Below are 118983 nucleotides of genomic sequence, written 5' to 3' on the forward strand. Positions count from 1 at the left end.
TTCCAAATAGGATTCCTCACAAGAAAAGGGAAAAGTTGACAGCTATGGACAAGAGGATGTTCCATTGCATGGAAATCCTTGAGCTAATGGAACCCGCCTGATATTTTTGAGGCAAGGCACCTATTTGATTAAACATTCCCCCTAAATAAGAATGGGTGAGGTATATGCAGCCTGTGAACAAAATAAGGCCCACCAGATTCCCTAATTTGCCCTGTGAAGCAATTTTCCCAGCCACACCTACCTCTCACTCAGCTGTGAGACTCAATGCTCAGCTGTGAGACTGGTAAAGCCATGACTTTGGCCCTCTAGATGTGGCTGAACTACAACTCCCATCAGCCCTTGCAATCATGGCCATTGGCCATTGGCCATTGGCCAGGGATGATGGGGAAATCAACAACACAGCCAGCGATTCCCCACACCTGCTGTGGAGGAACAACTACATTCCTGACTGTTGGTTTGGAAGTGCAGCTTGCATCTGGCCTTGTTCGCATTTGGTGCTAAATGTAAACGGTGCTGCTTTTGGCTCAAGGCAGATCCACTCCATGTTGTTGATATGTCACCATAGAAAGATCTCTTCAGCAACAGGTACTTTTCACTTCTGTTGGCTTCCATCTTTGCTCCTCAGTCTCACTCTGTTGCGTTCTCACATCCCTTTTCCCTGAGTCCAGTGTAGTTATTTGTGTTTGTCAGCTGGTCCAGGCAACTTTGCTTAGACCTTGCTATGTCTGCTGCCGCCTGCTTCCCAGTGCCCTTGGTATTTTTGGGAACTGGCAGCAGGCCCAGCCAGTTATTGGCTCTCATTAATTCCACTCAGAATCATATGGTTGACTTGGGACTCCTTCAAACGTGCAGTTTAGGCCCATGTAGTTTAGCCATCTTTTTGTCCACTTCTTACCAGCCGTTTTGATTTTTCTCCCCACTCAGGCTGTTATCCAGTCATACAAATGGCACTCAGCTGCAACCATTTGAAGAGCTGCTGTTGCATTTTAGTGCCAGAATCTAAAGAGCCTTCAGGTCAGAATGTGGTGGCTGGTACTAACTTAGGTGTGTTTTAAGGCTACCATGACGAAAACCCACATCCTCTGTGAGCTGCTTGAGGCTGAGATTCATTTTCATAGACCTTTCCTGCTTTAAACAAACTTGTTTCTATGCAGACAGCGATGGACAAATCAATCAGTTTTGGACAAATATCTCAGTTCCTTATTTTTCCAGAGGTTCAGTTTTCCACATTCCAATATATATTGTCCTCATGAAAATTCATTATTATTTTAAGGCATTCCCCCCCCCCCAATCCACCCATGTTCATATGCAATATGATAGTGCATGAAATGTGTTGATTTTACTAATATTTGCATTTTATGAACCCTTTCTCTGAGAGTGTGTGCGTGTTATCTGGTAAGACAGCTGTGTCACAAAATTTAAAGAAGTGTGAATTTCCAAGGATAGCTGCAAGTTGGTTCTCGGGTTGTTTCAAGAAAGTGTGAATTGGGTAGGTTTACATTAACACAATGTATTGTTGCCATGGTCTCAGGGAAGTACAAGATCAGAGTCTTCAACTCAAATGAAAACATTTCTTACGCTTTCCCCCCAACCATTTTTGTTTTCAACTCGAGTATTTGGGTATAAAGTACACAGAGTGGATCTGAGTCACCGTTAGCCTTTCCTATCCTCAAGTATATATATATATACTGCATATGTCTTAGATCCATTTTACACCTTCCACAGGGCAAAGCTAGGTTTGGCACCAATCCCGGCTCCCTGATAAGTGTACCTGGCATGATACAAGGGTTTGCAAATTTGTCTTCATTGCATTCACACTTCAGAACATTTCTAGATGTACACTCTAAAACCCAATATGTGAAGAGGCCCTGAGTGACCTGACTTCAGTTTCCAATTTGCACTCATGTTCTGACTCCCCTCTCCACATGCACTCCAAGTTAACAGACTCTTTGTGGGTTATTGAATTTTGTCTGCTGGGCAGATTTTATGTATGGGGAGGAGAAGAATATAGCCAATGCAGTTCCTTCTTTTCCCAAACATCCTCTGCTAAATGGGCTCTCAACAGAGAAAAATCCAGCTGTTTTCCACCACAGGGCCTGCAGAAATCTCTGCAATTAATGATTCTGAGACTGTTTAAGTGTCCTTTCTTTATATGCAGTCGGGTGGGATTAATGTAATTTATTTTTTGCGCGCAAGTGGTACCCCCCCAACCAGCCTCCCCCAGGAGAGGAGTCCAAAGTGGAGCTATTACTGCATAAATGTGCAAAGACACAATGCCACTGATGTCCCCCCGGCTTTCCTCTCGCCCCCTTTTTTTTGAACGCAATGCAGCAAGGGACAGAACTGAAAGACGTCGGATGGCAATGTTCTTTTTGCTGGCAATAATGCAGCATCCCTTAGGAAAGCTGGCATCTGCTGACAGCTGCTCTGAAATGCTTATGCTGCAAACCTATCTGACCTGAGCTGCGTGGAGAACCTCCAGCTTAGCTCGGATGGGTACATTCCCAGACGTGCGCCTCGTGGCACGCCGACTTCAGAAAACCCCACGCATGCACGCACCTTGGAACTGAGCGCCGCTTTAACATAAGCCACCTCAGGCAAATGTGGGGGTGGGGGACAGAGAGTTGAATATGTATTGGCAGGGATTGAGGAGAGAGGGAGAGCCCGTTCCAGAAAGTTATTGGGAGAAGAGGGAGAGTTCCCAGGGACAGAGAGGGCAAGGATAGGAGAGGTTCTCACTAGTGGATGCACGAAAGCCCTGCTGCACGGAGGAACTTGAACCTCTTTGAACCTGGTGACACCCCCCATGCCTGTACAATACCCTGGGATCACCACATAACAGCTTATGTACTGACCATGCAATAGGAATTCTGCATAGCAGTTGTGCTGCTGCTGCTGCTGCTGCTGCCTTCTGTAGTTTTCTGGTTCAGCAGCCAGGCAGACCACTGACTTGCTGCGAATTTGACATGCCAGCAGGTCACAAACTGCTAATATTGAAGTTGTTTTATAGGTTACCTCAGGTTACATACGCTTCAGGTTACATACACTTCAGGTTACATACTCCGCTAACCCAGAAATAGTGCTTCAGGTTGAGAACAGAAATCGTGCTCCGGCGGTGCGGCAGCAGCAGGAGGCCCCATTAGCTAAAGTGGTGCTTCAGGTTAAGAACAGTTTCAGGTTAAGTACAGACCTCCGGAACAAATTAAGTACTTAGCCCGAGGTACCACTGTATTGTTTTCTTAACTTCTGATTCTCTTAAATAACCCCCCACCCCCATACAGCAGGCAGGCAGGCTGTTGAGAGGTTGGTTTTTTGTATTGCTTTTTTAAAAAGTTAATTATTCATTGTCCTTTTTTGTGCGTGGGTGGGGTGGGGGGAGAAACTCCAAGTTTGGGTCCTGCTCCACAGTGAATCAGAAAATCATTTCTGCTGACTTAAGTTGCAGCTTCAGAGTTGCGTAACACAACTTTGTGGGTGTGCAGGCAGAAATGTGCCGGCGTGCTTTGAGAGTGACAATAGCCCAGCCCTCCCACCTCCCACTGAAGTCAGATGAGATCTTTATTAGTTAGTGTTGCTAAATACCATAAATCAATATTTATGTTAGCCTGCAAGAGTCCCCCTGGGAAGAATGAATTAGCATTAAAGCTTTTTGCAATGCAAGGGGGAGAGAAAACATGGTTGCATCAAACCTCAAAGTGGGACAGTTCATCTTGTCTCCAAGGTGTTCAAACGGTCTCTTTCCAGCCCAGGTCCCTAGGTACTCTTTCGTGTTTGGATTTCAACCTGGCCCCAAGCAGCGACTGCAGCATTTCCCCCTTTTTTGATGCTTTGTGTAGCCATGTCTCCTGTGCTTTGAAGTCTCCTCTTCCACTTGACATGCTTTTCTCCATGTTTCATTGTGGAGAGCTGATTCCAGCAAATGCCCTTTCTCTTTTCAGAACAAACCCAGTTCTTGGACAATGAAAAGGCCTGCTTCTATTAGATTCCTCACCCAACATACGCACAAACAACCATTCGTTTGAGGTAGATACATGTCCACAAGGTAAGTGCTCTATGATATCCACAGCGGAATGCCTTGCTGTCAGGAGTGTGCATCAGATTTGGAGGAAAGGCAAATCCTTAAGTGGTTTCTGGCCAGTTTTGGAGATATTCCGGACTTGTTGGGGTCAAACTGTGCTCCCTCTGTAATCATGTGGCTGATCAAAATCAGGGGCCTCTCAAAGTCCTGGGAGCGATTTGGAGATCAAAACAAAAACCTGCAGGCACTGTATCTGCAAAACCTAAAACGTGTCTCTTTCCCCAGGCTTGAAAAGAAGGGTCTGTAGTTTTGAGCCTAGCTTTCAATCAGAGGGAATGATTATCTGAGGGCTCTCTAATCACACTGCTGATATGGAGGGATGCTAAAGTGATGTTGTCACCTTCTTCTTGTGTGCTCTGTGCTCCTTGTTAATTCCGACACAACCACTCCTGTCAAATCAGCCTCGCAGCTGTTGCTTTCTGCAACTCAGACTGGGTTTGGTACGCCTGCAAATGGAATCCACTTCTGTCAAAAACAAAACAGATGTCGCCATTTGTTGATTTCCCCATTATAATCAGGTTGTGTTGGTGGGGAGACATGAAATTCGGTGCTCCGGAATTGGGATTCCGATTCAGACCCAAGCCAAATCTCTGCAACAGTCTGAGCTGAATCAGGCTCTTTTCCGAAGCACTGAATGGCAGTCTGTGCTGAATCGTGTGGTCGGTGCTCAATCCTGGTAGCTGTCTTCCTGCCCTTTATAGAACACATATTATTATTATTATTTATTCCACTTATACACCACCCTATACCCGGAGGTCTCAGGGCAGTTCACAACAAGACCACAAAATATAAAATCAAACCAAAGGCAGTAACCCAATAACTCCCGCCCCCCAAAAGCCACATTTTAAAAGGGTGTTGGATGTCAATAAGATCAACCTAAGGCTTGGTTAAAAAGGAATGGTTTTGCCTTGTCCCTAAAGGCAGAACAACTGTAATGTAGTAGTGTACAGTGGTACCTCGGGTTACAGATGCTTCAGGTTACAGACGTTTCAGGTTACAGATGCTTCAGGTTAACGACTCCACTAACCCAGAAATAGTACCTTGGGTTAAGAACTTTGCTTCAGGATGAGAACAGAAATTGTGTGGCAGTGGTGCAGCAGCAGCAGGAGGAGACCCCATTAACTAAAGTGGTGCTTCAGGTTAAGAACTGTTTCAGGTTAAGAATGGACCTCCAGAACGAATTAAGTTCTTTACCCGAGGTACCACTGTACTAGTGAGCTCAGTATGTTTTTTGCCCATCCTAGATTCTAAGGGCAGGGGGAAATGGAATATTTCTGTAAGCCAGCCCAGTTCCCAGTGTTCTCGACAGCTCTCAACGCCAGTCAAGCTATTGTGACGAAGAATCAAAATCCTGAATGGGGCTATGCAAAGAGGAGTAGGCTTGCTGCTTAGTAGCAAGAGATCAGGTTTAGCCCCACCCTGTGGTGTATCGCTTACCTTCCCCCATATAAAGCACTGCCAGGGCCGGCCAGCCCATGAGGCAGACTGAGACAGCTACCTCAGGCGGTAGAATCCAAGGGGCGGCGCTGCAAAAGGCACCCTGCCTGCTGTCCCACCACTACTGGATAAGTCAAGAGAAGCGGCAGTTGTCGGTTCCTTACAACTTCTTGCTTCTCCAGTGCTACTGGGGATGTCCTGCCCACCTGCTGTGGCTGTGGCAGCGGCTTTGGGGTTTTGATGAGATCTGGCAAGAGCCCTGTAAAAACTCACAAGAGCCCTACAAGATCTTGCTTGGCTCTCACGAGATCTTGACAGAACATGGAAGCTACACCTCAGCGTGACTTCAGTAAGCAAGGCTTCAGTGCGTGTGTGTGTGTGCTCATGTTTCCCATTTTGCCTCAGGCGGCGAAATGGGATGAGCCACCCCTGAGTACTGCCCTTAGGAACGCAGTTGTGTTGAAGGCAAAACCTGCTCACAAAAAATACTTCAGCCCCACAGGGTACAATATCTAAGCAGCCCCTGCAAGCATAGACAGGCACACAGCAAATTACCTATAAGACATGGCTTCCGTGTGGCATGCCCTGTTGTGTCTTGCATCATGAACTTAATCTCCCCACCAGCCTTTGGTGGATTTAACAAAACTGAGCTACTTTGCAGGGTGGTTGAAAAACACCGTCTCTGCTCAAGCGCCATCTCTGCACTATTAACAGTGGGCTACACGGGTAGCGCTGTGGGTTAAACCACAGAACCTAGGACTTGCTGATCAGAAGGTCGGCAGTTCGAATCCCCACGACGGGGTGAGCTCCCATTGCTTGGTCCCTGCTCCTGCCCACCTAGCAGTTCAAAAACACGTCAAAGTGCAAGTAGATAAATAGGTACCGCTCCGGCGGGAAGGTAAACAGCGTTTCCGTGCACTGCTCTGGTTCGCCAGAAGTGGCTTAGTCATGCTGGCCACATGACCCGGAAGCTGTACACCGGCTCCCTCGGCCAGTAAAGCGAGATGATCGCCGAAACCCCAGAGTCAGCCACGACTGGACCTAATGGTCAGGGGTCCCTTGACCTTTACTTACTTTGAAGATCAAACCTATCCATTCTTAAGGAAATCAGCCCTGAGTGCTCACTGGAAGGACAGATCCTGAAGCTGAGGCTCCAATACTTTGGCCACCTCATGGGAAGAGAAGACTTCCTGGAAAAGAACCTGATGTTGGGAAAGATTGAAGACACATGGAGAAGTGGACAACAGAGGACGAGATGGTTGGACAAGTTCTCAAAGCTACCAGCATGAGTTTGACCAAACTGCGGGAGGCAGTGGAAGACAGGAGTGCCTGGCGTGCTCTGGTCCATGGGGTCACAAAGAGTCGGACACAACTAAATGACTAAACAACAACAACAACTTTGCAGAGCTGTTGTAAGCCACAGTCTTTTGACAACAGCTCGCATCTCCACCCCAATAATACAGAGGTCACCATGAAGGGTTGTAATTGCATTGTTGTTGGTAAGGCTTTTAAATATATAATTTTATTACCTTTTCTGGAATAAGGTTGAGAGTGCCTGCAAATTAAAACTCATGTAGGCCAGCTCCTCATCGGTGGGGAACCTGTGGCTTGTATTTCCAAAACTTTTTGTGTGTGTACACACACCAGCTGTGGCTTTCTTACCTACGGGGTTCAAATCCATCGTGTCAAATTGCAGTAGTGACGTTAAGACGCAGCATTTCACTTCTCTAGGCAAGTCGCTGGGTAGCTTGTCAGCCACGGCAAGGGCAGATCATGAATAATGAAGCCAATGCATTTTGAGCCATTGTTTTATTAAAAAGACTTGGAGCAACTAATTTGTCAGATCCGAGGAAACTGCTCATTACTGCACATCTTTGGATGAGTTTCCCCTTTTTTATTTTTGTCCTGGGAAATCTCTGCTCTGCTGACTGGTATTGAAAGCTACAAAACTATATATTTATCTTCTGCGCGGCCTCTCCATTGCTGTTTAATAAATAAAGGCTCTTGCCTACATCCCTCATGCAGTTGCCAAGGCTGCTGAACTATCCGCCTCTGTAGCCTCAGCTATTCAGACTCTGGAAATGGGAGTGCTTTCAAATGAACAAGACTCTTAATTCCAGAATAACCAGAGACTCAGTCCCTCAAAATTGAATACATAAGCCCCCACAGCTTATCAGAAGCCGGATCCTGGCCTGCATCCTGCTTTGGCAAATGGGCATGCAGGCTGGGACTTGGGCTGTGCCAGGGGGCAGAGCTGACAGAGTGGGAAGGCTTCCATTGGGTCCGCCCCCTGACCATTTAAGCAGCCCACACCTGGGGCACTATGTGTTTGTTCCTTCGGCGGATTTCTCCACCCACTCGCCCTCGGTTTAAGCTGATAGTCAAGGACCTTGCTGTGGCTAGGGTGGTCGCTGTTTTTATGGGGCCAGGTAGGAATTTGTCCACCGGGCAAATTGGCTCTGACCTGGTTGTTTTTTGCCTACCTCACAGCAATCGTCACAACTGGGTTGGGCATTAGGGCAATCCTTTGTCTTGGATGGAGGGGAGGTTGTAGTCTCCACGTGCCCCTCCAAACACTGGGGTATCTCATCAAAGGGATCTGGGGGGAGTGGCCATGTCCGCATGCCCAGGCGGGGCCAGGGCCAAAGGCACTCTCTGTCAGGAGCTCGTCCTACACTCGAGTAGGACCCTGGCAGAGACACATGCCCGACTGGCATGTTCTCTCCCTCCTGGTCGTTTGTTTGGGAGCTTCAAAAGCTTTCTTCTGCCCGAACATCACAGCGACCGAAGCCAACAGACACCGGCACACTTAGGGATCCGCAGAGTCACCGCAGCTTGCATAACAGACCTCAGCAACTCAGCATTTTGGCTAATCTACTTTATTTACATATAAACACAGACAGAGCACTGCAACATGGCTCCCTCTCTCTCTAGCATCAGACAGCAAAGAGAAAGAACAAAGGACAATAGCCCCACTTCATGGAACACAATAACACAAACATCCTGTCTCCATCACTTCCCACTTTGTGGAGTTAAAACACACACCGTCATGTGATAGACAAAAATCCCATGACTGCAATCATGGAGCAGGAATTCTAACATCCTCCCAGTCGACGGTCCCTGCGGGGGTCACCCTATTTGATGTAAATCTTAGCGACCCCTGCCTGGATTGACCTACGTGTCACTTCCGGTGGGCGGGCCAGAAATATTTCAATTGCTCCATGCCCAAGCCAAACCCCCTAGTGCTGATGTCGATATGCTTGCAAGTGAAAATATTGCACTGAAAAGTAAGAGCAGGACCCAATTAACTCTCAGGAAGTTTCAGTCAAAAGGTATATGGTTTTTCAATATGGTTTAGGCAGTTTGTTGTAGGTATGGAAGCTAAGCACATTCTAGCCTGATATAATTTGTGTATATGCTATCCCTGACGTTTCCTGTCGTCAGTGCTATAGAGGTTCCGGAACTCGCCATGAGCTCCTCCCTCATTCTCTTAGAATGGAAAATTCTAAGAAGTTCTGGAACTGAGTTCCGGCAAGTTCCAGCTGGAAAAAAAGCCCTGCCTGCCATTTAAGCGCTCAATAAGCACATAAACGGGACAAGTTTCCCTCATTTTTCCCACTGCACATTCTCTGCTTTCCAACTACACAATTTTCCCCCAGCTACATATATTTTTTAATCCAACTGCACACTCAGCCATCCTACCACGTGACTCAATAACACTCCACATGCCAGTTTGACTCCAGGACGAGGGTCAAGTGTACCCTTGGCACAAAATCCACTTCTGAAGGAGAAAAAGGGGGCAGTGTTGAAGGGAAGAAGCAAAGGGAGAAGGGGGAGCTGAAACTCGTGGTTAAATTTATTTTGAAATGACAAAATGGGGGGAAAGGAATTCATCAATATGCAAGTTTTATATCCAATGTATTCATCCTGGGATAATTCCTTTTTACGGAAGCTCTCGGATTTTACCTCTCGCTTCTGCATTCAGATAATTGGAAACCTGAATCGCTCTGAAAAGTTGGGAGCTTCAAAACATGCCAGTCCAGATGGCAGGCTACTATGCCTGTAAGCTAAAGTGAGAGAGAGCAGGGAATCTTTTTTTAACCACCACCACAATACTGAAATGCAAATATATCTACTTCAGTACACAAATTGCCCTTTAAAAATGTGGGTGATTGGGGGGGGGATTATTGGGTTGTTGTTGTTGCTTTGATTGCGCATTTTGTGGTTTTATTCTGTAAACCACCCTGAGACCTCTGGGTAAAAAAAAGGTAAAGGACCCCTGACAGTTAAGTCCAGTCATGAACGACTCTGGGGTTGCGGTGCTCATCTTGCTTTACTGGCCGAGGGAGCCGACGTTTGTCCGCAGTTTTTCCGGGTCATGTGGCCAGCATGACTAAGCCGCTTCTGGCGAAACCAGAGCAGCACATGGAAATGCCGTTTACCTTCCTGCCAGAGTGGTACCTATTTATCTACTTGCACTCTGGGTATAGGGTGGTATATAAATTCAATAAAATAAATAAATAAACTGTGACAAAGGTTACCATGAAATACTGTGATGTCCTCCAACTTGGACAGCTTTAGCAGGGGATTAGACAAACTCATGGAGGATAAGGCTAGTCATGAATGCTGTATCAGGTGGGCCTTTGGCGTGATCCAGAAGGGCTTTCCTATGTCCTTATGACAAAATAAATGTAAGCCAACTTGGATCAGAGAACAGTTAACAGCTTTGGAGTCATAACCCCAAAGACCTATGAAGTAGAAGACAATATGGTTACTTTTCTAACTCAGGAAGCATGCCCTCCCAAGAATCATAGGATTTCTTCTTAGGTGTATATTTCAAAAATGGTAGATTACAGAGCGGAAATCTCCATTCAGTGGTGCCACTAGGGAATTTTAGATTCTAGAATTAATAGTCTAACTGAAATTGTTAAACAAGCAATTAACATTCCCGCCTCAAACAATTGTAATCCCTTTTTTCATAACTGCTTTGACATTCCTAATATGTCAGAGCAAAGAAGAAACCAAGTGTTTTGCCAGCCGAGTGCATTTTTGCAACGTAGACCGCCATTTTGTTTTTCTCTGCCTTCATCCTCTCCATTGCTTCAGCAACTTGTTCTTACAAATCTGCTTCCCACCCCAGGGTTCAATCAGTCACAGTGATCTGGATCTCAGTCTGCCTGGCTTCATGTTGCATGCTAATCTTGATATTCAAAAGCTCCACAAATTCAGAAGTTCGTGGGAACAGCTTTAAACTTAGTTGGTCACGGATGGGTTCGTGTGCTTTCTCCCTCACTCGGAGTTCTAGTGAAGAACTTGTGCCTTTCATGTGCAATCATTCTTCTGGGTGAGCAGCGTGTTTCAAATTTATTATCAAAACTTAAACATTCACTTATTATCAGGTTGTATTCAAGCTGTGGGGGGACGCGGGTGGCGCTGTGAGTAAAAGCCTCAGTGCCTAGGGCTTGCCGATCGAAAGGTTGGCGGTTCGAATCCCTGTGGCAGGGTGCACTCCCGTTGCTCGGTCCCAGCGCCTGCCAACCTAGCAGTTCAAAAGCACCTCCGGGTGCAAGTAGATAAATAGGGACCGCTTACTGGCGGGAAGGTAAACGGCGTTTCCGTGTGCTGCGCTGGCTCGCCAGATGCGGCTTTGTCACGCTGGCCACGTGACCCGGAAGTGTCTCCGGACAGCGATGGCCCTTGGCCTCTTAAGTGAGATGGGCGCATAACCCTAGAGTCTGTCAAGACTGGCCCGTACGGGCAGGGGTACCTTTACCTTTTATTCAAGCTGAACTGTATCTTGATGTGAGGAGGAAGCTTCATTCCAAACCAGAACCACTTCAGCTCCTGTTGGCTCCCCCCACCCACCATCATTTTAGGTTTTTATTTTAAGTGCCAGCAATCTGGTTCCATCCCAGTTCAAGCAGAGCACATCCCTTTTGTACAGGCCCAGCCTGTCCTAAATTGCTCCCCAGTGCCTATCTGCTCCAAACTCTGCCTCCCAACATTATTGGATCTCTAAACATTGAGACTATGTAATGGCACCCGTCCAGCTGGCCCTAATAATAATAATAATAATAATAATAATAATAATAATAATATACTTATACCCCGCCCTTCCCGGTTCAGAAAATCGGGTTCAGGGCGGCTAACAACAAATTTAAAGCACTTAATTGATGCAACAAAAAACAGCTTAAAATACAGTATAAAACGTGCATAACAATAAATTCAGAATTCAGAAATCAATTTGGGGTGGGGGGAATCCATCCAATAAACATTAGATGATCACCAGGGCTAGCTGGCTAAATTAGTCCTATTTGGGCCGGCGAGGAGGAATTCCTCTTTCAGAGGAAGCTACCTTGGAGGTTCTAGCTTTTAGCACCCTACCTGACAACCTAAATTTTGCTTCCAGGACCATCCACTCTGAGCTTCCTTGATGCCTGGGAGGCAGGGTGTTGTTGTTTTTTCAGCCGGAAGTCGCTGGAACTCAGTTCCATCACCTCTCAGCCAGTGTGGTGTAGTGGTTAAGAGCAGTAGTCTCGTAATCTGGGGAACCGGGTTTGCGTCTCCGCTCCTCCACATGCAGCTGCTGGGTGACCTTGGGCTAATCACACTTCTCTGAAGTCTCTCAGACCCACTCACCTCACAGAGTGTTTGTTGTGGGGGAGGAATGGAAAGGGGAATGTTAACCGCTTTGAGACTCCTTAAAGGGAGTGAAAGGCGGGATATCAAATCCAAACTCCTCCTCCTCCTCCTCCTCCTCCTCCTCTTCTTCTTCTTCTTCTCAGGTGGGTGCCATTCCCATTGTAGGAGAACAAGTTCATGATGAGTCCTGGAACCTCTTTTTCTAGAAAAATAGCACTGCTGGGTGGTCAGGAGGAGGCTGAAGTAAGGACCGCAGGAGTTAAGTGAGTGGCATAATCTCCCTAAAAACCCTAGTACTTCAAGACTCCCATAAAAGTGCCTGGCTTAAAACCGTCTATCAAAAACTTCACTCTTGTGGCCTATCCCCACAACACCTAATCACTATGGGCCCTACTAAAGCAAACAGTCTAATTGGTCAACGTCTAAAAGATATCGAGCATCAGAACAACCTGGCCACTATAAGGAAATTCTGCCCTTGGTAGGTTCATTTTCCACCTCTCCATTTTGATTCTCTGGCCCCATATCTGCACAAACTTATTATCCCTAAATACAGATGTGCTTTTACACTTGCAAGACTGGATGTTTTGCCATCTGCAGTACTTGAGGGTCGATTCAAAAAAATCCCGCCTGAGAAACGTCTTTGCCCCCTGTGGAGACGGTAGCACCGAAACAGCAGCACACGGCCTCCTGTCTTGCACTCTCTACAAAGACCTGAGGAACGAGATCTTCACCCCACTCGTACTAACCATCCCAGGGTGCTCAACCACTGCCACAATGTCCTTTCTTCTGTCAGATCAAAATAAGCAGATAACAGCAAAGGTTGCTAGGTTCATAGCAGGGGCAATCAGAATAAGGGCCACTAATTGACGGCTGATTCAGGACTTTAAATTGTGCTCTTATGTCAAATTTCCTTTTCTGCGTATACTGTAATGTTGTTATGGCCGTCGGACACGACTGAACGACTAAACAACAACAACAACAATGGCCGTTGGCTAATGTGAATAAAGTTTTATCTTTATGTTTAATCTCCCTAGTAAAGGGACCCCCTGGACACAAAACTCTATGGTGTGAAAGCGTGTGTCGCTCACATCATTTCTTTAGGGTGCAGCCTCAAACTCACTGAAGGACTCTTGCCCCAGATAGAGAGCTGAAATATTTAGAGCTCTCCCTGGACACAACTCCTGATCTTGGACGTAGCTAATATTGTACGCTGATAGTGAAGTTCCCTGGACTGGTTGATGTATGCTTGAATGGCATTTGTTTCTCTTCATCACTGCATTATTCAACACTGCATGATTCACTATTGTTTGCATGTTTGTTTGTTTCATTGATGCATCACCTCCCATGAGGCATCCTGGAGAAAATATACAAAGTCATAAAACATATATACAATAGCTGCATATATAAAATCAATTAAAACATTGAGTCAGTACTTTGTAGTTCTTTTAGAGCTGTGCTGTATTTTTGTCCTTCCAGGCTGTGATATTTTACGTTTTACACTTTCTATTCTTTTTTCCAAGTTTGTACCTCAATTTAAAAAATATTAAAATTAGCTTGGGGCAATTAAAACACTTGCATCTATAAAAAAACTTTCTTTTTAAAAGCCATAAAAACAACAATGGCTCACAGAGAAAATCAATACGGATACCAATTAAGATAAAGATTTCCATTTAAAAGACTTGTTGAAAAAGGAACGTCGTTGTTGTTTAATCGTTTAGTCGTGTCCGTCTCTTCATAACCCATGGACCAGAGCATGCCAGGCACTCCTGTCTTCCACTGCCTCCCGCAGTTTGGTCAAACTCATGCTGATAGCTTCGAGAACACTGTCCCGCCATCTCGTCCTCTCTCGTCCCCTTCTTCTTGTGCCCTCCATCTTTCCCAACATCAGGGTCTTTTCCAGGGAGTCTTCTCTTCTCATGAGGTGACCAAAGTATTGGAGCCTCAGCTTCAGGATCTGTCCTTCCAGTGAGCACTCAGGGCTGATTTCCTTCAGAATGGATAGGTTTGATCTTCTTGCAGTCCATGGGACTCTCAAGAGTCTCCTCCAGCACCATAATTCAAAAGCATCAATTCTTCGGCAATCAGCCTTCTTTATGGTCCAGCTCTCACTTCCAGGAACGTCCTTAGCAGGCACCAAAAATCAAACAAAAAGGCTGTGCCTGTTCAATATATAGGGGGTTCCAATGAGCAGGTATCACCACACTAAAGGCCTGATTCTAGCATCATGAAGAATTGACATACAATAGTACCTCTGGTTACGAACTTAATTCGTTCCAGAGGTCCGTTCTTAAGCTGAAACCATTCTTATCCTGAGGCGCGCTTTCGCTAATGGGGCCTCCCGCTGAGCACACACCTTCGTCGCACGGTTTACGTTCACATCCTGAGGCAAAATTCGCAACCAGGAGCAGCTACTTTTGGGTTAGTGGAGCTTGTAACCTGAAGTCTTCATAACCAGAGGTACCACTGTATTGACAGAATGGTATCTGCAGCATGCTCACTCCTGCAGAATGCAGGGACTTATTGGCTATGTAAGGGCTGAGGCGATCCAAGTCCCAAGCTGTATAGGACTTTGTACAGCAATGCCAACACCTTTAAGCTACCCTGGTAGTTAATTGACAGGCAGTGCAATCAACGTGTCAATTGCTGCCGTTGAAAAGTGTTGTGTATAAGGTGTGGCACACAGTGTTTTGTCTCTGTCTGTTTACTCACATGTGCAAATCATCACTTGACAACACAGTCTCAAATGATGGACATGCAAGCAGAAAGGTTGTAAAAGGTAAAGGGACCCCTGACCATTAGGTCCAGTCATGGCCGACTCTGGGGTTGCGGCGCTCATCTTGCTTTATTGGCCGAGGGAGCCGGCGTACAGCTTCTGGGTCATGTGGCCAGCATGACTAAGCTGCTTCTGGCGAACCAGAGCAGTGCACGGAAACGCCGTTTACCTTCCCACCGGAGTGGTACCTATGTATCTACTTACACTTTGATGTGCTTTTGAACTGCTAGGTTGGCAGGAGCTGGGACCGAGCAACGGGAGCTCACCCCATCGCAGGGATTCGAACTGCCAAACTTCTGATCAGCAAGTCCTAGGCTCTGTGGTTTAACCCACAGTGCCACCGGTGTCCCAGAAAGGTTGTAATCCCTGCTTAATTACTACCACCCCAAGCTTTAGTAATGCCCCAAAGTTGCAAAGGACCTACCAGTAGATAGATTTTGGAAGCTGACTATGCCTTGTAACGAATTTTCAGCCATTTGTGTAAGCCTTCAACTGCGGAGCATGACCATAATTCTAGCATATTTTTGATTATCATAACCACACACACACACAGGGCATGTGTCATCCAAGGTTAGAGAGAGCTAGTTCTCATTCCCTTAACTTCTATAAGAGAGTTAAACATGTGCTTTGAGTATCCTATTGAAATGAAAGGGATTTCTAACTGGCATGAATCATACCTTCGATTCTGTTATTTATTTTTTTAATACGTCTATAGTTTAAATTTTATTTGTTTGTTTGGTATACTGCCCCACTTGCTAGATCTCAGAGTGGTTCCCTGTCGTTTTTTCTTAAAGAGCTTTCACAGATGGGGGCGGGGGCGGGATTTAAAAATGGAAATGTACTCATTTCTTAACAACAACAAAGAGAGAGCTCCAGCGGTGGTTGGTTAGGTTAGAATCTCCCATTAAGGACCCTGCTGGTTCCGACCTTGTTGACCTTCAGTGAGGCAATTCCTGGATATGATGGGGCGGGCGGCAGATGACTTTTAGATGTTGCAGGGCATTCTCCATCCGCCTGCCGGTTATTCCAGGGGGTGGCAAGAGGAGGAGACCAGGGGGGGTTTCCCCGCCCCGTCCGGCATCCTTGAGCCTGTTCCAGCCTCCGTCTTCTCCTCCCGTCCGTTCTCTCTGCGTGGAAGCGAGCCCTCGAGCTTTCTGGCTGCTGTAACTCAGCAGCGATGCCCAGGACTCCCCTCCCCTCCGCGTCCTGGGTGCAGCTGCCAAAGAGGCTGCCTAGCCGAGGGAAGCCTTCGTGATTTGGGAAGGGGGGGTCTCTGCAGCAACACTCCCCGCTGCCACCAGCTCCTCCTGCCGGCACGCCGCCTTCGCGCCTCTTCTCCTCTAGGGGGCCCCCCTCCCTCCCGCGCTGGCCGCCCCTCGAAGCAACGCCCCGAGGGGAGGCGGGCGAGCGAGGGATAAAAAGCGCGGCGCTGGAGCAGCGCGGAACTCTGCGCGCCCTTCCAGCGCTCCAGTTAGAGACCCTCGCAGCCGCGCGCCCCAGTTCCACTGCCTCGGATCGGAGCGTCGCTACCCCACAACCTAGGGGGAAAAGGGAGCGTCTAAACTGTAGGGAGCTCGGGTCCTTTGCAAAGGGGAGCTCCGGAGTCACCTGGCGCCCAAAGGTAAGAGGCTACTCCCTCTTTGAATTGGCGAGGAAGGGAGGAGGGTGGCAGCCGATGCGTCCTAGGGAGAGCGCGGGGCGCAGGGCGAAGAAAGCTCGGGGCTCTGCTGCTTTGGAGGTGGGGGTCGCAAGACGTTTGTGGGGAGGTGTTCATTGCGCCTTGGCCATGTGCCGATCGGCAAAGAGGACTCTGCGTTTTGTGTGTGAAAAAGAGAGCGATTCTGGACTCCTGGGCTCGTGCGCAACTTTGACTCCCGCTTTGGGTGCCCTCGGTGTTCCCTTGGATGTGGGGATATTCCAGACAACCACAGTTCCCCTTGGAGGCTGTAGGCGGTCCTGGGGTGAGAACTGGCGAGAGTGGAGCGGCGCGGCGTGTCACGGGGACCCCCCCGACGACTCCATGCAGGCGGGTGTCGCTTTTACTGGAGCATCTGCGGAAGGACAGGGTGGCCGAGAACCTCTCTCTCTCTCTCCTCTCTGGTCCACACACGCATCTCACCCTATAACGCTTGGCGACTCTGGGGTTTAGCTGAACGTGTGAGCGGTCTCCACTGACCTGCACTTGTGAAAGTTCTGCCTGCTCTTGTGAACCTAGGAGGCTGGTTCAGGTGCGCAAGCCACCGCCTGCTGTTGCAGTTCTTGGGTGACCGCGACTTAGCTGTGGGTAGTAGTGGGGGCTGTGGAATGGTGGTCCCCGGAAGGCAGAGGCAAAGCTGTTTCTTCTCCCACTCCGTCTGTGGCACTCCAATAAGAAAAGCTCCACTCACCAGCAGGACACTACCGGTCTCTGAATAGGGATGGAGTCTGGAATCCCTGCAGTTTTTCACAAGTGGTGGCCTTTGAACCTTGACCTCAGCTGGGTCCCTTGCATGGGTGTAGCCAGGGGGGCAGGGAGGAGCTGCTGCCCCTCCCCCAGAATCAAGTAATATAAATACTTCACTGACTAATCAGGTCGGTTCTGCACCCCCTCCCCCGACAAAAGTCCTAACCCCCCCCCCCCCAAATCCTGGCTATGCCCATGGTCCCTTGGAAAGCTCTCGCCACGTGGCAGGGGTGACGGACTGCTAATAAACGACAACAGGAGAAGCTTCTATACATAAGTTTGTTTCAGGTGAGATGGCAAAAGCAGCACTTGCATTTAGCATCAGCCGTCCTGGGAATGAATGCAGAGTTATTCCACTTTCACAGGAGCCATGCCTGAGAGAGAGACTTCCCAAGAGTAGTTTTGTTTGCTTGTTTGATAGTTTACTAGATTTATGTCCCGCCTTTTAGGCAGCTTGCTACCTAAGCCATATCCTAAGATTCCAATTATTGAAATAATAACATTGCATTAAGTGTAGCAGCGGCAGATCCGTGTCTACAACAGCTCAGCTCCATAACACCACCTGAATGCAGACCACCAGAAGAAAAAATCTTTATGGTTTTTCAAACGGTCATGTAGAACATCCCCTGGTTAGGACTGAGAGAGACGCCTGCTTGAGACTCTGGAGACCGTGTAGACCAGGGTTTCCCAAACTTGGGTCTCCTGCTGTTTTTGGACTACAACTCGTATCATCCCTAGCCAGTAGGACCAGTGCTCAGGGGTGATGGGAACTGTAGTCCGAAAACAGCTGGAGACCCAACTTTGAGAAACCCTGGTGTAGACAATACTGAATGAGATGCACCAATGTAACGCAGCTTCCTGTGTTCCAAAACAAGGTATCTCCCTGGATATGGTGTTCAAGAAATGCGGGGCCACCACAAGAAAGACTCTGTCCCTGGTGCTCACCAGTTTAACAACTCTCACCAGTGGAACACAAAGCAGGGGCCTCAGATGCCAATCTTACAAGTAGGGCAGGGTGCATACCTCGTGTTGCGTTAGGTTCATGTTCCGTCTTTTCAGCTTGCGAACATGACAAACCCGGAAGTGTATATTTCCAGGTTTCGCCGCACGCGCAGAAGCGTTCTGCACACTTCGCACATGTGCAGAAGCGCTCTATCACACTCTGCTCATACACAGAAGCGCCACTCTAGTTGCGGACTTTTCAGGGTGCGAACAGCACCCCGGAACGGATCGTGTCTGCAATTCGAGGTACCACTGTAGCTTCCTCAGATAGCCAAGCCAGGCTTTAAATCAGCACCTTGTGCTGGGCCCAGAAATAAACAGGCAGCCGATCTAACTGGTGTATAATAGCATGTGATCCAAACACCTGTTTCCTAAAAGTGTGCTAACTGCCATATTCTGTAAGTTTCCAAACCGTTGTTGTGAAGGTGCTTCCAAAGCAAAGCAGAGAGGATCTCCACCGGCCCAGACTGTGCCTCGTATGGGGCCAACTGGTAGAGTAGAACAGTCCTGAGTTCAACAGGACTCTTCTCCTTGCCCTGCCTCAAATAGCATTCCTGCTCCCCATTATTAGGAGTTTTGCTTATGAGGGCTGCTTCAAACTTCCTATGTTTATGTGAATGTGGGCAACTCAGCATTTACGCAGGTTCAATGGATGCACACGTGCATTGTGCCCAAACTAGGGAAAAAATGGCAAAACAGCCCTAAAATGAGTCCAGAAAGGGCAAAAAACAAAACAAAAACCCACAGAAACAGTGCCTAGCAATCCCACAAGCCTTTGCAAGTTCAATCCCAGGAGCCCTTGCACTGACCATTGAAGCCTGTGGAGAATTGGAATTTTGAGCTTGGAAGTTTGGAGGGTAGTGATTGTGGTGGAGTTTGGCATCTCATAAGTGCTGCTGGTTTCTTAAAGAGTTTTTCCAGGGTTTCCAGACGTTTGGAGGGTGTTTGCAGGCTTTTCCAATGATGTTTCAGATATACAGTGGTACCTTGGGTTACAGACACTTCAGGGTACAGACTCCGCTAACCCAGAAATAGTACCTCGGGTTAAGAACTTTGCTTCAGGATGAGAATAGAAATCGTGCGGTGGTGGTAGCAAGAGGCCCCATTAGCTTAAATGGTACCTCAGGCTAAGAACAGTTCCAGGTTAAGAACAGACCTCCAGAACGAATTATGTTCTTAACCAGAGGTATCACTGTTTGTGATTTCATTTAAACACACGGGGCTTTGGAACGTAACCCCCGCGTAAATTGGGAACTGCCTGTCTCTAGTTGCCACACTGTTTGCTCATTTATATACCAAAAAATTATTCCTTGAATATCAAAGGTTTTCTTAGTATTAGCATATGGGTTGCTGGGGTGGGTGGCAGTGAACTACTCCTGACACATTTTTGTTACACCAAACACGAGAAAATGTACTTTCACATGTAGGAGAATGATATTTTGGATTGTAAATCTGCTAAGAGCCATAAAAATAAACTACCACTGGTACGTGACTAGTTTAGAGGAATGAAGCATTTTTTTTTTATCCCCAGAAAGGATAAAATTAGCATAGTACAAGTTTAGGAACATTGGCAATTAGCTGATTGTTTTTTGAATAATGGCCCTTAAATCAATGTAATGTTGGAATGAAAAGTTTTGTGACCCAAACAGAGACATGATCCATCCAGTTAAGTACTTCAGAGTGGAAGGTGTGCTCAATGGGGCTTACTCCTCGGTACGCCAGCATAGGATTTCAACTTTAAACTCCCATTGAGTTTGATGGGGAAATTGAGCTTAAATTTCTCCTACTTACAACCTGCATTTGAGGTTCATTAAGACTGCAGCTGGGACGCGGGTGGTGCTGTGGGTTAAACCACAGAGCCTAGGGCTTGCCAATCAGAAGGTCGGCAGTTCGAATCCCCGCGATGGGGTGAGCTCCCATTGCTCGGTCCCTGCTCCTGCCAACCTAGCAGTTTGAAAGCACGTCAAAGAGCAAGTAGATAAATAGGTACCACTCTGGCGGGAAGGTAAACGGCATTTCCGTGCACTGCTCTGGTTCGCCAGAAGCGGCTTTGTCATGCTGGCCACATGACCCGCAAGCTGTACGCCGGCTCCCTCGGCCAATAAAGCGAGATGAGTGCCGCATCCCCAGAGTCGGCCACGACTGGACCTAATGGTCAGGGGTCCCTTTACCTTTACCTTTAAGGCTGCAGCTCTCTACACGCTTACCTGGAAGGAACTCTCATTGAATTCAATAGACCTTACATCTGAGTAGGCTCACTTTTCTCTGCATAATCCCCGTTAACTATTGAATTACTCACTTCCGTGTGAACATACATAGGATTATGCTGTTTTTGGATGAGGAAATTTAAAATATTTCTGTACCTTTAGATCTCACCTCTCTTCCTTCGTGGGACCCAAGCTGTATTGGGAATAACAACTCTCAGCACCATTAACAAGCTCCATCTCCCAGAATTCTTTGGGGGAAGCCATGGATGTCAAAAGTGTACCATAGTGCTTTAATGAAGTGGTGGCCAAACTTGGACCTCCAGCCATTTTGGGACTACAACTCCCATCATCCCTAGCTAACAGGACCAGTGGTCAAGGATGATGGGCATTGTAGTCCCAAAACAGCTGGAGGGCCAAGTGTGGCCATGCCTGGCTTTAGTGTATGCTATGAGTGGCCTTAGCCTTAGACAGGTGTAGACGAATACTAACCAGCAAGCAGTGGCCTCGTGTAGGGAGGGCCAGAGGGGTGGTGCCCCCAGATGCATGGGGGTGCATTTTGCTCCTCCCCACCCACAGCCCCATGTTGCTGCACCCCTACCTGCCTGCAGCCCTTGGCAGGTGCAACACACATGTGTCCAAGGAGCACATGTGAGGATGCAACAGGGACGCACCCTTCCTGTTCATGGCGCATGCCTGTTGCATAGAACTCATGCAGCCCTGCAGCATCGCAAAGCAGTGCGGGGCTGGCAGGGCTGTGTGAGTGCGCCCTTCAGGTGTGTATGCCTGTTTGTGCCCGCCAAGGGTCACAGGCAGGTAGGGGCACAGCGCAGCCCTGCACCTGGGCACACGCCAGGCACAAGCCATGCACGCTACGCCTCTGACAATACGGTAGTTGAAAGGTTGGTTGCTAGTCATTGCTGCCAGTACAGTGGTACCTCGGGTTAAGAACTTAATTTGTTCCAGAGGTCCGTTCTTAACCTGAAACTGTTCTTAATCTGAAGCACCACTTTAGCTAATGGGGCCTCCTGCTGCCGCCAGACAATTTCTGTTCTCATTCTGAAGCAAAGTTCTTAACCCGAGGTAATATTTCTGGGTTAGCGGAGTCTGTAAACTGAAGCATATGTAACCTGAAGCGTATGTAACCTGAGGTACCACTGTAGTCACTTAGCGCTGTTTCTGCCACCGGCAAGGTTTGCTGTGATTGCTTCTACACGTTCCTTGCTTACACAGGTGTGTGTACATGTGCAGTTGTAAATATCCGCTCATCTTTATACAGAATAATAGGAAAAGCTGTACTGAGGCACGAGCAGCTGGGCGCGAGGGGGCGGGGGAGAACCCTGCCCCCAGCACCATCGGAGAGGGGCTACTATTGCGGCCACCCCCCCAGACACGCACCACACAACCGCCACCATGCCGGGTGCCACGGCCCCGCAGGCAGCCCGCCACGTCCCTGCGGGCGGCACTGTTGGGATACTGCTGGGGAGACGGGGGCATCAGGCAGGCCCCCAGCTGGCTCCAGCCACCAGCCGGCAGCCGGATGATCACTCGTCTCCCTTGGAACAGCATCAGTCAATCAGCGACACGAGCCTCAGATACGTTTAGAGACCCATGCACGCTCTATCAGCAGAGTGAATAAATCTTCTCACAGCAGAAGAGGCGGATAGAGCCATGTGTAAGCAGTATTTTACAGCTTTTTATTCAGCGGCAGGAACAAAGGAAAAAACATGTCTGCTTCCCTTCGTCTCCAGCAAAACAGCAGAAAGCAAAAGCAATATACAAACGGAAGTTCCCAACAGACCGTGCTGGAAGTAAACAGGCATGTGACACACAACAGTCATGCCTGTACCCTTTTAAGGTGGAACGGAACTATATCCTAACAGGCACGCCATGCCCCCAGGACGCAAGCCAGCCATTCCCGTGGGTTGCTGGAACTGCTTGGTGGGCCGTAGGTGTGGGGACACTTGGTCCAGCTGCCTGGGAAGAAAAGCTTGGGCAGCACTGGGACATCTGTCAAGGGCCTCTTGTCCATTGCTTTCGCTGCACACTTAGACTAGTATCCCAGCCTTCCCAGCCCACCATTGCTTCAGATTCAGAACCTCTACAAAACGTTCCTCCTGGATAAGGCTCTTCAAACTGCCTGTGCAACTTCTCCGATGATATCAGCCTGCAAAATGGATGAGTTTGTTCCCAGAACAAAACAACACAAAACCCCATTCATCATACTTGGCACTCCTTGGCGCTCTATCGCAACGCCGGTTTGAACGTGCTGGTGTTGCAAGGCGCAAGGTGTCCGCTTATGTGTTTGACATTTCCCACCCCTCCCAGAGAGAAAAGCATTTTCAGCTGCATTCGCAAGGTTAGCAGGCTGACATCTCACACATTGGTTCCACTCCTTTTTGAAATTTTATTATTATTACTGATTTTATAATATCAGCATTCACAAAGCAAAACCTAGCACACGCGTCATTTCAAATATGTTAGATGTGCAGGTTGTTGGAGGTTTTGTCCATTGCAGACCTATGCACTTCCTCTATAATAGGGTTTCCAAAACTTGGGTCTCCTGCTGTTTTGGACTACAATTCCCATCATCCCTGACCAATGGTCCTGCTAGCTAGAGATGATAGGAGTTGTAGTCCAAAAAGAGCTGGAGTTCAAAAACAGCTCTATAATTTATTTATTCATTTATTTCATTTCTATACCGCTTTATATTTTTAAGAAAAATCTCAAAGCGGTTTATGGCATATTAAAACATCAATAAAACAAGCCAGAATCAAGCATTTCTGAAGAAAGTCAAATATAGAGTATACAGTCAAAGCAACATATAGTCATACCTCATGCTACGTCCGCTTCATGTTACGTCTTTTCAGGTTACGTCCCGTGGCGACCCAGAAGTACCGGTAAGGGTTCCTTCTGGGTTTTGCCGCATGCACAGAAGCGCAAAATGACATCACGCGCATGCACAGAAGCAGCGAATCGCAACCCGCGCAGACGCGCCGCTGCGGAGTGTTCTCTTTTCATGTTGCGAACGGGTACCACTGTAATTAACAGAAAACTGAAATACCGTATTTTTTGCTCTATAAGACTCACTTTTTTCCTCCTAAAAAGTAAGGGGAAATGTGTGTGTGTCTTATGGAGCAAATGCAGGCTGCGCAGCTATCCCAGAAGCCAGAACAGCAAGAGGGATTTCTGCTTTCACTGCGCAGCGATCCCTCTTGCTGTTCTGGCTTCTGAGATTCAGAATATTATTTTTCTTGTTTTCCTCCTCCAAAAACTAGGTGCGTCTTGTGGTCTGGTGCGTCTTATACAGCAAAAAATACGGTATTATCTTAGAATTCAAAATAAAACATTACAAAGGAGGTCAACTACAGAATACATATTTAAAACAAAGCTAACCAAAAAAAAATATCTTAAACATTTCAGAAAGAAAAAAAACATTACTAAATGAAGTCAAATATAAAATACACATTTAAAACAGCATAATTAACAAAAGAATAAAACATTGTCATAAGGTGACACGGCTGTTTGGCAGGCACAAAAAGATGGGGCAAAAGAATCCCATAGTTGGGGTTTATTGTCAGGCATAGCGATGTTCCCCTGGTCTCACCAAGAGCCCCTTTAGTAGAGCTGGCGAGTCTGGGCCTCGCCCCCTAGGCCAGGTGGAAAGGACCTTGCAGGGAGTGGCCTTCACGACTCACAGCCAGGCGATACAAGAACATAAGTAGACCCCTGGTGGATCAGGCCACTGAACCATGTAGTCCAGCTTCTTGGTTTCACAGTGGCCAACCAGATGCCTATGGGGAAACTTACAAACAGGACCCAAGCACCAAAGCACTCTCCCCTCCTGTGGTTTCTGCCAGCTGGTCTGCAGAAGCATCGCCATTGTTGGCGAGTAGCCTTTTGTGGCCCTCTCTTCCATGAAATGGGACGCGGGTGGCGCTGTGGGTTAAACCACAAGCGCCTAGGACTTGCCGATCAGAAGGTCGGTGGTTCAAATCCCCGCAAGGGAGTGAGCTCCCGTTGCTCAGTCCTTGCTCCTGCCAACCTAGCAGTTCGAAAGCACGCCAATGCAAGTAGATAAATAGGTACTGCTCCAGCGGGAAGGTAAACGGCGTTTCCGTGCGCAGCTCTGGTTCGCCAGAAGCGGCTTAGTCATGCTGGCCACATAACCCAGAAGCTGTACGCCGGCTCCCTTGGCCAATAAAGCGAGATGAGCGCCATAAACTCAGAGTCCGCCACAATTGGACCTAATGGTCAGGGGTCCCTTTACCTTTACCTCCATGAAATGGTTCCTTTTAGACGTGCCTTAGTCCTTAATTCCACTGCTTCTAACAAACGGTATCTAAAAGAAATGTGTTAAATGAGATTTCTTGCAGTACAGGTTGGAATTGTTTTTCTTTTATTTCTGTTCATTCTGTTAAGTGCCCTGGGCTCCTTTGGGAGGGAAGAGTCCTTGAGAAATGTAATAACAATAAAATGATAAATCTTGTACAGAACAGATGCTCATTGGGAGCGCAGTGGTTTTCACCTCTGCCTGCCTCCCACAATATATACTTGCATATCTATGTGCAGAGACCCTCCAAGTGCCCCTATTTTCCAGGGACAGTCCCGGTTTTATAAAAGCCGTCCCAGTTTCTGAGTATCCCACTTTTCCTTAGGATTTCCCCATTTTCACTGGAGAAATGGAGTCATGTGAACCTCAAGTCAAGGAGATAAACTATACAACCTTTAGAAGACATATAAAGGCAGCCCTGTACAGTGGTACCTCAGGTTACGTATACTTCAGGTTACACACGCTTCAGGTTACAGACTCCACTAACCCAGAAATAGTACCTTGGGTTAAGAACTTTGCTTCAGGATGAGAACAGAAATTGTGCTCTGGCGATGTGGCAGCAGCAGGAGGCCCCATTAGCTAAAGTGGTGCTTCAGGACAAGAACGGACCTCTGGAACGAATTAAGTACTTAACTCGAGGTACCACTGTATAGGGAAGTGTTCTGAGGGAGTTTTTTAAATATTAAATGTTCTATATATATTTTGGAAGCCACCCAGAGAGGCTGGGACAACCCAGTTACATGGGTGGGGTATAAATAAATTATTATTATAATTATCATTATGGACTAGGATGTCCATATTTTCTTTTTTTTTAATAATATTTTTTTATTAACTGACCAATCACATCAAATCAAACCAAATTACATAAATTCCAAATTACACAGCCGAATTTTAAATTTTTGTTGGGGGTACCCATATTTCAGGTTCCGAAGGAGATCCAATCAACTTCTTGCTTCTTACTGCTGTTTTAATGTCCACAAATCTAACCTTATGATGTTCACAGTACTATCCAGTCCTTTCTTACTGTTTTTCCACATCTCTTGTTGTTATTTTCATATATTTTTCCTTTCTTTTTGTGACCTCTGATAGTCTCCACAAGCTGGTTAGAACAGTTTGTAATCCTGCGTGGATATTATTTTTTTTATCCAGTAGCCATATCTAGACGCTTTCCATATAACATCACTTCCATACATCAAAACAGTCTTAGTGTCATTAATCTTCACCAATCTGCCTCCTTTCTCAAAACCTCTGAGGAGATTCACCAGGAATGCAGTCTGAAAATGAGTCCGTTCCTGCTCCCGGCTATAAATCCTTTGGCAAGATGGTGACTCCGAATTAATTGCTGCGCCATTCCAAAAGCTCTTATTGCTTCTCGATCTCCATAAAGCATACTTTTGGTTAAAGTTTATCTCCACACAGACCTTAATCATCCTGCTTGGGTCAGTTCAACCGACGATTCTAATGAGGAGGGGTTCTTGTAAATCACATAGAAGGAAAGTAAAAAAGCCCCCCCCCCCCATTCAGTCCTGTTGTCAACATACCCAGTCTTTGGTGTATCTTCATTGTAAAATATTCCTGTTTCTCCAACCCGTCGCCTTCTTTCGCAGAGGTCACTTAAATTAGCAGACTTCACTCCCCTTCTTCACTTGAAATATGTGCATTTGCTTCTTTTGTAATTAATTATTCCAAATTGCTGCAGCTAGTGCGTGATCAGAGACAGCGTCCAGGAGAGCCGAGGTCCACACGGGGGCATTCTGCCTAGGGCCCTCACCCCCTTCTTTTGAAATAGGGGGTGATTTATGGGCACAGCAGGCAAGGGCAGTGTTCCCCATTTCCTTGGGGCAACAAGGGGGGCTGCCTACTCCCATAACAGCCTCTTAATTACCCCGTGTGGTTCGGAGAGATGGTATTGTCGACCATCTTCCAATGCGCCCCTAGTGGCCCCCAGGATGTCCCTATTTTCATTGGAGAAATGTTGGAGGGAAAGTGTACCTGCTCTGTCACACATGTGCACAGGTGTGCACTCCCTCTGACACGATTACTGCATCAGATTATTCGTTGTTTCAACCACCACCATCTTGAGCTAGGGGAACATTTGCCCTACTTCAAAGAGGACAGGCCTCTCTTTGAAGGAGTGTCCAGTTGAAGCATCTATTAAAGATAAAGAACCACTGCAAGGGAGAGCAAGAAAAGCCTTGAAGTGGACACATGGGTAATCTGGAATCTACACACACACAAATTATTATTGTTGTTGTTGTTGTTGTTGTTTATTTGTATCCTGCCCATCTGGCTGGGTTTCCCCAGCCACTCTGGGCGGCTTCCAACAAAGCTTAAAAATACATTAAAATGTCACACATTTAAAACATTTTTAAAAAATGCTGTGAAAATGCTTTTCAAAAAAAATCATTTTGAAGAATACATTGAATTTTGCATAGCTCATTGTCGCCATCTATTGTCACATTTGTATATCGCACAACACATTTAAAACGTATAATTTGCAGCTGTGTAGCAGAGTCCCAGGTCACAGTCATCTTCCCCATTCTTGGTAAGATTTATTATGCTTCTGTTTAAATCACAGCAATTATTTCTGCATTGGTGTATAGCCATATGAATTAGCATGCACAACATGTAACTAGTCACCCTACTCCTTGCCGTATTTACCCACATTTTAAACCACAAACAGAGGAAAATAAAGTGGGTGGGGATGAGAAATCTATAGGCTAGCCTTTGAATTGGCATTCTGGCAGGCATTTGCCTGCTAAGGTCTTACGGTCTTGCTCATTGCGGCTTCTAAATGGATGCTTGATGTGTGTTTGCTGTTGGATTCTTTCCATCTCTGATATATATTTTTAGTGTACTGTGGTTTTAAAATGTTGCTAAAGAGCCCTGAGTAGTACATTGACATTAGAAGGGCAGGGATAGTTATTTCTAGATAAACAAAATAAAATAAACAAGGGGTATTCCGTTCAGTCAGCCTTACCAACAAATGTGTGGCCTGGATGTTAAATGAAGTATAAGTAAAATAATGCCAGGCCAGGCCAGGCCATGTGTTTTTAGGCTGGAATCGGCAAACTGCAGCAAGGAGCATTGCAAATGTTGATTTTTGACAAAGGCTAAAAATGGCTTAGAGTTTGGTGCCCACCAGAACTGGCAGGGCTGCTAGGAAGTCAAGGGGGTGTGACTGTGAGGTCACAGGGGTGTGACTGTGAGGTCACAGAGGTGTGGGGAATTGTTCTGGTTTTCTCTCCATCCTCTTACCTTGCGAAGATGTGGATATGTAAGCATTGCAGTTGTACAATATACCTAGCATCCAACTAAGTGTTTTGTGAAGTGTTTTGCTTTGGTTGAGAGAGGGTTTTGGCTGCCACAATTGCTTCTCTGATTGGAGAAAAATTCTTACCTAAGACACTTGGTTGTGAGAATTTCTGTCACAATTGCAAGCACAGATTCATGCCACAATAACTGTACAGTGGTACCTTGGATTACAGACGCTTCAGGTTACATACGCTTCAGGTTACAGACTCCACTAACCCAGAAATAGTACCTCAGGTTAAGAACTTTGCTTCAGGATGAGAACAGAAATCACGAGGCGGCAGTGGGAGACCCCATTAGCTAAAGTAGTACCTCAGGTTAATCATAGAATCATAGAATCATAGAGTTGGAAGAGACCACAAGGGCCATCGAGTCCAACCCCCTGCCAAGCAGGAAACACCATCAGAGCACTCCTGACATATGGTTGTCAAGCCTCTGCTTAAAGACCTCCAAAGAAGGAGACTCCACCACACTCCTTGGCAGCAAATTCCACTGTCGAACAGCTCTTACTGTCTTAGGTTAAGAACAGTTTCAGGTTAAGAACAGACCTCCAAAATGAATTAAGCTCTTCTTCTTCCTCCTCCTCTTCTGCTCTCCCTTGCCTCTCCTTACCATCACATCCAAGCCATTCTTCAGTGAACAGGTGGAAAATTGCTTGCCTTAAAGAAAGCTCTTGTCAGCTTGACAAAGCTTGTCCCTTCCCTAGCTTTTTGGGCAACCCCCAGAACCAAGTCCTTGCTGGGAATTGCTTCCTTTAAGTAGAGTTTGCTGTGATTACAGGGCCCAGTGAGGAGCTGCATTGACAGGGAGGAAGGAGCTGCCTTCTTGGCAGGGTGCCTTTTGAAAAGGCAGCGCTTTAGACATTGTAAAGGTAACAAAAAACGGAGCTAATGATTTCATCCTACCGCAGGGACATTAACACACAAGGTGCTTGTTCCACCAAAGCCTCTTTTGTTTCCGTGTTTTCTTTTCCTTTTGAATTCGCAAAATGACACATGTTCCGGCTAATTTTAGTGGCAAATGTGACTCTTTTGTAGGTGGGAATGCTTTGCACTGTTGCAGCAAGTTTTAAATTAAGGCACAGGACTTAACAGAGAGTTTCTGCCTACAAGACTAGGTTAGGAGAGTGAGGGAATAATTTATCGCTCAAGAGCTTCCGTTGCAGGCAAGGTGTGGCGTCTGTGCAAGAGACTCTTGAAGCCCAGAGTAGTTTAGGTATTGTTCTTCCTTTGTTTGTTTGTTTCTTCAAAGTAGGATCTTTACAAAGGAGGACAGCATCCTCAAAAGTGGAGGCAAGTAGAAGCTGTAGGGGCTGTAGAACGCGTTCTTCACAGAAAGAAGTGTGTGTATTGCAGACCCAACATACTTGAATATAACCACTCGTTCTGAAAGGCAAACTGTATCCCGAGACAGCTCACTCAATGTAACTTCTTCACAAGCATCTCTTATGAGCAATCATCCCCTGCCATAGAGTGACAGTTCTCAAAATATATGGGGTTCCATTTCCCCAGAGCATGTTGAAGCCGCATGCTTCAGTTCCATTGCACAAGCTAAGCAGATCCGTGCCTTGATGAGAGGCCTTTTGGCAGACCCATTTCAGCTGCTACAAGGACCTCTTCATCTATCAGCAAGAATACATGTGGGCTTTATAGGTACACTTGTCCAGGAGCTGGGATTGGCTGCAGTTCCGTGGCTGACCTTGACAGTCAATGTAGGTGGATGCTTGTCAAGAGTTGCACATGGCCCACCACCAGCCAATTGGAGATACTTGACGGTATCCCATCCCCCAGATAGAGGGGTGCCTGCTTGGCAACTGGAAGTTTTTGAAGGAGGGGGCCAAAAGGAGTGCAAGAAGTTGTGATTCATCTCTCCAGCTCCTTTCAAGACAGAATAGTGCTCAGAGACTCCTGGGGTGGTGTCTTGGTTTCCATCTGTGGAGCCACAACCCCCTTCTGCTCCTCTTGGGCCCCGCCAGCCTCAGACATCTTGATGCTTGTCAGATAAGGAGAAGGAGTAGCTGCTGCAGTAGAAGCTACAATGGCTTGGGATGTGATGGCAAGACTCTTGGAATCTCGAGGGTTGTAGAGTTCACCACTGAATGGCAAATCTGACTTGGCTGTTGTGTGACATAGTGATAGCTTCAGAAGGAGAACATGGTGTAATTATTATAGGTCCAAGTCATGTATAACACATAGTGCTTTCTAACAAATACACCCTTCTTCCATAGTACAGCCACTGATCAAAGCTATATTCCCTCCTGGTGGACACCTCCTCTTGAGCTATCAGCAGGGGGAGTGAGGCAGGGATGGCATGGGGCAATGACTTTCTAACAGTGTGCTAGGAGGACACATGTGGCAAACGTGCCAGCTACTGAGGCAGGACACAGTGAGGATAGACAGCAGATGGTTGCTTGGCTTAGGGCACTTGTGACAAATGCCTACTTTTCCAGGTTGCTTGGCTTAGGGCACTTAGGTTGCTTGGCTTAGGGCACTTGTGACAAATGCCTACTTTTCCAGGTTGATCCTGCCAGGGTGACCAGTAGGTCACGGATCAGTGTCACAAGACAGGTGGCTTCTGGACACAGCCAAAATTCCCAGGAAAACACCTCTTTGGGTTGTTGCTGTTTTTTTTAAAAAAGGAGCAAGCTCCTTACACACGGACCCCTTTCTTGGCTCCCTGCCATTAGGAATTCCCTCTGCAAGCATGCAGAACTGCTGCGGTGAAATGCTGTTGTTTCTGGGTTAAATTCTGCCCTCCTTTTCCACATGCCTAGTTGGCTTCAGTGAGATTAATTGTAAGTCTTGGCCTTTAAATAAGCCATTTCGGTATAAGTAGAGGCATTTCTTGCAAAGGCTTCTTCCATCTGCCAGCTCTTGGAAGTGCCTCTGTCAAATGTGAAGGCCAGCATCAGGGCTATTTCTGCTCTGTCCCAGTTCCTTGCAAGCTCCCATGTAGCCGTTTGATATATTCACTGAGTTGAACTAATCTCCATCTGGCACAATGTCCTTGCTGCAAAAAGTAGCAACTCCAGCTTTGCTTTTGGCACAAAAAGGTATTTAATCGATCGACATGCTAAGTTTGGCATAAGGCGGGGATAGCTTTGCGATGCAGTATCTTTTTAAAAAGAAGTAAAAGATGGACAACAAAAGAGGCAGAGCAGGGATGGGGGACCTGTGACCCTCCAGGTATTCCGACTCCCAGCAGCCCCAGACAACACGGCAAATGGCAAGAAATGATGGGAGTTGTGGTCTAATAACATATGGAGGACCAAAGGCTCCCGAGATGCCAGAACACAAGAGTCAGCATGAAGCTGATGTTGCAGGAATGATGCGGAAGGAGATCTCTGCGTGTTAAATTTCACACGGCTCACTAGCTCCTGTACTATTTTCAGAAGAAGCTTAGCAGGTCTCTCCACCCCCCGCCGCCCCTTCCATGGTTGGTAAATATTACTCAAGTTGGAGGAATCTGCATTTGCAGATCAGCATGGCTCTTGCTTATGGTTATGGGCTCGTAAACTTATGGTTACAAAAATGTACCGCCGATGTCAAAGCTGAACTTTGTGTAGCAGATGGTATCCATCGAAGCACATTGATTTAGTCATTTTCCCATTCAGTGCATCTCTCTATACCCAGCATGGGGAAACCCCTGTCCTCAGAGGAGCAAATTTCAGATCTGTTGAGAAAGGAAAAGGCTGTTTCTGCTGCCTCTTCGTGGGCTCTGTCTAGTTCCACAATACAGTTGTACACTGGTACCTCGGGTTACATCCGCTTCAGGTTACAGACGCTTCAGGTTACAGACTCCACTAACCCAGAAATATTACCTCGGGTTAAGAACTTTGCTTCAGGATGAGAACAGAAATTGTGCAGCTGCGGCACAGCAGCAAGAGGAGTCCCCATTAGCTAAAGTGGTGCTTCAGGTTAAAAACAGTTTCAGGTTAAGAACAGACCTCCAGAACAAATTACGTTCTTAACCCGAGGTACCACTGTACCTTGGAAGTCGAACAGAATCTGTTCCGGAAGTCCGTTTGACTTCAAAAACATCAGAAAACCAAAGTGCAGGTTTTGATTGACTGCAGGAAGCTCCTGCAGCCACAGAAGCCCCATCAGATGTTTGGCTTCCAAAAATAGTTGGCAAACTGGAACACTCGCTTTCTGGTTTGTGGCGTTTGGGAGCCAAAACATTTGAGAACTAAGCTGTTCGAAAGCCAAGGTACGACTGTACTTTCTTCAAGGAGTGCCCAGATTACAGAGAATACAGTCATTACAGAGGGTGGAACTTTGATCTTGTGCAGAATCTCTTCTATCTGTTCTCAATAATATCACAGAGTTCTTAAACAGGACTGTCCCCATCATATGGTAGAGTCAGGCAGTCAACGCAAGGAGCAGCAGCAGTAGGAAGGGCTTTGTGTTTTCCCTGTGGCTTCTCCTCTGTCTTCAGGTGCAGTGGAGAACGTTGACCTTTTGTCAGTAACAATCAGTAAAATGATTGTTAAATTTATCCTACCTTTCCTCCAAAGAGCTCAAAGTGGCCTACATGGTGACTGGCCCAAAGTCACCCAGTGACCTTTTTGGCAGAGTGGGAATTTGAACTCTGGTCTCCCAGGTCCTGGTCCAACACTCTAACCACTAGACTACAGTGGATCTAACATTATTTGCTGACCATGAGGCTCACGGATGTGATGTGCAAATGTTGCTATTCAGCACTCAGTAAAGAAACAAGAAAGAAGGGAATCTATGGGAGAAAGTAATATCTCTGTTCCTTCTTAGCTGAGTCTTGCCACCCCGGAGGCAACCAGCACACCATGAACTCAAGCAATATTTTTGCCTGCAAAGCAATCCGAACATTCTTCTTGTCGAGAAAAGCAGTAGGGAAGATCAAGCTTGCCAAATGTCTGCTTCCCAGCTGGTGCCAAAGGCTCTTGCTCACAAGGATGACAGATGTGTAGATGAGATTTGCAATGCCAGCTCCAAAGTGTACTTGGGAAGTGTAACAAACTGTAAGAAAGCCTTGCTTCTAGACCATTTACACTCAACTCAAGGGTTTTTTCCCCGTGTTCTCAGAGCACTGGTTCTTTGTCAACGTGTAACCTGTGTGGGTGGCGCTGTGGGTTAAACCACAGAGCCTAGGGCTTGCCGATCAGAAGGTCGGCGGTTCGAATCCCCGCGACGGGGTGAGCTCCCGTTGCTCGGTCCCTGCTCCTGCCAACCTAGCAGTTCGAAAGCACGTCAAACTGCTAGGTTGGGAGGAGCAGGGACCGAGCAATGGGAGCTCACCCCGTCGCAGGGATTCAAACCGCCGACCTTCTGATTGGCAAGTCACCCGCATCCCTTCTCCACCATGTAAGGTAAGGCAAATGAGTACCTGGTCAGGTGTGGTGCCCCCTTTCTGGAATGCTGTCCCTAGGGAATCTCTCCTGGGACTTAATATGTTGTCATAGCACCAAGGAAAGATATCTGTATTCTTCCATGTTTGTTGTAACCATTTGACTACTCGGCTACTGTGATAATTTTATCATCTCTCTCTTATTTCCTTATTAGGTTTTATATGTTGTTTGTTCTTGGTGCTTTAATGATTTGAAGGCTGAATGTACTGTGTTTTTCTTTTTCTTTTTAAGGTTGGCTGTCCTCAGGGGAATTGGGTGCTGAAGGTAGAGGGATAAAAATTTAATGAAAAAATCATGCCTGTGTAAAATTAAATAAAGATTGGGAAAGCTATTGTTGCTTTTGCATGGAACTAGAACATGCAAATGGGATAGTATATTTAAAATAAAGCAGAAATTTATGCTACGCAAATTTTATTTACCTCTAGAAAATCTTGTTTCCATATATGGTACACATCAATCCTATTCGCTTAACACAGATATAGTCTGTTCTGAGATGGGCAGCTTTTTCAGAAGAAGGAAGACATCTTCATGAGCCAAGAGAGGGAGATCTTAAAAAGTTGTCTTTGATGTGAGAATAAGCATTGTGCATGGATTTGACCGGCACATTCTATGTTCTGCCTTTTGGACAATGTGAGCAGAGATGTTGCTGAACCAAAGCTAGCTTCCTTCTACCAAGTCTTTTAATAATAGTAACGAATAAGTCTGTTGTATTGAGTTAGCCTTACTCTTTGCTTCCTAGCTCTTTGGCCTAGATAAGGTGGCATAGCACAGAGAATAATTTAAGTCAAGGCTCATCTGAGGTGGAGTTGGCTTAATGGAAGCCAGGAGTCGTTCATTTCTATAACTTGTTAAATATATTATGAGCTTAAGAGCAGAAATTATGTCCAGAGGGTTTTGATCTGCCATATTTCATTCTGCTGATTAACTTGAAGAACATGAAAAAAGCAGCCTTTCCCTTTCCCTTTTTACCTTTGAAAAATTTAAAGTTTCGGGGAGGAGGGAACCCAACAAGGTAACAGATGTAATTTGCACTCCCCAGAAGCTTACCTGGGCCTTTGCTTATTGTGAAATTCAAAATTAGATAAGACACTTTCATGTTGCAATTTGTAAACATGTGTGAATAAACACCTAGGGGCTGCCCAGTGAATTGCACATAGCATTTGGGTGTTCACATGAGAATGCTTTCAAAACCAGATTCCTTTTTCTGTCCTGACTGTATTCATTGGGTAGTCTTAAGCAAGAACATTCTGGTTTCCATTGGCATGCATCTATCTACTAAGGAGCACGAGAGGATATTAGAATTTCAGTTCCAGAATCATTGGATTTTTGAATGACTCTTCTGCTTCCCACTCATCATAGTTGACTGGTTTCTAGCACCTTCATCATAGTTGACTGGTTTCTAGCACCTTGTGTGTCTAGCACCCAGAACAAATCATTATCTTTATGATGGAGTGACTGGCTCTATTTTATTTCATTTGCTTTAAACAAAAATCTATAGGTGAGGTGCTCACCACTTCATAGAGAGATACAAGCTCCAAGTTCTAGATACTAATTTATTAGAATCATAGACTTGGAGAGTAGGAAAGGGACCCTGAGGATCATCTAGTCTAACCCCCTGCAATGCAGGAATATGCAGTTGCCCCATACGGGAATCGAACCTGCCACCTTGGCATTATAAGCACCATGCTCTAACCAACTGAGCTATCCTGTGCAGGAGAGACAGAGACCCTGGGAGAAAAATAAAAGTTTGTATCTTCAGTGCTCTGACTGCCAATCACTTGGGACTGTTTCACAGCCATTTTTATAGATATATTTTAATCTAATTCTATACATTAAAAAAATATACTTTTTGTACTTGAAGACAAAATACAAAGGAATAGGACTGTAGCATGACCTCTGACGACACAACCAGAAATGTAGGAAAACATGACTTCATAAAAGATAGCATTTAATAACAATGTTAGTTCTTTATTTACATCTATAAATAGAATATAAACACAATTTGAAAGAAATAAATTAACTGGTATTTTCTGAAAGAGCCTCCGTTTTTAGGATAAGAAAGGGCAATGAATCTAAGTAAATAAAATGTGGTGGTCTTGGTGGCTAATAGAGTCTTTGGAAGCAGACTGAGCTGTGGAAATAAATGGAATAAATTAGGAGAGGCAGTTCAGACGCAGGGAGCAAACGTTGATCCTGGAATGTGGGAGTGAAATGATGTATCACTTAGCGGGGACAAAAAAAAAATAAAACAGTGCAGAAACATTATTGGAAAGTATCTGGGCCATTGCAGATGGCAATTCTTTCACCCTCCAACTATGTAATCTTGGGATGAAGACTGCTTTCAGATGATTAGCTGACAGCCAGTCTGCTCCCCATCTCTCTCCCACTTGACTCTTGGTGTGTTTTTCATGCGAGTTTAGGGCTTTTAGCTTTCTTTCCTGCATCAATGCTTCTCTTAAAGCCTTTGCGTAAAGCTAGCACTTCCAGGCTTGGGTTAGCGCAAAGCACTGAAGGCAAAGTAGCATTGCTGAATCTCTGTAAGCATTTAGAATGTAAATGAAAATGCCATCCTGACAGTGGGATAGAAAAATCAGTGGATGTGTTCTCTAATTGGTAACTGGAGCACTGGGCACGCTAACATGATATTTCTCTCTTAGGACCCACTTTTTCTTCACGCTTAAAGTAGATTTGCATGGGGCAACGTGGAACGTAACTCTCTCCTAAGTGAGGAGCACCTCAACGGCAGGTTAATGGGAAGGTGTTAAAAATGAGTGTGGAGTAACATGTCCCCCAACACCACAAAAAGCCCACTAGTGCATGCACAAATGCATCTGTTGACAAAGACATTTCATGCAATAGTTCATCTCGCTTTACTGGCCGAGGGAGCTGGCGTACAGCTTCGGGTCATGTGGTCAGCATGACTAAGCCACTTCTGGCGAACAAGAGCAGCGCATGGAAACACCATTTATCTTCCCACTGGAGTGGTACCTATTTGTCTACTTGCACTTCGTGCTTTTGAACTGCTAGGTTGGCAGGAGCAGGGACTGAGCAACGGGAGCTCACCCCGTCGTGGGGATTCAAACTGCCGACCTTCTGATTGGCAAGTCCTAGGCTCTGTGGTTTAACCCACAGCACTACCCACGTCCCAGTTCAGGGGTAGTCAGCCTTTTATACCTACCACCCACTAATGCATCTTCCTTGATGGTAAAATTTCCTTACCACCCACCAGTGCTCAATGGAAGAAGGATTCAGCTTGTGCCATAGAACCTCCCCCCCCCGCCCACCTAGAATCCTGAAATGCCCACTAGTGGGCGGTAGGGACCAGGTTGACAACCCCTGCAATAGTTACATATTCCTTCTGATTTGCAAACCCTTTTTCCTGACACTTTTGTGTGCTTCTATGGCTATCCCTTTTTTTTGCCTTTGCTGCATTATTTTATCATCAGTAACTGATAAGCAGAATACATAAATATTGTATGTGTGCAGCCTTGCAGATGCACGTAGCATTTAAGGAATCTACAAAGAGAAAAGTCACAGCCAGTAACATATTTTTTGTTGCAAGGGGATTGGGCAATAGAACGTGTGGGTATGATTCCACTGGAAGAGCAAACTTTTATGTCATTTGCTTCTTACTTAAAGGGTTATTTTAAGATTTTAAAATACAGACTATAGAAAACAGGAAAATGTTCTTCTTCTTCACACACTTCCACTTTTTAGCCTGTAATCTTAATCACACCAATGTGATCTTATAAAGCCTCAATTGATCTACTCCTGTCTCTTGTCGTGTGCATGCCCCCTATTGTACTGCCCTTGTTCCCATAATCTGGAGCAGAGGTCAGCAAACTTTTTCAGCAGGGTGCCAGTCTACTGTCCCTCAGACAGCAAACTTTTTCAGCAGGGGGCCGGACTATATGGGGGGGAATGAATGAATTCCTATGCCCCACAAATAACCCAGAGATGCATTTTAAATAAAAGGACACATTCTACTCATGTAAAAACATCCGTGGGCCGGATTTAGAAGGCGATTGGGCCGGATCCGGCCCCTGGGCCTTAGTTTGCCTACCCATGATCTGGGAGCCTATGGGGCATAGCATTGCAGGCACCTGAGGGCAGCTTACCTAGGTAGCTGATAAAATGCTGCATTTTCAGGACCCTGGATAGCTCCAATCAGGCAGTTTCCTCTATTGAGGGTCTGGAGCTCAAGGGAGACCTTTTTTTCCTCTTGGGCCAGACTACCCTTCCCAGATTCTCTCCACCTTTTGAAGAAGTCCCCTGGTCTAGCACTTCATCACCTCTCACTCAGCTCCTACCTTGTGCATGGATTGTGCTGGTGAGCAGGCACTGGGAAGCCCGAGGCCCCTTGGTGCATGATCTCTTAGGAGAATCTGGCTGATCTATCTTAGGGTTCCAGGTTGGGGTTCTCTAGCTCAAGGGTTTCCTGTTGAGAAGTCCTGGCTTAGGCTTGGTGTCAGGGTCTGAGACTGGGTTTAGCCCCCTCTGTAGTTTGTGTCAATGGCATTCCGTATCTCGCTGGTGCATTCTCCTCTGTGTCAGAGTCCCAGGTTCTGCTCTGATCTCTTGAATTTCTGGTTCCCAGAAGCGGCCTCTATGAAGAACCATTCGGGAGATTCAATTATCCCTTTCCCCCCTCCCAAGAGAGGGTTTTAGATCTGGATGGGGAACAGCAACCATTGTAAGAGAGGATGGAGAGAACTGACTCAAATAGATGACATGCACATCAAATAAAAGACTGCTTAGACAGGGTCTGGTTGCATTGGTCACAGCAGTCAGGGAGTGTTTCCACTGAGGTTTAAGGTTCTAGAGTCTTGAATACGTGGGTCTACAAAGCAGATGGCTCTGAACACATGGCATTCCAATCACTGACCACTCAATGCACAGATTCTCACAGAAACTCATTTCACATTCTGAGCCATAAAAAAATTTTTTGGGGGGTGATGCCACATGATTCATGATGAGCAGCATGGTGCTGGAAAAACACATTCAGAACTAGGTAGAGCAAACCTCAATGACATCAGTACTATTTGTATACATTAATACTGTGCATGTTGTGCTCTCTAGCTCACAGGCAGTTTGGATTTGCCTGTACCAGACTTGAGCCAACTACCAAGAAAATTACTTTTTTGGCCAAATATTTTGCTTAGGAGAGTTTAAAAGGTGATAGGTCAGAGCAAATCAAGTGGGATGTGCTGAAGGAACTCCCCAAGGAGAGAATCCTCCAGCTACTATTTTGATGGCATTTTAGGCCATTTTGCAAATTACACACAAATAAGTGGTTATTGTGTTGTTTGATCTCAGATTATGTAGCAGAATGATTGCTGGCTTACCTTAATCCAAGTGTGAGCATTTCACATGCAGCCAGTTCCACTCTCCCTCAAAGTCTAAAAATTGGTGTCTTCCCTGACTGATCTAAGTGGGGCTCATATTGAAGCGATTTTTTATTTATTTATTGCACTTGTCTTAATCAGAGTGGGTCCTTTTAAAGAGCTTAGCTTGAACAATCTTGTATCTGGGCTTCATTGTCTATCATGCTCTTGGATCTTTCTGCATGACATAACTCTGTCTAGCCTAAAAACTATGTAATGAAAGTTACTTACAGTGAAAGCCATAAAGTGCTTAAGCCAGTTTTCTTGCACTCAAGCACCATAAGGGTAAGTCCTATGTGTTAATTATATTCTCCTGTTCTTCTACCACACTCCAGGGCTTATAGGAGCCTATGGAAGTTGCACAAACCAGTACCAGCCATATTTGTTTTGAAGAAAAGTTTTTTATTGATTGACATGTGGGGGTGTGCTGAATGGCCTTGCCACCCTCCAACATTCATAGGTACTTGCTTGAAAATTACATCCCTGAAATTGGGCCAGCTGTGCTAAGCAGAAGGAACTGGCACCTCACTATTCAACTCAACTCTTTTGAAATAAGTCTCACTGGTGTCCATGGAAATTGCCTCTTGGGAGAAAGGAACGTGCTTAAGAACTTTGTCGGGTTTATTTTTGAGTGAACACAGATGGGGCTTTGGGGGTGGGGTGCTCCAAAGCTATCAATTATGAGCATACATTTGCAAGTGATTAATTTCAAAAAAAAGTCATCCAGGGTGCATTGACTGTCGCAATTAGCAGATTTGCCAACTGTGAACTTGAAACTTCCCTCTTGGCTTGATTCCAGCTTGCACATGCCAGAACTGAAGAACAGGTCTCTCTGCTAAAAAGTGGCATAGAAATACTTGAAGTAAAGAAAATGCTAGAAATGAAGAAAATAGAAGGGTTGGGTCGTAAAAGGAAAGTAGTTTCTAAAGAGCTTACCGCTGAGTGCTGAAACCTTGGGAAATAATATAGAAAAATGTGCTCACTGCCATAATTTGTGTGGGTTGCCCAGTGGTTGCTGAGATCTGTTGAAACTGAGAACATAAGATCATAAGAAGAACTGACTGGATCAGGCCAGTGGGCCATCTAATTCTGCATCCTGTTCTCATTGTGGCCAATCAGCGCATGGGATTGAACTCTGGTCCTTGAGAGATTAGATCTGTTCGTTACTGCCATAAATGATGAATTTCATAAACAAGGTGTTTGGCAGCATATGTTCCGACTCCTCCTGCTCTGTACTTTCAAAATTAGTCATTTCCCTCCTCTGTTTAGGAACCAGCTCCACGTTTTTTCAACTGTCAGTCCCTTCTCTGTTTTGTTTTTGTTCTCAGCTGTGATTCAATGATATCTTATGTAATGGTATCCCAGAGTAATATCTTCTTTGCCCTAGATGATGGGAAAGTACCTAATAGTTAGGTCTAGAGTCATTCCTGAACCATGGTCATCTTCCCAGTTGTGTAATGGTTGCACCCACTGTCAAATATGGTACCCTCCCAATGGTTTGGACTACAGCTCCTGACAGCCCCAGCCAGCATGACCAAAGCTCAGGTTTGATGGAAGTTGTAGTACAAAATATCTGAGGGGCAAAGGTTTGGGAAAGGCTGATCCATTCGACCAAATGTTGTGGCTTTTGGATCAAGCTCACTGAAGAAGCACAACAAATTGCAACAGTACAGCATGTAGATCCATGTTGGGGTTGACTGACTATTATGATAGATAGATATTACGTTTGTAACAGCCCTATTTGAGACCATTCCTGTTTCCAATCCCCCAGCTCTATGTATAACTGAGGTTGTGAAAAGGAGTTAACGACATGCCTTGACCTACTTACTGCTCCTGGTACATATGGCTTGAATTTTGACCTGTAGAAGAGCTTCTGGCATTTGGAAAGTTCCTTGTTTTTCTCTGCTAAAAAGCCTTCACTATACCTTTGTAGCCTGGAATATATTACAAGGTGCATTCTCATGACAGGGGGCACCCAACAGGCTAAAAGGTGCCCATTCCTCTTCTGAGACTGAATATTGCAGAGGAAAGTCGGTCATGCTGGACAGGCACTTCTTTTAGGAAAGAAACTTGTCTGCCATTACTGATCTTTTGGTTGAGCTCCTCCATCCCAGTATGCTGCCAGGGAATCTACAGTTCCTAAGGGATACGGTGGTGAATTGCCACCAACTGAAGGTGCTTTTCAGATGTCCATGACTCGACCTCATCATGTCTCATTCAGCTAGGTTGCTGTTGATGTGGGCGTGCAACAGGGGTGTGCGCAAGGCCAGGCCTTCCTCAGAGTGCCACCTGTTTGTTCCCTATTGTGGCTGGGTTGTTATCGGGTCAGCTGCATGCAACTGAATTGCAAGTGGGTTGTCAACATCGGACCCAGAAACAACTTGGATCAGCCAGTGCTGAAAATAATAATAATGATAATAATAATAATAATAATTTTTATTTATACCCCACCCTCCCCAGCAAGGCCAGGCTCAGGGTGGCTAACACCAGGTATAAAACAATTGATTAAAATACAAATTAAAAACAAGATTAAAATACCACATTAAAATGCAGCCTCATTTCCGTAGAAACTCAAATCAAAAACTTTTTGGAGATGAAAATGTCAAATCTTCACCAGGCCAACTATCCAGACTGATCCTACATGGGCCAGAAAAAAAGCCAAGGAAGTCCCCAAATAGGAGGTCCATCACAGAAAGAGAAAGGGAAAAGGATAGAGGGGAAGGGGATCAAGTTGATTCCAAGCCAAAGGCCAGGCGGAACAACTCTTGTCTTACAAGCCCTGCGGAAAGAAATCAGATCCTGAAGGGCCCTGGTCTCATGAGACAGAGTGTTCCACCAGGCCGGAGCCAGTGTTGAAAAGACCCTAGCTCTGGTTGAGGCTAATCTGACTTCCTTAGGGCTCGGGACATAGGTATGCCCTGGTATCCACTGGGCATACCAGGAGAGGCGGTCCCGTAGGTATGAGGGTTCTAGGCCATGAAGGGCTTTAAAGGTTAAAACCAGCATCTTAAATCTGACCCTGTACTCCACTGGGAGCCAGTGCAGCTGGAAAAGCACTGGGTGAATATGCTCCCATGGCAGGGACCCTGTGAGACGCCTCGCTGCAGCATTCTGCAGCCACTGGAGTTTCTGGGACACCTTCAAGGGCAGCCCCGCATAGAGCGAATTACAATAGTCAAGCCTGGAGGTGACCGTCGCATGGATCAGGTGCCCTGTTTTTCATATTGATAGCAAGTGCCCCTAATAAGCCCCCTCGCTGTTTCACACAGCTCTGTCCTTTAGCAGACAAGCCTTCTGCATCTCCATATAGTCAGAGACACTTAGTCCCGATGAATGTACTGACTGTGGAAACCTTGAGACCTCTGTAGAAATTTCAAGCAGGTGATGCCCGATATGAGGTGAGCTCTGCATTACATCAGCATCAATTTTCTGACTTTCAAAGCTTCCTGGTCAGAGAAGGCCTCTGGTAACTTGGGGTCTACATTGGACCGTATGCCCTGCAGGGTGAGGGCTGCCTTCTTGTGTGTTTAAGTGCAGCTTCGTAAGTAACTGACGTGACATTGTGATGATTCCTTCTCTAAAGGACTTGTGTGGCTGCTTCCTATTATTTAGGAGAGTTATGTGTTTGTTCCGGCAGAGAAAGGACAGAGGTGCAGCTCACAAACTGCACGTTACACATGCCGGAGTATCGAGACTTTGTGTGCTTTTCCCTGAACCAGTGCCAAAAAGGGCTAATTAACGGGAAGCCAAATGGCAGTGCTAGGAATATATATATTGAAGGGGGGGGAACACTACCACAGTAATTTGTCGTGCTACACTGCATTGCTGAGCCCCACATCTTCATAATATCCACATCAAGAATCCGCCGAGGGAGAGATTTGTCAGAGTCAAAGGCAGCGGGATTCCGAATCCTGTGTGAGAGTTGGCTGTCTCACTGTGCACGTATCACCAGTCCAGTGATGATAAAAGGACTCTGAGCATCTTGAAAGCTTGCAGTGTGGCCTGGCAAACGGCTTCTCTCTCTCTCTCTCTGATGTAATGGATGAGTGTTCAGTCTCGCCTCAAATCCACAAATTCACTAGGCACCCAGGCAGCACAATTCTGTGCAGTAATTCACACTACATTCAACAGGGCTTGCTCCCTAGTAAGTGCCTGTAGAATTGCAGCCTTAGGCAAGCCTCTCAGTACTGCTAGTGCAGGGGTCAGCAAACTTACCGCACCTCAGGCAGGTGTCTCCAGCACTGATTGCATGGTGGGCTGGAGGGCGGGGGAGTGCGTGCCCATACACGTGCCCACACACTACAGTGGTACCTCAGGTTACATACGCTTCAGGTTACATACGCTTCAGGTTACAGACTCCGCTAACCCAGAAATAGTACTTCAGGTTAAGAACTTTGCTTCAGGATGAGAACAGCGCGGCAGCAGCAGGAGGCCCCATTAGCTAAAGTGGTGCTTCAGGTTAAGAACAGTTTCAGGTTAAGTACGGACCTCCGGAACAAATTAAGTACTTAACCCGAGGTACCACTGTATTTCCGGCACACTTCCGGGTCGGAGGAGCACCGGAGCATGTGCACAGGCCTCCTCCGACCTGAATGTGCACCAGAAATAACGCTTGCGCATGCACACAAGCTATTTCCAGTGCTCCTCTGACCCGGAAGTGGGCAGCCATGCAGCACAGCACCGGTAAGAGTGGGGGGGGGGGTTGCTGCGGGCCGGATAAATGAATCCCTTGGTCCTTATCTGGCCCACGGGCCTTAGTTTGGGGACCCCTGTGCTAGTGGAAGCCCCTTACAAGGAATTCCACTCACACCATGAGGCTTCTTCCCTCTCTAAGCCCCCTGAGTGCATCGTCTAAATTGGCTGGGGGTGGGGAGAGTGTGAGGAAAAACCCCAGAACAAAATAGAAGGGGAAGAGTGGGTAGATTGTTCCAACAGGCAAGCAGAGATACTTGAACTGATGGCGCAATCGGCTTATTACTCTGTCAAATTCCTCCTGATGTAAAGTCCCACCCCTCTTATATTTATATCCTGCCTTTATTCCAGGCAGCTCAAGGCAGTGTATGTGGTTCCCTGCCCCCCACTTTTCTTTAAAAAAATCCTCACCCCAGTGCTGTAAATTAAAGAATCTGTAATCCAGTATTTGTTGGGGGATGATATTCCCGAAACTACTGAGATTGTATCAGGATATTTAGCCAAGATTTTTAAAGTCAAATCTAAAATTACTTAATTTTATTTAATGGTGGCTATTGAGTCTTTTGTATGTTTTATGTCTTTAATATGTCTGGATTACCATTATTTTCATGGATGGTTTTCCTCCTATGGTTTTATTGTCTAAATTATGCCAATAAAGGCTGAACAAATGAATGAATGGGGGGGGGGGGAAATAGGCCGAGAGATGACTGGGCTGAGAGTGTTGCCTAGTGGCTAGAGCGTAAGCTCTAGTCTTATCCTCTTTCCACCATGCCACACTGGGATACTATTGTAATACTATGACTATACTATGTTACTATATGTAATACTATGACTCCATATGGACCCAGATGTCCAGGCTGAACGATGGGGGTGGAGATGCTCCTTCAGGTATACAGGACCGAGGCCGTTTAAAGGTCAGCATCAACACTTTGAATTGTGCTTGGAAATGTACTGGGAGCCAATGTAGGTTTTTCAGGACCGGTGTTATATGGTCTCAGCGGCCACTCCCAGTCACCAGTCTCATTCTGGGTTAGTTGTAGTTTCCGGGTCACCTTCAAAGGTAGCCCCACCTAGAGGGCATTGCATTGAGCAGGCATAGGCAAGCTCAGCCCTCCATATGTTTTGGGACTACAACTCCCATCATCCCTAGCTAACAGGACCAGTGGTCAGGGATGATGGGAACTGTAGTCCTAAAACATCTGGAGGGCCGAGTTTGCCTATGCCTGGACATGAAGGGACATGACAATGGTGTGCCACATTCATTTTCAACTTATATGGGGCTTTTGTGCTGTTTCCCCACCGATAACTCTGATATCAAAGCGTGCACAGAAGGAGGGAAATTTCTGTTGCATTCAGTGCATGTAATGTCCCCAATTCACTGCTAACAGTTCTTGTATTCTTCTCGTCCCGTGCAGGAGTTCTTTTTTGTCCCGTCGGACCCTGATGCTTTTGGGAATGAGCACCTGTGGCAGAAAGGCCCTGACTCTGCTTAGCAGCGTGTTTGCCGTGTGCGGATTGGGACTCCTGGGGATTGCTGTGAGCACAGACTACTGGCTGTACCTGGAGGAAGGGATTATCCTGCCCCAAAACCAGAGTGCTGAAATCAAGATGTCTCTGCACTCTGGGCTCTGGAGGGTTTGCTTTTTGGCAGGTACTGCGCTTTATTGAAAAGTGAATCTGTTTTTGCTTGCTGTACCTGTGGCTAGTCATGTCTAGCAACTAATGTTTCTGAGTCCTGTGAGTTGTGCATTTTGATTAAATTTAGAATTAAGGTCTGTGAAATATTCAGGTTATATCACGCATGGATATGTGCACAGTTTTAATTTCCACCACCTTGGGGTGGGGGTGGGGAGAATGGACAGGTGGCCCATTTTGAAGTTGTTGGAATATTCCAGTGAGTCACTGGATTGGTTCACATGTGCAATTCACTATGTGGATTTGCGTAGGCTCAAATATATATATATACACACACACACACACATTATATATATATATATATATATATATATACATACATACATACATACACTGCATGTCTTAATGCAACCTCAGTCCGCAGCCACTCCATTATTATAATAATAATTTATTATTTATACCCCGCCCATCTGGCTGGGTTTCCTCGGCTACTCTGGGCTGCTCCCAACCAAATATTAAAAAGACAATACAGCATTAAACATTGTTAAACATACAGCATTAAACTCTGGGATGCCTTCAGATGTCTTTCAAAAGTCAAATAGTTGATTATTTCCTTGACATCTGATGGGAGGGTGTTCCACAGGGCGGGCGCCACTACCAAGAAGGCCCTCTGTCTGGTTCCCTGTAACCTCGCTTCTTGCAATGAGGGAACTGCCAGAAGGCCCTCGGTACTGGATCTCAGTGTCCAGGTAGAATGATGGGGGTGGAGACGCTCCTTCAGATATACTGGGCTGAGGCCATTTAGGGCTTTAAAGGTCTGCACCAACACTTTGAACTGTGCTCGGAAACATACTGGGAGCCATTGTAGGTCTCTCAGGACCGGTGTTATGTGGTCTCAGTGACCACATTATCCACTGCCAATGGCTAAGTCCTCCTGCAAGGACTTATCTTTGTGTAGTGAAATTTTCCCTCCCTCTCTTCTGCCTGTATGCCCCCAGATCTGATTTTGGGGTTCTCCCAATGCTCTGGAGCAGTTTGGGGGCAAGGATGTACAAAGAAAGGCATGCAAGTGAAAGTCCTTTAGCAAACAGGACAACCCTTAAGCTAACCACACTTGCCTGCAAGTAAGCCCCATTGAATCCAATAGGACTTACTTCTGAGTAGATCTTATTAGGATTGCACTGTAAATCCACCAACAATCAAACCATGGCAGGCTTCGGAAGAGAACTGAGGTGCATACATTGACCTCTGAGCACAATCCATTCATTATACCAGGGGTCCCCAAACTAAGGCCTGCAGGGCAGATAAGGCCTGAGGGACTTGTTTATCCAACCCACGGCGCCCCCTGCTGCCCACTGCCTGCTCTTACCGGTGCTGCGCTGCGTGGCTGCCCACTTCTGGGTCGGAGAAGCCCCGGAAATAGCTTGTGCGCTTGTGGAAGCGTTATTTGCGCATGCACAAGCCTTATTTCCGGTGCATATCCGGGTCGGAGGAGGCCTGTGCACATGCATGCAAGCTATTTCTGGTGCTCCTCCGACCTGGAAGTGCGCCAGAAAAAGCATGTAGGCATGCATATGTGCACACGTTCCCCTGCTCTCCGGCCCGCCGCACGATCGGCGCTGGAGACACCGGCCCGAGGTGCAGTAAGTTTGCTGACTCCTGCATTATACTCTTGTCATGAAGATGAAACCTGTGCTATTGCTATATCAGTGGAGTTTACATATTTCTAAGCAATATTTAAAATCGGGCTGCTTGGTTTCTGTTCTTTTACTTGTGATATTTTAAAGGGCCCTTAGCCAAGCTAGACAAGTAAATACACCAATTACACAATTTGCAATTGTATGAGTGGTTTAAAAGAAGCAAATAACCATCGCAGGGGATCCTGGTGGGAAGTATGGGGCTTGATGCCTTTGCTCCCCCCAAAAAGTGTAAAATGGGCTTTTCCCATTCCAGGTGAAGAACGTGGGAGGTGCTTCACGATAGAATACGTCATGCCAATGAATGTCCAGCTGACATCTGAATCAACAGTCAATGTTTTAAGTAGGTGGTTATCTTTTCTTATTGCGGGAGCAGTGTTTATGTGTGTTCATTCTAACACCGGCTTTTCAGAGACGAGGAAAGAGGACATGTGTTTTATCTTCAGAAAAGGACTGCATCAAAACATTGTGTATGGGAGAAGCCTTTGTTGTTTGCGTTGCTTCCTGGGTTTCTTTGTCAAAGGAAAGTCAAGAGTTCATGAGCACATGTGGAAGGGAGACAGGAAGCCATTCCAATAGTCCTGCTAGGCTGGGCAGCTGTTTACATCAGCATCACAGTGTGACGTAATTGTAGATCAATCCTTTCCACTTCAAGCAGCAAAGAGGATAGCAGAATGGTGCTCCTTTAAATTAGAGGGGGCAATAGCAATTATTTCTTTAAAAAATTATTAAAGAATTTCAACATACCAAATTATCAAACCATATAATCACATACATTATTTCTCCCCCTTTCTCCCCCTCCCAACCCTCTCCCCCCCCCGACCACGGACTTCCCTCAGCTCCTCTCTCTGATTTCTCTGCACATATTATTCTCTGCATGTTATAAACTTGTACTTATCTGTAGTGGTTCTAGGTGTTGCTCGTGCGTAAGCCGGCGCAAACACCTGGCTGGGTTGCCTGAGTGAACCTTTTCTGTCTGGACAGCCACTCACCCGTGGCTGTCTCAATCGCTGGCAGAATCCGTCTGTGGGCGTTTCTTAAACTTCTTCCAGCAAAGAAGCTCTTTGATGCCTAGTCTTCTCCTACTCTCTCTGCGCGGAAGCCTTCTGCGCAAGGAGGGCGTAGGCAGCGGAGGACCTCTACTCTCCCCGCTGGTCCCCAGCAAGGAGTCATGGGACCACCTCGCCGCTTCCCCAATCTGCCCCCCTTCTCCACTGGTGCTACGCTGATTCTCTTCCCCAGAAGATGGGCTGCCTCTCCCAATCCCGGGACGCTCTCCGGAATCCCTCTGGATTTTGCTCTCTCCCTCCGGCACTGATGGCAGTTCCCTGACATTATCCTTACATTATCTATCCATCATATTATCAACCAATGAATTTGTGTATGTTTATTCAAAACCTGCCAGGGAGTCCAATTCATTTTGTTGTCTTTTTAAATAATTTGTTAAAAGTCCCATTCCTACTTGAAGTCACAATTGTCCTTCTCACAATTTATAAGTCAATTTGGCCAGTTCTGCATAATCCATCAATTTCTCTTGCCAATGTTCTTTCGTCAGGATTTCCTCATTCTTCCATCCTTATTCTATCAAGACTCTTGCCGCTGTTGTAGCATACATAAATAAATTCTTTATTTTCCTTGGCAGGTCTTGTCCTACAATCCCTAACAAAAATGCTTCTGGTTTTTTTACAAATGTTGTTTTAAACATTTTTTTCAAGTCATTGTATATCATTTCCCAATTTTTTTAAACTTCTCTACACTCCCACCACATATGATAAAAAGTGCCTTCTTTTTCTTTACATTTCCAACAAGTGTTTGAGCCGGTTTTGTACATTTTTGCTATCTGTACTAGTGTTATATACCATCTATACATCATTTTCATGTAATTTTCTTTCAGGAGGGAACAGTCTGTAAATTTTAAATCTATTTTCCAGTTTTTCCCAGTCCTCAAATTGTATATTATGTCCTATTGGGCAATAGCAATTCTGACACACACACACCCATTCTCTAGAAACTCCCGCCACTGCCCACCAATCATGGCTTTGTGTACCAATCACATGCCCCACATTAGCCATGCATGGTAATGGCAGAATGATGCTAACCTAGCCAGCAAACATACAATAGACAATTGCTGTAAACTGATCTCTACGCTGCAGACCACCATGGCAAAGCAAGAAGGAATCTACTGGTAACAGACACTGATAACTGTTCCCTGCAGACAGGTGTTTGAATCTCCTTGTAGCACAGAGATAATCTGGAACAACCCCCTTTTTCTATGGAAGCAAGGCATGACCTTTCTATCACAACGTTCAGCTAACTCTGTAACTCAACTGGAAATAAGTATCCATAGAGATAGGGGTAGATGAGAACGTCACTTTTAAGCAAATGGATATATTTTTGCATCTTTCCAATTATGATATGGATCAGAATGTAATTAGCTGACAGATTTGGCTGCATAAGCATACCAAACTGCATCCTTTAAATGTGTGTTTAAACATAGAATGTGTTTAGAAATGTGTTGCATGTTGAGATAAAGCACAATATTTGTGTACTTTAGGATCACAGATATGTTTGAGTACATATTTAAATAGGAATTTTCATATGGCTTTTAAAAACAAGAGTAAACAGTGTAGATTTATGGGGAAATGAGTCTGAATGGGTGGGAGGGGCTTATGAATAAACACATGCAGAACTGGCACAGGGCAGAAATAGATTTCTGTGCACGGAGAACTTGCAGGCACCCCAGGAGAAGGTTCAATAAGTGGTACATAACTAAGGAATATGTGAAGGGCTGTAGGCTAACGGAGGAGGTGGGTGGGATTATGCTCCCATAGGGTCCCACAGGCACTGCAAACAATAGAGTTGTATCAGGGTTACTGGGAGGGAAGCAAACATTTTGTAAAGTTGAGGACTGTATGTAGCGATGTTCACCTTGGAGCCACAGAAGCTGTTCAGTCTTATGTTTCTAAGGCATTTTTTTTTCTGTGTTCCAAATGCTTCATTGTGCTTGGGAGCTAATCTCCCCTCTGATGAGTTACAGATTTGATGTAAGACATTTAATTATTGGCTTCGGCTAAATTTTAACCCCACCGGTCTACTACCTCAAGATTGTCTTGAGAGCACTTGGACAGTGCCTCAACTTCCATCAGTCCCAGCCAGCATGGCCAATGGTCAGAGATGATGGGAGGAGTAGTTCGCCAATGTCTGGCAAGCCAAAGGTTCCAGCCACTCTAGGTGGCTCCCAACAGAACATTAAAAGCACGATAGAACATCAAACATTAAAAACTTCCCTAAACGGGGCTGCCTTCAGGTGTCTTCTGAAAGTCAGATTGTTGTTCATTTCCTTGACATCTGGTGGGTGGGCACCACTACCGAGAAGGCCCTTTGCCTGGTTCCTGTAAACTCACTTCTCACAGTGAGGGAACTGCCAGAAGGCCCTCAGAGCTGGACCTCACAACAACTCTGTGTAGTAGGTTAGGCTGAGAGGCAGTGACTGGCCCAAGTTCAGCCTTTATGGCCAAATGGGGATTTAGACTTTAGTCTCCCAGGTCCTAGTCTGACTCCTTATCCACTACACCACACAAGTTTCTAAGGTCAGACTGTTTGTAACATGGGCATTCCATGTTTGGAAATATCCCACCGGGCGTGGGGTGAATTGGAGTCTAACCATTTGCTCCCATACCATGGTAGTGATCCAAGTCTACCCCCTGCAAAAAAGGAATCCTATTAGCTAAGAGGAGAAAATATCTTGCACTGTAAGTTCTCCAGGACTTTGTTGGACGAGGTGGAAGAATAGAGCACTGCAAATCTCAAAACTGAAATGGATATTTTGTTTACTTGTGGGGTGGGGATAACATCTGCATTGTAAATGTTTCAGTGTTGACAGATGAGAAATGATATTTTAAAATGATCTTAGGTTTATCCCATTCCACAAAGTAAGCAAGCAACAGCAGCCAATGCTTCTTCTGAGATCTTTGCTTTGGCCAAAGTATTTGAAATTATTTTTTAGGAGGAATTCACATAGGCCATCTACCCTTCATCTTTTTTTTAAGCATCTTCTGTTGCTATAGCAATCCATATCTCTGTTTCTGGAACAGATGGTTTTGTATTTTGTGCTCACAAGAGACGAGTAAATAATTTGCAGCAATTAATATTACATTCTACCACCATCTATTTTACAGCTCTTTGAAGAGAGATGTTATAAAGATCAAAAGGTGGTATCCAACTAAGTTTTACTCAAAGTAGAGCCAGTGAAATGAATAGTCCTAAGTTAGTCATGTCTTTAAATTTTAGTGTGCCTACTCTGAGTAGCATCCACTACACCCTAGAGTGCAACTGCTGTCAACATGCATTCATTTGTTTTTGACAATTAGGCATGAGCTAAAGCCACAGGGGGTGATATTTTGCTACAAGTGAGTGAACATTCATCCAGCAATGTCATAAAAATACAGTATAACAGTGCAATCCTATGTAAGTCTACCCAGAAGTACATTCACAGTGCCTTTCTCCCAGGTAAGCAGCTATAGAACTTGATGGGACTTGCTTCTGAGTGGACACGCCTGGCCCTGTGTTGTTAGTTATTTAGTGGGACACTAGGATATCAGAGAATAAGATGCTTTCAGACTAACAACAGCTAAGAAAAGAAAGGGTGTAAAGTCCACAGAAAGTAGGGGTTTTCAAATTGACAGGTATGTGTGGCCATATTTCACAGAGCTTCAGTTCTCAGTGTGGTATAAAAGTCAGTCCTTCTTCCCAGGGGATTCTGGGAATTATTGTCTCTTGGCAACTCTCAGCACCCTTAAACTACAATTCCCAGCATTCTTGGGGGGTGGGGAGAGCCACGGCTGTCAAAGTGGCACAATTTAAATATGTGGTGTTGCAGATATGGCACTTATTTCTATTCATATGTGAGGAGCATGCAAATTTAAAATAAAAACAAAAACAAAGCAAATTATGAGTCACAAGTGCAGAAAATGTTCTTATACACATGGTGTTATTTTACTAATTTTTATAAGGATGCATTGGCCATATTAACCTTTCTCTTGTTGTTTCTGCCCATTATATTTTACAGAGATGATTCGTTCTGCCACCCCATTTCCCTTGGTCAGCCTATTCTTCATGTTTATCGGGTTCATTCTCAGCAACATAGGGCATATTCGACCTCACAGAACCATCCTGGCCTTCGTATCTGGGATCTTTTTCATTCTGTCCGGTGAGTTTTAAGAATCTGACATTCTTATTTGCCAACTCCTTAGTCTGCATCTGAAATCCAGTCTTTTGTGTCCACATCTAAGAAGGACGATGGAATCGGGGGGGAAACCAATTAAGAAAGTCAGTGTGTGACAGATTTTGATGTTGTATTCTGTCAGCCTGCTCAGCCCCAGCATATGTCACAGTTCTGCATTTGCCTCAGTAGGGTTCATTCCAAGTATCGAACAATCAAACAGATAATAATAATAATAATAATAATAATTTGTATACCACCCTATATCTGCAGGTCTCGGGGCGGTTATAACACAAAAGCACAATATAAAAGCACAAAATGCATAACAAAAGTAAAACATCTCAGGAAAGTGTCATGGCTAGTGTGTCAGACTAGGCCTGAGGAAATCCCGGTTCAAATCCCCACACAACCAGAAGGTTACTGGGTGGCATTGAGTCAGTCACTATTTCTCAGCCAAACCTGCCTCACAGTGTTGTTAGAAGGATTAAATGAGCGTGAGGAGAACCGCCTTGAGCTCCCTGGATGAAAGGGAGGACATAAAACGCAGTAAATAAATCAGCTCCCTTCACCCCAACTAAGTAAATTGGCTAAAATTGATGAGATGCAGCACTTTGGCTAAGTGGATGACTGTCACCAAAAATGTAAAAGGGTGGGTGTCAGTGCATTAGAGTTACCCTTGTTGTGACACTCCCTGAGGAAAAGCTCTTTATTGAAGCGTGCCTCTGTGTGAGCTCTTTTCCCAAAGGTTTGCAGCCATTCCGTGGAGATTCACTTTTCTCCATGGCCCTGTGGCAGTCGTGCCAGATATTCCAGATAGTAGCACGATTGCTGGAATGGACACACTGCAGAAGATGCTTCTGAAAGGCGATGATTTCACTACAGTCTGTCTCATAGTCCCATTTCTCAGCATTGTTGACAGGCCCTTTGTTTTATTTACTTCCTTTCTTGCGTTTGGAGCCCCCTCCACCTTGAAGGTTCATGGCAGCTTATAAAGACAAAATGGGCAATCATGGCTGCATTGCATTGAACACAGTGGGGCTTACTTCTGAGTAAACATATAGAGATGTGCCCTGGGAATCAATGCAATTTCACCATCCTTTCACCAAACCTGCAAACCCAGCTGGTTTTTTACGAAGTTTCCTAAAAGTGCTCAGGCTTAGATTTCGAAGGACAATTGGAGTCTAGCTCTTGCTAACTGAACCTGATAAAATGAGGTGCGTGCATGTACAATGCACGCATGCAAAATATTCTGTGGTGTTTGAACATTCTGCTGAAGCTCCAGACACGGTTTTTTAAAAATCTGGCACAATTCTTTCATCTTATGGTGGCTGGAGTTAACAGGGGATTGCTGGAACTTAGAAATAACCAGCCATCGTGTTTCCATTTGAGAGGAGACGCTGATGGTTTATTCATAGCATTAAGCGAGTGTTAAACCAGCAGCTGTGAAGGCAGATCTTAAAAGCTTTCTCTCGTATCAAGAGCTTGTAGTTCAGAAGAACCATGTCTGAGAACATAAATATGTTGTTTAATTCAGCGTAGGGTGCTCATTTCTCAGTGAGTGACTGCGGTTGCAGCCTCAGGGTAATGGCCAAGATTGTTACCTCAGGTTGCATGTTTCATCTTAGACCAGCGATGGAGTGTAGGGATGCTGAGAGGGGATATGTTTATTAGATAATAATCTTCCTTCCTCACTTTTGTGAGTATAGCAAAAGTGCATCCCTTTGCATCTTAAAAAGGCTAGTTTTAGCCTTATAATTTAACTAATCCATGGTCCTTTAAGGCATACATACTGGATCCTCCTGGTGTCTCACCCTTAAAACAATAACCACACAGACAATCTTGTGAAAGGTAAAAAATAACATTTACTCAGAATACTTGTTGAAGAGCGACAGATACAGCAGCTTTGTTCAGGCAGGCTTAAAATGGTAATCTGGTTACAAATACATGCTTTAGTCCAGTTTAAAATGGATGGCTCAGACTTAGCATATGTTCTCACATTGCTGGAGTGATGATGAGACATCGAGCAAAGAGGAAGTGCCCTGTCCAGGTGAGATTATATGTATGGCTACAGCCTCCCCGTGACAGGCACAGTGGGAGTATCTCAGAGTTCTTTCTACAGGAAGAACTCTGAGCTCCTATCTAGCAAACATGCATTGTTGGTTTGACTGCATTTGTAAATATCCTATTGTGGCCTTCCCAGTATTATTGGACTCCCCCAGGCAGCATTGCCAATGGGCTGCAGGTTCCCCGATCCCCATCCTTGCCATTGAGGAAACTGAATGGGTGCTTTGGAGTCGTACCATGTGTGTGTGTGTATTTGTTCTAATCTCAAACTTTTCTCCACCCCAGGTTTATCTCTGGTTGTGGGGCTCGTTCTGTACATTTCCAGCATCAACGATGAGATGCTCAACAGAACCAAGGACTCCGAGACTTACTTCACTTATAGATATGGATGGTCGTTTGCTTTTTCTGCCATCTCTTTTCTCCTGACAGAGGTAAAGCTTGGCTGCGAGGTCATTAGAAAGCCCTGTGCTAAAGATTCTCTGTGTATTTTGATAGAGAATAATCTCAGAGTTTTATCTTGATGTGTCAATAGTCGATGCTCAACATCAGTGTTTGATATCCAGGGATATTTATCATTCTCTGGCACGGTGGGGGTGTAGTCAGAGTGGCCCTGGTGTGAAGCAGGCACCCCCAGCATGGTCTGGCCCAGCACTCCTCTCCTGGTGTCTGAGGAACCAATGCTCACAGAGAAGCACAAGCCAAGCCACGCTGGCATGGGAGCACCTCCAAGTGCCGCCTCAGCTGGCCAGACAGCACGCCGTTCTTGCATCCTCCAGACTGTTGTCACTCCAACATGGAGAGAGGCTTTGCTGCTGATCTGACTTGCAGTAGAATTTAGTAAATGATGTATAACCCTCATTCATCAGCCCCTCCGGAGGTGAAGTGGGGCCATGTTGCTGGTTCCACCCCTATACATTCATACCTTGGGTTACAGATGCTTCACAGCCAGTGTGGTGTAGTGGTTAAGAGCAGTAGTCTCATAATCTGGTGAACCGGGTTCGCGTCTCCGCTCCTCCACATGCAGCTGCTGGGTGACCTTGGGCCAGTCACGCTTCTTTGAAGTCTCTCAGCCCCACTCACCTCACAGAGTGTTTGTTGTGGGGGAGGAAGGGAAAGGAGAATGTTAGCCGCTTTGAGACTCCTTAAAGGGAGTGAAAGGCGGGATATCAAATCCAAACTCCTCTTCTTCTTCTTCTTCAGGTTGCGCGTTTTCAGGTTATGGACGCACTGAAACTCGGAATTGGTTACTTCCGGGTTTCAGCGCCGAATCACAATCCACACATGCGCAGACGTGGCACTGCGGGTTGCAAACGTGCCTCCCACATGGATCACGTTCGCAACCTGAGCATCCACTGTATATCAGTATATCACCCAGGACTGTTATGAGGGGCAGACCGCAATGACGGCTTCAGTCAGCAGTATATCACTGATGAAACTGCCTCTGCCTCAAGTGCACTGAGGGACAAACAAGCTGCAGCCGGGCACTGGAGGCAGAGGACTCAGGAGGGGTGGCGGTTTCATCAGCAACATACCGCTGAGTGAAGCCATCATCACTGTCTGCCCCTCATAGCAGCAGAGGAAGAAACAAGCTGCATCAGTGAGGCACAATAGAGCATGTTCCTCCCGCTGCTTACCTGAGGAGTGTGCCAAAAGTTTTAGGGAGCTGTCAGGGGCTCCCCAGCTGAGAGAGTCCAGCTCCTGCTTGCACCCGAGCTGCTCAGCTGGGGACGTGTGGGTCTGTCACACTGTTCCCTGGCGGGGGAGGGGGTAGGTGGCTGTGTGCCCCCTCAAGGGAGAAGTTTAAAGGAGCCCCCCACCTCGCCTCCTGCTGGTGGCAGGGTGTGGGTCTCATTAGACTCCCACCCTGCCAAGGCAGCCGTGGCTCTCTGGTGCTGCCAGGCCCTTGCAGACCCAGCAGCTGCATGTGGAGGAGTGGGGAATCAAACCTGTTTCACCAGATTACGAGTCCACCGCTCTTAACCACTACACCACACTGGCTCTCAGAAAGGAGTCTGGAGGGTGGCTGCCATTCAGGCCATGGTGGTCTGAGCCTGTGATGAGGGGAGGGAGAAAAAGGCTCAAAGCCGCCCCATTCCCAAAGGAGGGGGCAGCTGCCAAAGCCTCATGCCTTTCCTTGGTGGGCAGTGGCAGTACAATCCTCGCCCATCCTCTCAGCTGCCCCAGAGGCGGACATCCCTTCACCAACCAAGAGCAGAAGGAAGCACCACCGCAGCCGCAGCCCTGAAGGCTCAGTGCGGCTTGGCGAGTGAGGGAGCTTGTTGTGATGGTAGCTTGTGCCATTTCAAAAATCTGCCCAGGGTGATGGCCCCACCCTGCTTGGGGTGGGCACGTGGGGCAGGACACAGGGCACCCCCTGCATGCCACAGTCTGGGCGGGGAAGCTGCCACCAACTCACCTCCCACTCTCCACTCCTGGGTCAGTCCTTGTGCAGCTCCTTCATATGCCCCAGTGCAGGAGCCATCGTGGGGGGTGCCTGGTCATGCCGCTGCACTTATGTCCTGCTTGTGGGCTTTCTAGAGACATCTGGTTGGCCTCTGTGAAAACAGAATGCTATACTAGTTGGGCTTTTCTTTAGGAGCCAGCACCAGTCATTGACATAACCAATAAATTCCAGATTCCTCCCATCCTCTCCCTGCCAAGTTTTACAAAAGCAACACGGAGAAGGAAGCTGACAGCCAGCGCCACCTCCTAGACTGGTTGTAAGGAAGTACACAGGTGAGGGCAGGCCGAGGGAATGCCAAGCTCGATGGGGTAGTGCCCTAATGGACCAACCTCCCCTGGGTTTGCACATGTAGGAAATAACAGATCAGTTGTTCCCCTCTTGCCTACACTGTCACTTGCTTGGATTCTAACCCACCCTCCAAAAACAAGAATGCCTTACCTGTAAACTTGAGGGGGCTGTGGAGCTGCAAGCATCCCTGCTGCAAAGTGGCCCTTCATGCATTTAGAAATCGGAAGTACCTATCTGTTATGGGACACATAAAAAGAATGGGTTTGTCAGGTCAAAATACGAACAGGCTTGGTTTTTCATAGATTGCTTTTCTTCCAGTTATAAATTCATTGCTTCTTTAAATTACATTTAAATCACAAAGTAGTTGGCGGCAAAACACTGGAATAGGTCTGTCCATTTCACTGGAAAGAAGTGGAACAGGACCACATGGTGTGAGAAGGGACATTCAGTGTATAGAAACAAGCATGTCCTCCTCAAAGGTGGGTACATTTGCTCAGGCAGGCATCAGCATCCCCATAATCAATTAACCATGTCTCTTTAGTAAAGGTAAAGGGACCCCTGACCATTAGGTCCAGTTGTGGATGACTCTGGGGTTGTGGCGCTCATCTCACTTTATTGGCCGAGGGAGCTGGTGTACAGCTTCTGGGTCATGTGGCCAGCATGACTAAGCCGCTCCAGAGCAGCGCACAGAAACGCCGTTTACCTTCCTGCCAGAGCAGTACCTATTTATCTACTTGCACTTTGATGTGCTTTTGAACTGCTAGGTTGGCAGGAGCAGGGACCAAGCAACAGGAGCTCACCCCATCACAGCAATTTGAACTGCCGACCTTCTGATCAGCAAGCCCTAGGCTCTGTGGTTTATCCCGCAGCGCCACCTGCGTCCCCATGTCTCTTTAGAGCATCCCATTTTGTTTCCCTTTTAGCCCAAACTCCATACATTCCTCCACTGTCTGGTGCAATTAACAGGAGGAGGATGTGGTCTCACAGTACATTTCTGGACTGTAGGCTTACCACCTTCAAGTCACAAGCAGAACCACAGAGAAATCATGTGAGCTAGGCCAACTTATTTATGCTAAGAAGCATTAGCATTATGCATAGAACACAGCAGCAGAAATCCTGTTCCTGTGAAGTCCTTTGTTGCATATAATTCTGCACAATGGCTTAAGTAACACCAGGATAACAGGAAGCGAAACATGTGCTTTTCTTTCACCAACTCAAAGACTCCTGATCCCAGTGCAGCAGCTTCCATTGGCACTGTTGTCCCAGTGGTTTCTTCCAGCTCCTCTTTGGAGCAGTTTTGCTTGATAAGAGTGGCTTGAGTGCTCTGGTAGTGGAGGAAAGAGCCACTCAGATTATGTTCCCCAGTCCTTTCACTGTTGGCAAATGAGTACAGTGGTACCTCGGGTTAAGAGCTTAATTCATTTTGGAGGTCCGTTCTTAACCTGAAACTGTTCTTAACCTGAAGGACCACTTTAGCTAATGGAGCCTCCCGCTGCACCACCGGAGCACGATTTCTGTTCTCATCCTGAAGCAAAGTTCTTAACCCGAGGTACTATTTCTGGCTTAGTAACCTGAAGCGGATGTAACCCAAGGTACCACTGTATTGGCCATAATGTATAGTCAAGGGGGAGGATTGCACATTCCCAGAGAGAAGATGAAGACCATTTGACTTACCAGCCAATGAAAATCCGCCTGCACTACAGACTGAAATAATACGTTGGGACAAGATGTTCAGTTATAACAACTCCAGCTGGGAGCGATATTTCTGAAGTATTAATGCATGCAAAAATTCTGCATGTCAAATCCCCCAGCAGCCTCACAACCAAAACACACTCCTACCCACAGAGGCACATCATATGATATAAGGAAGCTAACTTATATCACTGCTGCCTTGAGTCCCACCAGGGGAAAAGGAGGGGAATCAAAGAACCATAGACTTATGGAGTTGGGATCATTCTCGTCCAACCCCCTGCAATGCAAGAATGTGCGGGTGTCCCATAGGGGGATTGAACTTGCAACCTTGGTGTTATCAGCACCATACCCTAACCAACTGAGCTATCTTAATAATAATAATACATTGAGTCAGACTATTGGACCATCTAGCCCAGTCTTGTCTATGCTCTCCGGGGTTCCTAACAGGGGTCATTCCCAGCCTTACCGGGAGTGGCCACAGATTGAATATAGACCCTTCTACCTGCAAAGCAAAGCAAAAAAAAATTTTTTTTGCAAAGCAAAAAATATAGACCCTTCTACCTGCAAAGCAAAGGGACACGGGTGGTGCTGTGGTTTAAACCACAGAGCCTAGGACTTGCCAATCAGAAGGTTAGCGGTTCAAATCCCCACGACGGGGTGAGCTCCCGTTGCTCGGTCCCTGCTCCTGACAACCTAGCAGTTCGAAAGCACGTCAAAGTGCAAGTAGATAAATAGGTACCGCTCCGGCAGGAAGGTAAATGGTGTTTCCGTGCACTGCTCTGGTTCGCCAGAAGTGGCTTAGTCATGCTGGCCCCATGACTCGGAAGCTGTATGCCGGCTCCCTCGGCCAATAAAGCGAGATGAGCACTGCAACCCCAGAGTCAGTCACGACTGGACCTAATGGTCAGGGGTCCCTTTACCTTTACCTTTTTACCTGCAGAGCAGTTTCTGCACCACGGAGCTATAGACCTCCCTCAAAGGCAAAGGCAGAAGCATCCCACAAGGTCCAGAGCAGGGATATTTCATGGTTGGTTTGCCTGCCTTGCTCATCAGCATGTCACATCCTATCAGAACATTAGAACGGTAACACCAGTCCTTCCGACAACTCGAGCAATGCTTTTGTTTTTCCTCTCCTTTCCAGAGTGCAGGTGTCATGTCTGTCTACCTGTTCATGAAGAGATATACCGCAGAGGAGATGTACAGGCCTCATCCTGGCTTCTACCGCCCACGGCTTAGCAACTGCTCTGACTACTCTGGCCAGTTCCTCCACCCGGATGCCTGGGTTCGTGGACGCAGCCCTTCCGACATCTCCAGCGATGCATCTCTCCAGATGAACAGTAGTTACCCTGCTCTACTGAAATGTCCAGATTATGACCAGATGTCATCCTCTCCGTGTTGAATCGAAAGTAACTCCTTCGCCTTTTAGGAATGAAAACCTGGTGGAGGCTGTTGTGTCCTCAGTATGTACTTTTTTAAAAAAAATAAAAAGCCCACTCTTACAGGACAAACCCTCTCCATTTATACAATTAGTGAATAATATTAATTCTTACCTAGAGTTTAAACGGGTTCCCGCAGCGATGCACATATGCATAGCCAGAAAACTACAGTGGAGGTTTTGATCCTGCAGCTGGTCCATATGCCCAGATCTCTTGGAGTCACGAGAGAGTGTGGAAAAGATACAGGATCGTACCCAGCAGAAGCTTGAGACCAGAAAGATACTTGTAGGGCTTTCATAAAGGCAACCTGTGATAAGCAACAAAGGTTTGCGGATTAGAATATGTTCACTGTTAAACTTTACCAGAATAAGATGTAAATGTCCATTCCTAGTGAATGATCGTAAGAAAACTGCAGATTGGTGCCATTGTCTTCAAGCTGGAAGGTAGAATTTTAGAATTAACTAAATGTACTTCCTCTTGGCAGTATTTCATTATGAAGTGAGGCTGGGTTTTCATTAGGAATCAGACAATTAGCCCTCACCAATTATCCCTTTCCATTCCGGTGAGGCTAGTCCTCAATCCAATTTGATAACTTCACGACAAACCCTCTGACATTGCGGTTCAACACGTTGAAATACGGTGCCTGGTGCTCTGCACATGTAAACACAATCTGTTTTTCTGATATCAGACTGAAAATATAGGCTTTGAAGTAATAATGGATCCAAATATAAAATTTGGCTCATAATACGTGGTCTTAGAGCTGAGTGAATAGGGGATATGATAATTTATGCCCTGCAAAAACCAAGCCCAAAGGCTCCATTCCATCAATCAGCTTTAGTTTATTTTGCTATTTTCCTTTCTTTAGGAAACCCACTGCAATGGAAGTGCTTGTATTATAACTGGCGCCTCAGGGGATTGATTGGGTCATGTTGGCATTCAGCTCTGCCTGTAAATAAAGTATACAGAAAAGAAAAGTTCATATCTGTATGTTGTATCATGTGTATATTATGGCTAGATTGTTCCGAGAACTGCAGTCAAATGTACAGAATACAGTAAGCTGATTGGCTGCTCTGAAAAATGTAAGTGTACAAAATTCTATGTACATGCCAGTTTTTGTTTCCACTCTGAAGTTATCCTGAGTTGTAATCAAAAAGAATCCAGAATTTCAGTCTGTTTGCAACATATTTGTAAGAATTAATTATGGTAAAAAATAAAATAATGACAAAGATTCCGAAAACACTCAAGCCGTTGCAGCTGGGATGACTGTTCTCATTGAATAACACAGGAACGTGAACAAATACACATACTGGAGCTGGTATATACTTTTTGATCTTACATGTCCAGTATTTCCTTCCTTACTAGATGTATCAGTCGCTGGTGTTAAATTTGTCTCTGTATGTAATAATGAAACATCCACCAATTTTACTTCCAAGATTCCAAGTTTTCCATCTCAGATTGTGGAATTGAAATGTGAAATTAATTATTCTGTCTTAAAGGCAAAGGGGCCCCTGATCATTAGGTCTAGTCATGACCGGCTCTGGGGTTGCGGCGCTGGTCTCATTTTATTGGCCGAGGGAGCCGGCGTACAGCTTCCGGGTCATGTGGCCAGCATGACTAAGCTGCTTCTGGCGAACCAGAGCAGTGCACAGAAATGCCGTTTACCTTCCCACCGGAGTGGTACCTATTTATCTACTTGCACTTTGAGATGCTTTTGAACTGCTAGGTTGGCAGGAGCAAGGACCAAACAATGGGAGCTCACCCCGTAATGGGGATTCGAACCGCCAACCTTCTGATTGGCAAGTCCTAGGCTCTGTGGTTTAACCCACAGCGCCACCCGCGTCCCTCTAAACTCATGCGCAATGGAGCCCTGCCCCCTCCCCCAAAGCTAAAATCCCACTGATCAGATATTTGGTGGGGAAGCGTGAGCAGGGGGATTAATTCGCCACACACACACCCTTCCTCCAAACAGCCAGATTTTACCTTCTAGAAAGGAGCTCTGTACATGCATTTCTGACTACTGAATTGGCGAGTGGAACACTGTGCACAGTACATGTCTGCCCATCCAGCTCTTAATACAAATGCAGAAGCTTCCTGCTAGGAGCATGCACAGAGCTCCTAGACCATGGGTAGGCAAACTAAGGTCCGAGGGACGAATCCGGCCTAATCGCCTTCTAAATCCGGCCTGCAGACGGTCCGGGAATCAGCGTGCTTTTACAAGAGTAGAATGTGTCCTTTTATTTAAAATGCATCTCTGGGTTATTTGTGGGGCCTGCCTGGTGTTTTTACAGAATGTGTGCTTTTATTTAAAATGCACCTCTGGGTTATTTGTGGGGCATAGGAATTCGTTCATTTTTTTTTATTATTTTTCAAAATATAGTCCGGCCCCGCACAAGGTCTGAGGGACAGTGGACCGGCCCCCGCTGAAAAAGTTTGCTGACCCCTGTCCTAGATGGATTGGAACCCTAGTGTAAAATACACTTCTAACTTAGCTTTTTTTAAAAAATGGGGTTCAAGCCATGAGAATGAAGGAAGGTAACGTACTTATGCTACTTCTTTCTCTCTGGTATGTGGCGCTATACTCCCCTACATCTCTCCCTCTCTTCATGTTAAGAAAAGGGCACCAGCGTTCATCTGGCAACTTAATTATGTGGAAGGACATACACTAGCATTTCCTGGTATGGCAACGCAATATGCCAGTTCTAGCTGTTATCTTCATTTCAAGTCAAGCGCTCGTATATAAACTGAAAGGTCAAGTCACTCCAGCCCAGACTGAAGAAACAGGAGCTATATAGGGCTCCATCGATATACAGGTTGAAATCATTTTGGAATTCACTTTGTTTCAAAATCCAGAGCGTGATTTTGGGCCTTCTAATGTGTGTAAATGTTTTTGACATTATCTCCTTGAAGCTATTCTACATCTTCCACAGAAAACACATGCTTGTTGAGTATTTTTAGGAATGTTCAAGGATTAAGCAGAAAACTCTTAAATAAATTTTATACCTATGATGGAAGCAGGGAACATTTTAATCGGGTACCTCAGTACTACTGCTTTTATTTACCAGCCTTTATTTAAGACAGAGGTGGCCCTCCAGATGTTGTTGGATTGCAGCTTCCATTATACTTGACAATGTTAGCTGAGGCTATTGGAGTTGAGAAACATCTGGAGGGCCACAGGTTCCCCACTCAAGAGTTTAAGAGTTAATTCAAACCTAGCTTGATCCACTACAGATCCTGAAGCTGAGGCTCCAATACTTTGGCCACCTCAAGAGAAGAGATGACTCCCTGGAAAAGACCCTGATGTTGGGAAAGATGGAGGGCACAAGGAGAAGGGGACGACAGAGGACGAGATGGTTGGACAGTGTTCTCGAAGCTACCAGCATGAGTTTGACCAAACTACGGGAGGCAGTAGAAGACAGGAGTGCCTGGCGTGCTCTGGTCCATGGGGTCACGAAGAGTCGGACACGACTAAACGACGAGAACAACAACAACAACAGCTTGATCCACTAGCATGGGAACAAACAAAAGAGGATGCCTTCACCCCGGTGTGGCTTCCCTTTATGACATACACAAGACAACAACAAGAACCCACCAAAAGCATAACTTGTCCTAGCAACCCCCTCCCTCACACACATGCAAACAAAACTCCCTGCGGTGAACTGACAGAAACCAATCGGGCCCTGGGCCCCCAAATCTCTCTCACAACCAAAAAAAACCCCTAATAAATGAATAGAAATAGAACTTACCCACATGACACTGACACAAAAGCCTTGATCATACACTGTGTAAAAGAATGAAAGTTTACTACCCCCCTTCTCTCCCCACCTTGGAAAGCCCTGCTCTAGTGTCTCACACATCAAAAATAACTGAACTGTAGAAAGGACTCTACGAATTGGAAGCAGAGGTGCTGTATGTACTTTTGTAACCCAAAAAAATCTTTAATAGAAGCAATTTAAAAGACAACAACCCTAATTTGATCCATTTCACCATGATTCAGTCCCATACATCAGAGTTCAGCTCTTCAACATATAAAATTATACTAAAAAAAGAAGACAACTGTGGCTTAGTAGGATGCACAATATTCTTTGTTTGTCAAATGTATATTCCACCTTTCCTCCAAGGAGCTCAGGGTGGTGAAAATGGTCCCCTCCCACCCTATTTTATCCTCTGTAGGTACGTTAGGTTGAAAAAGAAGGACTTTTCCAAGGTCACCAAGTGGACTTCATGAATGAGTGGGGATGAATCAACATGGATCTACCTAGTCTTAGTACAATCAATACTCTCACTTCTGATAACTGCCAGGTAAGATGGTCTCTGGGTGTTCTGAAACTCCATAATTCCCACACACACCCCACCAAAATCATCACTGGAAGTAAGAACATGAAAACAAAACGCTGCAAGAGATCCCTTTGGATTCTACGCTCAAAATAGCCAGTATGGTGGCTAAATATAACCAAATATCATTATTGTTTTTGAAATGTAAGACCCGTGTTAGAAAATATTATTTTCAATCTACTCAGTTTGTTGAATCTGTAAATATGTTAATATCTCAGCAATATGCCTCTCAAAGACATACATGCCCAGCAGTTTGGTTTGCTACTCGGGTCAAGGAAAACAATGGCTTGGGATTTTCGTTGTAAAGGTTCCCTATGTTCTTTGGAGCTACTAAATATTGCATCAGGCTGAAAGTCACTTGCAAGCGACACCTTTCTCTCTCTCTCTTTTACACACGCACAGAGACAAAAATGAATTCTAACCATTTGGGTGACATATGGAGTTCATGACACCAGAAAGCTGTTCAGAAGATCAGGAAGGAGTGAAGAAATAGCATGTGGGGGAGACAGATAAGCCCACAGTTTGAAAAAAAAGCTGAGAAATCTCATGATGAATTGGAGTTTCGTGATGAATGCTCTTCTCAGGCTAATGCTACGTGTCATGGCTTTCCACACTGTCATTTTTAAAAAAATACTAATCTTATTTTGAGAGTTTTCAAAACAATTTTTTTTTTCTAGCATGCAATGATCTAACGGAGAAGGCAAGTGGGTCTGGAGTGGCAGAGTACAGATACACACTTGGATTTATTTCTCATGCAACATCCCCCCCAGGCCAATGTAAATTATTGCAAAGGTACCAGATAAAATCCTTTTTGTTGTGGAAACAAGGGAATAAGGGCAATTGTTCTATTGCTCAGTTTGTTAGTTTGTTTGGGGAGGGGGGGAAACAACCCATGAAATAGCAGGAAAGCAAAACGAATTGTTGAAATGAAGACAGCTCTGTCATTCCCATTGAAATGGGTCTTAAAGTCACAGTAAACTTGCTCATTTGGTTTCAGTGAGGCATCTTCTGCTACATTACTACAACTGAAATCCCGTGTTCCCATGTGAAACTGCTTGGCCTCAGAAGCTCAAAATTCTCAGGAATTCCCAACCTATCCCACTGGCTATTCCACATTTCCTTCATACAGTTGTCTCTGCTTATCTTGGACCAGCATGTCTGAAGTGGCAGATGTCTGTAAGAAGATGCAAGCAAAACAAGCACTCTCTCCTCATCACTGCTCTCTTGGACCCCTGTGCATGGAGATTGTCCGGGTGGAAACAGGGGGGGGGGGGCAAGTAAAGTCCTTGATAATAATCTTTGCCCATGGTCCTTTCGATGAATTCAACTTTTGTCAAATCTGAGCAATCTGCCAAGCACCCTTGTGACAACAATGCTTTATTTAGGTTATTTCAGGATTTTACTGTTGCTTACCAGTAATCTAAGCAGTCATGATTATGCTAATGAAATGTCCACCAAAATGGTAGAGCTGCATATGGAAATGAAGCCTAACTTTCAATAAAGAGCAGCAAATTTGATTTTTTTTGCCCCAAACTGGACAATGTGGTCCTGCAGTTTGTTGTGTTTCTAGACATTAAGTATGCTAATTTTCTACAACTCAAATTTGCCCTCATTAATTCTTGATCATTTGTTTCCAGGCCTATTATGCATGGCAGTCTTTATTCATTTGTGTGTGTGTGTCTTGATTGCTTGTAGACATGCAAGCAAGTCTGGTCTTTCCTGCAATGCAAGTTCATTTTTTTCGTATGATATTTCCTTAATACGCACACACTTCTTGTTCCCATACGATTTCCCATATCTTTTGTTCTACGCCACAGTCTTAAAGGACAAAACGCTGAGGTAGGCAATAGATCATCCAATGTAGCACACGTTGCAAGTTTCTCCGTACACAGTCATTTACAGGAAAAGGCAATTCACCAGTGGTATAAAATGGTTACAGCAGTATATATATTTTAAGGGCATTTTATCAGTGCTGAAGCAAAGGCTAGGATAAAAAATGGCAAGAAAACAAGGAAGACTGACAAGAAAAACACCCAACCTCACTATCTTGGCTAAATATCAAACCCAAGTATTTGTAAGAATTATAGGGTGATCATAACCATGCCTACTCAGAAGTAAGCGCCATTGAATTCAGTGTGAATTACCCCCAGGTAACTGGGGTTTAGGGTTGCCGCCTTAGTTTGTTAAAACTTTATGGAATTCACTTGAAAGCGGAATTGCTTTTTTCCGAAGATAATCCTAGGGGAGCAAACTGTGCCATGTGAAGGGAATAATCCTGTTGGGTTATATCCAACACTGTGTTGCACAAGTGGAACAGATATCCCCTCATACTAAGAGTAAGTTAGTGTGCTTTTAATACATCTTGACAACACTGCTACTCCGCTTCTATAGTATTTTGCTAAGTGTGTGCGTGTGTGCATTTTTGCTGCAACAGCCTCCACCCCAGGTGTTTACTCTGGAATAAGGGCAAGAAAAGAAAAAGAAAGAAAGACCCAAAATGGTGATAAAATATATTGGAAGCTTTAAGAGATATAACACGCCCGATGCATTTTGTTTCACATTGTCCTTGTGGGCAATGAAAGATGCAAACTCTATTTCTAAAACACTCCCTACAAAAGTATTTGTTAACTCAAATTAAATACAGCATCCATAATCATAAAAACATGGCATATCATTTATATGAGCTTAATTTCATGTGAGACTGATCATCCACTTTTCTAGAATGAATCTATGAATAAGACCCAAGTAGCACACTGTTCATTAATCCACCGGGGGAAATTTTACAGTCTCTGCATAACATTTCTACATGAAGGTACATTTCCTGTGATCGTTTTAAAAACTAATCCGTGCCTCATCAGAGTCCCCAAGAAACAGTCTAGAAATATGGTTGTTTGTTCCTTGATACCTTGATTAATATTTATGATTAGAAAGAGAAGTGCCTTACTCCTTTCAATTTAGCTTTTACGATTCCAATTTAGGCAATAACATGTAAGTAAATGCAAGTTAAATATTTGTTTCTCTACATTAAGAAGACCTATGAAAGAATGATGAGAAGTACTTGGCAGGGCTTTAAAACAGTTTGATTTACTGCAAATGTGATCAATACACAGACTGAAAGGAGCTAGCTGGCGTGTGTTTCCATTACCCTGGGTTAGGTTTGCACAAGTTTTCCACCAAAACATCAGCCATATTTATGCAGAACAGTAGCATATTCCATATTATTATTCATTATCTAGATAAATAGAAAGAGGCATTTCTAAGTAGGGCACAGCTAATTTGGTGAAACCCTTGTGAAATTATGTAAATTACACACCATCCAACATGCTTCTTGTCTGCACTGCGAAGTCAAACCCTCGGCTTCTAAGGGTGCCATGGTAATGCAAAATGTAGAATTAAGTGTGGTCACCCTATATGAGTCATTGTGACATATATCACTGTTCCTTGTATGACTCCAAAGAACAAAAAACAAGGCAGTATAGTTACACAACTGGAGGAATGAAAACGAGGGAAATGAATATCATTATTAAGTGCTCCCTATTTTCTCTGAGATCCAAGGGCTATGCTAAAGAGCTTGGCTTTCTTTTGGATGATAGAAAACTGGAGATTTAGGGTTCCTTTGTAGCATTTGCTTTATTTACATACCAAGGTGCCAACACGAATAAAATATTGGGGAGGGGCCAGGGAGACTTCTCCCTGCATAATCAGTCACAAGACACAGCACACGCATACCATTTGAATGGCAACATCCATCAACTTTGGGAGGGGCCCTCAAATATTTTATGGGGGGGTGAGGTTGAAGAGACCCCAGCCCCTAGGAGTTGGCTCCTAAGTTTACAGAGACAAATGCACACCCCACCCCACTTTCTGCAACCTCCAGAGTGAAAACTCACACTATCTTTCCCAAATTCAAATTCCTGCTTCTCCAACACAGTTTCATTGTACAGGTGCCAAACCCTTCTCTTAGCTCTGGGAGGTGTTGCCATCTGAAGGCTGGATTCCTGTCCATCAACAGAACATCTCCAGTCTAAGAGGACATTTATAGTCTTCTGTTTCAAAGTCCTAGCACACATCAGACACCCACCCATTCACCACGATCAAGACTGCCAACTCACAACAATATGGATTTATTTTTTTAGATATACACTTTTTTTTTTTTTTTTTTTGCAAGAAGAAAGTAGGTCACCTTCTCCCCTGGCAAGCTGTGTTCTTTTCATGTAAACACATTTATTGCAATTAAAAATGCAACAGAATCTTGTTTGTATCAAGAGAGAAAACGAGGCCAGAGAAACTAGGTCAAGGCAGATTGAGTAATCTAAAATGCTGGGCTTGTCCATTTGAAAAACTGTTTTCTGCAACTTATGTTAGCCGACATTTTTTTCCCCCAGAAGGAAAGTTGCCACTCCTTTTGGATTGTGACCTCTGTATATTCCCCAGTCACAAACAGAAAAAAACTCTCCATCCTACTACAAAACCGTTGGATCTTGCCAATTTTTCTAAGCCAAGGTGATACTAATGGCAGCTTTAAATATGGATATACACAAGGTTCAAGATAAAGCATATTTAGAACCACACTTAAATTTATTTATTCAAAATATTTAGCTATAACGAACATAGGACTTGTCAGCCCCACCATTACTCCTTACACACACTACAGTCACATGCCTCTTTTTCCTTCCTCCCTTGTTGATCCGCAATATCATAGCCCGGTTTAGCTGGAGCCACTACTGTGACTTGCCAACAAGCTGGACTTTCTAGGGATTCTCAGAATTATGACGTAATGGAAATTCCGAAACCTTGGCAGACTTCTGAGTAAGGAGATTACTCGCCTTTCCTGTGCTCCAGCTGTGCTGTCAGTCTGCAGCAAAGGTTTTAGATAAAATATTCATGATCTCAATAGATTGCAAAGTCCCGACTCCTACCCATTCTTCAAAAGATTGTTTTGCTATATTGCCAAGAGGTGACATTTATGAATCAAGGGTTCCTTAGTAGTCTTTGGAAAAAATGGGGATAAGCAATTAAAAACCAAATGATTGACACCATGAGAGAGAGAGGGGGGGGGAATGAGAGCGCTATGGGAGAGAATCCTGTTAGTGCTATGGGAGAGAATCCTGCTTTTCCAACAAGAAGGGTATAGCAATAAGGGCTTTTTGACTTTCAGAATATGTGGCAGATGCCAGCAGTTTCTTTCCCCATACTGCTTGCACTTACTCCCTGCTCTTTCTCTGGAAGGCTCTTTTCTCTAGAACTGGTGATGCTACTTTTAGGAGGCTGGGAACAAGTACTAGAGGACCATAGGGTCAATGGTAAGCACCTGCTCTCAATCCTTGCCATCCCCAGGAAGGACTGGTAAAGACTGCCAATCAGTGTAGCCAATACTGAGTTAAATGGGCCAATGATCTGACTCACTACAAGGCATCTTCTTCTGTTCCTTCCATCATTGTGTGATCAAATCTACATGCATGACATAACTCCTTCTCAAATCAGTCTTGCTCCAGTTTCTTTATGAATAAACCTTTAATGGGATTGTGCCACAGTCCATGCATAATCCAAAAGCAGGGAGTAATAACAAGTTATTTTCCTGTTCAGCTCTGATGTCAGAACCCATGGGACAAGGCAGGTCAAAAGGTTCAGGACCATGGACAGCTCTAAGCAAGCAACTTGCTCCAGCAATGGTTGGGAACAGACTGAACTTTATTAAAGTCTCTGCCCAGGCAATGTGAGGTTCTTCTGGGGAGTCCTGTCTGTCTGTCGCAGGCTCAGTGTCAATGATCTCCTAATGTCCAGCAGCAGACTTGGAGCCATGCACCTGGTCTGGCTTCTTAGAGACTCTGCAGCCTCTGACTCTGAGCCTTGATTGCTAATGGACTCTGGGGTCAGGGCCAATATAGAACAACTCTATTTATTCCAATTTGAAAGCATGGTTCTGTTGTTTTCTTACGAGACAATCTTTTAAATACCTTTCAACCCAAATTCATTGACAATATGAAAGATCTGGTCCACAGACCATGAGTTGCCCTTCACTGATCTCTACGGTTTTTGGTGGTGGGGGGGGGAGTTCCTCACCAGATTCCTCCCACTGATAGAATTAGTCATGGCTCATCTTAGGGCTAACTCCAGGTTTGAGGGGGTATTTGGTAAAAGATGCTGACTGATCGGCCCCCTCCAAACTGCGGGAGGCAGTGGAAGACAGGAGTGCCTGGCGTGCTCTGGTCCATGGGGTCACGAAGAGTCGGACACAACTAAACAACAACAACAACACCTTGGAAGCAACCACACTGTGATTTTCAGTCTGCAAAAATACGAAAACTAAGTTTATTATAGGAAATGCATGCTTGATAGTAAAGAGCATCTAACGAAGCTGTAGGTGCAGAGAAAAGCCAGATGATTCTTCTCTCATGTGGGATGAAGAAGAAGGGAGGAGCAGGAAATGAGGTCAGCAACCCTAGGAAGTCTCAATCTAACATCTGAAGGAAGATCAGCCCAGGCAAAGGACAGTGAAACAGTTTAGGAAGCTTAGAGGTTCCCCTCTCTATTCTTCTTTCCTCTCAGAGCAGTACAAGCCAAGTTGCACTCCAACACTTCCAACAAGACCCAAGACTTGGGCTCCCTGGCCCACCCGCTAATAAATGCCCCTGCTTTGTACAGTGTTGTCTGATCATGAATGAACTATCATATTTAGAGTCCACTGTGTCATCCTCTGAAAACCTTCCATGCCTTGCCCTCTGTTGCATGAAGTCAGATTTCCCAAACTGCCTGACAGTGTTTTTACAAAAGGTCTAATGTCAACTCAAACATCCACAACCCTTTCTGTTTTTAAATGGAACATTTTGCCCAGCAGCCATCTGACTCCTCACTGACACAGGACTAGCAGCTTGGAGGAAGAAAAATAGATGAGATGCTTTCTTAACACACACAAAAGCAACGCTCCACTAATTTCACTCATCTTATAGTCCCCTTTGATTTGTGTGGATGGCAGAAATGGCTGTAAAAGGACACTTGTGCAGCAATCTGTGAAGGGCACTGAGGGAAAGCAATTATCTTAAATGACACAATCCTTTTCTTGAAGAATTTTTTTTCTCATTCTTTTCCATTTGCCTTTTCTATTTCTTCTATGCGTCTCTTGGAAGTAGTTTTTCCTTGTGCTTGTTTTATAGCACCCCCACCTGTGCCTGAAGAGAAACAGCACATCCAAGCCTTTAAAATTCATTCTGAAAGCTGCATTCCAAAAATATTTGTCTTTTCCCACAGCTCTGCTACTTTGTAAGCCAATGCTTTTTAAAAAAAAAACCCCATTGAAGCATTTTTTTCAAACATAGAAGCAATACGTCATATTCAGTTGGACTTACTCCCAGGAAACTATGCACAGGTTTCCAACCTAAACCTTCATAACATGAGAGAACAGACAATCTTCCAAGACCTTAGGCACTACAACCGACTAACACAAGAGTAAAAAAAAAAAAAATCAAATTATTTGCGGCGGCAGGGGATGGGGGTAGCAATGGGTATAATATATTCGTCAGAAGACAAGAGAGTAGGTACAGTCAATTGACTTGGTAAATCACACAGCTGCACCCTATATTTCTTGATTGGAATTTGTGACCCCTTTTCACTTTTAAACTAATTTTTTCTTCATTTGCTTCCCCACCCCCCGTAACCTGCTTGTCATAATTCAGTATATATTTTTTGAAAACAATCCATAAATAACACTCAGGCAGACATTTCCAAAGGTTCAATGATAACGGCAAATGCACACAATTATCAGAAATATAAAGGAAGATGTCCCTGTGGACTCATCACATATGGGGAGGAAAAGACACGTCAGGACCCTTTTGAGTAAAAACCATACATGAGTGAACAATAAATAAAAGCAGGGATCCAGGTAAAATGTACCCTTCCCAAATGAATGCAGGACTGCCCGGCTGCCTCCTGTTTTGTATTTTGCTGGGGGGTGTTTAAAAGGTGAATAATTCAGCATGCACCCTTTCTCCACTCATCATGAACCAAGCATACACAGTGCAATGGGAAACTCTGGGTGACATTTTGATTGCAGGTGTTGGAATCTTGCTGTCAGATGCGATTACTTAGGGCTCTATTGGACCCCGACGCCCACAGAACAAGAATCCTATTTTTATGCCATTCAGATGCAGCAATGCACTCAGTCAACAAAGAACAAGGTTGTTTTCTTTCTTAGTGGGGAGAGGATTTTCTCTCTTGTTTAGCCATAATATTTATTTGAGGATTAAAGTGACCCTGCCACCACAAATCTATTTTTTTTGGCCAAGAGCATATAGCCTGTCCTTGTAAGCGAAACAATTCTTGGAGCGGTGAAGCAGTTGACTTTTCTACACAATTTTGGCACGGTGAAATGATCTCCTAGGTGCTGCAACCTATGAGATTGCAGCTCATTACATTCCAGAAAAGCTTCAAATGGTTTGTTGTGTCGGCACATTGGGAGCTTGGTCTTTCGTGACCCGGAAACAGAAAAGATTCGCTGGAAACGTGATTCCAAGGCAAGTTCACCATGAGGATAAATGACTCAACCACACCTTGAGCTTGCTCTCAAATATCCAGAAAGCTTATGGTTAGAGGTGAGATCACACAAAAACCTTCCATAAGGCAAACCCAACCCACCTATTTCAGGATGATGTGGAAAGTAAACCACGGAGATACCATGCTGGAAGCAAAGGTTTTTATATGGTATTTACAAGTGGGGCTGGCAAAAAAGTGTTGTGGGTTGGCTGGCTTCTGTGTAGGGTTCTAGCCAGACAGCCTTGCAGCTTCCAAGATTCCCTTTGCCCCATTCTCTGGTTTTGTATTTTCCCATCTCCAGAAGTTAGCATTCTATGGCCACTGAGAATGCCCAGTTGCATCAGGCTGCTTTGGGTCTCCTGCCCTGTGTTTTTTGTACTTCTGAAAACCATGGACTGCCCACAAGGCTGTTGATGCCTCCTGCTTGTGCACAGATAGTGCTGCTTTAGCTACACAAAGAATGGACTTCCCTGTTAGATTGCATATGTAGAATTATTATTTTTGTTTAAAATATTTTTATTAGGAATTTCAGCATAACATTTTATCAAAAGACATATCATCCATAATTCCCCCCTATTTTTCCCTCCCCCTCCCAAAAATATAACCCCCCTCCCCTCCCCACCCCTCAGACTTCCCTCAGTGCCTCTCTCTGGTTTGTCAGCATTTGTCTCTGCATGTTACAAAATTGTACAGATCCTTAATTTATCTAGCTAGATGTTATCAATAAAAACAGTGAAAATAAAAAGTTTGTGAATGTTTATTCAAAACCTGCCAAGGAGTCCAGTTTATTCTGTTGTTTCTTTAAGTACTTTGTAAAGGGTTCCCATTCATCTTGAAAGTCACAGTTATCCTTGTCAGGTAGTTTATGTGTCGGTTTTGCCAATTCTGCGTAGTCCATCAGCTTCTCTTGCCACAGTTCTTTGGTCGGGATTTCCTCATTCTTCCATCCTTGTGCTATTAAGACTCTTGCCGCCGTTATCACATACATAAAGATATTTTTCATTTTCCTTGGCAGGTTTTTTCCTACAATCCCAGTTTGCGTATTTAGAATTACAGTGGTACCTCAGGTTACATACGCTTCAGGTTACATACGCTTCAGGTTACAGACTCCGCTAACCCAGAAATAGTGCTTCAGGTTAAGAACTTTGCTTCAGAATGAGAACAGAAATCATGCTCCGGAGGCGTGGCAGTAGCAGGAGGCCCTATTAGCTAAAGTGGTGCTTCAGGTTAAGAACAGTTTCAGGTTAAGAACTGACCTCCGGAACGAATTAAGTACTTAACCCGAGGTACCACTGTACCTTGGGTGGCGTTGTGGGTAAAAGCCTCAGCGCCTAGGGCTTGCCGATCGAAAGGTTGGCGGTTCGAATCCCCGCGGCGGGGTGTGCTCCCGTTGTTCGGTCCCAGCGCCTGCCAACCTAGCAGTTCGAAAGCACTCCCGGGTGCAAGTAGATAAATAGGGACCGCTTACTAGCGGGAAGGTAAACGGCGTTTCCGTGTGCGGCTCTGGCTTGCCAGAGCAGCGATGTCACACTGGCCACGTGACCCGGAAGTGTCTTCAGACAGCGCTGGCCCCCGGCCTCTTGAGTGAGATAGGCGCACAACCCTAAAGTCTGTCAAGACTGGCCCGTACGGGCAGGGGTACCTTTACCACTGTAAAAGCATTTGTTTGCCACCTCATGAAGTTGGCTTTTAGCTCAAAAGTGTTTACCTTCATGCCCAATAGGCATTATGTGTGGAGTTAACAGAGAGACTGTTGTGCTGGAACTGAACACTAACTTTTCCCCTACTTCCCATCTCCTTGCTTAGCTCCACCTAGTGGTAAATCTGGTGTTTATACGGCTACCACTGATGGTGCCAGCTAAAAGTATGGAGGTTGTCCAAACAGAGGTACAGTGGTACCTCTGATTAAGAACTTAATTCGTTCCTGAGGTCCGTTCTTAACCTGAAACTGTTCTTAACCTGAGGTACCACTTTAGCTAATGGGGCCTTCTTCTGCTGCTGCTGCCGTGCCACCGTTGCGCGATTTCTGTTCTCATCCTGAGGTAAAGTTCTTAACCCGAGGTACTACTTCCAGGTTAGCGGAGTCTGTAACTTGAAGCGTTTGTAACCCCAAGCATTTGTAACCCAAGGTACCACTGTAATAGCAGTGGTCAAGCCCAATGAACTTTTACGCTTGCCTCAGAATTCAACTTGTCACCACCATCATGCAACCAATGGATGGCCCATTCAAGTCTTGCAAACTCAACTTCAGAAATACAGGGGATCCTTCCCAAAGCCGCTCCCAGGTTCTTCAATGATGGAGATGCCAGGGAAAAAAGAGGGCTAGAAATGAGGGGCTAATTCCATTTGGTTCACATTTTAATGAATATCTATCTAATCTGCACTTTCCAAAACAACACACACACACTTCCAAAATATAGCCAACCATTGAAATTCACAGTTCCTTGAATTTTGCAACATGGTTCTCCAACCAAACAATGTGCAAAAAAAGTGGATTTCAGGTACATTATGACGCATATATTAGTGAAAATAACATACAAACTGCATTCTATTAGGAAAACATGCTGACAGAACTGTGTGATAATAGGAGAGGTACACACTGAAATGCTGGTGAATTTTCATGGGAATTTATTTTTAATGGCAAAGTGATGTGGAATTGTGAAGTACCGAATTTAAGATTGCAAAAATGAGAAACTGTCAATTTCAGACTTGCTCATCCCTAGTGGGAGTTTGCTATGTCCTGAAAAACATGGGCTTATAAGCAAGATCTTCACACCAGGCCTCTTTTAGTCCTTTTTGCTTTGCAACCTTTGCAAAGTCTGCCCTCTGTGCCACTGTGGTCTGCTTATATTTATCAGCCAGTAAAGATGACACATAAAACGCCTTTTTAAATGCCACCTTGTTTATCTTTTGCTGGTGTGCCCGTGTTTGGATGAACAACTCTATCCACTGTGAAACAAACATTGTGATTCACCCATTTAGCTAAGAGCAACAGAGTCTCCTAGTCAGATAGCGACATACATATGTCATTTTCTATTGCTGCGATGGGTGTGCTTGTAGACGACTGTCTCCATTTTTTCCCCTTGGAGGAAACGCCTCTCTTCGTCAGCAGACCAAGAATATAATGATTCTTAGCACATTCGCAGCTTGTTTGTTGCACTTGAAACCGCATGCCACAAAGTAGATCACTTATCTGTCCAGTTGGGTTTACAAACTGCAACTGAAATGTGACCGTTCTCCACATCGGAGCAAGTTATTCTAGTGGTGGGCTTCACTGGTTTGCGGGAGGACGTGAAGCTGGAAATCGGACCATATCCTCATGCTCTATTTCGTAGTAAATAGCCACATATTTTATGAAAGAGATAAAGAGATTGGGGGGGGGGGATTTTTTTTCCTGAAAGGCAATAACTCCTCATGAACATAAGGTGGCAGAAGAGTTGTAATTGAACGGCTCGACTACAGGCAAGCCAGTTTCTAAGGTTTTACAAACGTATTCCCCCCACTCCAAAGAGAATGCATGTAGTATCTTTGTACTGACAGTTCGGTGCTTTCTCTTCAGAAAGCATTAATCTCTGGGGTTTATGAGTTTTTGTTCTCGCGTCTCCAGCAGTAACGGTGAAAAGATAATCTAGGCAGTTGACGCACTGCTCTTCTCTATAAAATATTCCAAACTTCTCCTCACAGCCTATGAAGCAACTGATTAAGCTGTTTAACTGGCATTCATTGGAATGTATCTGTGGATCAATGCTACTCAGCAGTGGAATTATTTGTACATGCTTACAAGCTGGAGCCAGTGCTAGCAAGGAAACGTCAACCACCCTACCATTCCCATTTCAGAACACATTGCATTACTTCTAATAAATATTCCCATATCTGACCAGCTCACCAGTTCCATACCTTCCACGACTATCATTGCAGGCAAATCCAGTGGATTATTTACCAGGTAGACCTACTGAAGGTACAATACTTGGGTTGGTGATATTGCACTGAGTTATTCCAGGCTATCCCCCCCAAAAAAAACCACATACCTGTCTAACTGCTATCACAAGCTGCCAATCCCCACCCTGCAATTCACCACAAATTGCCCTCTTCCACACAGTGCAACGCTAAATTCCCCTTCCTCGTCGTTTGCACCCAAACTCTTCCTTCCCCCTCACCATGCAGATTGACCAAATCCCAAGATAGTGCAGCCACTTGCAGAGGACAGAAGAGGAGGAAAAGACTGTCTCCCCTTCATTCTTCACTGCTGTCGGACAGAAGTGGGCTGTGGGGCAGGAAGGAATACTTTCATTCCCCTCTGCTTTGTGAGTGGGAGGGCAGCAAGATCTTGGGCGTGTGCTGAGGTATGAGGGGAGCAGGAGTTGGTTTTTTTAGTGAGCTGTAGGCAGCAGCGGAAGGGACGCAGGTGGTGCTGTGGGTTAAACCACAGAGCCTAGGACTTGCCGATCAGAAGGTCGGCAGTTCGAATCCCCGCGACAGGGTGAGCTCCCATTGCTCGGTTCCTGCTCTTGCCAACCTAGCAGTTCAAAAGCACATCAAAGGGCAAGTAGATAAATAGGTACCACTCTGGCAGGAAGGTAAACAGTGTTTCTGTGCGCTGCTCTGGTTCGCCAAAAGCGGCTTAGTCATGCTGGCCACATGACCCAGAAGCTGTACGCCAGCTCCCTCAGCCAATAAAGCAAGATGTGCTGCAACCCCAGAGTCTGTCACGACTGGACCTAATGGTCAGGGGTCCCTTAACCTTTACATTACTATAATGGTGGCCTGGCTATTTCTGTCTCTGCAGAGGCCACCTAATGAAATCTTGGACCCTGATGTTACCTGGGATCTGGCAACGACATGGGGAAAGAATATCTCTGTGGCACAGTCAGATGAATTGCGCTGTTCCTCTTCCAGCGAGGAGCAAAGACCCATTTCCCTCGTCCTCTCCACCTCGTTGTCAAAATAACATTAGATATAGACAGCAGCAAAAAGAACAGGCAACCCCTAGGAGGCACCTAATTAAAGCCCCTTGAGGTACTTTTATTTTCCATGCCTTTTAATAGGTGATTAGGAGCTGCTGCTTTTCTTCCCTTGCTCTCTGTTTTATATGAGTTGCTGCTAGCTTTTTAAATAGTCTGAATCTGACACAGACTCGTTTCATGCCGAATTTGTTGGAAGCAGCTTTCAACATTTAAAAAAAAAGCGACCTATTTATATTTTAAACATGCAAACAAAGAAAACAGCCTCACGTCGTCCATCGCGACTTAAAAGGGTCAAATGCTCCCCAGTTTCTCCTTCACTCTATCCCATTCTTTCAAAAATAAAATAAAAGCAAGAGTCAAAGCCTAAAAGGGGAAGAAGAAGAAAAAGATACTGAGACTGGAATGGTAGCATCTACCATTTTCTCTATTTACTACACAGTTAGACATACAAGCTAAATGACACTCCCTGAAGTCTGGTCGCATTCAGGTGGAAAGGTTTCCTTCTACCACTTTTATTCTGCTAGTTGACAACCAATTGATGTGTATTTATATCAGGAAATTGCAGTCTCCGGGCTGTGAGCACAGTGGGAGCAAAATCCTGCCATGGTTCATTATAGTGCTTTCAATGTTTAAAAGATGTTATGCAACAAAAGAAGCCAAACTGGCAATCATGCTACCGTTTCAAGAGACCTCTTTGCCTATAATTTTATATATATATTATGGGAGATTGGGCTTGCAGGGGTTTTTCTCCCCCTCCGTGACCTGTCTGGGCACACTATCAGAGAAAGCATTAGAGATATTTTTCTTTTCATACACTTGTCTGGTGTGTCTGTGTGCCATTGCTTTTCCTTAATATGAACAGATAATTTCTCTCTTTACGAGTAAGTAGAGCACAGGAGGCAGGGGTTTATTTTGTTTTCTCCTTTTGACACTATCAGGTCAGATCTCAGGAAGATGCAGTATGCTGTATATTTATTACCGAATCAAATTTCCTTTGCTTCTGCCTGCAAAAATTTGCCTCCGAAATAACGTGTCCTCTTTTTTTTCTGTACCAACTGTATTGTACATCCCTTGGTAGGCCATTTAAAATAATAATAATAAATAATAATAATAATAATAATAATAATAATAATAATAAATCTTGCTTTACAAGGAATTGAAAATGTTTCATAGTTCTGCATTTCCATATGTACTTGTCAAATATTATAAACAGGCAGAAGACCTGTCCTGCTGGGTCACTCAGAGGCCCATCTTATTGAGCCAATAGCCTCCAGTGCTGTTTGTTCCTAGCATCCAGTATCCAGATATACTGCTCCTGCCCATGGAGTCTCCATTTAGTTGACAGAGCTAATAGACAATGAAATACTCATATTCCCTAACGCTGCCTAATCATTTTAAAAAAAAACTATACACATTTTCATTTTTTTAAAGGAAAACAATGTCAAAAAAAAAAACAGTTGAGTAAAAAGTTCCATTTTTGTCATGTGTAACGTTTTTGTGGGATTTAGTACTTTCATGTGTGTAAATGTCCATAGGATTCTGGTTCTAAAGCAGCGTTTCCCAAACCTGGTTCTCCAGCTGCTTTCGGACTACAACTCCCATCATCCCTAGCTAGCAAGGTAAGTGGTCAAGGATGATGGGGATTGTAGTCCAAAAGCAGCTGGAGATCTAAGTTTGGGAAACACTGTTTGAGTGTCTCTTTTCAGAACAGCACCTGAAATTATGGAAGTCTGGGAATACAGATATCACTATTCATGTGGGGGAAAGAAGGATACATCCATGTTGTTTCTGGTCATATTTCTGGAGAGCTTTAATTCATTTTCTAATGCTGCCACATCAGATACACAAGTGCATCTAAAGACCTCAAGGTCCTTTTCAGTGCTGTGCAACATTCTCTGTGGGCTAAGCAACCTTCCAGAAGCATTGGAAGCGCAAAAACAGAAGGAAAGGGAGGAGGAAGAAGAAGAAGAAGAAGAAGAAGAAGAAGAAGAAGAAGAAGAAGAAGAAGAAGAAGAAGAGTAGTTTGAATTTGATATCCGGCTTTATCACTAGCCGAAGGAGTCTCAAAGTGGCTAACACCCTTTTCCTGCTGGCCATTATTATTTCTCTGCTTCACTGCAGGGCTGCTGCTTTTGATGTTCAGAAATACCTGGAGCCAAACAGTAGTGACCCTCTGTTTGCCGCATCGTTTACAAAATGCCTATACAAGTGACCATGGGATCCTGCAACTCCCAGTTCTGTTCAAGCGCTACTTGGGTGTTAATATTGATATTGCAACCCTCAAGAGTTTGCTGCACTGAGCAAGTAGAATTTGCATCCAAGCACTGCCCAAAAACTAAAAGCCAGACTAGAAATGGGAACATAAATAACTTGTTCTGTAGGGCTCAGCACACCCAGCAGGGAAGGCTGCTTACTGAAGAGGCTGGCTAGAAAATGAGTGCAAAAGGCCTTGGTGGATTGAGGGGATGATTATCTCAGAACAGACAGATGACTAATATTGCTAATTCTGCAAGGCTATGTTATGGGCCTAATGTAATTGCCTTGCTGGATTGTGAAGCCACACAAAAAAACAACCACAACCCTATTTCTAAATTCTAGCTATGTTCTTCATCCTGAAATAGTTGGATAAGCATCAAGAACATTAAAGCCAGGAATTCCCCAGGAATTTTGATGTGAACCTGTACGCTTGTGAAAATATTTAACTATTACACACACACTTTGGATCAGCTGAAATAGCATTGTCCTTGTGAGTTTTGGGGTGAGTAGGGAATAGGGATGAGAGTGGTGCTGTGGTCTAAACCACTGAGCCTAGGGCTTGCCGATCAGAAGGTCAGAGGTTTGAATCCATGCGATGGGGTGAGCTCCCGTTGCTCGGTCCCAGATCCTGCCAACCTAGCAGTTCGAAAGCACGTCAATGTGCAAGTAGATAAATAGGTACCACTCCGGCGGGAAGGTAAACAGCGTTTCTGTGCGCTGCTCTGGTTCGCCAGAAGCAGCTTAGTCATGCTGGCCACATGACCCAGAAGCTGTACGCCAGCTCCCTCGGCCAGTAAAGTGAGATGAGGGCCGCAACCCCACAGTTGTTCGCAACTGGGGATCCCTTTAGCTTTACCTTTAGGGAATTGAAGCTCAAACAGTTACACAAATGTGTTTTCACAGGGTACAAAAGCAGCTTTGGAGACTTTGGAGAAGGTTTCATGTTATGGATAGCATATATTGTTAGAACTGAGCGGTGCAGTGCCACCCCAAGACATTTTGCCACTGGAGGCAAAATAGAAAATGGCACCCCCTGCCTCCTCCACCACTGCTGCTTGAGGCGACTAGAGGTGGTCGGGGAGAAAAAAGTAGTCTAGAAAGGAGCAGGAGTTGGTGAGGTAAGCAGTGTGCTCCTCAGGGGCATTGAGAGCTGTTTTTGACTCCAGTTTCAAGGTGCTGAAGGCAGCAGGGAGACGTTTCCTCTCAGAGGGAGAAAGGGATGGCGGCAGCAGCTCCTATCTGCAGCTAGAGCAGGAGCAGCAAAGGTGCCCCCTCACCTTCCTTTCCAGATCTGCAATGCCTCCCAGCTGTCCGCAGCCTGTCACCTGAGGTGACTACCTTAGGAAGGCAAATGGGCAGGTCAGCTGGCCCTGGAGTAGCAGTTCATATTCTGCAACCATTTTGGAAACACTTTTCAGTGTCTGGCCACTATGTTTGCTTCTCCTTTCAAACTGAAGGAATACGCCACAAAAACAGGTCCATACTGAACTGATTCTGGGACCTGCATTAGTTTAACTTCATTACACTAACCAGTATCATAATAAATTTATTCTACTTTCCCATTGGTTACTGCTTATGCTGCTGACTCTACTGAAATCTAGGCTGCTTAAAGTACAGTGGTACCTCGGGTTACATACGTTTCAGGTTACAGACTCCGCTAACCCAGAAATAGTACCTCGGGTTAAGAACTTTGCTTCAGGATGAGAACAGAAATCGTGCTCCGGCAGCACGGCGGCAGCTGGAGGCCCCATTAGCTAAAGTGGTGCTTCAGGTTAAGAACAGTTTCAGGTTAAGAACGGACCTCCGGAACGAATTAAGTACTTAAACCGAGGTACCACTGTATTTTGGAGGAGAGTCATTTTTGAGTTCTTTGAGAGTTGCAACAAATGTTTGGGTGGAGTGATCCAGCAAAGATTATACCCTCAGTCGTTGTCGTCCCCCAAACCCAAGGCTTTTGACAGATACTGCTACCAAAATGTCCCAAGTAAACGTCCCAAGCTTTGGGACCAGAGGGCAGATCCCCTCATGGCAAGGTAAACTGATAAACAGCAGAAAACAGAGAGTCGCTTCTATGTAGAGTGGCAGTATGTCCTACTTTACAGCAGACAGCCCTCTGCTTTGAAGGGCTGTTCAGTCCAAATGACTTTTAAAAGATAAAGAATCATAAAAAGAGAAAACAGGAATCTTGAAGTTGCCCATCAACAGTTAGCAACACCTAGCCAACAGACTAAGAAGGCACACAAGACACCTGCTGCTTTCCTCAGTATGGTGAATGTATTGTATTCCTCTCTCTAAATTATAGCACAGTGGTACCTCAGGTTACATACACTTTAGGTTACAGACTCTGCTAACCCAGAAATAGTGCTTCAGGTTAAGAAATTTGCTTCAGGATAAGAACAGAAATTGTGCTCCGGCGGCACGGCAGCAGCGGGAGGCCCCATTAGCTAAAGTGGTGCTTCAGGTTAAGAACAGTTTCAGGTTAAGAACGGACCTCCAGAACAAATTAAGTACTTAACCCGAGGTACCACTGTATTTCTAATTTTATGTCAATACATATATAAAAAAACCATACACAAATACTGTACAAATTCTTGCCTCTATTTCCCCCCTGGTGGAAATCATCTTTTTGGCAATGCATAACTGGCCATGAGATCTACATGGACACAATGAGGCAATATCAGGGCAGAATTATTTCCCCGTGCTTTTGAGGCATTTGATGTCCCATAGCCATATCGTTCCGCTGCACTTCTTTTTGGCTTGAGAAGACGTATGATGAAACTAGTCACATCTAATGCACAGTGACTGCCTTATCCGTTGATGGAGCTAGAAGGTAAATGCATATGATTGATGTACAGCTGCAGACAGCCTCCTAGCAGCCTGATCTCTTTGGGTTGTGCTAAATTATAAATCAAGGCAGAGACCTCTTCTGTCTTGTAAATTTGTTTTGCACAGATGGAGGCAACTCTGAGATCAAGGTGTGTTTGTGTGAGAAGTATGAAGGGAAGGCTGAATCACTCACACCCAGTATGTAGCAAATTGTTCCTAATTCTTAAATGAATAAGAATGGCAAAAGGCTGCAGAGAAATAGAGAACCTCTGCCTCAATATGGCAGCACCAACGTCAACTGTAAACTTGTGAGCAAAGGATCCTAATTTATATATTGTTTTATCTCACTGTGTCCTCTCTCTTTTTGTGAGCCACCTTGAGCATTTTAATGAAAAGGTGGGGTAGAAATGTATCATAGAAATAATAAACACATAAATAAATATTTTGCCGATCAAAATATTACTGCAGAGTAGAAAATACTCTTGTTTTAATCATTGGCACCAGGTTTTAGATGGCAAATCTTTCTGATGTAGGATCAAACTGGGTTGTAAATGATGCTCTGATGTGCCGGTGAGTTGAGCCCCATTAGTTGAATAGTTTACACTGAGCCAACTTGAATCTGTTTTGATTCCCTGACATTCGGGCAGATTTGCCACATCTAGATGCGGCACTGAAAACATGCACCCCTTGACATTTACAGACACCGTTGATTTTTAATAGGATCTTTCACTTGTGTGAGCAAATTTTGCATCCTTTTTAAATAATAGATTTTTGGCCCTTGTCTGGCTGCTGCTCATTATTCACGTGCTGGCTCATTTTGAACCTTGCTGAGAAAAGCCTGTGAAGCTGCATTAAAAATGCCTAATGTTGATTTTATTATTTTTGTACAAGCCCACAATTGCTGTCCAGTAAAACAAAACGAAAACCCTAAGCTGATAATGCAATAATTTTTCACTGAGCTAATTACTGGAGTGGAAGATGCAAAGCTTTCTGCCAACTGTGCCTCCTCTGCTGGCAAGCAGGAAGGTCACAAACTGTTCACAGAGGCTTTGCTTCCCTGTCAGCAGAAAGAGGGCAGATCTGTACTTCACTAGCCCATATTTATTCTTTCTTGCAAAATAGCTAATGACCTCCTGCTAAGCGAACTTTGCCTATGTTGTGGGTTCTGATTTCTTGTTTTGTGGGGCAGAGGGGTGGGGTAGGGGAGTATTTGGTTCATCACATGATTATTTTTTAATTAAATAAATATTGCCAGCATCCAGTACACTCATCTATTAAATCAGAGTTTCACAAAATAGGCCACCTAAAACTCTAGATAAATATAGACAATTTAGGCACTGGAAATCCAAAGACAATTTATAGAATTTGGGGTATTTTGGTGAGAGGACAGCCTATTTCTGAAGGGACATTCTGGGAGAAGTTGCAGAATATCCCCTCCAACTAGTTCCAGGCTTCTCAGGCGCATCCCTTTGCAGGTCAGCTGATTTTGAATCACTCCAACATGGAACTCAAGGGTGCCACATCAACCATCTACAAGCCATTAATTGCCAAAACTATGGGTAGCTGACATAGTTTGATTTTGGTATGGGAAGGGGACCCGGGTATGCAACTTGAGGAATACAAGTGTGATTGCATTTGGTTCCAGAACCCTTTGAAATCTATTTTGGCCAGAATCCAGGAGGCCACAGTTAAAGCTCTGTTGGGGTGGCATGGAGCTCCGTGTTGTCTCTTCAAGATTAACCACTCTTCATCCACACAATGCTGGTATGAATGTGGGGTTGAGGGCACGTTCCTCCATATGTGGAGGAAATGCAGTGTAACCCAGTGTGTGTGTGTGTGTGTGTGTGTGTGTGTGTGTGTGTGTGTTTTCACTACCATTTCCATCATAATTGGTCAGAAATTACTCCCCAACCCTGCCTTTGCCTTCCTACCCATAGAAAGTAATGCCAGTCCAACCTTACTGTTCCTGATTTTCAAAGTGGTTAAAGTGTCAGCAGTGAGACATAGGAAATCCTCCTCTCCCCCTTCCCAAGAATCCTGATTTTGTAAAGTTTGGGATATAATTCTCTTGGAGCACCTCACTTATCAGCACTTATCAAACTGACAATTTTAATAAGATTTGGTCTTCAAAGGGGAAGAAATGGAGGCGGTGAGAGATTTTACTTTCTTGGGCTCCATGATCACTGCAGATGGTGACAACAGTCACAAAATTAAAAGATGCCTGCTTCATGGGAGAAAGGCAATGACAAACCTAGACAGCATCTTAAAAAGCAGAGACACCACCTTGCCGACAAAAGTTCGTATAGTTAAAGCTATGGTTTTCCCAGTAGTGATGTATGGAAGTGAGAGCTGGACCATAAAGAAGGCCGATCGCCAAAGAATTGATGCTTTTGAATTATGGTGCTGGAGGAGACTCTTGGGAGTCCCATGGACTGCAAGAAGGTCAAACCTCTCCATTCTGAAGGAAATCAGCCCTGAGTGCTCACTGGAAGGACAGATCCTGAAGCTGAGGCCAGTGGCGTAGCGTGGGGGGTGCCAGGGGTGCGAGCCGCACCGGGCGCAACATTTGGGGGGGCGCAAGTCCAGAGGGAAGGGACAAGCAATCGAGGCTTGGTTGGGGGGAGGGATCGTCGTCTCCGTTTGAGGAAGCGGGAGGGAAAAGAGCCGCGCAGCAGCTGCAGCAGCAGGGAGGAGGAGGTGGAGGAGGAGGAGGAGGAGGAGCAGCAAAGCCGGGAGGAGGAGGGTGGAGGCGCCGCCTGCCTGCCGCAGGATCCAATCCGAGCCTGCTAATCGCTTGCTCAAAGAGGCAAAGGAAGAGGTGGAGGCGGAGCCACTGGCCCGGCAGGGAGGAAAGTTGGAGAGAGCAGCACGCCTGGGCGCAGCGAGGTTGGGTAGGTGCGTGCGCCCTGGCTGGCTGCCCGCCTCCCGGGCTCAGTGCCTCCATGACCCCTCCAGCGGCGATGGGAGAGATCGGGGGTCTGGGCTTCCGAGATACCCTGGAGTGAAATCCTGCTTCACCTTCTTGGGAGTCCCTCTCTTATGCTTTGGGGGGGGGGTAGCAAGGGGGAAGAATAATGATTTCCTCCACCACCAGCCCCAAATTCTATAGTAAGAGAAATTGGGGGCAAGCCAACTGGGGAAATGGTGAGTCTCTAACTATAGAGCTCAGGTATTTAGGAGCAAGCTGGCTCTGTCCATAGGGAGGAAAAGCACTCTGTGCAAGCTCAGAAAACCCATGCCATGCCACTGCGCGCTCGCACTCGCAGCTCTCTGCCCCTACCTGGCTCACTCACTCTCTCTCACTGCAGTGCTGGCTGTGCGAATCCGATCCGAGCTGCCGGGTCGCCGCCCACTGTGGAGGGGAGAGGGTGCCAGGTGTGCGGTGCGGTGCGGAGAGAGAGTGAGGGACTATCTGGGGGAGGGACAGTGCAGCGGGGGGGGGTGCAAATTACTTGCCTTGCCCCGGGTCACCGCCCACTGTGGAGGGGAGGGTGCCAGGCGTGCGGTGCGGTGCAGAGCGGAGAGAGAGCGAGGGACTATCTGGGGGAGGGACAGTGCAGCGTGGGGGGGAGGCGCAAATTACTTGCCTTGCCCCGGGTGCTGACAACCCACGCTACGCCACTGGCTGAGGCTCCAATACTTTGGCCATCTCATGAGAAGAGAAGACTCCCTGAAAAAGATCCTGATGTTGGGAAAGATGGAGGGCACAAGGAGAAGGGGATGACAGAGGACAAGATGGTTGGACAGTGTTCTTGAAGCTACAAACATGAGTTTGACCAAACTGTGGAAGACAGGTGTGCCTGGTGTGCTCTGGTCCATGGGGTCACGAAGAGTCGGACACGACTAAACAACTAAACAAACAACAACAGTCTCTTATGTCTTACGTAATGCAGAAGCAGGTCATGCTCCAGCTACACATTTATCCTTATGGAAAGGCTACGTCAGAGAATTCCGACATGGAGACAGGAGCAGAAATTGACAATTTTTGCTTAGTTGTCTCTTGTCTGGAATGGAAATCAATCCAGTGAGTAGGACTAGAATTCACGGTAGTTGCTTTCGGCCAACAAACGATTTATTTACATCCCTCCCCCCTCCTGCTGCATTTGTATTGTGTTGCCTTTGCATTGTAAGGAATGACAGGGAATAATGTAATTGTAACACAAGTTATGCAATTGTTTATGTAAGGTACACGAGTTACATAACCTACATGTGTCATTTTGCCACAGTGTACGGTGACAAGGCAGACTGCAGTGGAATGGAAACAGTGCTGCATTCAACAGCTAAAGTAAGGAATAGAAAGCAATGCCCTCTTAGATCACTACTCCTAGGTCACACCTTCTGACTACATGTCCCCTTCATCATCCCTTTTTTTTTTTTTAAGGGATAAGATGCATTAGTAAGAGTAACAGCGTAATGGCAATAGAAAACTCAGTCTTTTTATAGGCATTGGTATATTGCACTGAGGATGTGGGTGGCAGTGGCGGTTAAACCACAGAGCCCAGGGCTTGCCGATCAGAAGGTCAGTGGTTCGAATCCCTGCAACGGGGTGAGCTCCCATTGCTCGGTCCCTGCTCCTGCCAACCTAGCACTTCAAAAGCACGTCAAAGTGCAAGTAGATAAATAGGTACCGCTCTGGTGGGAAGGTAAACGGTGTTTCCTTGCGCTGCTCTGGTTCGCCAGAAGCGGCTTAGTCATGCTGGCCACATGACCCGGAAGCTGTACACCGGCTCCCTCGGCCAATAAAGCGAGGTGAGCGCCGCAACCCCAGAGTCGGCCACGACTGGACCTAATGGTCAGGGTCCCTTTACCTTTTTATATTATACTATTCTTAACACAGAGTTTGGACGTAGGCTTTATGTAGCCTTCTGGTGGACTCTGTGGAGGTAGCCAAAGAGTAGCCTCAGCACACTATTACCTGAAAAGCATACTATATTCCCCGCTCATTAAAATGAGGAGGAGGAGGCAGAGGAATAATAGAATCGAAGAGTTTGAAAGGACCGCGAGGAGACCCAACTCTTTCTGAATGTGAAGCTCAAAAAAAGCAGGGGATAGAAAATGCCATCCTCCAGATGCAATAGTTTTATCTGAACATAAGTAAAGCAACTGAGTTTTTTATATGTATAAACTTGCTTTGTGCAGGTCAATTTCATAATAAGACGTGGTATTTCTGGAGCGCAAAAAGTGCATTGACTGAGCGTACAAGATCTATTGACTTTTTAGATAATGAAATGGGAATTTATCTTTTAGGAATAGGAGCTTCTGCTTCTTCTTCTAACTAAAATGGGAGGACTGTAGCATAATTTCCATGAGTGAAGCACACAATGGTATGCCTTGCAATCCACAACATAGATCTGCAGCCAAGGTAATAGCTATAATAGTAGAGAAATGCTCACTCATTTCCATGTCTCCATTTCAAGGTAAAAAAAAAATCGACACAAATCAGCTCATGTTACTACATTCAAACAGAACTCACACAGCAGAAAGCAATCTATTTTCTAATGTATTCCATTACCTAAATAGCTGATTAGACCAACAGAAAAGCCACATGCATAATTCTGAGAGAGAGAGAGAGAGAGAGAAAGAGAGAGAGAGAGAGAGAGAATGAATATGTGCAGAACAGCTTAAACTAAAGCTGGAGATTTGATGTGGAAAAGACCACACACATTGCCTTTTTAAAAAGCAAGAAAATGTGGGTTCCCTGCTTATATGTCATAAACCCCTTTTTGAAGATGATAGAATATAAATCCGGATGAGTGTTCATCACACAGCTTATCTCACTGAGCAACCATATCAATATACACTCACTGGAATACTATAGCAAACTCCATTTTCTAAGAACTAGTCGCAGAACATGAAAAATGCGAGCCTTTGCATAAAATCCCTCTGAATATTAATAAGGAACAGAGTAGAATTTCTCACATACCATCAGGGTTCACAGCAGCTTAGCAGTTATATACTGTTTGCCAATGATGTGCTGTTGAATCACCACATACTGTATGGAAAAGGTGGGCGGCTGACACAGTTTCTAAACAGTGGAATGCAAAAGTCTGGTACATTTCTGCTTTTTCATTCTAAATGAAAATACGAGAACTTTGCTATTCACACACTCTCTTCACAACTCATTAGTATCTATCCAACCGCAAAACAGAAGGTAAGAACAAGTCCTCAGGTTGCAAATTTGATCTTTGGGCTTTAATATTATGTAAAATTACACAAGCATTTACCCAATGATGGGAAGCAACACTCTAACACTGCACATTATAGCGGTACTTTGGCCAAGAGTTGCCTGCTCTGATAAAGCAGGGAAGAGCCAAATCTGGGAGCAGGACTGTGTATGTGTAACTGGAGTGAATGTAGGTGTCCCTCTGGTTGTTGGGACTGCAGTGCTCACCTGGGCTCCAATGAGCAGGTGGGATATGCCTTCTGGAGTCCATAAAGGAACACAGAGACGTAGGAAGCAGTAGCAGCCAATGAGGCGGCATGGGTGGGGCATTCTTGCTCTCCCAGCTTCTTACCTAAGAGGGTCAAGGCACGGGGAGCTTGGGGCCAACGCAGCACATGGTGCTAGGAATGTTCGATTGGCTCTGCCATCAAGCGCCATACTAGGTCAACCTCCCCATGCCTCTCCCTTCCCCTCTCCATTTCAGTAAGTGCCAGTGAGCCACTGTGTTGGGAAGCTGGGAGAACAACAGTACCCCAATACAATGCCTCAAGGGCCACTACTGATGAAAAGATGCCTTATACCGAGTCAGTCTACCAAAATGCAAATGCAACATGCTGGCTAATAACTGTTAGTAAATATATAATCGGTATGATGTCATTCAAAATATACTAATAAGCCACTTCAAAATCATATATATACCATATAACACATCTCACAAATTATACAAGTAACTGCAAGTTGTTATATGTATCTCAAACAGCCAATGAATAGCGAGGAATGCCAAACTGTCTCTCAAAGAAAGATGTCTCACAAAAGTCTCAAAGAAAGACGTCTCTCCGAAGTCTCAGAAGGACAGTGCATCTGGAATAGTTCAACTGTTTCAGAATAATAGCTGATGAAGACTTTATTCCAAGACAGTTGAACTATTCTGGATGCACTGTCCTTTTGAGACTTTGGAGAGATGTCTTGCTTTGAGACTTTTGTGAGACATCTTTCTTTGAGAGACGGTTTGGAAGAAGAAGAAGAAGAAGAAGAAGAAGAAGAAGAAGAAGAAGAAGAAGAAGAAGAAGAGGAGGAGTTTGGATTTGATATCCCGCCTTTCACTCCCCTTCAGGAGTCTCAAAGCGGCTAACGTTCTCCTTTCCCTTCCTCCCCCACAACAAACACTCTGTGAGGTGAGTGGGGCTGAGAGACTTCAAAGAAGTGTGACTGGCCCAAGGTCACCCAGCAGCTGCATGTGGAGGACACATATAACACATGTGGAGGACACATAGCTAATTCAGCATTGTCTATACAAGACATGTCCAACTGGTCAATAGAGATCTACTGGTCGATTGTGGGGCATCCCTGGTCGATCCTGGTTGATCTCATGATCCTGATTGATCTCCCCACCCCCCAAAAAAGGGGGAAAAAGCTCAACAACTTTGGTTCTTCCCCAAAAAAAGCTCAGCAACCTTGGTCAATCCAATGGGTAGATCACTGCTGTATTTTTTATAGGGGGAGTAGATCGCAGTCTCTTGGGAGTTGGACATGCCTGGTGTATACCTACTGGCAGCATCTCTCCAGGATTTCTGACCGGTAGTCTCTCCCAGCCTTACTTGGAGATGCTGGGAACTTAATTGGGGACCTTTTACATGCAAAGCAGATGCTCTAACCCTGAGCCACAGCCCTTCCCCTAGAGTTGGACTTGCATGCCTTCTGCAACTTGCATAGGCATCTCTGCATCTTGAAATGAATCGGAGCCTTCAACACCAATATGTGTAATTGTGCATTCTTTCGGCTAGTCTCCATAGACTCTTAGTACAAAAAAAAAGAGGAGGAACTTGGTCCTGCACTGTAGGGCTTTCAGACAGTGAATCCACAAGAAACATTTGCAAGTTTCATCTATGCCAGACAGTGTCATCAAACAGGATGCATGAAAGATGTAGAGTCGCAATAATACAACAGAAGCCCAGCATGCCTTTATATTAATTTCATAATGTTCCTCACTGCCACCGGTTAACTATTAAGCACAAAGAAGAAGAATCCAACTTGCAGTTCTACAGCCAACACTCTCCCATAGCGCTAGATTTGTTTTTTGGATTTGGGTATATTCTGCCACATTGTATTAGATCAACTGACATACTATGATAGAGGCTAATGCACCGTGCTAGAAATGTGAATTTAAAACAATAAACCATTTCTCATTTGGTTCATTAATCACTGTGGCTGCCTCCAAGAATAGAAATGACATTTTGGGAAATGAGGATCTGTATTAGGTAGAGTGCCATAGAATATTTTTCAAGTGCTCGGCATTCATTCAATCAATCCATCCATCCATCGCCCTTTTGCAAAGCTGGGGAAACTGTGGTACTATAGATGGTATTGGACTCCATTTCCCATCAGCTCCAGCTAGACTGACCAATGGTCAAGGATGCTGGGAGTTGTAATCCAACAAGTTGAGTGGTACAGGTTTCTCATCCCTGCCCTATAGCAATTCCCAGTATCCAAGACCAGCCAACAAATTGTGGACTTTTCCTTCTCTGCTACTCTGACTGGTGTCATGAATCTTGATATTGGCAACTGATATCTTGGCTCCATTCTTGTCTAACGCAAATGACGACAAGTAGGAAGATGTTGGCTAGTCCCTAACACCAGGGTTTGCAACTGTACTTGAGACTTCTAAGTTTAACCAGTCTATTAAAATATCTGAACACAATACCCACAGATTTGCTCAGATTTGCTTCTGCGGTCTCATTGTAGGTTTCATTCCCAGTTACTGTTGAAGACTACTGACCATGCATAAGGGACAGGACCTGGACAAAGTTTTTAATGCAGAAATATGCAGATAGGACTAGTGCCAGACTTTAGGGGGGCCTTGGCATAGAAGAGCTAATGACCCCCCCCCCCGCTCAACAAGGACAGGATCCATGCCCACTGCTGCACTTCTCCCCAAGATGCTCCCCACCACCTCTCCCCAATCAAGATAGTGTTGGAGTTGTTCATCAAAATCCCGGATCTGGACCTTGTGTAGAAATAAGTGAGCTTTCCGCCCAAAGAATGAGTTTCAAAGCTTTACTGCAGAACAGTCTTGAATCTAGTTACAAGAACAAAATATGAAGTACAGTGGTGCCTCACAAGACGAAATTAATTCGTTCCGTGAGTTTTTTCGTCTTGCGAAGCACGGTTTCCCATAGGAAATGCATTGACGTTTTCCCATAGGAATGCATTGACGGTTTTAAGAAAAAGGCGCAAGACGTTTTCGTCTTGCGAAGCAAGCCCATAGGGAAATTTGTCTTGCGAAGCAACTCAAAAAACAAAAAACTCTTTCGTCTTGCGAGTTTTTCGTCTTGCGAGACATTCGTCTTGCGAGGTACCACTGTACCACAATTGCACTCAAGCAATGTGGTTTAGTCCTTTATGCAGTTCAGTGAACTTTCCTCTCTCTGGTCCCAGAGAGAGCCTAAGCTTGTTCATCATTGCAGAGCTTTTCAGCAACAACTGCTGCTGCTGCTGCTGCTAACTATCACCGACACCTCAAGTTTGCTCTCCTGCTGCGAAAGCTGCAGCTCAGGTTTCCAGACGTGAGCCATAAGGTAGTGTAACTTACTGAAATGGAAAAACACCAGCCTTCCGCTTTCACCTAGAGTTGAACCTCTTGTTTAGGTAAACTTCTCTTCACAGCATTCCAAATAGAACACAGCATTAAACTTTTAACTTTAACATGCAGGACACCTGCCTTGCTTGCTGCTGTGCATGAGAGTGACCACAATACCAACCCCCCTCTTCTCATGGGCTGCCACGCACCACCTTCCCCACTGGGCTCCCAGAACTGTTTCTGTGCCAGGTGGACAGGATTGCTGCTTTTGAATGGGACCTCAGCTCAGCTCCCATCTGTGGCAATTGACTACCAAAGTCAATCGCCCAAGGTGCAATGCCAGACCTACAGATCTATAAAACAACAGATCTATATAGATTTGTACATCTACAGAGTCTACAGACGCAGTAGGACCAGGGTTCTTGTAAGCCAACTTAGCAATTACTCTGTAAAAAACAGACAGACAAGCTACACTCATTATAACTATAGCCAAACAGCTCCCCTTTTCTGCTTCTTTTTTTAGCCTGAAAAGGCCCATTGGGATGATGCAATTAACAGCAGGGGAGTCCACTCCACCATTATCCCATTCCAAATTGTTTCCCCAAGCAGACAAGGTTTCAAATGATTGTTTCTCCAGTTGCCTATGTGAGGAGGCAACGGAAGCAATGAATAGAGTCTCCTCCCCACCCAACCCCAGAAAATGGGCTGCATACCCATTTTAAAGCACTTCTGCACATTCTTTCTCTCAAAGAATTCTGGGCACTGTAGTGTACTCCTTGAGTAACAATTCCAAGCAATCCTTAAATGATAGTTCCCAGAATTCTTTGAAGGGAAAACATGCTTTGAATGTGCTTTAAAAGTATACTGTGCATGCACGCTAAGTCTCTCCCTCCCCCCCCCCCCCGCAGTGGTTTTTCAAGGGGTGGGAGATTAGAAAAATATTGCTACTACAGTTACATTTGCATATAATGTGAAATTTGTCTCTCAGACATATATCTGCCACGATCAGACTTTGTACAGAACAACAAACCCCTGTGTTGCAAACTTAACACAACAAACAATACAAGCAACACGTAGACCAGTATACTAGATAGCACTTTATGTTTAAGACCATTCACCCTGAAGGACTCAATTCTGAACTGGATTTAAATTGTTTCACTTGATGTTTTTCTATTGTTGTTGTATTGCTTTGTACCTTTAAATTGAATTACTGCAATTCATTCTCCCTGTAATGAGCGCCACCTGGGAATGGTTACTTATGCTTCAGGTATCATGCAACTGGTAGCAGTGGTTACATAGCCACATGACCACTACTCCTTGTGCATTTTTCTAATCTATGAGGTATGTACCTTTGTTGTTCTTATTGTAGTTGTAGCAAATGGATTGTAATGTGTGAAGTTGATATAGTTTTCATGTACACAGGTCATTGTTTCATATTTGAATTCTTCTGTAGTTGTGCTGAAGAAGATTCCAGCGAAACAGTCAGATTATCTGGGATCACTGTCTGTTGTTATTCACCTACTACTTTGGCACCATGAACGCCTAAAAAAAGTTTTACCGCTTAGCCCACAGGATAGCATCTATTACTTTGTTTCAACTATAGACTTATTATACTTCTGTGGACTTTCAAAGATTGACGGACATGTGTTCAATTGATTTCAAATATATTAGAGAATTTACAAGTGCACACATCTTGTTTTTGTTACTAAATCGTGTATATTATGCTATAAGAATTACAGTGCTATCTAGTATACTGGTCTCCGTGTTGCTTGTACTGTTTGTTATGATCAGACTTTGTGCCAGGGAAACCCAATTGGGCTTCTGTGGAACATAGTTTAGTGGTATCCAAAGTCTCCACATATAAAGCTGTTGGCAATCACATGGATAGCGCTCTCCACCTCAATAGTTGTACCTGCAGAGGCTTTGCTCAAACTTAGGAACTACGGCTACTGCTACCCAGGAAGTGCCTCCAAACCATGATTTAAAACACAGCTTGAATTCAGCTTGCAAATAATTATTTGGTGGATTTATTGGTTGCCAGTAACCACAGTTTGTCCAATTCAGCCAACATGACAAACCATGGTTTGACAAACCAGGAAAGGGAAGAGAAAATATTGTGACTTAGAGGGGAAGATGGAAGCACCTGCCTTAATCTTTGAATGGAGATGCTTTCCTAGGAATAAACTTCCTTAACTTTGACATGCCGAACTTTAATTCACCTGCATCCAGGGACGGTGCGTCCCGTTTCACCACTTGAAATGAAATAGGAAGTGCGGCCTTCCTCTGCTGCTGCCACTGCTGCCATTGCCACATGCCCTGCCACAGCCGTCATGGGCAGAGTACCACTGCCAATTTCAGGCAAGATTGTGCCAATTTTGGGGGAGATCTTCCTGAAAAGAGTGTGCAAGTTCTTCTGTGATTTCCGGTGAGATCTCGCCCAAATTCTCTGCCACCTGAGGCCATGGCCTCACTCTGCCTGCATTTCTCAGACAAACCAATTAAACAGGTTCCAGCTGGCTCAGAAACATTTCTGTTTACACATTTCTGTTACACAGCCAGTTTACAAATGACTGCTATTATTTGTGTTCTTCCACCTCCCAAGGCCTACATGTGTGTTTGAAAAGGGGGGCTGGATCTTTAATATTGACTAACTTACTTAGCAACTTGCATAGCAACAGCTAGCACCAATTAGTGGGTTCTAACAGATACACCACATTAAGCTGAGATGGCCAGCTGTGTGATAAAATGAGACACAAGGTGGAATAGCCTTTTCAGTACGCTCCCCCCCCCCCCCCCCCGTTTTGATATCATAGAAATGCCAACACACATTCAGGATGGAAGCATAAGAGCAGCAAGCTGAATTTTCACAACTTGTAAACATGTAAATTTACCAAAGAAGTGCCCAGAGGAGCGGGCGGTGACATAGAGGGATAAAAAATTTTCAGCATTTGGGTTTAGAACATTATGTAGTTTGGAGAGCAGTAAGTTCTCTGTCCCTAGTTATATATAGAAATTATGTGACTGCCAAGAGGGCATTTATTTCTATATTCATGCTTATATTGTTTTAATTCTATTACAGTTTAATTACTTTTTAACTGATTTTATAAGTTTCTAGCCTTCTGTATTTTGTCTGTGTTGTTTGAATTTGTATAAACCACCTTGATTCCCAGTGTAGGAAATAGGTGGGATGATGATGATGATGATAAAATAAAATAACAACATCATCATCACTAAAGAATTTAGTAGGGACAGAGGAGTTGCCAGCACCCCCATCTCAATAATAAAGGTAAAGATAAAGGGACCCCTGACCATTAGGTCCAGTCATGGACGACTCTGGGGTTGTGGCGCTCATCTCGCTTTATTGGCCAAGGGAGCCAGCGTACAGCTTCCAGGTCATGTGGCCAGCATGACTAAGCCGCTTCTGGCGAACCAGAGCAGCGCACGGAAACGCCGCTTACCTTCCCACCAGAGCGGTACCTATTTATCTACTGGCACTTTGCCGTGCTTTCGAACTGCTAGGTTGACAGGAGAAGGGACAGAGCAATGGGAGCTCACCCTGTTGTGGGGATTCGAACTGCCGACCTTCCGATCGGCAAGTCCTAGGCTCTGTGGTTTAACCCACAGTGCCACCTGTGTCCCTTAATAGTCTTCTCCAAAAACATTGAGAGTGATCCTTGTGTTCTCCATTCCCCATCAGTCCATTAGCCTCTGAACCTCCCTGCAATGGCCTCATAACCTCCCCATCAGGGACACAGTCGTCTCATAAGCAATCCCCATGATCAACCAACCACTGAATTAATGATTCTTCCCCCTCCAATCCTATTGCAACTTTTCACTGAGCAGAGCAGTGGAATAGTGTAAACATAACAATACTTAAAAGCAAGGGGGGCTGAACAGAAGACCGCCCCTACAGCCTGTCAGGTTATTTGGGGGTCCCCCAGCATAGCCCATACTACCCCACCACGAAATTCAAACATTTTCAGTGCTGATGCCGTAATAAAGGAACTTATGCCAATGGTTTCTATGGCAAGCCACAGCTTCAACCTGCCCCTCCCTCCCTGTGCTTGTTTTACATTTGCCATGCAGAGTGGAAGTACGGAAGGCAAACTCCAGAGCAAATCAGCATCTGATGTGCTGTAGCCTGCAGCCAAACTGAATACCAAACTACACACCATTTCTGGAAATCCAGCATGGGCTCCTAACAATGTTTTTGTTTTGTTTTTTACTTAAAAACAGGAGGGATGAGGGGATTCCAAAAAATGAGACTAGAACTGTGGCGCTGTGTGATGAGGCAATTAACACATTCACCCACCCACAGCTGCTATTTGCAAGGCGCAAATACAAGGAACTGTGCTTTTAATACTATAGGGCCAGCTTGGACGGGAGGGTATATTTAGATAAGGAAAAACACCCTCTTCCCAATCACTGCTGCTCCAATCCAATTCAATACCCCCAAACAGCTGCTGCTTTTAAGTAAAACTAAAAACATTGGGAGATCTTCTGCATCACCTATGGTTTGGCCTTACAGCTATGTCCTCAAGGCAGCTCCTGTTTTCATTTTTGTCTCCCCACCCCCCCACCCCCCATTTCCTTGCTCCTTCTTGGCATTGTCTGCTCCTGTGCTAGTCTTTGTATATTTGTAATCTTCATATGAAAAAGCAGCACAGGAATCATTTGTGGGTAAATGCCCTAGCCTGGGATATAGTCAGGGCTGCAAAACATTTACATCTGCTGGTGGAAATATAATCAACTCAAGAAAATACATTTCGCACTTTATGAAATGTTGAAATCCTACATTTTTGTTCTACTCTGAGGAGGAAGTGCAGAAAACATGTCCAACATGCTTGCATTTTATTGATTTCAGTGGGGGTGTTAATTTGTCTGCTTACATCTTCCCCAGCGAAATCACTGGGGCTTAAAAGATCGTAGCTTTGGCTGAATCTTGCCATAAATAGACATAAACATGAGACATGGGTAATTTATAGTGGGTCTTACTCCCACAACTTGTGTGTGCCTGCCCCCTCCAATGAAAAAAACTATACACATAAAATACTTGCAGGATGAGGGTAATAATGGGTAAATATGTTAATGACACTGATACATTTTTAATGTTCACGGTGTGAAAAGAGAAGATTGTAATCAAGAGTTATGAAAAGCCATGCATCATACTGTCAACCTCATCAGTCAGTGTGTCTTTATGAGGTTGTACAGATTGCAGAGTCTTAAAATCTCAATTCATCCCCGTCTCACGAAAGCATAATAAATTAGCATTAAAGTCTAATTGACAAAGTAAAAGATAAACTCATGTGGAATCTACTGAGTAACTTCCCCGCCTCTCTCTCTCTCTCTCTCTCTCTCTCTCTCTCTCTCGCTCCTTTTCTCCAAGAAGGCATAAAAAGCATTCTGCATTCTAATTCCTCCCATGTCAGAATTGTCAGGAACTGGAGAAACCAGTCAGAGGATTTCTTCTGGCTAATGCCACGACCTGCAGGGAAATTTATTTACTTTCTATTTCACTATCCTACTCACGGGAAAAGGTCAGGTGTGTCAGAGCTGGTTAAGGCTTTAAAGGAGATGGGCATTTGTGTCCTGGAAGATAACACAGGGAGGAAAAGACACAGGGTTCTGCACAAAGCCACAACCCCCGCTTCCTGAGAGCCTTCGCGTCTACCTTAAGTTTCATTTCTCTTCCAGAACTTGATTTTGGCAGCCCTATGGTTCCTTTGCTATCCTCATGGTCCCTGTTCTACATACCTCTGTGTCCAGCCACAACATTCCAGAACATTCTAGGCATTCTCCAGCATCTTTAATTCAACATTTTGAACTCTTGCGTTCTGCACTAGTGTCTGGTTTTAGGAGCAACATTTAGTTTTGTATCTTTTATACATTGCCATGTACTCTTAGCATTTTTAGTCCTTGGTTAACAACAGTCCTGTGCTGGAGCCAGAAGCTACTACAAGCTAAGTGCTGTCTTACTCTACAAAGTTTTGCAATTTGCTGTGATGAGGTGCCCAGTTCTGCCTCTACAGTCTCACAGATACAAAACATCGTAAATAAAAACAGCACAGTCTGTCTAAACACAAAGCACACACACAATTAGTGTCTTTCAGAATAAAAAACAGTTTCTGGCAATCTTTTCGGCAAACTTACAGCTGTGTGTAATTGGTAGACTCATAGCGTCAGCCAATACTCATTAAAATAAGCTTTCCTACCTATCAGCCCTATTTGGTTTGCCTAACTAAACTGTGTTCCATGATTCTAGAGACTGGGAAGCTCAAATGTGTTACCAATTTTGGAATTTGTCCTCTGGGAAAGGATTTTAATCCATTTTGTACTGTTTTCGCTGCACCACAACCACCTTTCATGTTTAAGTCATGCCTTAATGCTTACGAAACTTGAATGAGCATTAGCATAGTAAGAAACAACCAGTGAACAGCGAGAATAAAGTTAGTGTTATCAGTTGCTGTAACCCATGAGAAATCATAGTTATGTTTTTGCCAATGTTGGCAGACTTTGGTCTTCTCAATCTCAAGATCCAACAATGTTTCACCTGAATTTAAAGGGACGCTACCATTGCTTCATTATTTCTATAACATGTTTACTTGAGAGCAAGATGAACAATACTTGTTTCTTCCATACCTTATGAAGTACGTACAGTTGACCCCATCGTGTGTAAAGGGAACGGACCATTGTGGACTTCATGTTTTGATATATATAATAATAATAATAATAATAATTTTTTATTTATACCCCACCCTCCCCAGCCAAGGCCGGGCTCAGAGCGGCTTACAAGCAATAATAAAAACAAAATGAATGATTACAACTTAAAAACAAAAATAAAATACAACATTAAAATAATGGAACATTAAAATATTAATTATTAATATATGTTATTAACCCACCGAAGCATGGATGGCTAGGAGTCTCTGGGGAACACTTACCTGAGAGCAGAAGCCACATATGAAGTCAAACAGTCCAGAGGTCAGGGAATCCAGATGGTGACAGAGCCAAGGGTCCAGATGGACAGCAGGAAACAGCAAGATAGGACCAGGAACCACAGGTGTTGTTTCCAGCTTCTGATTGCTGCTGAGAGCTTTGTTTAAGAAGCCCAGAGTCAGCTGGTTCTCATCAGTGCCTTCTGCTCTGTCCTGGAAGGCTGATCAGCTGCAGCTGGAGTAACTCCACCTGCTCCCTCCTTCAGGCTGCTGTTCAGCAGGCAAAGCTGACTTCTGGCCCATAGCAGCCACAGGTTCTGCCACCCCTGCACAAAAAGTCTTCAGCATGACACATCCTGGCTAGGTCCCTTCACAAACTCTGGGTTTCCATCAACAATCCTTTGTGTTTCAATCAATCAGCCAACCAAATACTTCCATTCTTCTGCTTTCGCACCAGCATCATAAAATGTTGTTGGCATCCGTCTGTCTCGCAAGGCAATGAAGTGCGCCTCCAGGGCTGAAGTCAAACCGTTGCATTAGCGGCACCGAAGTGACCTCCCCAAAGCACAAGCCTGGACAGTGTGTATGGAGCTCCAGGGCTGCCCAGATGACAAGACTCTGCCCTCTTGGCCTTGCTGATGTGGTCCAAAGGAAAGCAGAGCAATGCGTTTGGCACCAGCTTGGCTGCAGGAGTTGCCAGGAGAAGGTGTACAAGGCAGCATCCAATCATGTTAGGTTCTTCACTTTGGATTTGTGTAGGGTTTGCTCCTTAGCCTTTTCTTCTTAGCCAGTTTGGTGCAGTGGTTAAGAGCAGTAGACTTGTAATCTGGTGAACCGGTTCGCATCCCCGCTCCTCCACATGCAGCTGCTGGGTGACTTTGGGCTAGTCACACTTCTCTCAGCCCCACTCACCTCACAGAGTGTTTGTTGTGGGGGAGGAAGGGAAAGGAGAATGTTAGGCACTTTGAGACTCCTTCAGGTAGTGATAAAGCGGGATATCAAATCCAAACTCCTCCCCTTCTTCTTCTTCTTCTTCCTCCTCCTCCAAAGGTATCCCTCTAGGTAGCAGAGGTTTAGGACCAGAGTTTTCCCTCTCCTCAATGGCCTACCTTCCCAGGCTGATGAGTCCCATCTGCTCCTCCTACAGCATGTGCAGAAACCTGCTTCTTGACCATTGGATCCACTATTGGTCTTGTCTGCTCAATGTGCCAGTGCTTGTCTTCTCATGCAGGGGAAGTCCCTCCCCTCAGCTGGTTTAGCCAGCCAGTTGAAGCTGCTCCCAGGGTGTGGCCACTGTCACATGCTGACAGCTTCTAGGAGCCACAGGTGTGAGCTGAGTGCAGGATAGGGGCCAAAGGTGAGCAAACTATGGTGGGGGGGGACACATATCATAAAATACCATCTTTAAAAAAGCAAAATAACCAACAGCGATATAAAGCATTAAATACAGCCAACATCAGAATAGGAAGCAGTGAAAACCTACACAATTAAAAGCCTGCCAAAGCAGAAATGTGTTTGTTTTCAAAGGCGTGTGTGTGTGACAAATAGCATTGTATGTGTGCTCAGAGGCACTATGTCCTTTTAAAAAATAATTTCTTCAGTTTCTTCATTCATGCTTCATGATTCAGCACCTCAATGTGCATTTTACTTGCTCTGCTGAGCACCCAGTTTGCTTTTTGCAAAGGAGGCCCACTCCCTCCTGACCTGGATAGTACATGTGGTTTGTGGGTTTCTGATGAGACAGATAGTATACAAAAGCCTTTAGTAAAAGCATCTGCTTCTTTCATGAAAATGTTACTGGTGATGCATGTTTTTCTTTGCAATGTATAATGCAGCTGAATACTGCGTTTGAATGCGTATCTCCTTCATTGTTTCCCTCAGCAAGCCCATTCACGTACAAAAATAAGAAAATAGTATGGCTTCTTCTTTCCTTTTGGGCTCTGTTCCCCAAAGAACATTCAGATAATTTTAAAGTGCAAGGCTTCTAAGTATGCATTTGTATAGACTACACTACCCTTCACATTTACAGCACATTGTTTGCAGCGCTGGTTCCTTCGGCATATTCATTTTCATGGGTCTAAGGACCGTGGTAGAAACAATATTCGGGAATGTATCTTTCATGACCCAAGGCACAGGAAATGAGTAAGCAGATTAAAGTCCATGAACCACAACCGTTTTTCATAGAATCATAGAATTGGAAGAGACCGCAAGGGCCATCGAGTCCAACCCCCTGCCAAGTAGGAAACACCATCAGAGCACTCCTGACATATGGTTGTCAAGCCTCTGCTTAAAGACCTCCAAAGAAGGAGACTCCACCACACTCCTTGGCAGCAAATTCCACTGTCGAACAGCTCTTACTGTCAGGAAGTTCTTCCTAATGTTTAGGTGGAATCTTCTTTCTTGTAGTTTGGATCCATTGCTCCGTGTCCGCTTCTCTGGAGCAGCAGAAAACAACCTTTCTCCCTCCTCTATGTGACATCCTTTTATATATTTGAACATGGCTATCATATCACCCCTTAACCCCTCTTCTCCAGGCTAAACATGCCCAGCTCCCTTAGCAGTTCCTCATAAGGCATCGTTTCCAGGCCTTTGACCATTTTGGTTGCCCTCCTCTGGACACGTTCCAGTTTGTCAGTGTCCTTCTTGAACTGTGGTGCCCAGAACTGGACACAGTACTCCAGGTGAGGTCTGACCAGAGCACTATTACTTCCCTTGATCTAGATGCTATACTCCTATTGATGCAGCCCAGAATTGCATTGGCTTTTTTAGCTGCCGCGTCACACTGTTGGCTCATGTCAAGTTTGTGGTCAACCAAGACTCCTAGATCCTTTTCACATGTAAAAACAGAGTTTTTACTCTGCTGGGTTAGGAAAACCCAGTTCGGCTTCTGTAATTTTGCAAAGTTCCTGCGCGACACAGAATGTGCCTTTTCTGGTTTGTTCCCACTTGGCAGGCTTTCGCAACAGCGCACCTCAATGTATTAAGTTAATCATTCTACTATTCAGAAGCCATATTTGGATGTGGAATTAATCTATCAGTTGTGTTTATTTGTTTCCTTAGGATTGGATATGAATAACCAGAGATTCTGACAGTCGAATCAAACAGCTACATGTTTACATAGTCAGGTGGAAACAGTCTATGTGTGGTGGAAAAGCAGTTGCCAAGAAGCATTTTGACAAAGCATTATATCTAGTGCTAGTCCTACTCAGAGTAGACCCGTTGAAATAAATAGGCATGACTACCGTATTTTTTGCTCCATAAGACGCACCCAACCATAAGACGCACCTAGTTTTTGGAGGAGGAAAACAAGAAAAAAAATATTCTGAATCCCAGAAGCCAGAACAGCAAGAGGGATTGCTGGTAACTTACTTTCTTCTTTCCTAATGGAATGGGCAAAGAGTTTATACAGCTTTTCAGGAAGAATATGCAAGGCAGTTCCTTCCAGAGACCTTATCGCTGCCGGAAAAGGAAATTTGTGGAAGTTCTAATCTAAAGCACCTTGGCTTCTCTGGAATTGCAGCAGAATATCCGTTCAAATCTTGCTTTACACAGCACACCCTTTGCAAGAGCACAGGTTACATCCCCTGTTACTCTTGGGGGATTAATTCAAAGAAGATTAAAAGATAAAAACGTGATTTAGAATTATATCATGAATGATTGAATTATTGAATCATTGAATTTTTGAAGATACATCTTAAATAGGTCTCTTTTTAGCCCCTTGTCCGGCACAGATTTTGAAGTGCTTTTAGAATAGCCGTCCGTTAACATATCTAAACATTTTAGCACAGATTTAGGTGAATTCTGTCTTCTCCATGCCAATGACACACTAGTTGCTTTTTAAAGGTGAGAAGCTGTTCAGCAAACTGGTTGGTTTTACACATTATATGATTCTAGTAGTTTCCTTAGGTCTAGGGAAGAAAAACATTTCTTCCGTACAGAAATGGGTTTTTTATGTGAATAAAAACAAATGTACTCTAATTCTGCTTTGTTCAGACTTACAAAAGAAAATTCAGTGGGGTGCTTAGGTTCTTGGAAATAAGCAGACCCCACTCCCCAAAACACCTCTTCAGTACTAATTGTCCCCAGTACAGGCAGCTTACACATGTTCAATAAGTGCACAACTGTGTATACATGCTGGCCTTTGTCTACCAGCCAGGTGAGGGAAGGGGCCCACACGTTTGCCCTCTAGCACAAGGCCACTTCCTTTGTTACTCTAAGGACCCATACTTAGCGGCTATTAAGCAAGAAGCTGACCTAGCAATAATAATAATAATAATAATAATAGGTTTTATTTATACCCTGCCCTCCCCATTCAAGACCGGGCTCAGGGCGGCTAACACCAGGTATAAAACAATTGATTAAAATACAACATAAAAACAAGATTATAATACATTGAAATGCAGCCTCATTTCAGTAGAAACTCAAATCAAAAACTTTTGGGGGATGAAAACGTCAAATCTTCACCAATGCCAACTATCCAGACTGATCCTACGTGGGCCAGAAAAAAGCCAACATTTGAATCCTTGCCAGATCCAGGAATTAGAAGGGATTCAGGCATACAGCCTAACTGTCCCTCCCCTCAAAGAAACTCACACCAATACCGTAAAACACTAATACTGATATTACTGATCGGCTGTTGTAGGGAGGGCCGGAGGAAGGGTCTATAACTAGAGAACATACCATTCGCTCTCCCAAACTAAGCTAAGACGTGCTATAATTTTCTGACCAGGGTTATGTTTGCAAAGCTATGGCAACTGGCCTGCAGTACACATGGGTTCACGCACCTCCTCAATTAGGTAGGGATCACATTCAGATGCCTTCTTCTATGCCCCCTTGACAGGATGAAGCCAATTGTATTTGAGGCAATGAGACTGTTGGGGCAGGGATATCTGTGGCTGCTTATTCACCCGTGCAAGTACATAAGTACAATTTCTCCATTCAGTGCATTTAGTGTTTCTTTTAACCTGATCGTTTTTTTAAAATCTTCCTCCTTGCAATATACTTTTTCAGCCATTAGTAAGCTGGATCAAATGGAGGCTTAAATAAAGAGTGAGCTTCTTTTAAGTACAGTCATTAGAGTTAGGAGGGAAAGCAATTATGCATAATGGGGGGAAAGACGCCAAGAATCTTAAACTCACTGACTTGTGAAATGTATGTGGTTTAATGGTTTTTAAAGACATGTTCCATATATAATATGTTAATTGACAGGCCAATTAACTTCATCCATCATTTTTTCCCAATGACAAACAAGTAAACAGATGGATATTTTACCTCAGAGTGAACAGGATACATCACCTTCTTCAATATTCAGAACCATTCTGTACCTTTTTATAGAACAGTTTATATATCCCTCTGAAAAAACATACGAAGGCCATTTGCAACCTTAAAATCTTAAAACAATCATGCCAAAGTAAAGCCACTATAAAATTTCACCGAGAAATGTTTCCAATTTCCCTTGGAATAGCTATTGGTTTAGTGTTGCTGCAGGCATGAGGCACAAACTCCTTTTCCTTCCCCTCCCTTCATGTTAAAAAATGTCAGTTTCTGGCTTTACAGCAAACAATAGTTTGCCAAGTTTGGACAAAAGGCCTACCATGGTTTACCCCCAAACCAGGAACAAAAGTATTCAACTCCCAGTCATGAGGTGGAGGGAATGAGATTGAGGGCTTGTATCTGCTTGTAATGCTAAACCAGTTTAACACAGCCTTTCCCAACCAGGTGCCCTCTTGATGTTTTTGGACTCCATCTCTCATCAGCCCCAAAAAATATGGCCTGGGATGAAGGGAGTGGCAGAGTCCAACAACATCTAAAGGGCAGCAGGTTGGAGAAAACTCCTCTAGTTCTCACCTGATTTGTGTGGAATGCAAATGCCTCCCTTTAAAACAAAATTTTATACTTGCATAGTATTATGCTGAATTGCAATAGAGACAATATTTTTTTCTGGCCATTTTTGTTTCCTTTTCTTTCTTTTTTTAAAAAAGGTGGGAAACGGTTTTCAGCCCATGAGCCACATTTCCTTCTGTTTTATGAGGGCCACATTCCAGTGTTTTTCCCCCCAAAATTTTATTGATTTTCCACATCTATAACGCATATAACATATAAAACATACAAAACAAAACACATTACAATACTACAAGAAACAAAGAAGAATAAAAACACATACTCTTTCTTATATTCATTTTAAATTCCATTGTTGCGTGACTTCCTCAAATCCCCCCTAACTGAATTCCTTATAACAGTTCTCCCAGTCATCTTTCTTGTTACAATCAGTTCCTTCAATTTACTATCTTCATCTCTTTTCTTATTGTCTTAAATCCATCTTGCTATACAACATTCTTATTACAATCCAAGGCCTGTTTAATACTTTCAAGTAGTAGTAATAATAATAATAATAATAATAATAATTTATTTATACCCCACCCATCTGGCACACACCTTCCTTAGATGTACAGTCATACCTCGGGATAAATACACTTCAGGATAAGTATTTTCGGGCTGCGCTCCGCGGCGACCTGGAAGTAACGGAGCGTGTTACTTCCGAGTTTCGCCACTCGCGCATGCACAGGCGGTCAAAATGCCGTCATGCGCATGTGCGGAAGCAGCAAAACGCGACCTGTGCACACGCAGACGCGCTGTCGCATCTTACGTTCTGTTCAGAATGCGAACAGGGCTCTGGAACAGATCCTGTTCGCATCCTGAGGTACCACTGTACTGCCGGATGAGTGTTTAATGGTTATTGTATTTCTTTAAAAACTAATAAAAATATTTTTTATATATAAAAAAGGGGGTCAGTGAGGCATGTGGCCTAGAGAGCAGCAGTTGGCCTGGGGAGAGTTCTGAGGGGGAGATGAAGGGGCCTGGAAGATTGAACTTGGTCCCTGGGCTGAGGTTCCGCAGCCTTGTTTTCAGAGGATGCACTCAGCATTATTTTCAAGGAACGACAAGGCACATGAAAGAGATAATACTGTAGTTCACTTCCACAAATGCTGTGGAAATTAGTAAAGCAAGTTAATTAGAAAAGTAAATTAGCAACGAAGACATGTAATTACCCCTCTGAAATGGAAACAGTTTCTAGATATGAGAAATGACTGTACCCTAAAAAACAATTTGCCTTGGAGCCAGCTAGTGGAGAGGTGATTCTCAGCTGAATACTGAGTTGTGCCCCGGTTCTGGTGTGTGATCTAAGCCTTGTTAAACCTCCCAGGAATAGTTGACAACAGTGCTGTCAATTCCAACATATACGTGTGAATGGTTAAGTTGTCAAAAGGTACAACAGGGTCACGTTTACTTTCAAATGAGGAATCTTTTTTAAAGATGAGCAGATTTGCTAAAAGGAAAGTTGAACAGGAGAGCTAAGAGGGCGAAAGCTCTTCAAGATGGGTGGAAGTTATTTAAAACCATGTCAAGATAGAATGTATACCTAAGATTAGAAAATGTAGCAAAAAGTACTGAAGGGATGCTGGTGTGGTTAACAAGCAGAGTTAAGGAAGCTTCAGAGAATTAGACTTCTTTTTGTAAAAAATAAAATATAATCTGATCCACTCACCAAATGAGGAATAAATGGAAGAGCACAAATTCTGGCAAAACAGATCTTGGTAATAATGCAAACAAGACTTCAAGGAGCAAACAGCAAATAAACATGAAAACAGACAAGAGAAACTTATTTAACTATATCAGAAGCAGAAAACCAGCTAGGGCAGGCTTCCTCAACCTCAGCCCTCCAGATGTTTTTGGCCTACAACTCCCATGATCCCTAGCTAGCATGACCAGTGGTCAGGGATTATGGGAATTGTAATCTCAAAACATCTGGAGGGCCGAGGTTGAGGAAGCCTGAGCTAGGGAGACTCTTGTGCCACTAGATGACACTTGAGTGAAACTATTACTGAAGGGAGATTGCAAAGAAGCTGAATGAATTCTTTGTGGCAGCTTTGGCAGCAGAAGATCTCGGACAGATACTTCCGCCTCAGCGACTTATTTCTTTGCGCCTCCCCTCAGGAAGGCACTCAAAGAACCCGTCAAATAGAAGCGATGAGAGATGGCAAACCAACAAATTAAAAGCGAACAAGCCAACAGGTCCAGCCAGGGCATCCAGCCTGAAAATTCAAATATGAAATGGTTGGGTCTTCCCACATGAATACAGTGGTACCTCAGGTTAAGTACTTAATTCGTTCCGGAGGTCCGTACTTAACCTGAAACTGTTCTTAACCTGAAGCACCACTTTAGCTAATGGGGCTTCCTGCTGCCGCCGCATCGCCGGAGCACGATTTCTGTTCTCATCCTGAAGCAAAGTTCTTAACCTGAAGCACTATTTCTGGGTTAGTGGACTCTCTAACCTGAAGCATATGTAACCTGAAGCGTATGTAACCTGAGGTACCACTGTATACGAAACTTGTCACTAAAATCAGCTTCTGTCAGTGCAGGTAGTCAGTGCAACAGATCATCTTTTTGAAAGGGTTTAGGGATGAGCTGTGAAGTTACAGGTTTGATGCTAGAATTCTTAGACATATGGACCCTATTCAACTTAGGTCCAAGGTGTCAAAGGGACTGCTAAAGACTTATATCCAGCTCAATCACTGAGGTCATCTGCAGGAGTGCTTTTGGTTGTCCCCCGTGTTGGTAAGGTTCATCTGACATCATTATAAAATAAAGCCTTTAGTGTAATTGGCCCAGAAGTATGGGGAAAGCGCATGAGAATGGAGGAAAGTGGCCCCTGCACAGATGTGCATGGGAGATGGTGCTTGCTGCCCTGTCCATCCACTGGAACCACTGAATTGAGTTGGCCCCATCCCAAACCAGGGACATGGGTGGCGCTGTGGTCTAAACCACAGGGCCTTGGGCTTGCTGATCAGAAGGTCAGCGGTTCGAATCCCTGAGACGGGGTGAGCTCCCTTTGCTCGGTCCCTGCTCCTGCCAACCCAGCAGTTTGAAAGCACATCAAGGTGCAAGTAGATAAATAGGTACCGCTCTGGCGGGAAGGTAAACGGCGTTTCCATGCGCTGCTTTGGTTCGCCAGAAGCGGTTTAGTCATGCTGGCCACATGACCCGGAAGCTGTACGCCGGCTCCCTCAGCCAATAAAGCAAGATGAGCGCCGCAACCCCAGAGTCGTCCGCGACTGGACCTAATGGTCAGGGGTCCCTTTACCTTTACCTTTACATCCCAAACCAAGTACACTGGGAGATTCAAGAAGGTGGGATCCACCCCCTTCAACATGTTGTTGCCAGCCTCATTTGACTTGGGCTACCTGTATGAAAAGGAGGAATAAGAAGGCCTCCCCTATCCTTGGAGAACCAGGGGGGAAGAAGAGAGGAAGCAGTTGGTTCTTCCATATATTTTGTAGGAATTAGGAATGGGCAGATCTGTCCATTTTGGTTTCTCTCAGCGTCTCATTTTTTTGCAAATTTAGTTCACTTCTCTGCATTTCTATATCTATACTTTTTTTTAAAAAAAAAGGTCCTCATGGAAACTTGTTAGCATTCTTGTGAACATTTCTCCTACTATACACATCTGGATATGCAATTTCCCCTAATATACGTATTTTAACATTACAATTTCCCTAAATACATCCACATTTATTTGCACCCTTTACCCTAATGTATTCATTTTGGTACACATTGCTTGGCTGGAGAACTGCATTACGAAGTTTGGATAAGGGTGAATTTCAAAGGATAGCTGCCATTTGGTTTCCTTATTGTAAGTTCACCTTTAAATGTGAACTGAATCTAATTTCTTCCCCCATCCCTACGCACAACTAAGTCTTACGTGTTTGTAAACCACATACACTGCACAGAAACAGCAGTGGAGCAAGAAAAGATTAGTTACTCCTCCTCCTAGGAAAAAACAAACCAACTGTGACATATGAACTCACCTGTGGCTGCATTAGGCATTGCCCATACTATTTGAAACCCATTGCAGACCAAAGGACTAGAAACCTGGAGGCTTGGTTTGCTTTTTCGACAAAAGTTGAGGTTGTCAGGTAGCTGAACGTTACATGCAGTAGTCAATTCTGACCAATTTTTAGGCAGCATATGAATAACTAGAATAATCTTTCATCTCTTCCATTCATATCCTTACTGGAAATGTGCTGAAATTGTTAATTTGCTAACTGCTTCGGAATAGCTTATTTATGTCATTACGGAAGTAAAAGTAGTCGAGTCTAATACTGTAGTATGTGAGACATAAGACACATTTTTCATCTCTTTATGCTCAGTATAATTAGAATAAAGTGTTTAAGGATGATTTATTTCCTAATAAGTGGCATAAAATTAGATAGGAAAGATATCAAAGCCCATAGGAGATGACAATCATCAATTACACTGATGTGCTTACAGCTTCGGGGCATTCTTAGATGTTTAATTCACACATGCACACAGCAGGGACATACAGCTAAAAGCTTGGAAAGGGCACAGTGGGAAGGGGTGGGGGAAAGCAGTGAGAAATTACAATCTTAGCCTTTGATGATGGCCAGACTATATCTACATCAAAAGGTTTATTTGAGGAAGCAATGGTTTCTATTCAGGTGGAGGGAGGGGAGGGAAGAGAAGTCCGTTCTTTATTCTAGCAATGCCTTGCACAAAAGTATCTTTCAGGAAATTTTCTGGGCATATCCCCTTTAAGCTCTGAGAGAAGAAAAACTGTATGTCATATCTTGTTGGGAGATAATTCCACCAATTAATGTGTGACAAATGGCTGAGAGTAGGAGACAGTTATTCTGAATATTTAAAAGTATTTTTTTGCTCTCCTTTCAATACCATCTGATCTCTTCTCACACACAGAAAACAGTCAGGTGAACAATAGCTGTCAATGAATATGAGGCTGCCAGGAAGCCCCCCAAAAAAACTAACCAGTGGTCCCGTGATCCAGATAAAATGTCCATCTTTGCATGTCATGGTAAGCCATACATACAGTATGGCTTACTGTGCTCAAATGACTGTTTCAATTCCTCCAGGGAGGGAACAAATGGCAATCCTTGTCTTAGTGTTATGTCGGAACTAGGGACTGAGGTTTGTTTTGCTAAAAATACGATGGACAACCCAAGGTTTGTTCTTGGTTCACCCATCGTGATTTGCTTGCTCGAGTGAAACAAACAACGATCCCTGGTCCCAAACTAAGCCAGGGGTTGTGATCTGTTTCTGGTCAGCAGAAGTGCAAAGGTGCTAAACAGGTGCACTTTGCCTGTGCATGGTAAGTAGGACTGGGCAATATATCGATATATCATCCAAAATTGGTTTAAATTCCATATTGCGATATCGGTTTCATTATTTTTGACCTGGCAATGTATTGCGAATCATGGTGTGTGTGTGTGTGTGTGTGTGCGCGCGCGCGCTATGCAAAAACTACAATGTGGGGGAAACCGTGAAGCCAGTCAATGCCTCTGCATAGCTCTATCCTTATTTCAGACATCGTGATATATTGGTATAGCACGCTGTTTAGCTGGTGATTTATCACAATGTTCTGCCCATAGCGATTCAGCAGACTCCTCCTCATCACAGAATCATAGAATTGGAAGGGACTTTGAGGATCATCTAGCTCAGGCATAGGCAACCTCGGCCCTTCAGATGTTTTAGGACTACAACTCCCATGATCCCTAGCTAACAGGACTAGTGGTCAGGGATGATGGGAATTGTAGTCCCAAAAATCTGGCATGTTGAGGTTGCCTATGCCTGATCTAGTCCAACCCTTTGCAATGAAGGACTATGCAGCTGTCCCGTACGGGGATCAAACCTGCAACCTTGGCATTCTCAGCACCATGCTCTAACCAACTGAGCTAATGAACGCTCGGCAAAAACTTCTCTATATGCAGGCAATTGAGAAAATTTATTTCCATAGTTGATGGTCTCAGATTTTAATTTTTTTATGTGTTTTTATTGTAGATATTATTGCAAGCCACTTTGATATTTTTAATGACATACTGATGTATACATATTGTTATAAATACAGAAATTGTGTAACTTCCCTACATACAAATCAGAATGACTTTTCAATAAACAGCCGTCATCATGTAACTTCCCTGCAAACTTTGTGCAAACAAATCAGAACGAATGCTCAGTAGACAAGTCATCTGCAAGTGACCCTAGTTAATTAGAATGAGCTTCTCATTGCCTGCAAAGCTCTGTGCCCATCCCTCTGACTGGCAGAATTAGCAAATACATGCATATTTGCTTAATGTGGATAATTTATATACAGGTCACAAAATTTCACTTCTATTGGCGCAAGCTTAAGCTGCTCTGGCACAGATTTCTGACTCTTTTCCCCCCAGCACAGAGTACACAAAGCCCTAGAGTATGTGCCAAAACGATGAATCTAAATCTCTAAATTAGAGGGTGGAGGGTATATCCTGCAATAAAACCAGTGCAACTGGTTAATCCAGAACAAATTTGAGGAACACGGCCAGCAGCATTCCTCAAGTCAGTGGTCTTCAGATATCTATGGTCTTATAAAGTATAAGCTTCCTAAGAAAATACATTGATCAGTACAGTATTACCAACCTTCTTATTGCTTCAACATACTGAGATGCTTTGATGGGTCTGGATTTGGAAAGAACTAGCGGTTTGTAAAGGGACGCGGGTGGCGCTGTGGGTTAAACCACAGAGTCTAGGACTTGCCGATCAGAAGGTCGGCAGTTCGAATCCCTGCGACGGGGTGAGCTCCCGTTGCTCAGTCCCTGCTCCTGCCAACCTAGCAGTTCGAAAGCACGTCAAAGTGCAAGTAGATAAATAGGTACCGCTCTGGCGGGAAGGTAAACAGCATTTCCATGCACTGCTCTGGTTCGCCAGAAGCGGCTTAATCCTGCTGGCCACATGACCCGGAAGCTGTACACCAGCTCCCTCGGCCAATAAAGCGAGATGAGCTCCGCAACCCCAGAGTCAGCAACGACTGGACCTAATGGTCAGGAGTCCCTTTACCCTTTACCTTTAGCTGTTTGTAAAACGACAAGTCTTAATCTATGACATTATTAAGAATATCAGTGCAGAACTCTGGTTTCGTAAGAATTTTTCACACTTGAGATGGGCCCATTGGTAGAGCACATGCTCTGTGTGCAAAATATCCCAGGTTTAATCCTTGTGGCATCGCAAGGTAAGGTTTGTGGGTACTCTTTGGTGAGTGAATGCCAGCAGGGATTTAAAATCACAAAATAGGCAATGTCTTAATGAGTGATATCTTACGTGGCTGTATTGCTCCTTTGGGATGATGGACATGTGAAAAGTGTGTTTTATTTCGGCGTTAGGGGTGTACTTACTACTGCTGTTTTTCTGTGAAGTTTTGGGTTTTATTGAAAATTTTGCCTTGCATTCTATTTTATAATTGTTAGGAATTGTAAATTTATTTTTTACTGCATAAACCCGGACACTGAGGTCCAGCTCCGAGAGCCTTCTGCGGATTCCCTCACTGAGAGAAGTGAGATTACGGGAAACCCGGCAAAGGGCCTTCTCAGTAGTAGCGCCCACCCGGTGGAACACCCTCCAATCAGTAAATAAATAACTATATGACATTTAGAAAACATCTGAAGGCAGCCCAATTCAGGGAAGTTTTAAATTTTTGATGTCGTATTGTGTTTTTATTTGTTGGAAGCCGCTCAGAGTGGCTGGGGGAACCCAGTCAGATGGGCGGCATATAAATAATAAATTTGTTGTTGTTAGTTAGTTTTATTCATATATGTTGTTGTTCTTTAGTCGTTTAGTCGTGTCCGACTCTTCGTGAACCCATGCACCAGAGCACGCCAGGCACACCTGTCTTCCACTGCCTCCTGCAGCTTGGTCAAACTCATGCTGGTAGCTTTGAGAACACTGTCCCACCATCTCATCCTCTCTCGTCCCCTTCTCCTTGTGCCCTCATTTTTTCCCAGCATCAGTGTCTTTTCTAGGGAGTCTTCTCTTCTCATGAGGTGGCCAAAGTATTGGAGCCTCAGCTTCAGGATCTGTCCTTCCAGTGAGCACTCAGGGCTGATTTCCTTCAGAATGGAGAGGTTTGATCTTCTTGCAGTCCATGGGACTCTCAAGAGTAGGTGGCCTAAAAATATTTTAAAATATTTTTTTTAACCTGCTCCAGAGGGTTGAGCAGTACATGAGGGGAGAAGAAAGGAAATCATTCTCTCTGGCAAGCAGAAATGCTTGTGCTGATGGAACCATCTTCTTGAATTGCACCCAATGATTGCACTAAGATTCTTTTTGGTGGCCAGACCCCTGACAGTCTCCCAATGTTTACCAATGTTTGTGGGAACCTGGGGGCACTGATGCTTTGCTAGAACTCACATGGGCTTATCCGAGCAGTGCTAAACCTTTGTTTAACCTTATGTGTGGCCACAGCCTTTGTGTTATTTCTGCATATTTCCCTGTGGTGATCTGCAAGTTACTGCATATGAGATGGTGTCGAGAAATAAGGCTGAAGTCAAATTCAAAGGCATGTTTTGAATCAAAAGTGCCGCACATTGAACGAGATAAATGTTAATCAAAGGTCAACCACTTCAACAAGAGGAAAGACTATTATCAAGCTGAAACCTGGAGTATCTGTGTTTGTAAAAACCTGTTACAGATCCTGTCTGCTCTATGGAGACAGTATCATTATAATTTCTAACGGAGCTCCACTGCTAACACTCCTGCTCTCTGATTCAGACTCAGATATGGCACGTTGCCATAGTCACTCAATCTAAATGTGTTTGCCAAACTGCAATACCTTTCATTCATATTATTTGTAACTCAGAGGAAAGCCCTGATTGACGTATGACTTCACTGTGCTTCAGACCTCAGAAAAGAAAGATGAACAACACTTGAAAATTTCTTCCACGGGGCTCTGCCGCATGACAGACCTTTTCCTGACACTCACCCCCCAAAATATACAGCTTCATTAATGTGTGGCTCCGAAATTCCAGATCCCCCCCCAAAAAACTGATGCCAAAGTTTTGCGCTAGCTTTGTGCTGCGACTCCACATTTTGGGCCACCACCACCCCAAATGGAATAATTGACAAAGCAATTAGGAGTCACAAGTTAATGCCAAAAGTTCCAATGTTGTCCGATTGACTCCAGAAGTTTATGCCATTTTATGCCGCAAGCCCCACTTTCTGCGCCCCAACTGAGTAATTGACACACAAACTGGGGGCCATAGGGACACCCCAAAACTCAGTGTTGTCTGATTGACTACAAACTGGTGCAGCTGGGGTGAACTGGGATCAACTAGATAGCTAGGATGAGCTAGAGAACTAGAGAGCTGGGATGAACTGGGATAAACTGAGATGAGCTGGCAAGACGGCTAGAGAGCTGGGATGAGCTGGCTAAAGAGCTAGATGTCTGGGGGCCCATCCATTTAGACATCTGGGGGCCTATCTGGGCCCAGCTAACTAGATGTCTGGGGGCCCAGCTGCCTAGACATCTGGGAGACTGTCAGGGGCCTGGCCAGCTAGACAGCTGGGGGCCCAGTCGTCTAAATATCTGGGAGATCATCAGGGGGCCCGGCCGTCTAGACAACTGGGGGTCCAGCCATCTAGATGCCTGGGTGCCTGTCTGGGGCCCACCAGGGGGGCCAGCCATCTAGACATCTGGGGCCCAGCAATCTAGATGTCTCGGGCCCCAGCTGGGGGCCCGCCTGTCGACATCTGGGAGTCCGGCCATCAAGACATATGCGGGTCTGTCTGGATATGATCTATTTAGACATCTGGGGGCCAGCTTTGGGGTCCTAGCCATCTAGATGTCTGGGGGCCAGTCTGAAGGTCAGTATGGGGGCTCGGCCGTCTAGACATTAAGCACATCAGGCTATATGTTTGTATGTTCCAGCAATTCTGTGAATGATTCCTGACCCCCTTAGCTCACCTCCAGCCCCATATCACAAAACACCTTTACAAATTCTTCCTTCCCAAGTGTAAAGTTCTCGTTTGGCCCTTGGGACTTTCCACAATACACAGCGCCCATCCCCCTCAATACACAGCTTTGGCATGGCTGCGGTGTTTCTTTCAACCATGGCTATGCTTTCCACTTAACTGGCAGGAGCCGGGAGGGAGGTTAGTGTAGGAACCTCTGAAATGGAGCACCCTGTATCAAACACAAGTCACATTCCTTTCTGCCTCTGCCTGCCCCCACCACCCTGAAAGTGGCCTCTGGAACTTTGCCCAGAGGCGAGAACAGCCATCAGGGTGAAAATGGTTCTCTATTCCCTGGGCTTATGGTGTGCCTTTTTCTGGTATGAGTACAGATGAAGAGTGGCCCCTAAATCTTTGTAATAACAGCCCGGCCAAGGGACAAATCGCTGCTGAGCTGCACCCACGATTGTGAGGGCTGAGGCAGTTGATGATGATGCCTCCCCAGCTGTTGCCATTGGCTGTGGGCTGCCTGTGATGTCACAAAAGCCCGTGGCAGTTGAGCGGACAGTTGAGCGGCCAAAGGGTAAGCCAAGGCAGAAGACAGTGGGCAACAGCTATGGCATTAAGCTCTGGGTGGTCTCCTTCCACATCAGACAAGGTGAGGTGACCATCTATAGCAGCAAGATGCTACGAAACAATGAGAAGGTAAGTTCATTTGCTTTGTGGGATTGTGGCTTGAAGGTAGCTGATCTACGCAGTCTGAAGCTAGCTGGTGCCTGATGGTGGAAACTGGCAGATACTGGTGGGTGGAAGCCAGTGGAGTTCGCATTCGGATGCTGCTGGATGCCACAAGGCTGATATCTGTGGGTGGAAGCTGGATTAAATTCACCTTTGGAATCCTGTTGACAGAAGCTGTGTGGATATTTGTGCGTTGAAGCTGGGGCTTGTATGTAAGCGAACGAGAGTGGCTGATGAGTGGAATGTGTCTGCGTGCGCATGAATGGGGAGTTTCAAATGTGCTTGAGGTGACTCATATGTCTGGGCACATTCAGGGGGTGGCACAGGTCACCCCTCCATATGTGGTGTGCCTGGGAATTACATATTCAGGGTGTGAGGGAGGTCACCCTCCAGGGTGAATGGATGACCCACTGGGTATTCATGGGTGGAAACCTGTGAAGTCAGGGGTGAAGTTGCCAGGCAGTAGTGAGTGGAGGTGCCTGTGTGATGCTGTCAGATGGTAGACACCCCAACCACTGAGCCTGTGGTTGGTGCTCAGTGATCTCTGAAGCCTGTGAGGTTTCTCCTGAGAAGACCCATGGAAATACGGAAGAGAACTGCACCTGCAATATTCACCTTTCAGTGATTGCTGAAGAGGCACCTCATTACTCTGGCTATTGAGACGCAAGTTGTGTTTTCATAGAATCATAGAGTTGGAAGGGACTCAATGGTCATCTAGTCCAACTCCCTGCAGTGCAAAAAACCTAAACTAAAGCATCCATGACAGATGGCCATCCAACCTCAATAGGCCCACCGTATTCCTGTGACTGGGGACGTGGGTGGAGCTGTGGGTTAAACCACAGAGCCTAGGACTTGCCGATCAGAAGGTTGGCGGTTCGAATCCCCACAACGGGGTGAGCTCCCGTTGCTCAGTCCCTGCTCCTGCCAACCTAGCAGTTCAAAAGTACGTCAAAGTGCAAGTAGATAAATAGGTACCACTCGGGCGGGAAGGTAAATAGTGTTTCCGTGCACTGCTCTGGTTCTCCAGAAGCAGCTTAGTCATGCTGGCCACATGACCCAGAAGCTGTACTCTGGCTTCCTCAGCCAATAAAGCGAGATGAGTGCTGCAACCCCAGAGTTGGCCACGACTAGACCTAATGGTCAGGGGTCCCTTTACCTTTTATTCCTGTGACTGTTATCTAACTGCTTTTAATACTTGGTTTTAAATCGTTGCAAACAACTTTGGGATCTGATAGTTAATAAATTTAATCACCATCATCAAATGGGAGGTCAAAGACACCAATGAAATACAGCTAAATCATACTCAGTTACTGGATTCCAGACATCACAGGTCAGACAACACCGTCTTCTTTCCCTTTTGCAATTTTTTACAGCTTCACTGCTTCCTGACACATGGCACACTTTGCGAACTAGTTCAGTGGATTCTCTTCCTCTTCCTCTCCCTCTCTGCTCATTTACCAAAGAGATTTCAAAAAATTAGACTCTACCGCTTTTGCATCCCCTTTCTTCCAGGACTGATCAGCTAGAGGTCATCTTTCAGCTAGATTTTCATATTCCTCAAGTACAGTTATGTGTGGGGAGCAAGGAAGCGTCATTATCATTTCCACTCATTTTCTGCAATTGCTCCACTTCTCCAGTTGTCTTGGTAAGGCACCGCTTGTCCCTTAGAAAACAGGCATTTGCCAAATGTAAATGAAGCTATCCAGACTCTTCACATGCAGGGCACTCTCACCTCAACTTGGAAAGCATCCTGTCCACAAAGGTTTGCATAGGAAGACCTTTGCAAAGTTTCCAGAAGCAAGCATGTAAAGGGTGTGCTATGCTGAAGGCAAGGTCATCCAGCATTGGGCATCTCATTCAAATGTGGAGTATGGCAGCTGCCCTTAGTTGTGAAGCACATTACAGTGGTACCTTGGTTCTCAAACGCCTTGGTACTCAAACACCGAAAACCCAGAAGTAAGTGTTCCGGTTTTCGAACATTTTTTGGAAGCTGAACATCTGATGCAGCTGTCGGCTGTTGTTTCCAGGGTGCCTGCACCAGTCAGAAGCTGTGCCTTAGTTTTCGAACATTTCAGAAGTCAAACAGATTTCTGGAATGGATTAAGTTTGGTGCTTTTGTTTTTGCTATTTATTTTGTGTTTTTTGTTTTTGAGGCTCTTTCGATTAATTTGTTTTTGTGACTGTGTGGAAACTAGTTCAGCTATTGATTGATTGATTGATTGTGTGACTGCAGAAATGGATAAAAGCCCCTCATCCAAACAATGACTATCATCGGTGCAGGTAAGAATTTATTCATTTTTTAATTTTTATCATCTACAATACTGTCTTGTTTATTTTATAGTACAGTACATTAATTATTGCTTTCATTTTATGGATCAATGGTCTCGTTATATAGTAAAAATCATGTTAAATTGCTGTTTTATGGGTTGTTTTTAAAAGTCTGGAACGGATTAATCCATTTTGCATTACTTTCTATGGGAAAGCACGGCTTGGTTTTGGAACGGACTTCTGTAACGGACTAAGTTTGGAGGAGAACCAAGGTACCACTGTAGTTTCTTTCTCTATGTAAGCTATGGGGGATGTTGCTTCTCAATGTCCTGATTTCAGACTAGCACCATTCCTTGTTTCCTTGTGTTGCATTTAGTAAAAGAATTTCTCTTGCTGACACCCAACTCGCCTCTTGCTGTATACACA

The 118983-nt window shown here is 44.9% G+C and overlaps 1 protein-coding gene and 2 long non-coding RNA genes across 5 annotated transcripts; 1 reads left to right on the forward strand and 2 right to left on the reverse strand.

Moving 5' to 3' along the window:
- Positions 1-437: 437 nt before the first annotated feature.
- CACNG5 (calcium voltage-gated channel auxiliary subunit gamma 5) lies at positions 438-61419 on the forward strand. 2 transcript variants are annotated; one of them, XM_083427991.1, is made up of 7 exons: positions 438-585; positions 3939-4042; positions 45099-45334; positions 47272-47358; positions 52084-52224; positions 54586-54731; positions 59886-61419. In XM_083427991.1, exons 2-7 carry the CDS (start codon positions 4032-4034, stop codon positions 60141-60143), a joined length of 879 nt encoding a protein of 292 aa, XP_083284117.1. In that variant the 5' UTR covers positions 438-585; positions 3939-4031; the 3' UTR covers positions 60144-61419. The 2 variants fall into 2 exon arrangements, with proteins under 2 accessions (XP_083284117.1, XP_083284118.1); XM_083427992.1 differs by lacking the exons at positions 438-585; positions 3939-4042 and adding an exon at positions 15820-16551.
- Positions 9848-96357, reverse strand: LOC310671845. The gene is made up of 2 exons (XR_014508252.1): positions 96286-96357; positions 9848-9957 (listed from the first exon to the last, which is right to left on the reverse strand). It is a non-coding gene; the product is annotated as an uncharacterized lncRNA (long non-coding RNA).
- Positions 47377-60427, reverse strand: LOC310671725. 2 transcript variants are annotated; one of them, XR_014508114.1, is made up of 4 exons: positions 60295-60427; positions 57203-57286; positions 56717-56855; positions 47377-47698 (listed from the first exon to the last, which is right to left on the reverse strand). It is a non-coding gene; the product is annotated as an uncharacterized lncRNA (long non-coding RNA). The 2 variants fall into 2 exon arrangements; XR_014508115.1 differs by lacking the exon at positions 47377-47698 and having other exon boundaries at positions 55501-56855.
- Positions 96358-118983: the final 22626 nt, after the last annotated feature.

This window comes from Podarcis tiliguerta (assembly GCF_965153285.1).
Source record: "Podarcis tiliguerta genome assembly, chromosome: 2".
In the NCBI taxonomy this organism is placed as follows: Eukaryota; Metazoa; Chordata; class Lepidosauria; order Squamata; family Lacertidae; genus Podarcis; species Podarcis tiliguerta.

Excerpts from the sequence above, each read along its gene's own strand:
- CACNG5 (XM_083427991.1), top strand. Across the intron at positions 52,225-54,585 it reads GATCTTTTTCATTCTGTCCG|GTTTATCTCTGGTTGTGGGG; the intron begins GTGAGTTTTAAG and ends TCTCCACCCCAG. Across the intron at positions 54,732-59,885 it reads TCTCTTTTCTCCTGACAGAG|AGTGCAGGTGTCATGTCTGT; the intron begins GTAAAGCTTGGC and ends TCTCCTTTCCAG.